The sequence below is a fragment of the Pinus tabuliformis genome, chromosome 2_1 (genome assembly GCF_031772625.1).
Source record: "Pinus tabuliformis cultivar Carrire ecotype Pingquan chromosome 2_1, CPIR1, whole genome shotgun sequence".
Taxonomy (NCBI): Eukaryota; Viridiplantae; Streptophyta; class Pinopsida; order Pinales; family Pinaceae; genus Pinus; species Pinus tabuliformis.
This window is the reverse complement of record NC_142299.1, coordinates 504,976,088-505,120,266: the sequence shown is the minus strand read 5'-3', so window position 1 is coordinate 505,120,266 and position 144,179 is coordinate 504,976,088. Positions and strand designations below refer to the sequence as shown.

The 144,179-nt window shown below is 35.8% G+C and overlaps 1 pseudogene; it reads left to right on the top strand.

The window, feature by feature from the left end:
* Positions 1-126,136: 126,136 nt before the first annotated feature.
* Positions 126,137-126,783, top strand: LOC149201166 (jasmonate-induced oxygenase 2 pseudogene; annotated as a pseudogene).
* The last annotated feature ends 17,396 nt before the right edge of the window (positions 126,784-144,179 follow it).

Sequence of the window (144,179 nt, the reverse complement as noted above, 5' to 3'; positions counted from 1 at the left end):
GGCGGGCAAAATTAGCCCGTGGCTTCTCATGTAACAAACAAAATTGAGTTTTTGCATTTGAAAGTCTCTTACCAAATTGATTGACACAAATGCACAGGTAGCGATGGAAGGAGATTATTGGTAGAACACCTTTGTAACCAATGTATCAAAAGATCTGATTTAGGTGGCAAGGCCATGGGAACCTGAAAATTTAGAAACAACTACCTGTGAATAAGGAAATAAAGTGTAAGATGCACTAATACACTAAGGACAATGTAAATTTAAGGGGGGGAGTATTTAACACCCCTCTTTTGTATGTAACACTCTATTGACCTAAGTGAAGAAAACCTAGATCTGATATGTAATAGTGAAAGTAAATATTTTATTGTTAAATAAAATAATTTAATCACTTGGAAAAGCGAGGCACCAAGGGATGAGATTCTTGCCAAATGCCATTCGTGAATGGGAATGGATAATTCTTTCATGATAAGGCTTCTAGATCCAAATCTAGATTTGCTTAATGGATTTGGAGATAAGTATCCATTAATCTACTTAGCGGGATAAAGATGCTAAGCTGAGAAAAAACATAAAAGCATTGCGTGAGAGAAAGGAAAGCTTTTATGAGGAAAATCCTCGCGGCATATAAAGGCGAGCTTTTATGACAAAATCCTAGGCAAACAGATAAAAATTATCCATAAAAGCATGATGCCGTTAATGGAAAGCATATCATGGAAAAGGGCATTAAATAACCTTTGAGGAGATAAACAAGGGGCAGTTGATCCATGGCAAGAAATCTCAGCTAGGGGGTGAATTAGAGGAACTAGTTCTTGGTTGGGTGGTAGTGCTCTCCTTTCCAAGTGAAATTCGTCAGATAATCTGGTTTGCATGGGATGTTCAGTGTGTTGGCTCCTTACTCTCTACGTTGTCAATTCTTTAAGCATATGAGAGAAATTTATGGGTTTGTCTTTGATTATGAGATGATTTAATAATTTGCATGTGACCACTATGCATTAGTAGAATTGCCTGTGTTAACCTTGTTTATGAGATTATTATATATGGGTGCATGTGACAACTAATGCATATAAATTTAATCCCAGTTAAAATTAGTAAAGGAAGAAAATATGTGGTTTTATGCAATAATTGTTATGAGGGTCACATATTTAAACGTATGTGCTATCTTTCACGTTTTTTAAGATAGTGAGTAATTATGCATGAGGCAACTATGTAGGTTGAATAATCATGTTTTAAGGGTGAAAATGTATAACCTATGGTTTAGGTTGTTCATGCTATGCATTATTCATCATGGGGGTGAAGTGTATCCATTGAGGCTCATTTTAGCTCTTATTCATGATGTATAAGATATATTTTAGAAACACTTTTGAATATGACCATAGAATTATGATCATGCTAGATATAGTGTATTTGTGATAACTTCCATTAATGCTTGTATTGGATTGTCAAAGGAATGAAATTTGAATGCAAGAAGTGTATTACGTTGAATGCCCATGACTGATTCTATTTTCTGAGTTGTAAAGTATGCATAGGGGTTGTTGTGGAATGTAAGTCTAGTATTGAACCTAAAAGTCAACATCGTTGACTTAGTAGAGCATAGGGGGCTATTGGTAGTATTGTGCACAAGGGGTATGTGATACTAGAGCTATAAAAAGAATGGATTTGAGATGCATTATTTGACCAATGCCCCAGTGGTAACATTTGACTAGATAAAGAAGATAAATTTTGGACATAATTAGCCTAAATCAAAGTTGTGTTCTACCCACTTGCACTTGACAGTTCTGTGTTTGCACAATAGAATAGGGATTTCAATTATATAGGTTCACCAAGTCCTCCATTGAGAACTATGTAAAAAGAAAGTTATTTTGGAAGAAAATGATTTCTAAGGATTTTAGAGAGGTTTTCCTCAGTATAAAGCTCATATATTTGTCCACGATCATTAACATACATCCATCCTCTTGAAAGTGTTGGTTGTTCATATTTCTAGAAGTGTTCTTTTGGTTTTGATTTTTGGTAGTTGCACAAATTTGTGAAACCATGCTACCAGCTCTGAAATGGTTATTCTTGGTATCCTATAAAGAGTTTTGACTCTCTGTCGTAGTCGTCATAAATTAAGGGAATAATCTAAGTACTTGTTGAATAATTCTTGCGAAACTTGTTCTCAACATGTTGGGTGTGGAGCTTGATTATCTTCTGTATTCAAAGGTATCGCCGCATTGGACCCCAGTTTGAAATGGGGCAGCAATGCTGCCTATAAAATATTTGCTGCAGGGGGGGTCCAAGGAGGGCGGCTACAGGGGGGTCCGGGGGGTCCACGGGGAAGCTAAGAATAGATGTAAAATTGCCTTGTAAAAGTATAGTAATTTCTAGTCAATCTGGGCCATTCATTAGGCGAAGATCTGACGGTAGAAGTTATGTTTAATTTAGGGTTTTCTACCCTGGAAGGAAACCCCTCACTATATATGAGGGAATTGTATTACATCTATGTAGATCTGTATTTTGAGTGAGGAAGAGAGAGGAGATTGAGAGTGAAGAGGGTGTTACAGCGGGTCTGCTGTAGGTTGTATCTCTTCAGTTTGCTGGATAATATAATAAAAGAAGGACTGGCTGTTTCTCCATGGATGTAGCCCAAACTGGGTGAATCACATATATCTGTGTCTCTCTTGTTTTATGGGTTTTCTGTGTTTATACTTTTGCAATATTTTATGTGTTCCATTGCTCTGTAATATATAATTTTCTAACACAACATAGTTTGTTGCAAGTACATGCATCCTTCCTTTTGAAGGCATTGACTAATTATATATTCTAGAATCCTTTTCTTGATATTCATTATTTATGGTTCCATGAATTTTCGATGCCATACTACCATCATTAGCATGTTTTTTATTTGTATCCTGAAAAAAGCCTTGATTTTCTATAGTAGGCATCATATATTCACACAAGTAACTACTAGTAGTTGTTGAGTACTGCTTGGGAATCTTGCTTTCATTATAATTTGTTGCACATACAACAACACCTCCCATGTTAGATGTGTTAGTAAATGCTTGGATGGAAGACCGGGCCTAACCATTTGACATTTTATGCTTCTTTCTTGCTTTAGAAAAAACCCCACAATGTTTCATACCAAAAACTTTGTTGTTTCTTGGAGCATTTGGCTAAATACTACCACGAGGACAAGTTGATTCAATTCCTTTTGGTATGCATCTGCTCATAGTTTGATAGATGTGCACTCTCTACATACTACTTGTTGAGCACCTTGACATCGCGAATATAATTCTTTAAAGGGTGTTAGTTCAATGGAAGAGCATATGCTTTATAAGAACGAGGTTGGTGGTTTGATTCCACTGTGCCCTAACATGATTTAATCAATGATATTATATTTTATTTTTAACTAAATACATTTTATATTGATTTATTTCAATGGTGAGATATTTTTTCTATTTTCATTAGTTTATATTTTCTCTAAAAAGACAAGTGATATTGTATTATCTTCAAATATAATGCATTTATCTCTAGAGAGACAATAGGCAGGATTAAAGACATATTTTCTCTATAAAGACAATATCTCTAGTCCCAACTATTGCCTCTGGAGAGACAAAAATGAAATCATGTCTTAAGAGACAATAATACTTATGCTATATATTGTCTTTATAGAGACAAATTTTTAAGACAATAATTTGAGACATTCTCTTAAATACAATATTTAAGACAATACACAACATCCTTTTTGTCTCAAGTTAAGACAATTTAACCAAAAATTGACTCAGATATTGTCTTAAAGCCCCCCTCTATGTTGTAGTGTATGAATTAAAAATAATTAACAATCCTCTCACTTCCAACTAGAAAATGCACATACTGAATTATTTGTAGATTGACATAAGTGAAGGATTCCATCAAATAAGAGAGAGTGAATCTAAATTTCATCAAAAAAAAATAGTAAAATAAATGGAATTTGGATCAAACCACAAATTATTGAAATGTTTTAAATTTGGAACCATTCGAATACTAAATTGCATCAAATTTGGAGTCATCTAATAGTTGAATAATGACAGAGGGAGAGAAGAACATGATTGTAGCTAGCAAAGGAATTACTATGTAGAGATAGAATATAGAAAGTGGGAAAGGTGTACGACTCATGGATTAGAGAAAATACTCATCCAACTGATGAAATGGAATGCATTAGGGGAAGGGTGTACCACAATAGTGAGAGATTTCATAGGGAGTAAAAGTATTACAACCCAGAGAAAGCCTAAAAGCAATGAGAATGACAATTTACATGGCCCAAAAGAATGTAAAATTACATACACTTCAAGAGATTTCATCTTGAGGAGTGAATTTCCTTCTTCTATGAAAGAGAAATGCACCCAATAGCAAGAAATAGATGAAATGGTTGACTCTCTAAAATATTATAGCAACTCTAGTAGAACAAGGGATAGCTTTAGAGTTAGTTATATTTCTCATGGAAAATCATGACTACAAGGAAATCTTCAAAACTATAGTTGGTAGACTATCCCTTGTGAATAAGAAACAAAGAAAACCATTAAAATGCAAAGAAAATCCACTTTTAAACTCATATATGGAGAAAATCATAGAAAATAAGGACATTCATCACATAACAACTAAGTCTTCACCCTGGAAACCCAAACCAAAAAATTGAAATTCAATTGGCTTCAACCTACCCCTTTATTATGTAAGAGCTAGTAGATTACAAGCATTGTAGTTCATGCACCTACCCCTCCTTGAATTATGTGTAATATTTTCTTAATACTCATCCCTCTCGCGAACATACCATACATAAGCACTATTTAGCTATGTGATAGTTGGAAAGTAAAACATCTCCAACCCTTCAGCTTCCCTAAGGTCATCTATCCTGCCTTATCATTCATTTCTTAGTTTTTATAAGTTGAGGATGAGATGATATGTTGTTGTTTTAGTCTTTTGATACACAATATTTTTTTTGACAATAATACTCTTTCTTATCAATTTTCATTTCATAGACTTTCCCTTTTATTTAATTAAATATATGACTTAATAAAAATTATAGTGATGACATGAGAGAATTAACACCAACAACTTAGTATATTTACTTTCAATAACCTAGAGCCTTGAAACCACCAATAATAGTAAACTCATTTACGAGAGCCAATTGCTCTGATTTGTATATAGTTAGATCCAATTTAAACCAAAATCTTACCATTTAAGAGTTTGAATTCTTTAATGATTAACCCAAAAAAAAATTCCTATAAATGATAACATATTTTTCGTTTCATATAGAAAAATTAATGGTTATTATAGTAAACTGATTAAAAGCCCCAATAATAGTAAACTGATTGACCAGATCCAATTGCTCTTATGTGTATACAGTTAGATCCAATTTAAACCGAAATCTTACCGTTTGAGAGTTTTGAATTCTTTAATGATTGACCCAAAAAGAGTCCTATAAATGATAACATTTTGCATTTCATATAATAAATTAATGGTTAATTTTTAATTTTCAGAATATTTAGAAATGAAACAAAACAAAATATTAATAATATATAACCGTTCGAATTTTAATCTTATTTAATGTTTTAAAATTATAAAACAAACTTTTTACAGAAATAAATTATATATTTTACATTTTAAAATATATATATATATATGAAAAATATTATAACCCATGCAAAAATTATATTAATTAAAAATTCCGAAAGCATTTGCAAAGTAAGGAACTTTAGTTTGAAGTCAGATAACTTGAATAAATGGATGTAAACCTGAATAAGCTTAAGATGGAATAAAATAAGGACTGACTTACTGTTTGAAATATGAACGATTTAGTGTATGTATGAAAAACAGTTACAAATCATAGAAAGCCTTTTTTTCCTGGCAGAGCCTGATCTATGGTTTCCCTATGGTTTCCCGTCGTTACGACAATGTAGCTACCGTTGCACGTGAAGCTGGAGACATCGGTGGCAATCTGCGTGCAAAGTAACTTTATTAATTTGGAAAAATTTAAGTGGGTCAAATGGAACTGGTTTGATTATATACGCATTTGTTTATGAATAAAGAAAGTTAAAGCAGTCTTAAGTTAGGGTTGATAAAATATTATATTTTTGCTCAATTGCAAGTTAATCAATGCAATTTCACTTGTAAAGAAAGTTGAGGGAATATTTTATTAGGATGGATAAAGACTGTATTTTTAGGATCATCGAGGTGAGGCTTAGTTTTCGTTTAGAATTTGCTTTGATTTAATTAAATATGTAGTACGTCTATAGAATCGTGAAAGAATACAAAGTTTCCAAGTTCTGTGTATTATTTCCTTACATGGCATGTAATACCTCAAATATCATGTCATGATACATGGGAGATTCCCATGTCAACTGACTTTATCATGTCATGATACATGGGAGATTCCCATGTCAACTGACTTTGAGGCAATGAACACTGAACGTTATTAATAAATTATGTCTCCGCAACGACCACGAAGCCATATTACGCACTTACAAATTGTACTAACTCGAGGAAATTCAGTTTTTGGGTGATTGATTATGATGCGTCGTCGACATTCTCCGCTCCTGGTTACAACGTCATGTTTGCCCCATCTTTTTGGACCATTATCTAATTTCCTCTTACCAGTTAGCATCATGCTTGCGATAGAGACGAGTGAATACATTTTCAATATATCTCTATCCTCAACATCATGGACCATCCTCAACATCATGGTCCAGCACAATCTTTTTTTTTTTCTATTACAGTGGAATCGGCAACAGGGGCAGCCTTGCGACTCGCGTTACATGGGGTCGATTCTGACCGCTATCTCTATAACCACTCGGAGCTGCACCCGCCCCCTTATACAACCCTAGGGTTAGTTCGAGGGATTTGAACTCGTGACCTTCAGTATGGAGCCCGCCTTTCTAACGAACTTCACCGCATTGTGGTTACCAACTCGCCTACCCCCGTGGGGCTAAGTCCAGCACAATCTTGCCTTGTAATGTTTACGAAATAGTTTTATGTGGGGGAACCAATAGATACACACCAAATTATTGGAAAAATAATCTCAACTACTCGTTAAATAAATTGATCGCACCCATACTTACATGTATAAATCAATCACGTAGATTTTGTTTGCAGGTTTTGGATTTTTGTTTGCACACTGTAGAACATGGATTAAATGAAGTTTTGACTAGGAGTATAAATTCTCCATTCCGCAACACATCAAGTAATTAAGAACAAATGGGCATTCAAATGGGCATTCCTTAATGGTAATCCCTCCTACTCCTATTCAAGCTCAACAAAGCAGTCAACAAATGATACCGTCAACAAATAATAGGACAATGTCATGCAGTGAAGCAAGTACTACTCTGAGCATGCCACAAAGACCCACAACATCATCTACTTCAAGTGCAACATCAAGTGATATGTCAAGCCCATCCTCTACAAGCATAAGAAGACAAAAATTAGAAACTTTAGTGAAATTTATGAGCAAAATGAAGTTGATAGTAGCGCTGGTTTGAATTTCTTATTTGCATTGTTTTGTCATGTAGATGACCCAATCCATTTTCGGGATGTAGTCAATGAAGAAAAATGGCTTGCGGCAAGGGATGAAAAAATAAGAGGAATAGAAAAGAATGACACATGGGAGTTAGTGGACCTTCCACAAGGAAAAGAAGCCATTGGAGTGAAGTGGGACTATAAAACCAAGAGCAACATTGAAGGAAAAATTGGAAGACATAAAGCAAGGCTAGTTGCCAAAGGATACAAAAAACAACATGGAAGAAATTATGCGGAGACATTTGCGCAAGTCGTGAGAATGGATATAGTGCCTATAGTGTTGTCAATAGTCGTGCAACATAAATGGAAAGTGTATCAAATGGATGTAAAATCAATGTTCTTGAATGGAGTGTTGAAAGAGGAAGTATATTTTGCACAACCACCTAGTTATGAGGTAGAAGGACAAGAAGACAAAATTTATAGGTTGAGGAAAACTCTTTATGGTTTGTAGCAAGCACCATGTGCATGGTATACTAGGATAGATGCTTACTTAATTGACAATGGTTTCAACAAATGTGATGGCGAGCCTACTCTCTACATCAAAGAAAGTGATGGTAAGCTTCTTATTGTTGTTTTATATGTAAATGATTTGATTTTTACAGGAAGTGATGATCTCCTCATTGTTGATTTGAAAGAAGTTCTGAAGAGTGAGTTTGAAATGACTTAGGGTCGTTAAGGTATTTTTTGGGCATACAAGTAAAGAAAACAGAAAATGGTATTTTTATTTCTCAAGCAAAGTATGTAGCAGATATTTTGGAGAGGTTTAATATGTAGAACAACATGCTTGCACCAACTCCAAATGTCATGGGGTTGAATTTGATCAAGGAAGATTGTAGCAACAATGTCAGTTTGACATTATACAAAAGTATGGTGGGAATCTTATTGTATTTGACAACAAGATAGCCAGATATAATGTATGCAGTAAGCCCTGTGTCAAAGTTCATAAAGACACCCAAGGAAACACATTGGAAAGAAGCGAAAAGGATTTTAAGGTATGTCAGTGCGACAAAGGAGTATGGTACTTTGTACACCGCTAAAAATGATTTTAGGTTGGTTGGTTACATTAACAATGACTCAGCAAGAAGTGTTGATCATAGAAAGATTACGTTGGGATATGATTTTCATTTGGGTTAGGGAGCCATTTCATGGGCCTCAAAGAAGGAACCGATAGTGTCATTGTCAATAGTAGAAGCTAAATATGTCACTGCAACAATAATAACGTGTCAAGTAGTTTGGATGAGAAGAATGTTGAGGGATTTATGCCATGAACAAGAGGGAACAACAACTATTTTCTATGACAACAATTCCGCAATTCTACTATCAAAAAATTAGTTTTTCACAAGAGGACCAAGCATATCGATTCTAAATATCATTTTATTAGAGAATTGATTAAGAATGGTGAAATTGTGTTCCAACATTGCACGTCGCAAGAATAATTTGCAGACATCTTTATAAGGCCATTGTCATGTGAATATTTGGTTATGTCAGAGATTGTTTGAGAATTGTCAATGGTGGCAGTTGTGATTAATGGGGAGTGTTGGAAAATTAATCTAAACCACCACGTTAAATAAATAGATTACAACCATACTTGTGGTACACGTGTAAATCAACCAAGTACATTTTGTTTGTAGGTTGCGTATTTTTGTTTGCAGGCTAAAGGACATGGATTAAATGAAGTTTTGAGTAGGAGTACAAATTCTTCATTCCGCAACACATCAAGTAATTAAGAAAAAATGGGTAACTGATATATGTACTCCACAACATATACAAGTTCAAAAAATTATGTTTTAGTACAAACGCCCATACTAGGTTGACTTTTCATGTATTAAAATATTAGAAACTGTATGTTTTGAATATACATTTATGTAGAAGTATTTTGTTAAGTTGCAGATGTAAGTGTGAGAGGTCAAGGTGAAAAAATTGTGGAGCAAGGTTTTAATACATTGACTTTTCATGTATTAAAGTATTAGAAACTATATGTTTTGAATATACATGTATGTAAAAGTATTTTGTTAAGTTGTGGATGTAAGTCCAATAGATCAAAGTGACAAAATTGTGGAGGAATTTTGGTGGGTGCCTATTAAGTTTTATTTTACTTGGTGAAGGAGTCACAATCTCCATATGAATGCATTTCATGTATTAGAATTATAATCCAAAGTTTTATTGTGTTGGTCCCAATTTGACTCTATTGTGCACTAAATTTTTTAGTTTTTAGTTCCATTTATGATTTGATCTTAGCAACTGTTCTGTTGAGGGAGACTTCTCTCCATAAAGCATTCACAAATAACCTTGAGAAATTTAAACCTTTAGTTGTTGATATGCATGCCAAGGAAAAGATTAGAGAACAATACCTTTTATTTATGAAAAACAGGAAAAAGTAAAGGAAACACTCATTTAAATGGAATGCATTGAGATTTGTTTTGAATTCCATCAAAACTCCACAAAGCACCATGTTCTTGTTCCTTCCGTATATGATCATTATGATAAAGAACCCAATGAAACCCACAAAAAAAAATAACCAATATACTAAGAGGCTTCTCATGCCATCTTGTTTTCTTCAAGATCACGATAGTAAAATTAACATTTTTTATAACTCAATGAGCTAGGGCACAACTTTTAAAAACATTGAAGTAACATTTGAGAGAACCAATTGATTAAGAAAAAACATTAAACCGCAATGAAACCATTGAGAAGAGAATAGGGATTCTAATAATTTTTGAGCAATATAAGCCTTTGGGAAGCTATGAGAGGTTATGATATTGTAACAAAGGTTGTCGGAGGCACTAAGGCAAAAACATACACACACCAAATGAACATGCAAATGATCCCTCTCACATCATTTAACAATTATGATACCTGTTCAATTGGGAATGAGCGTTGGGAGAGAGAATGGGCATAGAAATGACAGGGTAACTCCAAGAATGAGTGCGACGAGGGAAACTCAAATGTAGATGCTAGACTATAAATGAAGTAATCAAAGAGAAATAGGAAATACTATAACACTAGATGAACTTGCATGCACAGTTACAAACTAGAGAAGCACCAGGGCTTGACAAACAATTCTTGGTCTGCTCATCGCAAGAGAATGGTAGATTTGGCAACCACAAAAGGTATAAAGGGTAGGAGACATTTTCGATTTGCAGAGAGACATACCAAACATTGACTGGATGGTAGAAAAGCGTTGTTGACTCCCAACCTCACTCTAATACCATGTCAGAGTAACTCTCAAGTGATTATATTTCATTAATGTGATATCTAATTTATACACTAAATTTACCTTTTGATTCATTTTCCAATGGTCATTTCATATTCTCGTATTTTATTTATGCACAAATTTATTTACAGGACAAATTTCTCGAAGAATTATGTCTAATAGGTTGTTGTTGGTACAATGGTCAACAATTAAAAGTTAATTAGAGGGGATGTTTCATAATGGATCGAAGGCCCTTTTAGATCCTCTCTCATCATATTTGTACATTGTTATATTGTTTAATATATATATTTATTCTTTTTTTTTAAATTAACCAAAAATATTCTGCTACTTGTTTGCTCAAAGAAAAATTAGACTAGTAACTTAAGTTCAGAGTCTTGATTATTATAATCCCATCTAACTAGTGCATCTAGTAAATAAAAACTAGCATAAGTCAGCTAGTTACACCAAACCTTCACATGCATTGGCAAGGACAAAAAAGACTACAAGTGTTCCTAACAAAAAAAAACAGTGAGTCATATCATCTATGGGGTAGAGTCTCCTGGCATTCGTGTTGGGTTTTCACCTTGTACGTCAGAGGAGAAAAGACATTTTGGTTTCCCTCTTCAATAAAATAGTAAGGTATCGGTCTATACTATCAACGTTTTACTCCAATGTTGCCAGCCCTATAGAAATAAGCTTGCTATATATACTATCAACGTTTTCCTCCCTGATGGAATTATTTTGTTGAGTGTTGGTACCATTAGTGAGTACTATAGGGTTGGGACTATCCATGTTGAAGCCCTGAGGCAATTGTTGAAGATAATGGAGAATCTTATAATAGTGAGAGTTGGTTCACGAGACCATAGGATAGGAATTAGTTTCTATTTCTTAAGTTATGGTTCTAACTTTTCTATTGCTATGTACGTTATATAATGTTTGAAGTATATTGAGAATGTAGAGCATTCTGCAGAGACAAACTCTCCTGGTTCAGACTCTCGTTCGTAAAGCTGACCAGTAAGTTTTTTTTATTAATTCAAGAATCTCATTTGGACATGGTATCGGAGCTTCATCACTGAGCAAGCATCTACCTGAGTGGAGAGAGGCCGGCGCAACTGAGGCGAAATCAACATGGATTTTGGCAAGAAAATTGCGCCGATTTCACTACTAAACTTACATGTTTTTTTATTTTCAGATTGGCACGAGGGCTTGGAGGAAAATCGCACCAACCTTGTGTGAGGGCAAAAGGCTGTGTTTTTTGCATACTAAGTGTATTATTTTTTTGGGGCTGCTTTCTGAGAAGGCCACATGATTGCAGCGACAGAGTAAATCGCTGTGTGGAGGAGACAACGTGTTGGTAGGTGTGGGGCCGAGGCCAGCACTACGTGGAACAAGAAAACTGCATGGGAGATTTTCTCGTGCTCATGGAGGTTGTGATCCAGCACGAGGGCGATCCACAAATTTCTTGATGGAGGCCGAAATTTCTTGCCGAAATTACTTGCCTGGAGACGTGGTAAGCAGCTGGTCCGCTGGTGGCACATTTCGGGTGAAATCTCAGTGAGCAGAGGTGGCAGATAGTTGCTACATGAGCGTGGATTCACTGCCGAATCATAGGCGACTTCCCGGGAGACCACGTGAAGGATCTTCTTAGGGATCGCATGAAGGAGGGCGGTCAAGGTCACGCTGTTTTTTTGATGTTAATTAATGGTGCATCATGAAAAATACATTTGAACATTTACGTATTCAAGATTGGTATTCATGATTGAACATTTGCGTATGGTGCATCGTTTTTAAAATTAAAGATCTAAGCTTTTTTTAAAAAGGGTAGAGTTTTGTGAAAGAAAAAAAAATGGGGCAATTGTTTTAAAGGGGAAAGAATTCGTGTAATCCTTTTAAAAAGGAAAGGGGTGATTATTTTGAAAGAAGGAATATGTTTCATTATTTAAATAAATAATCTAAATTCTTGAGGGGTTCTTCATTTGAAATAGGGGGGCGATTTAAAAAAAGGGAGATCTGTGTTCTCTCTGTTTTGGATCTGGGGTCGTTTTTTTATATTAGGCATTTTAGATAATTTATTTTTTAAGAAGATAGGGGTTGTTTTTTTTATTTGTGTTGAAGTTTTATTCATTCAAGGTGAATAATCAAGTTGTAGAAGCCTACCTCAATGAAAACAACAAGATGGATGGATCCAATTATTTTGGTTGGAAATTCAGGCTGCAAACCCTGCTTGAGGGACACAATGCATGGACGATTGTGAACAATGATGAGGTGAAGCCAAACCTCATTGCAGGAGGAACAACAACAACAATCCAAGATTGGGACAGGCGGGAGACTAAGGCGAGAATGCTCCTGAAATCATCAGTAAAATATTGCATTATCCCCCATATCCGTGATTGCAAGACTGCACCAGAGATTCGGAAGACGCTCAAGGATCTCTATGAGGTCAAGAACACCAATCGACTGCTGTTTTTGAAGAGAAAGATTCTCTCCATCAAGATGGAGGAGAATGAGACAGTTGTAGCATTCATTTCACGGATCAAGGAGCTCAAGAACAAGTTGGGAGATATCGGCGAAGCTATGTCCGATACAGATCTGGTCATGATTACCATGAATGGTATGAATGGTGAGTATTATATGTTCATCGCTAGCTTGAATGCAAGATAAAAAGCCCCCGTGTTTGGAAAATTGATAGGGATACTCATGCAAGAAGAGGAAAGACCATTGACTTATAAACCCCAGAGTTTAGATCTGGCCTTAATGGCGAAGAAGAAGCCCTTCAGAGGAAAGCCAAATGCAGCACAGAAGAGCAGCATAGTGCCACAGAGAAAGATGCTCTCACCTCAAGGTACATCTTTCAATAGAAATTACTCTACGACCAAATGTTTTTATTGGGGTAGAACTGGCCATATAGACAGATATTATATGAAAAAGAAGTTTGATGAAGGTTAGAAGCGACATAAGCAACATGCAGGTCATTTTGCTAATGAGGAACACAGTCAGAACATCAGACTATTCATATATGACTTTGCACTTTCGGCTAAGGAGGATGAAACAGATAGCTGGTTTGTCGACTCAGGTGCATCCATCCACATGACAGGGAACAAACAGTGGTTTGAATACTTCAAAGAGACCAGTAGTGGAGCAAACATCTATCTTGGCGATGATAGAGAGTACCAAATCAAAGGTTATGGTAATATTCTTGTTGTTTTGCGTGATGGAAACATTAGACATATCCATAATGTTATGTATGTACCCGGGATCAAAAAGGATTTGATCTCTTTTTCTACTATGACTGATCAGAATCTCAAGGTATAGTTTTATAAATCATATTGTGTCATTAAAGACCTGTTGGATTCTATGAAGCCTATTGCATCAGGTATTTGTGTGGGAGGATTGTACAAGTTAAATGTCAAAAGCGCACCACATCACGCATTGGCGTCATCTTCCATGAATATAGTGGACTTATGGCACCAGAGGTTCGGCCATATCAACTTCAATGATTTGCTGCTTTTATAGAAAAGAGGTATGGTCGAGGGTCTCCCTGTTTTAAAAGCTGCTCATATTGATTGTGATGCATGTGCACTGGGAAAGTTGCACAAAGATGAATTTCTTGTGAATCCTGATAGAAAGAAGAGAGATATACTCGAGCTAGTACACATAGATATATGTGGGCCTATGCAGACAAGATCGTGAGGCGGTAAATACTATTTTTTATTGTTTATTGATGACTGTACTAGATTTACTTGGGTGTATTTCCTCAGGAAGAAAAGCAACACTTTCGAATACTTCAAGGAGTTTAGAGGTATGGTTGAAAAACGGATAGGTAAATGCATTAGGATTCTCCGCTCAGATCAAGGGGGAGAGTAAAAAAAAGCTTTTGTACTCAAATACTGTAGATATTTTGGGATACAACAACAGTTTACAGTACCCCACACTCCTTAACAACACGGGGTTGCAGAGAGGAAGAACAGAACCCTTGTGGAGTGTGCTTGCAATATGTTGAAAGGTAAGAATCTTTTAAACGGATTTTCGGTTGAAGTGATTAATATTGTAGTATATCTAAAGAATAGGAGTCCAACAAGAAGCTTAGATTTTAAAACTCCTTTTGAAGCTTTATTTGGTTATAAGCCTATAGTTAAGCATTTGAGAGTCTTTAGCAGCAAAGCCTTTGCTCATATCCCAAAGGAAGATAGAAAGAAACTTGACTCAAAGGCCATCAAATGTATTTTTGTTGGATATTGTACAAAATTTAAGGCTTACAAACTATTTAATCCCTCTAGTCATAAAGTGTTTGTGAGCAGAGATGTAGCATGAGCAGGTTAATGATGGAAGCCATGAGAGTGCTAAGGAAGAATGGCATGTGCTCTTGTTGGTGGAAGAAGGAAGTGATGAAGCAGGTGATAGCAATGAGTAGAAGCATATGCAGAAGCAGTAGGGAGGGAATGAAGATGATGTAGTTGTCAAGCCAAGTCTAGAAAATGATGATCATATAAGGTTTGAAGCTACCCCACCATTCAGGAGATCAAGTAGGAAAGCTCAGTTGCGAGCAAGATATAGGGAAAATGATTTTATAACTAGTATGATGAATGTTGTTGAACCTTCTAGTTATAAGGAAGAAAATGAATGTAGTGAATGGAAAACAACTTGGGAACATGAATATGAATCTATAATAAAAAACAACACTTGGGAGCTAGCTGAACTTCATGAAGGGAAACAAACCATAGGTTTTAAATGATTGTATAAACCCAAGATTAACGCAGATGGAACCATAGATAAATTAAAATCTAGATTTGTAGCAAAGGGGTACACAAAAAGAAGGCATTGACTATGAAGAAACCTTTTCCTTTGTAGCTAAACTAAATACTATCATAATGTTAATTGCTTTAGCTACTACGAAACATTGGATGATTCACCAACTAGATGTAAAATCTGCATTTTTAAAAGGGGAATTGAAAAAGAAGGTTTATCTAGAGCAACCTGAGGGGTTTGTCCGGAGAGAAAAAGAACATTTAGTTTGTAGATTAAAGAAATCTCTATATGGACTAAAACAAGCACCCAGGTCCTGGTATGAAAAGATTGATTTATTTTTTCTGCAACTTGGTTACAACAGAACTTAAAACGACCCTAATCTGTATACCATGAAAGATGAAAGGGGCGCATAGTGTTGATTTCTTTGTATGTAGATGATTTAATTATTACAGGTGGTGTTATTTCTCTAATAAAAAAAATCAAGCAACAAATGTCATAGGTGTTCGAAATGAAAGACCTTGGTGAATTAAGATATTGTTTGGGTCTTGAGATCTGGAAAGATTCAGGGGAAACTTTTCTGTCCCAGGGTAAGTATGTCAGAGGTTTATTGGAAAGATTCAAAATGGATCAGTGTAAGGCTGCAGTAGTACCACTACAACAAAACATTAAACTTCATAGTGAGGATGGCTCTAAAGAGGCGGATACGACACCTTATAGACAACTGGTTGGGAGCTTAATCTACCTGACTACTACTAGATCATATTTGGCTTATGCAGTCAGTGTGCTAAGTCAATACATGTCCAAACCACTTGAGAGTCATTAGAATGTAGCAAAAGGTGTTTTAAGGTATCTACAAGGAACTATAGTCTATGGTATTATTTATACTGATTCTTCTGATGTTAGATTGATAGCATTTAGATATTCTGACTGGGCTGGAAATGTAGACGATCACAGATCCATAATAGGCTATTCATTCAGCGTTGGATCTGGGGTGATTACATGGAGCAGTAAGAAACAGAACACAATTTCCTTGTCTTCAGTGGAAGCAGAGTATCAAGCTATGTGTGCAGCAACATGTGAGGTAGTTTGGTTGCAGAGACTTTTCGAGGATGTCGGGGAAGAACAGAAAGATGCAACAACAATTAGATGCGAAACTAGAGTTCAATCAAACTTGTTAATAATCTGGTGTTTCACAAGAACACTAAACACATTGATACACAATTCCACTTTGTCAGGGAGAAAGTTTAATAAAAAGAAGTCCATCTTGTATATTGTAAAACGTGTGATAATGTTTCACTAAGCCTCTTGGCAAAATTAAGTTTGAAATGTTTAGGGAGATGTTAGGCATATTTGTGTACCCCTTCTCCATTAACTGGGAGTGTTGAAGATAATGGAGAATCCCATAATAGTGTGAGTTGGTTCATGAGACCTTAGGATAGGAATTAGTTTCTATTTCTTAGGGTATGGTTCTAGCTTCCCTATTGCTATGTATGTTATATAATGTTTGAAGTATATTAACAATGTAGAGCGTTCTGTAGAGCCAAACTTTCTTGGTTCAGACTCTCCTTCGTATAGCTGACTAGTGAGTTTTTATTTATTAATTTAAGCATTTCATTTTGACAGCAATACTATTGAAGAGATATTCCATTTTAAAACATTTCCCACAAAGAATGCATCTACCTACTAAACAGGGAAGAAAAAGTCGAAGTGACCAACATTTATTTAGAGTGAACAACAATTGCAGTACCTGAAATGAAATAGTAAGAACCAATGATTGAGCCGGTGATAATGAGTCCATATGATATGAATGAGAACTAAGCCAGATCAGAAATCACCCATCGAACAGCAGGGATGTTATATATTTGTATAACAGAGTATTCTCACGCGTTTAAAGATTTGTCGGATTTTTACAATCTGGTTCGTAGGCCAAGTTTAAATGCTCCATTACTCTAGTAATTGTTCCATTTATGTTATTAATATTTGTATTTGAAGATGTAAAATCGTTCTTATAACGTTTTATAGTTTCGATGGGGAAGAATATTAAACTCAATGTACTGGTTGTTTTAAATAATATATTTTCAAATATGGGAAGATTATAATAAAAGCGAACAGTTCGTTGGTTCGATATTTTTTTGGATTGGTTGGTTTTTATTAAACCCTAAAATAATAAAGAAATAATAAAAGAATTTTTAACAAGTTAAATGGTATTCTCTAATTATTAAGGTTATGGGTATTTGGTATTTCAATATTTTTTTTTGTGAAATCTTGATCATTATTGTTAAAATGGAGTTTTTAATAACAAATATAAGTTTAACAATACACTTGGATTGTGAAAAAGTCAATATCCAAAATTGTGATTTTAATAAGTCCCTATTAATTTATTGGTAAATTAAGGAAAAAAAAGAGCTTGAAAACCATCCACAACATATAACATCTACACTACACCATGGTAATTATACAGTCATCTAATAAATTCTAGTATCATTCACATTTGTAATCTTTCGAAATAATAACATATCTATGTCATCGACAAGTAAAATAAAAATTATGTCTATCTTAAATAAAATATATTTATATTAGATTTTTTTAATAAATAAATATATATATATATATATATATAAAATATGTTCTCTTGATGTTTTATTTTATTTTTGAACAAGGAAACATCAAAATTTTTAATTCAATAGATTTGAACCAACTTTTTTGTGTTTCAGTTTGAGATGAATTTATACTAGCTTATTTCTTCTATCATATTATATATATATATATATGTAGTTATTTGATTTTTATTTAAAGCAATTTTTTTTGGGTTTTCTATCAACAAATAAAAATATTCATTTATTTATATCAGTAAATAATGCAAACACATAAATAAGTATTTATTTATTTTTAATTACAAACTAATAAATATACCTAAAAAAGAAACATTTAAATCACTTTAATGCTAAAATATACTTTAACATTTAACTCACTTTACTGTTGAGAGCATTAATCTCAATTTCCTTAGTTTGCATGATAGGTGTTATATATAGTTTTAGTCTTGAGTTATACTTGAGTTCTAGTTTAGTTATTAATTACTAATGTCTCCTATATCAACTGTCTAATTGTTTGAAAATATTGAAAAAGGCATTTCTCTTTAGGAATTTAATCTTTAACATGTTATTAGAGTGCAGCCTGCATAAGATTCCTGAGAGCAGCAAAGAGAAGCAGTAGGAGCCTACGTAAGACTCGAGAGTAACAAAGAATGCGTGAACAGCCTGGCCACGTCCAAGAAAGCTAAGGAGGAAGCACTATCTCTCTTGAAAAACGAAGGAATCATTCAGTGAAAAAATGTTGATACAAAGTACATGTGGAAACATGGATGCAGATCCAGAACAGTAGTGTTATTGGTGAGCTTGAAAAAGGTAGCTCCACTGTAACGCACCCTCAACAATTTAGCAGTCGCGTAGAGATCCACTCTAATCTTTGTTTCATGGTATTTTACCAAAAAATATGCATGTGTTAGAAAGGGTCTTGTAATTTTTGAATGAGAGGAGAGTTGGTAATATTTTTAAAGGGCTTATGTAATTTTTTTGAAAAGAAAGGCTTGTGTATTAAAAAAAAAAAATTCTATTGATTTTTTACAATAAAATAAATTTCTCTTTTTGAGTAAAAGAGAGTTGAAGAAGCACCTTTTTTCCTGTAGGTGAATCTCTTTTAAAAAAAACAGAACTTGAATAAAACTATTTCAATCACATAAAACACTTGAATAAAACCCTTTGAATCATAGTTTATCCATGTTCTTTTTGTTAAAAAGAGAGATCTTGAAGAAGGCTGAGTTGGTCGTGATAGCTCCTTCGGTATGAAGAGCCCCACTTCATATTTCGAAGACGTCTACCTTTGTCTTCACAAATAAACAAAATTTCTCATCATGCTACGTAACATTCTGTACCTTTTCTTTAAATTACACGATAACACACTTTCCTTGCTTTGGGGTTCCATTACTCAATGAAGGTGTAAGTCACGCGAAGAAGCAAAGCTGTTGGCAGTTGCTGGGTGTGTTATAGCACAATGACTAATCTTTTGGGGTGTTAGTGCATCATTTTTTTTCTTTTTCCTCTTAAATACGGCCTTCTCTTTGAGCTGAGGGAAACAATCTTTTCCATCCGGGTTTCTTGGCATTCACTAGATCTGGCCTCTTCATTCTTCTTGATTTCTACGCTCCAATTTTTCAAATGTTGCTCTCACAATTTCTTTTGAAAAAAAATTGGTAACGGGCATCGAGAGTAATGCAACCTAGAAGATTGGCCATCCGGGTTATAACGCAACACGGAAATTCAGTAGTGGGATTACAATTTAGTAACCAAACACTTCATCGACTAATGCACCCGCGATTCTTTAAAAGGTTCGTTATCATAATGTATAGAAAAAAGGGTGCACATTCGAAGTCTGTGGACTCAAAGTTCAACATCTTTGAAATTTGAAATGGGGCTCTTGATACCGCAGGACAATTCCATTTGGCATGAGCACGGAAAGTCACTTGTACATTATCATTTGGTGAAAGGCATTTTACTCCACATTTTCAATTTTTAACACAATGATTATGAAGAAGAATTAAAATTCTTTCACTCATGACATGAAATATCTACATTTTCAATTTTTAACACAATGATCATGAAGAAGAATTAAAGTTCCTTCGCTCATGACACAAAATATCTACATTTTCTATCTTTAACACAATGATCATGAAGAAGAATTATAGTTCCTTCACTCATGACATGAAATATCTATGTATTGATGAATTTAGAATAGAAATTGCTTCAATGAACATTGAAAGTAATACCAATATTGAAGTTAACGTGGAAGCTATAGAAAATGAACATGTTAATGAAATCTTTATGTAAGGAGTCTTGAGGAGAATTTTTTTTATAGACTTATGTTGTAGTAAAGTATTTATGTAGTAAAGTATTGATGACAAAAAACATCCAAGAGAAGATGACACTGGAAATAGTCCACATACAAGTAGATTTTTTTAAGAAGTAAAAGACATGTATGGTCAGATAGAAGAGCTGACCCACAAATGAATAAACTGCAATTTGAAATCTACAACAAAAATATAAAACTGAAACAATTTAAAGGCTACAATATATATAAGAAAAGAGAATGAAAAATAAATCCATCCTAGCTCATACCAAAACTTTTGAGTATTTTTTGTAAGCCTAGAAACTTAGTTTAAATTTTTGTATCAACAAAAATTAGGATGGGGTGTTTTGAGCATTAATCCCATTTTCATAGTTTGACATTGAGTTGTCATAGGTAGTTTTAGTTTAGTCTAGTGTGGTTGAGTTGTGTACATTTCATGTTGTGTTATTAATTACTATTTTCTGTTATCTGATCTATTTAGTTGTTTGAGAATATTGAGAAGGGAACTTAGCTCCACACTTTTAATCTTCAACATTTAACTTTTAACTCAAAAATGAAAAATCTAAATTTACTTTAAACATGGTTTCTATTTATTCTTTTTGAAGTCAATTTGTATGTTTGAAAATTAACCTTTCCTATTAAATATAAATAATTCCCCTTAGTTAGTTATGGAGTTCCTATAAGGGAAATATAATGCTTACTTTGATATTAATAAGACATTTTTACCTAGATTGTTGTGTCTGTTTTAGATTAGGGATTATAGAACTTTTGGCTTTGAATAAAAAAAGTGATTGTTTCAATGATATCTAATAATTATACAAATAAGTGTGTCCATTTCAACATATCAAGTCTAGATTTTTTTTTTGTAAATTGAATGAATATCTTGTACCATTGAGATTTAATATATAGTGTATATAATTTTTGTTTTTTGAATTAAAATAATTTTTTGTACCATTGAGATTTAATAAGTAGTGTATGGAATTTTTGTTTTTCGAATTAAAATAATTGCTTGTACCATTGAGATTTAATAAGTAATCCATATTCTTGGTTGTCTTGAGAGATAGAGGAATGAAGTTAAACTATAACCATTATTATGGACATTATTATGGACATTAATGTTAAACTATAACCATTATTATGGACATTAATTTAATTTTTTTCATTTGTTATTTTATTTCAATAATAATGCAAATATGATACTTAGGAAACTACCTCCCCTCCATTTTTATTATTAAATTCCAAATTTGATTTCTATTACCCCTTCATTTTCCATTATCACTTGAACATATCAAAGGCCAAGGTTGTAAGCCGCTTGGGAGCCTTCTCTAGAATGGAAATCCTGAGGGTTTATAATGCCTTTGATCCCTATCACAAAGACTTTGGGACTCCCATGCTTCAATTTTCTCCATCTACCATTGGAATGGAGAAACTAGTTTGTGAAATTTTTATTGAGGTAGTTAGGTATCCATGATAAATAGTTCGACGCTTTGTGATTCTTCCTTGAAATTCTCTTCTCTAAGCATATCAAAGTGATGATTGCATTGGGCATGACCGATGGACTTAATAAGACTCATGGAACCCTCATAGAGTGAACGATTTACTAGAGTTTTCTTTCGGTGTATCTCTTGAACAACGGTGATTGAAGTTTACATTTCATTATGAAACATTTCAATATATAAACACAGGCCTATGCAATCCGTGTATGGGTGGGACTCAAACTCCTCTACTCATGTCAAGCAGGTCTACACGTTTGATTAGGTAGTTTTTGATCTAGGGTTTTAGATAATGGATTAAATATATTTCGAAGAGCATTTAAATCCAAATGGCCCTTTTCTAGTAGATGATTCCTATATGAAAATGCCATGCAAATATTAATGCTTACACTAGGATTGAAATTTCTCACTAACTAAGATTTCAAATCACCCCATTCTCTTCATGACACTATCATATTGGGTTCTATGAAAAGAGGAAAGATATTTCCGCTCCTCCTAATGTCTTGTGTTTATTAATCTTGAGTTCAGAATCTGGGTTGCCCAAAAAAGATATTTCCGCTCCTCCTAATGTCTTGTGTTTATTAATCTTAAGTTCAGAATCTGGGCTTGCCCAAAAAACTCGGGACTATCCGTGCTAAAGGTCTTAGGCGGTAATAATAGGAGATAATCTCTTTTAAAACATTTCCCACAAAGATTGCGTCTACCTTGTGAACAGGTATCTTCATGTTTAAGTGTGCGGGAAATTCGAAGTGCCAACATTTATTTAGAGTTAACAACAATTGTAGTAAGTGAAATGAAATAGTAATAGAATTAACCTGATTTCACTTCATAATGTGAGAACTAATGATTGAGCCAGTGATAATGAGTGCATGATATGAATGAGAACTAAGCCATATCAGAAATCACTCATCCAACTTCGGCGATGTTTGTATAACAGAGTATTCTGACACGTTTATAGATTTGTATGATTTTTAGGTTAAGTAAATAGCTACAATCTGATTTGGAGATCAAGTTTAAATGCACCATTTCTCACGTAATTGTTCAATTTATGTTATTGATATTCATGTTTGAATATATAAAACAATTCTTATAAAGTTTTATAGTTTTGATGGGGAAGAATATTAGATTCAATGCGGTGATTGTTTTATATATTATATTTTCAAATATTTGGAAAATTATACTAATACCGAGCCATTCTTTGGTTCGACATTTTGTGGGTTGGAGCCATTCTTTGGTTCGACATTTTGTGGGTTGGTTTGTGAGATAAAATTTTATAATCACCTCTTCTTTAGATTCTTAAATAGTTAAGAAAGAATAAAAATTAAGAAATCTTAATAAGTTAAATGGTTTTTTTTTAATTATTACACATTTTGGGGTGATTGGTAGGAATTTCTATATCTTTTTGTTGTTGTTGTTAAATCTTCATCATTGTTGTTAAAATGGAGTTTCTGAGTGCATATAATAGATTATGTAAGGCATTGGGATTGTGGACCATTCACAACTCTAAATTGTGATTCCAATAAATCTCTACCAAATTTTTGGAAAACTCGACCAGAAAAATCTGAGTGAAAGCCCTCCACAACATATAACATCTAGACTACGAGAGAGAAATATAGAAAAAAGAAGAATGTGTATGTCATCCGCAAGTAGAACAAAAATCTATGTTCATCTAAAATAAAATGTTTTCATATTCGATTTTTTTAGATGAATTTCTTATTGTTATATATATATATATATATATATATATGAACAGGGCACCATGAGGCATCAAAATTCTTAATTTAATAGATTTCAACCAACTCTCTTAGTGCTTCTGGTTTAAGATGAATTTAGGCTAGCTTATTTATTATATCCTTATGAGTATATATGCAAGTGCAAATTTGGGAATTAGAATCTCATGATTGAATGTAAGTGGAAGGTAGTGATATAGCTTTTTTTGTTTTTTTGAACCAATATGTTAAATGCAAGAGATAGGTTGAAAGAACTACTTATTTTTTTAAGACTTCGGATGAGAAGAAAGGACAAAGATCTATGTATATGTACTCTCTTTTTAAATATATAAACAACAACGTATTTTTCTTTGATTTTTTTTTTTTTTTTTTTTTAATATGTAGATATGTAGTTATTTCATTTTTATTTAATAATTTTTATGTTTCCATAAAACGATTTTTGAATAAAGTAATTTTTTTTGTTCTTTTTCACCTAACGAGCCTAGATCCATCTTAACCCGAATCTATCAAGCGTCGAGAGGGATCTAATATATTGAGGTGCAAACCTAGTTTTGGAGTGCAAAACTTGAGAAAAGGTTTTCACCTCAAGAGATTCGATCTCTCTTGGCATTTGATAGATCCAGGTTAAGATGGATCTAGACTAGTTATATAATACTACATAATGTTTATATTTTTATCTATGTGTCTCTCTATTATTCCCTCTCTCTATCTCACCCCCCAAACTTACGTACACTCTCTCCATATCTCTCTCTCTCTCTCTCTCTCTCTCTCTCTCTCCACCGTCCACCTTTGTCACTCTCTATGACTTGCCCCCACACTAGTGGTGACTCCACTTGTGGGCAAGGTGCAGCACATGCCAACCTTTTCGTTTTCTTACTACTACGGTCCATGGCCTACCACCAACACTTAGATTGTTTTTTTGTTTAGTGTTCACTTTCTTCAATAATGTAGCAGAAATACATTCATTTAACTTTCATCGACATTTACTCCATAAACAACATTAATACCAATTACGCACATTCATGAAGGGAGCGGAAAATCCCAAATAGGTCTTTCTGATACACCTATACAATCTTCAAAATTAAAAATACAAATAATTTTTACAACCTTGGACAACCTTCTTAACTGGCTTGCCCAACTTTACCAATTTCATGCCCCAATCATGCAACACATGCTCATCACACTGTTACTTCCTGCATGCCTAAACTAACTATCTACACTGCACCAGTGGAAATCCCATGCTTCGTTTTGTTGAAATACTTCGTTCTATCTGCTCAATTTTACATGACTTACCCGACCCAAGCCTCTGCACGACCTGACCTGAACCCCTGCATGAATCGAATGACACAAAAGACCTCAACAATCCAAAAGATCCACGAGATTCACACGCTTTCTATGCAGGACCTCACTTGAACAACTTGAGCAACTGCACATACGATGCACATAGGTTTTTCACACTAACTTTCCCAAACAACCCAAAAAATTGCATATACGACCCACATGACGCCCACGGGTTCTCTACACGACCCGACCTGAATGACCCAAACAACTACGCACACGACACACACGACTCACAAGGGTTTTGTGCACAACCCGACCCAAACAACTACACACACAACCCACACATCTCACAAGGATTTTGTGCATGAACCGAGTTGGATGACCCAAATGAATGCAGACATGACCCACACAAGTTTTTATGAATAACTCACCCTAGTTCCCTAACTTAGTTTGCCGATCATGCAGGCTCATCCAAGTTTTCCCTTCATCCAACTTCAAATGACTTGTACGAATAAATTTATGTTCAAATGAGTGGCAAGCTCCATTCATTTATACACTTCGCTGCCCATTAATTTTTCCAAAGGTCATGTTCATTGGTTATCTCCATGGGTTGGTCTATCCATATGCATGCCCAGTCGACATGCCCACAACTCTACACGCACCCTGTCATAGTTTAATAGGTCATGGGATGACCTTGGTTCAGTCGGGTGGATGCCCTAGCTCGTCCACACATGCTCACTCGTCACACCACTCGGTCGCCAAACGCCCGTCACACTTCCTGGTTACCCAACACTCATCGCAATCTCCACTGAGTCACCTTTAACCGATCTTTTATATTTATTTCCTTTAACTGAACACAAGTTGCCTTTAATCGAAATTTCCATATGCATGCCTTTAACTGAACACGAGTCACCTTTAACCTATTGAATTTCCACGATCTTGGGTATAGGATAGAATCTTAAAATCTCTGACGCTACCAAACCAAGAATGTTAATGATACTTCTTTTCACAACGGAATATAAACAACAGTAAATCACACATGCATAGAATATAGACAACTTTTTACATTTTTCAACCCAACTTTGTTATATTAAACAACATATAATACAACATTTTAGGGGTCTCGTACGAGGGATAATAGCCCTCATACATCCACTAGTATAAAATACAAAACTAGGCCTTGGTTTCAGTCCATCGACAACCAATCTTTCCTCAACAAGATAATTTAACCATTTGGTTGTAGAGTGCTCTCTCATCTCCTCTTAGTCGTACCATGTACTTGCTCAGTCCTAAGCCTCCCAATTTGCAGCTTATGCCCCTTTCAATGCTCCAAGTCCACCTTGCTAATGAATCTTGGTTATCTAATCTAATCTCTAGTTGTGCCTTCATCCATCAAGGCCACAACACATCGAGACTCCTGTTGATTTATTTAGAGTGCCACTTGTGAATAACTTTGAACTACCCACTACTGCTCCTCAACTACTCAGGGACTTCATCCCACTATGGTCTTCCTCCACTGCTTTGATGAACACCAACATAGGGCATGTCGAGATGCCACCTATCACTACAAAATGTCCTTCTCCCACAATGAACATGACCTAGGAGAACCACCCATCATCTATTGTAGAAGTTCTTCCGCACACACAAGTGTAGGGCTCCATAACCTTGCTCCTTTAGTTTGTCAACCCTTGAGCTCAACAACTGCTTCTTTCAAAACTACCTTTGTCCATCAAGTTTTTTCTCATCAGGCTCCAACTTGGTCACTATCACGTTGTCCTCCAGCAAACCATAAGTGTCCAATCTCATCCACACTTGGTCTTCTCTCACGCTGCCCTTAAACATTCCATGAGATACCAAGTCCATGTTGTATTATCTTCACCTTATTATGGCATTCCCACACTTGGGAGACCCTTACACATGGCTTCCCACAAACTCCACCAATCCGCCCTTTGCTTATTTAATAGAGGAGCTATTGCACGAATTTGGGCACATCAATATGTCCTCACCTAGGATACATCAACCAAGGGAACATTCGAAACTCTCCTTTCTGGTGTCCTCTTTCCTCTCATCTGTTGTGCTTAAGGTCATCTTGGCTGCTTGGTAGGCTTCCTAACATTCTACGTGGGCTCCTCCAAACAACTCCTAAGGTCTCCTGCAACTGCCCATCAAAGTGATACAAGTTGTTGCCCAATCACTATGGAAATTGTCACTATTTTAGGGCATTTAACCATGAGGTTTGCCCCTACTTTTTGACTTCATTACTCTTCCCTATAAATGATCCAATATTGATCATCAAACTAGGATCCAAAATGAATCTAAACAATTTTTTAATACTGCTATATTGTTGTCCCTGGTTAGGGCAAGTGCATGCTGCAACAACCCCTCATAAACCAATCTATCAGCCCCCTTTTGTTGTGACCTAGGCAAGGTGAGGTGACCTCCTTTTGGGTTGTTGTTTTGGTCAATTGATAGCCCTTGAATCCACCATGCTGGTCTATTTTCTAGATACTATGCCTCTAACATATCTTAGTTTTCTTCGGTTCCCTAATAGCCCTCCAAAATAGCCTCCTCTTACCTCTTTTTAACCCTCAAACAATCTGCAAGCATCTACAACAAGCTCAATCTTCCATCCCTTCTCCTTAGCCTCCTACAACATGTCGGTCATCTGAAACATCCCTAGAACAACTTTCTTCTACCTCAGCCCTCTATTGAGGTAACTCCGCTTCCCTTCCAGCAACTCGGCCCTCTAAGATGACCCCTAAAACAAACTTCCTTGCCCACACTTTTTAATCCTCTTCTTGTTGCAGCTAAGACAAAGCTATGTCTCTCCTCCAACAAGCTCCTATTTGCTATGTGTGTTGCACAATGGATGGATCAAATGACTCATCTTGCCTCTCTATTTATACACATATAAAGGGTTCCATAACATTACAATCTAGGGGCTTCCACATCTAGTCAAGTCAACTTAACACCAAGTTGAACTTAACACGTGTGAACACTCCATCATATAACTTCAAAAATTCATAACTCTTCAACAACAACTCAGAATCGAATGATTCTCAATGCGTTATAATCATCTCGTTGAGAGCTATCATCCTCATCCATCACATGTCAAAAACTTGTCATGATTTTGGCCCAATAATCTATGGGTGCAAAACCCCAAGATTCGATTCTACGCCCACAAGCCTACTTGTGGCGCTTTGACTTCCAACCCTTGAACACTAGAGCTTGGAGTACCTCCCAAGCTACACAAAAATCCACACTCCCTCTTAGTGAGGGAGGTACTTCCAAGACTAGCAAGTAACTATCATCATCTCCAACGACACTGGCCCATCCAGCATCCATCACCTTAACATACCCTGTAGAATGAACCCGACAATATCAGTAGTGAGTTTTCCTCATCACACCTGAACCTAAATATCACGAACCTCCATAGGGATGCTCTCTTTGAGGCTAGACTCCCTCTGAGCCTATATGATCTCCACTGGCTCAGTCCTACAAGAACTCATCCTCATGGATCAAATACAACTTGTGTAAATCCCACAAATCTCGAATATGCAACATCATGTTCTGATGAAGAATCTAAGTTGTCAAACTATATTCCATCACATGAATCCATCTTGATCAACCTAATCTCTTCCATGCCAAAGAAACCCTTGAGATGTCCCAACCATGCATGACAAGGTATAGGAAGCCCACGATCTACAAACTTCCACACAACATACTAAAGTGCACCAAGTTCACCACCGATCCACTAGAACTCTTAGTCTATCTCATCATGTAGTCCATTGAGACCACATCTCCATGTCTTCAGTTGACCCCCGTGCTCCTTGAGCCAGACACCCACAAATCCCTCTGAGTTACTTCATTGTGCACACTTTGATTCTCTGTCCCTCAAAGTAGTTGAGATATGCTCTAATACCATGTTGAATTTCCACGATCTTGGGTGTAGGATAGAATCTTAAAATATATGATGATACCAAACTAGGAATCTCAATGATACAACTTTTCATAGCAGAATATAAACAACAGTAAATCACACATGCACATAATATATACAAATCTTTACATTTTTCAACCCAACTTCGCTATATTAAACAACATATAATACAATAGTTTAAGGCTCTTCTACCATGGTTGTCATACATCCACTAGTACAAGATACAAAAATAGGGCTTGGTGTCATTCCATCGACAACCAATATGCCCTGAAAAATATACTCTCACCATATGGCTGTAGCATGCTCTCTCAGCTCCTCTTAGTCATACCCTGGACCTGCTAGGTCCTGCGGGTCCTAATTTCCATCTTCTGCCTCTATCAATGCTCCAAGTCCATCTCGCCACTCAATCTCGACTGTTAAATCTTCTCTCTAGCTATGCCTTCGTCCATCAAGGCCAAAACACATGGAGACTCCTGTGAAGTTGTTCACAACTCCACTTGTGAATAGCTCTCAACTTCCCATTACTGCTCCTGAACTACTAAGGGAGTTCAACCCACTATGGTCTTCTTGCACTGCTCTAATGAGGACCAACATAGGGCATGGTGTGCCACCACTTATTACTGCAATATTTCTATCTCCCACAATGAACACAGTCTATGAGGGCTAGCCATCATTTGATGTAGATGTCCTTATCCACACATAAGTCTCTGGTTCCATAACCTTATTCCTCTGGTTCATCAATCCTTGATCTCAACAACTGCCTCTCTCACAAGTACCTTTATCCCTGAATGTGTTTCTCATCAAGTTCCAACTTGGACACTATCACGATGTCTCGAGGAAACCATAAGTGCCTAATCTCATCCACACTTGGTATTCTCTCACGCTAACCTCCAATAGTCCATGAGAGACAAAGCTAATGTTGTAGCATCTGCACCTAGTTAGGGCATCCCCATACTTAGGAGACCCTTACACATGGTTGCCCAGAGACTCCACCAATCCGCCCTTTTCTTCTCCAATAGATGAGCTATTGAAAAAATCTGGGCACATCAATATGCCGTCACCTAGGTCACTATCAACTCATCAACCAATGGAACAACTATAACTCTCCTTGCTATTGTCCTCTTGCCTCTCATCTAATTTTCCTGCTATCACCTTGGCTACTTGGTAGGCTTCCCAACATTCCACATGGGATCAACCAAAGATATCCTAAGGTCTCGTACAAATTCCCATCAAACTGATCCAAGCTACTACCCAGTCACTGTGGTAACTTTCACTGGTTTATAGCATCTAACCATGAGGTATGCATATCCTCTTTGACCTCCACAAGTCGCCCTATAAATGATCCAAGACTGATCCTCAAAATAGGATCTAACACACATCTAAATGGTGTTGCAATACTATTGTACAAATTTCCCTGGTTAAGGCAATTGCATGCTACAACAACCCTTGATAAACCAATCTAACAACCTACATTTTGTTGTGACCCAGGCAAGGTGAGGTGGCCTCCTCATGGGTTGTTGTTCTGGGGAAGTGACAACCCTTAACTCCACCACACTGGCCTGCTAAGCCTGTGACCTACCTTAGTATGTTGTGACTCCCTCACAGCCCTCCAAAACAACCTCCTCTTACCTCTATTTTACCCTCAAACAAATCCAGGGAGGTACCTCAGCCTCCCTTGCAACAACTCGACCCTCTAAGATGACCCCTGAAGAAAAATTCCTTGCCCACATTGTTCAGTCCTCTTCTTGTTGTGACTAAGACATAGCTTTGTCTCTCCTCTAATGAGCTCCTGTTGACTATGTGTGTTGCACAATGCATGGATCAAATGACTCATCTCACCTCTCTATTTATACACATAGAAAGGGCTCCATAATGTCACAATCTAAACTCCATGATATAACTTTAAAAATTCATAACTCTTCAACAACATAGAATCAGATGATTCTTAGTGCATTAGAATTGTCTCGCCGAGAGCTATCGTCCTCATCTACCATGTTGTACCTTAAGAAACCAATTTCCTAGCTGTATAAAAATTGTGCTTAAGACATTAATGTTTATAATTATTGTCACTTGTTTGTCACTTAATGGTATGTTGTATTCTCAAATGAAGGTCTTGAAAGACTTGTTTTTAAACCCTCAATACTTAGGTGACATGAAAATATCAGAATGCCATTTGATTGCTGAATATAAATGATGAATGAAGAAAGCTTGAAGAAGTCATAGACAATATCTTGTTTTAGACAGAATCTACCATCTGTGACACTTGGAGAAGTTAAAGATAATATGTTGTCTTACACAGAAACTACTATATGTAACTTAGAAGAATTGAAAAGGTGGGAACTTCAAGTATAGGAGCGATCTTTTAAGGGAATTTAACTTCATTTACATAAGAAAATAAAGACCTACAGCTTTATTACCATACTTAAAGGAGGAAAACATTTGATGACACATAATAGAGGAGTCACAAAATTATACCCAATAATGTGTGGAAAACACCTGATTCTTTCATTAATCAATAGTCGTATTAGGAATACAGTGGCCTAGTCTCCAGGTTCTCCAAAGTTCGAACCCCTTTCTCTGTAAATTTTCCTCTTTTTATACATTATGAGACAGTTGGTAATCATCAAAACTATCAAACTACTTAACTATTCTCCTAACTGTCTAAAGTAAAAATTATTACAGAATATTACATAGAGGGTAAAAGACACCTCATTCTCAAGAAAATAAAATAACAGGAAGTAACGGAAATTAGAAGGTGATGGTTATTCGTTGTCCGAATCTATAGCTTGAGCTTGTGGTTCTGCTGATGTATCTTTGTGTTGCTCTATCATCCATTAGTGGAGTAGCAGATGAAGTGGCAGGGTATGGTGAGTGACATGGGGAATTCACAGATGAAAGTGGTGGAAGATATGGAATGAGCGACGTGGGGGGGAAAGCTTTGGGAGCTTACTGCGAGGGTAAATAATGTACAGGAGCTTCAACGAGGTTGAACCCCGCAGTAATTTTAGGCCACACGTTTCGGTCAACCATGCTAATGTCACGGTAAACTGCGGGAGTTCAACTTTAATTAACCTTCATGCTCATTGCTTCCCCGTAGTACACCTCAACGTACTTATCAAGTTATCGCTTGATCACGCCTCTTGAACCCGCATGACCTTTAACATATGGCAAACCTTCGGTTACCATGGAGCTCAAAATAATTAACACTCTAGCTCATAAACCTGTCGCATTCGATCTCCGAAATAAACCCCATTCTAGTTAACTACGTGATTGCCGTTAGATCTGTGGCCTGTTGATCGAACGACCCTGATCTTCTTGCAGGTTTATCACTTTCAAAAGCCATTAATATTTGGTTTTTCTTTCATATTTTTTATTTTTATTTCATTTTGTCATAAAATTGAAAATAAAACTTGAATAACAATGGATGCTACAACATTTGGCTCCACCTAGGGATAGTGCTTTTGCCACAAAAGCACTAAGAACCGCAGATCAGTGCCTTCACCTCGGGCATGGTGTCATATATTGCTTAACAAATTCAAATTATATGGCATTTGTACACTTAATTCACTCTGGTATTTACAATGATAGGATGCTTTTGCTTTGATAGCAAAGTGATGAGAATCATAGATCAGTAGCCTTAGTTGGGCATGGAGTCCAAAATTCTGAAAACCTTGAAATTTGAAAGACTAAAACTTGACATTCTTGAAATCTGAAACCTCTGCACACTGGTTTCCAACTGAGACAGTCACCCTTATTTATCCACTAAAATTAAACTCAAGAACTACAACTAGAAACCAAATGCTCAACACCTGAGCTTATTTATGTATAGGTTCCTACCTATGTACATGAATGATCTCAATCAGGTGAAGTCAATCTTCTAATGGTACTAGGTTAGCATTTGAGTGCCTGATCTAGAACCATTCTGCCAGTGAATTTTGAAAATACAATTCATCCTGAAGGGAAACTAAACTATGTGTAAGGGCAGCTCACAAAAAAAATTAGGAATATATCCACAAAATGGTATGTGTAGGCTACTAATAAATTTCTCAATGTAATCTGCCACAGGATCTTCAAAAGTATAAGAAAAAATATGGTCCTGATCAGCCCCAAAAGAAAAAATCTCTATGAATGAAGGTTCTTGCTCGAATAAACCTTCTATTGGGACACTACAACAAAACCTTGTGATTAACATCCCTTTTTGCTTCTTTTTTTGCATCTAGAGCCCATTTTTGGTGTTATTTGTGTCCATTTATCAAATATGGTGCAAAAATTGGTGCAAAGTTTGCACCAAGTCTTACATCAAGTTTAGCACCAGGTATTGTAATAGGTTTAGCACCAGATTTTACACGAAGTTTTATGCCAGGTTTTATGCCAAGTTTTGTGCGATCCTTTGCACCATATTTTGCATCAAGTTTGGCACCTAATTTTGTTTCACCAACTTTTGCATCCTCTATTGCATCCACTTTTTTTGCCTACACTTGCATCAATTTTTTCATCATCTCTTGCATCCTCTTTTGCATCATTTTTAAAATCATTTTTTGCATCCATTTTTGCATATTTTCTGCATCCCCTTTGTGCCAAGTTTTGCATCAAGGTTTGTGTCTAGTTTTGCATCTAATTTTTCATCTACTTTTGTTGCATTAACTTTTACATCTTGTTTTGCATCCATTTTTACATCCTCTTTTTCATCTGTTATTGTGTCCAATATTCCATCCATTTTTCTTGTGCCATGATTTGCACCTAGTTTGACACCTCCATTTACACCCTTTTTTGTTTCTAAATTTGCATCCATGATTGCATCCTCATATACATCTAGGTTTCGATTGACTTTTACATCTATTTTTTCATCCCTTTTTATATCCACTTTTGCGTCAAGATTTGCATCAAGTTTTGTGTCTCATATTGCATCTACTTCTGCATCAACTTTTGCATCCCATTTTACATCCATTGTTGCACTGATGTTTACACCCACTTTTACATCCCTTTTTGCATCTTATTTTTCATCTTCATTTGCTTCTTTTTTTTCATATATCATTACATCCACTTTTGTTGTGACACAATTTGTGTCATGTTTTGTACTATACCCACATTTGCTTCCAATTTTGCATCCATCTTCACATCCTCTTTTGCATAAAATATTGCATCTATTGTTGCATCCACTTTTGTGTTGGGTTTTGCGTCTCATTTTGTATCTTCTTTTGCATGTACTTCCATTGCATCCATATTTTGCATCCAATTTTGTTTCTCCTGTTGCACCCGTGTTTGCATCCACTTTTACATCTCTTACAGGATCTTGTCTTGTACCTATGTTTGCATCTTTATTTTGTGTCTATTATTACATCCACTTTCTCATCCACTTTTTTTGTGCTATGATTTGTGCCATATCTTATGCCTATCATTGCAACCCACATTTTCTTTCACTATTGCATCCACATTTGCATCCTCTTTTGTGTCCAAGTTTTCATCAAATATTTTTTATGTTTTTTGCATCCCATTTTGAATCTACTTTTACATCCACTTTTGATTCATCCAATTTTGCAACTAATTTTGTGTCCACTATTGCACCCATGTTTGACCCATGTTTACATCCATTTTTGCATCCAATCTTTCCTCCTTTTTGCATTCAATTTTGTGTCTTTTTTTTTTTACATTCATTGTTGTATCCACATTTGTTTCACCACAATTCATGCTAAGTTTTATGCCTACTATTGTTCCCATGTTTTCTTCCACTTTTTCATCCATGTTTGAATCCTATTTTGTGTTCAATTTTGCATCAACTATTGCATCTACTTTTTCATCCACTTTTGTGTCAATTTTTCTGTCTTGTTTTGCATATACTTATGTTGTGTCCACTCTTCATCCAATTTTATGTCTATTTTTACCCCCATTTTTTTTGTTCACTTTTGCATCCATTTTCCAATGCACATCATATTTTTTGCATTGATGATATTTCTTATGACATTGAAAATTATGAACAACTGATGACAATGTCAATAATTATGACGATGATGATAATGAAGATGATGACGATGACATGAATTGCAATTCTTATGATAATGATGATAAAGATGATGTGGGTTATAATGAAAATGATGATGACGATGCTAATGACCTTGGACATTATTCCTAATTTTTAAATGTTGTCATGGTCATAATCATAATAATTATCTTTGGCGTTGTCTTCCAAGTCATCATCATCTAATCATCATTATCGTTATTTTCATCTTGGTCGTCATAAACAACAATAATGACATGAATGATGATTATGATGTTCATGATGAAGGTGACAACAATTATGATAAAGTTATGATGATGGGGATGATGACAATTATAATGACGATGATAATGGTAGTAATGATGATGATCATCGATCATCTCTAAAAAATAAAGTTGTTATTTCTCTTGCATATATCATGTGTCCTAACAACCCTTTTCGAGCACTCGTAACATTTTATTGGGTTGATGATATTTCTTACGATACCTATAATTATGAATAATTGATGACAAAGTCCATAATCATGATGATGATGATGAAGAAGACATGAATGGTGATTATGATGATAATGAAATGATGACAATAATGATGACGATGAAGGTGGTGGTGATGGTGATAATGAAGATGATGACCCTCCCTCTAAACTAGGGAGGTTCTCATAATGAGACAAAAAGTTCTCTTAAGTTGAAATATGCATATAAGAAGGGATCTATATTGATAAGCATCAATGATGATTTGCATCATCATAGCCAACATTGTCAAAATAGCAAGGCCTTGACTAACAAGTTTATCTCTCCATTAGATCAGAGCACAATGTTGGGAGGCATAAATTTGGACACCACTACCTCTCTAGGCACTTACCCCACCAGGATGTTCACCAGGTATGTCCTCACATGATCACTTCCTAATCCACTATCATAATGTTTGACATCAGGAAATGTCAATCGTCATGACTATTCTTATCTTGCATTTATGTACTTGACTTATGGCAGTTAGTCCTAGTCAAAGTACAAATTCTCAAATAATATTGGTCCCAGATGTTTATCCAATCCACCATTCTCCCTACTAGTGTATTTACTAGGCTTACGAGTGTTAGTCTTGGCCATAGTACACGTTAGATGGATAATATGGTGTCTACCCTCACTCCCTCTCAACCAGAGAGGAGACATCCACAAGCATAGGATTTTCTCAAGAATACCCATCATTTTCATAGAGAATAACATCATTAATTTTTTTTCATTGCATGATGCCTTTATGATTAAGCATTCATAGATTCGTGGCAAAATATTTCCCTTCTTGTCATTTTTCATGAAATAAAATCAAAAAGTGAAAGCCAAAATCATTAAAGATACACTATAATGATTTATCTAAGTCTAAAATCTAAGGTTGAAGTGAAAATTCATGTAAATGTTATATCTATGAGTTGTGCCAAACTTATGAAAACCTTATTCCCTAAGTCCTATATATAAGAAAAAGAAAAAGAAAGAAAAATAAGGCTCAATGAATGGTAACTCATGTATTCACTCCCTCTTTGGAAAATATATGAATATATACACTCCTAGTCACACTTGATCACATGTTTGTGATGGTTAAATCATGAAGTCCTCTTTTCCCCTTGCATTTTCACTTCATCATTTAAGAACCTAATTGAGGATCTAGGGAATGTTTGTTGCCTAAGGGTTTCATGTCTACTCTTGGTTTACTTATGTCACACTACTGTCAATTTATGTGACGGAGTGAAATACATAAGTTTGTGGAGTTATTAGAATAGTGTATTAAGTTAGGCACCACACACACATGTATTACATGTCATTGATCCACATGTGTGGATTGGAGACTCATTTCTTGACAACTTTAATGGAGACTACTTTATGGCTTTAATGGTATAGCTTACAAAATATCTTGTTAAACATTGTGATCCATCCTTTCTTTTCCTCGAGACACTTGATAATATTGAAGTCACTCCCAATAATCCATGGAGATGGGGAGTATAAATTACTTGTGCTAGAAATAGAATTGAGAAATAGAGGTTTTCCTTTTGCGATATTAGAGTCATAGACATTGGATACATGGTAGTAGTCCTCGATGTCAATTAACTAAAATTTTATTGTCATAATGTGAAAAGAGGTAAACATATTGGTAACCTTGATGTCTTGATCATTTCAAATAATAACCTTTCCACCCAAGTATCTCTAAGCATCAATAACTACTACTTGTAAATTCCTCCCCCATTTGCTAATTATATGAGGTAGAACCTCACTTAATATTTTTTTTTTTCTTATATCAACATTATTGATGGGTGCTTTGCTTACCATTTTTCTTTTAGGAGTCTTTGTTTTAATTTACTATTAAGGCCTCTCATGTTCCAAGAGACTATTTTCATAGAGAATTTACACAGAAAGGAAGTGTAATGTGACTAAAAAAAAACATCTCTCAAGATTTAAGTGCTTGGAAAATTCCACTTCATGAGTCCTATGTTTCCTTAACCTGGGACCAAATGGTGAACTTGATGGCCTTAAGGGAAATTGACCAATGAAAATCTAAAAAAGAGGTGACTTTTGACTTTATCACATACAATTTAATATACCAAAAAAAATATCCATAACAATTTCATCAATCAATGAGTCATTAAAAAAAATATCCAAAACAATTTCATCAAGCAATGAATCATTGCATTATAAAATACAATCTATAAACTTTTTGGGAATGTTTTGCTAAACCATGCTCAAAAACCAACATATTTAATATTAATATTTAACAATAATATGGAGAATAACACATTTTGATAAATTAAATAACATATTATCAAGCCTAAAAAATATCACTAATAGAAAACCATAAAGCATGCAACTAATGGAAGTGACCACTCAAGGCCACCATAAGATAATTAATCTATTAAGACTAAGATTAATGGGGATAAAGATCTACAAAGGACAAAGACAAACCTATTTTAAATTTATTGTTTCATTAGGTTCAAGATGAAATTTTCAAGATATAATGAAGAACATAATTAGTTTTATTGCACTAAGAAAACCCAAGCACATTCTATAACTTAGCAAGGAAGAGATGTATAATACCCATCTCAGCGACACAACACATGGAATTAAGTTACTTTATTTATATATAATTTAAACTCATATCATAAAATCACAAATTTAGCATGAATGGAATGTTTAAAATCCATTTTTATAAAAACAAAATATAATTTTTCTTATAGAAAAAAAATACCAAAAAATAAATATATCTTTTTAGAAAATAAAAACAATACTACAACTAAATATATATTAAAAAGAACAAAAACATAAGTAAACTAGAATTTGAATTTGACACTCTTGTTCACTTTAGGAAACTCATATGGTGGAATGTGATATGTTTATCCTCATCTTTAGATTTTTCTTAAACTAGCAATTGCCCCAAAAGGTGCAAAGAGAGGCCGATAGAAATGTTAAATTGAAAGAATTGTATTTTGGTTCAAAATAATAAATATTATAATAATTCAATCATTCAAACTAAACCTAGTCAATAAATTGCCCAAAATAAAATAAATCCTTAATCAAAATTATACAAATTATTATTCTTCGTTTCTCTCAATTATTTATATAATAAAATCCAATCAATCATTCAAAATTGAGCACATCAAGGCAGGCCAGTCCGCTTTGCCGCCAGAAATAGCATCTCAATAAACATAAATACATTTGAGGAATACAAATCAGTTCACATAGGTAAAAGATTACCTCAATCTATTGTGTTCAAGATATTTAACTAATTCAATAACTATAACTATTTCTATAAAGGGGGTTATACTCAACTTACACTTCAATTTTCTTTTTCTCAATAAACATGAGGAATCAAAACTTATCCAGAAATTTACACTTCAATTTTCTCTTTCTCAATAAACATGAGGAATCAGAACTTATAACAAAACTGAAGAAAGCAATCAACCTTGCTAAATACTTATTATCTGAACAAAGCAATTAACCCTGATAAATGCTTATTGATTGAAAGCTGAAATCTTCCCAATTTACTTACAGATGCATTAATCACATCTCATTCCCAGATCATGGATATGAGCGAATTGGAAAATCCAGCATCTCCGAAGCTTAGGCTCTTATGATAATAATTTAATGTCTGAGATGAACCAAGAACTATATATGCCAATCTAAAAGGCCGGCCCTCTGCAGCTTCTTGAACTTGAGAGCAACAGAAAGACCAAAGTAATTGCATTGGATCGGTGCGCAGAAACCTCCTCTGCACTCTCTGGCCATCAGGGAAATGGACACATACCCTACAAATATTGAGCCCTTTATCTTCTTGTGGCTCCTCTGGCAGAAATGACAGTAAATGAAGTTTGGCTTCTCTTGAAGATTCAGCAGCTGGTACCTCAGAGGCATCTCTTTGCCATTTATAGGAGCGACCCATGGAGCCGTTGTCCATATTAGGTATCAAGGGATCTGGATCACACATGCTTTTCCTCTTCCCAGATAATGGCGGGCGCGCATAGTCGCAGGATGTGTCATTTTGAATGTTCTGAGCCGTTGAAGAAGAGGGGAGGGATCTTCTGTCCAGAGGACAAGCGAAAGAAGAAAACATTGTCCCACGAGCTCGACCCTGACCATGGTTATGGGAATTAGATAACTAGATTGCTTCCTCTAGCTGCCAGTTGCTTGCCTGCAAAAAATATTGTGCCTTGTCTGTGGATTCTCCAACCATTTGAAAAAAACAAGTAATCATCTCTTGCTTATCTGCTGAGGTATTCATTGAAAGGAGGCACGAAGGAACAGCCAAATAGAGCCCTTGGAAAAGAGACCTGAAATCTAAAAATGGCGAGACACAGGGGCACTATATTTGGGAAAAACGGATGTAGCTATGGATCAAAATATCGGGAAAAATGCCAACATAAATAGTACATGAACTAGGAAATTGTTATGGTAGGGTTTTGGAGGGCTGCCCTGATGATTCTAGAAGAGCAATGGATAAGAAAGGTTAGTCTCAGGCTGTAGTTGGTGGTTCTAAGTTTGCATCTGCTCGCACTGTGCAGAAAAAGAAGACTAAAGCCCCGTTTAAGACTTCGCAGGTTTGCCCTGTATCACCTTCATATGATTCAACCGCAAAGTCTAATAATTTTGATGGTGCTCTTTGTGTCAATGAGGTGGATAAGTTCGGGAATGGTTTTGTGGTAACTTCAACAGATCGTTTGGGACCAGATCCAAGCAGGATTTCAAAGGAAGTATCGGTAGGCATCTTATGCTCGGCTTCGACAAGAAGTAGGTCTTCAGAGGAAATTAATGATGAAGATCTACTAGTAGTTTTGCCAGAATTGGTGACCAGGGTTGATGCAGCATGAAATCTGAAACCAGGCCTGCCTCTAGTCTAGTCCACACAGAGTCTAGGATGAACAGAAATTTCAAAACTGCTTTTAATCGTTCGACTTCCAATTGAATTCGACACTAAGAACTCTGGAGATCTGTACGGAGAGGTGGCAGTCGTCAGGTGTCTTATTTTTCATTGCAAGGAAGCCACAGAAAGGATGAGTTGCAACATCAGAGTCAAAGTTGAATGTATTAAAATGTTGCCTCTAGGAGGGGATTGAATTCCAAATACATAGGCACAGAATTGATTAGTTTTAGCTTTTATGCATTAGGAAGAAGAAAACCTCAAATTGCTGAAAAATTGCCAGATAGAAGTCCAATATCTTAACAACCAAGCAGTCATAGAAGTACCTTACAAGTACAACTCCCAAGTGGAAATACAAGTATATGCTTGATCGAATACATTTGCACAATTCCGAGAACCCCAAAAATTCCTATAAATCAAATACAAAGCAGGACACTGGTGGTGCAACTGCTCTTATAAACATACATAGAGGTGAACATCCAGTACATCTTCAAATCTCTTGGCTACGTTTAGTATAAATAAAACTAATACACCAATTTTCCATACATTTTAGCTGAAAGTAACTTTGATCCGCTCCTAACAATTCACTTCATGGGCAACTAAGACCACGAAAGAAAATGGTACCATAATTCTTCCCATGTAACCGTGAAACATCCCTTTTGAAAACAGTGACCAGTGTAAAACCAGAATAAATACATACACAGAAAAGTATTACTTATTTCTTGGCCTTTCTTGTTCCCGCACTCTGTTTTTCACTATGATCACTTTCATCCTTATAATTAACATCTTCATAATTATCATCATAATCTTCCTCTTCTTCGGAATCAACAAACCCAAGACGAGATGCATCTTTTGCCCACTCTACATGTTCTTCTCCCACATCATTAAACCGACCTGAAGAAGAAGAAATCCCTGAAACCCTACTCCTTTCAGGCTTAATGGAATCCTAAATAGTTCTCCCACATCGTTAAACCAACCCGAAGAAGAAGAAATCCTTGAAACGCTACTCCTTTCAAGATTAATGGAATCATGAACAGAAGCTAGTAGCTTATGCACTTGTTCCTCTTCAGAATCAATTTCATTTTGCTTCACAAAGCCTATTTCTCCAAAATCACCGATTTTTTCTTTCTGGGTTCCTACTGTTGTCTCACGGGAATCGATCCCTTGACTTTCCTGTGGCTCAGCCAAACTCTGGGACTTACTAATTATGACATTTTTGGCACCTAAAGAAGATCTCAATGCCGCCAATCTCAACGCAAGTTCTTGCCTTAAAATTTTCTCCTCTTCTTCATCAATTAGAACCCTAGATTTCCCAAAAATTCCTTCATTTTCTCTAATGTCCCTAACCAAATCTGGATCCTTCTCTAGATCATTGTTTTTCCCTCTGTCATTATCTATGCCATTTTCTAAATCACTACTTTCCTTCTTATCTCTAATTTGGAATTTGTTGGACTTACCAATTTGGGGTTTTGCAGGAGGAGGAGCTTTGAGCTTGGAATATTGACGGGCCAATTCATTGTCAAGTCCAGCGGAGTCGAAGCCTCCAACATCTAAATTCAGCGGTGAATGTAAGGGTTTGGTTGATCTGTTGGAGTCAAGATTAAGTTCCAATGCACTTTCATCTTGGAACTGTGTTAGAAGTTGATTGACATGTTCATCATTCTCTTGTCCTCTCAACAACCTGCTCCAAATTGTGCTGTTGGAAGACCTTCCGTCCATTTTATTTTTGAAGTGTCAAGGTTGTGCGTCTTCTAGTTTCGAAACTGCAACGTCTCTGTGAAGAAAATTAATAGGCGAGGGAAGAGACATTGAGGATATACACGAAATGGGAGGGACGACCAGAGATGCAATGAACCTGGACCTCATTCCGTGCAGATACGTGACGTAAAATCTGTGCACAGATGTCAAGCAGGACTATAGCCAGATGTCGAGTAGGAAACCATGCCAGATGTCAATAGGAGAATGAAAGTGTTGACGAAGAAGTTGATGCATAGGAAGGCCTATCAGCCTAAAAATAAAAGAATACAAAAGTGGGAAAGAGCCATAAAGCATGGGGAAGCTTTTTCCTAAGCAAAAAAACATCCAAAAAGTGGAAAATGCCATTTTTATATGAGGAAACATTATTCACCCAAAATATTTTGCCCAAATTGAACTAATGAGGAATTTGGGAAATCTTCATAGCCTTCACTTTCCTATATATTGGAGGCTTGGCCATTGAGAAAATGATGGGAATCCTTGTATTGTCATGCTGCTGAGATCTATCTTGAGAGGGAGAGTTTTGGAGCTAGGAGTTGGGGGAGGTGCTACTGCAACTACATCTCATTGTTGTAACTTTCCTCCAACTCCTTTATTAATATAGATCAGTTGTTCTTCCTTCCATATGTTTCTATTCATTCTTTACTTATTCTATTTAACTAATGAATGTATAGGATTTTGGTTTATATTTATTTATTCAATAATATTTATATGTTTCTGATAGTTTTGATTATCAAGATATTATGTTGTGAAGGTTTCTTTATTCCCTCTCTTATGTGTAGGACCAAGATTTGGAGCTAGCTAGGAGCGCTTCCTAACAATACTAAAAACTCCAAGAAGACCTACATGGGAGGACTCACAAGAATTCCTTCTAGTTTTCTTAATCTATACTCTACATCTTGATCTACTAAGAATCTTGAGCCTTAGACCGACCTTTCTCTTAACTGATTTGTCCTAGGTTTTCGAGATAAAATGAGAGGGTTTTATGTTCATCTAGCCATGTATTAAATCCTACACTAAAATGATATTTAGAAACTTTAATATATTTCACTATGTAAATGAAATTAGTAAAGTGAACCTGTAGAGGGGGTCATAAATGGAAATAAAAGTAAAACTCTAAACAAGAAGCCAAAAGTGGATGTAACCATGGATGCAAAATTGGGAGTAGAATTGGATGTTAAACTAGCCATCAAAACAAGATGCAAACAATGACACAAAAAGGGTTTTAAAGTAAAATTGAAAAAGGGTGTAACATTAGACACAAAGAATGGAACAAAATAGGGCATATGAAACGATACCGAATTGGGCGCAAAGAAGGATGCAAAAATGGACACCAAAATGAGGATGCAAGGAATGGTGTAAAATTAGGATGCAAAATTGGGTGCAAAAAGGATGTAAGAAAAGACACAAAACAAGATGAAAAATGGGACTAAAAAAGGGTGAAACCAAGGATGTCAAAAATGATGCATAACTAGATGAAAATTCAAACTAAAATCTAGGTGCAAAATGAGATGCAAATGTGGACACAAAATGTGGCAAAAAAAAGATGCAAATTTGGATGCCAAAAAGGATGCAAAATTAGATACCAAAAAGGATGCAAAATTAGACACAAAATAAAAAAATTGGTGGAAACATGGGCATAAAAATGGCTGAAATTTGGATGCAAATTGAGATGCAACATTAGATGTAAAATGAGGTACGACAAATCATTCAAAACTTGGTGCAAAAACAAATGCAAAAGTATACGGAAAAAATGGCTCAAAATTGAACGTAACAATAGACACAAAATGGGATGCAAAGGTGGATGCAACACATGGTTCAACATAGGATGCAAATTTAGATGCTCAAAAGGATGCAAAATTGGATGCAATAAATGGTGTTAAAAATGATGCTAAATTGGATACAACAAACGATGCAAAATTAGATGCAAAATATGGTGCAAAATAGGATGCAAAAAAGGGAGATAAATAAAACGCAAAAGTGGATGAAAACAATGGTGCAAAAATGCATGCAAAATTTGGCACTAAATCAAATTCAAAATATGGTGAAAAATTGGATGGAAAAAATAGTGTTAAGAAAGGCAGAAAAACTGGCGCAAAAATAGATCTAAAAATAAGTACAAATTTTGAAGCAAAAAATGGCATAAGACCAGATGCAAAAATTGGCACAAACTGGATGTAAAAAAAAGCACTAAATCAGATGCCAGATATGATGTAAAACTCGATGCAAATTACGACACAAAACTAGAAGTAAAGAATGCCACAAAAGAGGAATCAGAAAATGATGCAAAAATAGATGCAAAAAATAGCACAAAACTAGAAGCAAAACCTGTTGTAAAACCAAATGAAAATCTTGGTGCAAAATATGATGCAAAAAATGATGGACAATTTGGCGTAAAAAAAGAAGAAAAAATTTGGTGCAAAAAAGGATGCTTTAAAAATTGTACAATAGAGCCAGATTTAGCACCAGACTACTCATTCCAATTGAGAAAACAATGCACTAAAATCTGGTGTTAAATCTAGCACAAATTGCTTGTTTTGTTGTAGTGGGATAATATGCTCAATAGAACAATCAACAACATCTTTAAGAAAATGATCTATGTCACTTTTATGTCTCCACTTTTCATCTTTGAGCTTTGATTGAAAATAATTTGTAATTATGACCTCAGGAAATAAAAGAAAATTTTTCACATCACTATATGACATATGGCCAGCTTCAAATAGATTGTTTACCTTTGATCCATGGGAATCATTGTGTTCTTCAATGCAATGATAAACAATCTCTTTATCAACTTTCTTTTTACATAAGATAGCCTCTTTTGCTATGATAAATGGCTCAACATATTGTTGTCCAACATTTCCCACTTGCTGGTTTCCTTCTCTATGTCCAACACCCAACTAATGAGCTTGGAGACCTTCATCCTGTACCTCATCTGAACCATTTTTGTTGTAAATAGGAGGACCATTGAATTTAACAAAATAAAATCTTTGGGGATTTATTTGCAACTTAATTATTTCTCCCTCTTCTCGACTGTTGGGCAAAAATTCTTGATGCATGTTTGAACTTTTCTCCATTTTAATGCTCTCTTGATTTGCTTGGAACAAGGTCAACAAATTCTCTGCTTGTGAGATTATTGAAGAAGAGTTTTTTTTAACTTTTCCGCATCATTTTGAGAAAATGATAGTTCTTTGATTTCAGAGACTTGCTCATAATTAATTTGGCTATAACCTCTCTGAATGCTTGATATATTATCAACATGATCATTAGTTTCTTCAGTAGGATTATCATGAGCTTTTAAAATTTCTTTAGAATCATAATATTCACAACAACCTTCAAAAAGAAACTTGTGTGCATAAGAAGTTCTACAAAAAGAATTGAACACTGAATGGAAATATTTCAAAGATGAAATTCTTGAACGAGGCAGAGACCTGTACCAAACCCTAGCTTCTTAGTCCAAAGAAAACATAAACAACTTCATCTTCACATCTTCATGAATGATACTCTGCTACTCCATGCATTCATGAAACTCTTGGAGGTGCTGAACCGGATCTTCATATTCATTTCCACTGAATCTTGGAAGATACTCATTCCACTCATGAAATGTAGGCATATGATGCGGATAGCTGGTGATCCTAGTAAAATCTAGTGGGTCAAATTTATTGGCTAAGAATGCAGGGATAGCCATTAAATCCCAAAAAAGAAAACTCCAAAGTGAAGATCGTAGGTGTGAATGTACAGCGAACTGCCGAAACTTGTCACCCTCAAGAATTAGCTTCAAACTTAATAAACCTAGGGAAAAGTGTTCTTGTCTTCTCTCCCCAGCAGTGGCACCAATTAATGTTGTATCTTAAGAAACCAATTTCCTGGTTGTATAGAAATTGTGCTTAAAACATTAATGTTTATAATTATTGTCACTTGTTTATCACATAATTGTAAGTTGTATTCTCAAATGAAGGACCTGAAAGACTTGGTTTTAAACCCTCAATACTTAGGTGACATGAAAATCTCATAATGCCATTTGATTGATAAATATAAATGATGAATGAAGAAAGATTGAAGAAGTCATAGACAATATGTTGTTGTTGGAAATACTGAGAGGGGGGGTGAATCAGTATTTCTTTTTCTCACTATTGTTTTACTAGTTAAAACATATATGTTCAGAACACAAAATGAACAGCAGGAATAAATGCTTTTATTAATATAACTGTGCAGTAAAATAAATACAATAAATAGATTGTCACAATTGGTTGCCAAGCTCCAACTTGGACTTTGATGAGGCTCCAACCTCCTGAGCACCAACTCTATTTTGCCAAGACACCAATCTTGGACTTAGGAGCACCAACTCCCAAGGACTTCAATCCTGTTCTATTCTGAGGCTCCAACCTCTTTGGTATACACTGGTGTGCTGCTGCGCTCTTTTCAGGCTTCCACTGCTTCTGCTGCCCCCTTTTCTTCTGCTACTTCCACTATCTCATGCTCAAGTTATACCGTCCACGAACAACAACATCGGTTCTCTGTTTTTGCTGCTTTTATATACTTCCATGCCCCTGTCCATTCGTTTCCTCTTACATGCTGGCTCTTTGGATTCCTCCTCAGTGGCTATCATTTCCTCTGACTCACTTGATCGCTTGGCACTTCGGCTTCCATTCCTTTGCTTCTTCGGTCTATACAAGTGTTCCAAAATCTGAGTAGAAAAACCCAAACTCCCCTTTCTTAAATAAAACTCGGCCCTTGACCTGTGGTTAATACCTTACAGGCTTTATCGGAAGCATTCTTTAGGCCGAAAGCCTTTTATAACCATGGACTTACTAGGAATCGAAGCCACCTTTTATTGGCGCTTTATAACCACCCATCGGAAGCCACCACCCAAGCGTTTTTATCAACCAACAGAAGCCACCACCCGAGCGCTTTAAAGCCCGCAAGCCTTAACCCCTGCGGCCATATATCATATAATATATCAATACACGAAAACCATATAATCCCCGCTCTACTTCCAATGCTCGGATTCCAAATCTTTATAATTCCGCCTTTATAAATTTCGGCGGGTCCGGATTTCGGCAGTCTCAATAAACCCTTAAGCCTTGACCTCCGACGAGGTGCGGACCCAACGCCATTTTAGACTCCCTTCTATGTTGGTTTCAGGTTCGATGTATATCGGCACTCGCTGTAAACAATAGTCCCAATCCTCCGACGGAACGCGGACCCGACGCCTTCTTATACTCCTGTCTCTATATTGAATTCGGGTCCGGGATATCGGCAGGTTCGCTTCGGCGGATTTGTAACGCGAAGGTTTAGCGGACCCGATCTCCCTTTAGGCTGCTCTCTAATATGACTTCGGCTCCAGATATCGGAGCTCTCCACTTTGCAAGCAATTCTTTATCGGACCCGACACCTTTCACCACTCCTCCCTATATGGATTTCGGATCTAGAATGGTTTCGGCAAGTACTGTCGGCGACCTATTAAGTAATGATCTATCCCGCGGACCCGACAAACCCTTCAGCTTGGCTTTATGATCTTTTCAGCTCCGGCTGTTGGAGCTTACACTTCGCAGTCCCGAAAGGTTCCACTCCTCCGATCTCTCGATCGCCGATTAGATCGGGACTGTCGATCCGGATTAGTGATCGGACGGCTCACAGCTCATCACACTATTCCCATGTCAATTGCTCCTTGGTTAGTTCCGATAACATCCAATGGCTCCGATAGCTCCTCCGATGCTTCTCTTGCTCCGATAGCTCTGATATATGTGGCTCCTCCGATATGGTCTGCTCCTCTTGGCTCCTTTTGCTCCTCTTGGCTCCGATATGCTCTGTCTCCTCCTCTTGAATATTGCCATATTGACATCAATGACAATATGTGTCCAACAATCTCCCCCTTTGTTATTGATGGCAATATTCTTCTGCCTTCTCCCCCTTTGACATCAATGGCAAAGGAATGCATACGAACTCCCCCTGTCAAACTGCTCCCCCTCTCCTGCTGCATCTTTATGAATGAACTTGAGTGATGATAAAGAAATAACCCCCATCTTTTGTCGCAGATGTTCGAATGCTTCCCGAGGAAGAGGTTTTGTGAAAATATCAGCTATCTGCTCCTTAGTACTGATATATTCCAGAGCGATGTTTTATTCAGCTACTTGCTCACGGAGGAAATGATACTTGATTGGTATGTGTTTGGTTCTTGAGTGCATCACTGGATTTTTGCTGAGACTAATAGCACTAGTGTTGTCACAATAAACGGTAATTGGTTGATCTGTACATATGTCGACATCTTTTAGTGCTTCCTTCATCCATAGTATCTGAGTACAACAGTCTGTTGCAGCAATATACTCGGCTTCGGTTGTGGATAATGATATGGATGACTGTTTTTTGCTGAGCCAGGATACCAAACAGTCTCCTAGGAAGAATGCATTTCCACTAGTACTTTTCCAATCATCTATATTTCCAGCCCAATCAGCATCGGTGTATGCAGTTACAGTCAGTGTTGAGCTCCTTGGGTACCAAAGACCGAAATCTGAAGTTCCCTTCAGATATATGAGGATTCTTTTTACGGCTAATAAATGGGATTGTTTGGGAGCCGATTGAAATCTTCCCACCATTCCTACTGCTTGCATTATGTCCGGTCGTGTAGCTATTATGTATAGGAGGGCTCCAATCATTGACCTGTAATGAGTTGCATCTACTAGAGGGGAGTCATCATCTTTGCTCAGTTTGCAGTTTGTGGTCATGGGAGTGCTCATGGGTGCACAGTCCTCCATTCCATATTTTTGAGCATGTCTTTTAGACATTTGGCTTGAGATATACACAATCCTGCTCTGGTTTGAGATACTTGAAGTCCAAGGAAGTGGGACAGTTCTCCTATCATTGACATCTCAAATTCTTTTGCCATGCTTTGAGAAAATTCATGGCTCATTTCATCATTATTACTAGCAAAAATCAGATCATCGACATAAACAAGAGCAACTAGTAACTTACCTTGATCTGTCTTTATGTATAGATTGCTTCCAGCCACTCCCTTTTTGAAGTCTTGTTGTTGGAGATAGTTATCCAGTCTTGCATACCAAGCTCTAGGAGCTTGTTTCAACCCATACAAAGCCTTTTTGAACTTACAGACTAGGTCCTTTCCTGCTGTCAGATCAAAACCTTCTGGCTGCTCCATGTAGACTTCCTCCTTGAGTTCCCCATTTAGAAATGCTGATTTCACGTCCATTTGATAGATTTTGAATCCTTTCGAGCAAGCAAATGCTAAAAACATCCTGATAGCTTCCATACGGGCCACTGGTGCAAACGTCTCTTCAAAGTCAACTCCTTCAATTTGCGAATAGCCTTTGCAAACAAGTCTTGCCTTGTTTCTGATAACCTGTCCTTCCTCATTCATTTTATTTTTGAACACCCATTTGGTTCCTATTATGTTTTTGTCCTTCGGACAAGGTACCAGCTCCCATGTCTTGTTCTTCTCAATTTGGGACATTTCTTCTTCCATTGCTTTTACCCAATGAGGATCCTTACTTGCTTCTGTGAATGTTTCTGGTTCTATCATAGATAGGAGGGCAATGGCTTTTCTCTTAGGTGAGGTTGTTATCCTTCTTCTGGTCTGCACACCTTCATCTTTATCGCCAATGATCTGTTCCTCTGGATGATATCTTTCTACATACTTCATCTTTGAAGGGGTATGAGGTGGTTCTCTTTCCTCTTCTTCTTCTTCTTCATCTATCTCTTCTTCTTTAGGTTCTTCTTCAATGAGAAAGTCATCTTCTTGTTTTTCAATTTCCTTTTCTGGAAGATCTTCATTAACCTTTACATCGATGCTTTCCACTATTTTCTTCAGTCGAAAATTGTAGCACTTGTAAGCCTTGCTCCGTGGAGAATATCCAAGAAATATCCCCTCATCAACCCGAGAATCAAATTTTCCAGGTGAACCATCATTTATTTTTATGAAGCACTTGCTTCCAAATATTTTGAAATACTTCACCGAAGCAGGTCTCCCTTTCCATAGCTCATAAGGAGTTTTGTCACAATTTGGTCTCAATTGAGTCTGATTCAATGTATAGACAGCTGTCCCTACTGGTTCCCTCCAGAATTTAGGTTGTAGGTCTGCTGCTAACAACATGGTTCTTGCCATTTCTTGGATAGTTCGGTTTCATCTTTCAAATACCCCATTTTGCTGAGGTGTTCTGGCAACCGAGTATTCCCTTTTAATTCCATGAATATTGCAGAACTCTCTGAACTCGTTTGATGTGAATTCTCCTCCTCCGTCTATTGTGAGACACTTAATTTTTGAATCTTTTTCATTTTCTACAAGGGCTTTTAAATTCTTAAAACACTCAAAAGTTTCAGATTTATACTTTATGAAATATATCCACATCATTCTAGTATAATCATCAACAAATAATACAAAGTACCTTTCTCCTTGGAGTGCTTGATTTCTAGTTGGCCCACACACATCAGCATATATGATCTCCAAGGGCTTTGATGTATAGTGTTCCTTTGTCTTGTGGCTAGTTCTGGTCTGTTTTCCATGTTGACATGGACCACACACTGCTTGATTTGGTTTGGACAACCTTGGGATGTCTTGTACAGCTTTGATCTTGCTGATATTGACTAGATTTTCGAAGCTGGTATGTCCAAGTCTCTTGTGCCACAACCAACTCTCATCTGCCTGACTCAAGTAGCATTTGTTTTCCTGAATCTTGATCAAAACGTAAATATTGTCTGGTGTTCTTACTCCTTTTGCCACAAGTTTCCCAGAGACAGAGTTCCTTATTTCATAGTCTTTGGTGCTGAACACAACCTTATGTCCTTGATCACAAATTTGGCTGACACTCAGAAGGTTGTGTTTGAGTCCGTTAACCAGCAGAGCATCTTGAGCTTTTCCTTTTCCATTGATCAGAGTAACTGTTCCTATTCCTGCAATTTTTCCAGTTCCGCTTCCAAAGGATACATTCCCTTCCTTTTTGCTCAGTGAGATAAATTTCCTTCTGTCTCCTGTCATGTGTCTGGAGCACCCACTATCCACAAACCACTGGTTTCCATTATTTTGCGCAAATAGAGCCAGGCCGCATTTGTCCATTGCAGAGATCTTGCTGCTCGTCTTTCTTCCTTTGAGTGGGCAGTTTTGTTCATAGTGTCCATTATTGTAGCAAAAAGAGCAAGTCAGATCAAATTTAGTCAAGGGATCGAATGAATTGAAGGTTTTTATTTGTCCATGTGTTTTGGGAGCATATGAGTTGATTACTCGGTCCTTTTGCGTTGTCTTTTCACTTCTGCGAGCCATACAATGTCTAGCTTGGTGACCGAAGTTTTTACAGTGAAAACAGTGTCCAAGAAATATGGTTTTGAAGTAACCACGGTTTAATTCACTTTCCTTTCTGAGAATTACTCCTCCCTCGTCCTTTGGATTTTTGATGGGCCCTTGGTCGGGTACAGATTTGTATTTGCTGTAGTGTCCATGATTCGACTCCACATTCTTCTTTGGAATAACTATTTCTTTATTCTTGGAATCTGGGATGCACTTTTGATAAGATGCTTTTTCATCTTTTGGGTTGCAGGAAAGTGCATCGGCATAGCTTTTCACACTATTCTTAGTGCTTGAGGATTCTCCCTTGAAACCTATTCCAGACTTATCATGTTGAGGTTTTTGATTTTTCAGAATAGTATCAAGTATTTGAGAGCTTTTACAACCCTTTTTAATTTGCTCCAACTCCTTTCTCAGAGATACTACTTCGGCCTCACGTTCTTCACAAGTCTCTTCTTTTTCCTTAAGCTTTTTTTCCAAGAGATCTTCTCTCCTTCTTATTTCCTCGTTTTCCACTTTGAGAGAGATAATTTTGTTCCGCAGTTTCTCGTTCTCTTCAATGGCACTTATTAACAGTTCATCCACATTTCCTTCTGGTCCCGAGTCATCATCATCTGTGAGTGCCATGAATAATGCTTCTTGGCTTTCATCATGATCGCTTTCCTCATCTGATTTCTTTTTGATGACCATAAACTCATCCTCATCAGACTCACCTTGCTTGGAGAGAAGGTTTTTCTTATTGAACCCTTTCTTTTTGTATGTCATTCTTTTAGAATTTCTTTCATCATCACTGTCTTGTTTATGAGGACATTTTGCTGCATAATGACCTATTTTACCACATTTAAAACAGATAAGAGGATACTTGCCTTTAAGCTTAGATCCTCTCTTCAGCTTTCGTACATATTGAGCCAATTCGGATTCCACATCTGACTCATCACCACAGTCATTCCTTTCTTTCCCTTTCTTTGACTTTGAGGCCTTGAATGCTGCATCTTTGGAGCTAGGTCCACCTTTCCTCATTTCATAGGTAGTGAGAATTCCATGGAGTTCATCCATTTTGAGGGTGTCAAGATCCTTTGATTCTTCTATAGCACTTATTTTGGAGTCAAATCTGTCTGGAAGGGACCTTAATACCTTTTGTACAATAGTACTTTCTTCAACCTTTTTGTCCAATCCTTTCAGGGAATTTACCACTTCAGCTACTCGGAGGAGGTATGCTGCAATATCTTCTTCCTCTTCCATCTTCAAACTTTCAAATTGTCTTCTGTGAGTTTGAAGCTTTGCCTTTTTGACTTTTGAGTCTCCATCGTACAAGCTAACTAGCTTCTCCCACATTTCTCTGGCAGAGTTACAGTGCATGATTTTTGTAAACTCGGAATCAGTGATTCCACTAGTGATAGAGTTCATGGCTTTTGCATTTGCAATGTAGGCTTTCCTCTCGTCTTGGTTTGTTGGAAGAGTGGAAGTCGCTCGGTATTCAGTTTGACAAAAATGCCAGACTTCAGGTCCAAGGGACATTAAATAGTAAGTCATTCTTTTCTTCCAAAACCCAAAGTTAGTGCCATCAAACAGAGGAGGTTTTCCTGATGCTTCATGATTTCTCATCATGGTTGCTGATCCTTCTTCAAGCTGTTAGGCTAGAATGAAGACGCCCGCTTTGATACCAATTGTTGGAAATACTGAGAGGGGGGGGTAAATCAGTATTTCTTTTTCTCACTATTGTTTTACTAGTTAAAACATATATGTTCAGAACACAAAATGAACAGCAGGAATAAATGCTTTTATTAATATAACTGTGCAGTAAAATAAATACAATAAATAGATTGTCACAATTGGTTGCCAAGCTCCAACTTGGACTTTGGTGAGGCTCCAACCTCCTGAGCACCAACTCTATTTTGCCAAGACACCAATCTTGGACTTAGGAGCACCAACTCCCAAGGACTTCAATCCTGTTCTATTCTGAGGCTCCAACCTCTTTGGTATACACTGGTGTGCTGCTGCGCTCTTTTCAGGCTTCCACTGCTTCTGCTGCCCCCTTTTCTTCTGCTGCTTCCACTATCTCATGCTCAGGTTATACCGTCCACGAACAACAACATGGGTTCTCTGTTTTTGCTGCTTTTATATACTTCCATGCCCCTGTCCATTCGTTTCCTCTTACATGCTGGCTCTTTGGCTTCCTCCTCAGTGTTTATCATTTCCTCTGACTCACTTGATCGCTTGGCACTTCGGCTTCCATTCCTTTGCTTCTTCTGTCTATACAAGTGTTCCAAAATCTGAGTAGAAAAACCCAAACTCCTCTTTCTTAAATAAAACTTGGCCCTTGACCTGTGGTTAATACCTTACAGGCTTTACTGGAAGCGTTCTTTAGGCCGAAAGCCTTTTATAACCATGGACTTACTAGGAATCGAAGCCACCTTTTATTGGCGCTTTATAACCACCCATCGGAAGCCACCACCCGAGCGTTTTTATCAACCAACAGAAGCCACCACCCGAGCGCTTTAAAGCCCACAAGCCTTAACCCCTGCGGCCATATATCATATAATATATCAATACACGAAAACCATATAATCCCTGCTCTACTTCCAATGCTCGGATTCCAAATCTTTATAATTCCGCCTTTATAAATTTCGGCGGGTCCGGATTTCGGCAGTCTCAATAAACCCTTAAGCCCTGACCTCCGACGAGGTGCGGACCCGACGCCCTTTTAGACTCCCTTCTATGTTGGTTTCGGGTCCGATGTATATCGGCACTCGCTGTAAACAATAGTCCCAATCCTCCGACGGAACGCGGACCCGATGCCTTCTTATACTGCCGTCTCTATATTGAATTCGGGTCCGGGATATCGGTAGGTTCGCTTCGGCGGATTTGTAACGCAAAGGTTTAGCAGACCCGATCTCCCTTTAGGCTGCTCTCTAATATGACTTCGGCTCCGGATATCAGAGCTCTCCACTTCGCAAGCAATTCTTTATCGGACCCGACACCTTTCACCACTCCTCCCTATATGGATTTCGGATCCGGAATGGTTTCGGCAAGTTCTGTCGGCGACCTATTAAGTAATGATCTATCCCGCAGACCCGACGAACCCTTCAGCTTGGCTTTATGATCTTTTTGGCTCCGGCTGTCGGAGCTTACACTTCGCAGTCCCGAAAGGCTCCACTCCTCCGATCTCCCGATCGCCGATTAGATCGGGACCGTCGATCCGGATTAGTGATCGGACGGCTCACAGCTCATCACACTATTCCCATGTCAATTGCTCCTTGGTTAGTTCCAATAACATCAAATAGCTCCGATAGCTCCTCCGATGCTTCTCTTGCTCCGATAGCTCTGATATATGTGGCTCCTCTGATATGGTCTGCTCCTCTTGGCTCCGATATGCTCTGTCTCCTCCTCTTGAATATTGCCATATTGACATCAATGACAATCTGTGTCCAACAGTTGTTTTACATAGAATCTACTATCTGTGACACTTGGAGAAGTTAAAGATAATATGCTGTCTTACACAGAAACTACTATCTAAAACTTAGAAGAATTGCAAAGGTGGGAACCTCAAGTCTAGGAGTGATATTTTAAGGAAATTTAACTTCATTTACATACGAAAATAAAGACCTACAACTTCATTACCATACTTAAAGGAGGAAAACATTTGATGACACATAACAGAGAAGTCACAAAATCATACCCAACAATGTGTGGACAACTCCCGATTCTTACATTAATCAACAGTTGTATCAGGAATACAGTGGCCTAGTCTCCTGGTTCTCCAAAGTTCAAACCCCTTTCTCTGTAAATTTTCCTCTTTTTATACATTATGAGACAGTTAGTAATCACCAAAACTGTCAAACTACTTAACTATTCTCCTAACTGTCTAAAGTAAAAATTATTACAGAATATTACATAGAGGGTAAAAGACATCTCATTCTCAAGAAAATAAAATAACATGAAGTAACGAAAATTAGAAGGTGATGGTTGTTCGATATTTGAATCTGTAGCTTGAGCCTGTGGTTCTACTGATGTATCTTTGTGTTACTCTATCATCCATTAATGGAGTAGTGGATGAAGTGACGGGGTATGGTGAGTGACGTGGGCAATTAACAGATGAAAGTGGTGGAAGATATGGAATGAGCGACGTGAGGAGGAAAACTTTGGGAGCTCACCGTGGGGGTAAAGAATGTACAAGAGCTTCAATGAGGTTGAACCCCCACAGTAATTTTAGGCCACACATTTCGATCAACCATGCTAACGTCACGGTCAATAGGGAAAGTTGAGCTTTAATTAACCTTTGTGCTCATTGCTTCCCCGCAGTACACCTCGACGTACTTATCATACTATCGCTTAATCGCGCCTCTTAAACCTGCATCACCTTTAGCATATGGCAAACCTTCGATTACCATGGAACTCAAAATAATTAACACTCTCGCTCATAAACCTGTCGCATCCGATCTCCGAAATAAACCCCATTCTAGTTAACTATGTGATTGTTGTTGGATCTGTGGCTTGTTGATTGGATGGCCCAGATATTCTCGTGGGTTTATCACTTTCAAAAGCCATTATTATTTGGTTTTTCTTTTGTATTTTTTATTTTTCTTTCATTTTGTGATAAAACTGAAAATAAGACTTAAATAACAATGGATGCTACAACACACCACTTGTCGAAAACTCATCACGATTTTGGCCCAAACATCTATGGATGCAAAACCCCAAGCTGGGTTTCTAAGCCCACAAGCATACTTGTGGTGCTTTGACCTATAACCCTTCAACACTAGGGCTTGGATTACCTCCCAAGCTACACAAAAATCAACATAACCAAACTCATTGACCGCACACACCTTTAACCGATGTCTCTTGTTTTTCAACTCTCTTCATGGGAACTCGACCAACTTGAGGCCCTAACATCCTCCCCCACTATAAAAGCTTTTCGTCCTTGAAACCACATCATCTTGACAAATTCCATCACCAAGACCCCAAGGTCATAAAGTGTCATGAGCTCCAACATCAAATGCTCATGCTGCATGAACTCCCTACTCTCCATCGAATGGGCCTCCACTAAGTCTCACGAATCTATGTATGGGTAAGACTCCTCAATCCATGGTCATCAACCACACTCGCCACAATCCTCTATACCACTCCATCATGTGGAAGGCCACCCACGCCAACTTGATTGCATGATATGACCGCAACTCATATCATGCTAATCCACCATGTATCGTCATCATCATGTGAAATACTACTATGATACTCTAAATTAACTCAAGCACATCTTAGTACATTGTGGACCCCCCATGACTCGAACTTGTTGGGTGATCAATCCAAACTTTGTGCTCAACCCATGAGAATGCACCTCCCCATGCCTTCGACAGTCGTTTGTCCAACATTCTCTCACATCCTCAACTCTATCAAGAAATCTTCGATCAATCCAATGCTCAATGTGCCATACCTAAGTCCAAGGATAAACCATATCCCATCTACGATATGTTGCCCATCAATGCAGCCAAAGTGGCAAGTTTACACCTACCTCATCATCTCGACCATTTGTTTCCCATGGTCATAGACAAATTGCCTCCATGCTCATCAAAACTGGCTAAGTCCAAACAACTCAACTCATGCATAAGTGCTCCCACCAAGGCACCCTCATCATTTCCACTCCATCCAACTCCAAGGTGTGTCATCTCTATCATATCCATCAAGTCACTCATCACAAACACAACCCATACTATGTCTCAAGGTATGCCTCCCATACCACATAAAATTCAAATACAACATCTGACCTCATCTCCTCAACGAACCAAATAATCCAAGACCACCATAACATGAAGTCTTGATTGACTGCAACTCTCTCAAGTCACCATGCACTCCCATGAACCATCTCCATCCAACAATTTGGCAAGCACACTTGTCTCAGTCCCAAGTTCCATCACAAGCTTCCTCTTCCCTCTTTGTCGTATGAATACTCTCATAGGTTGCCCTGTCTCCAAAACACCCATGCCCTTCCTGTCCAAATGTGCTCAACATTGCCATCAATCCATCTATAAGATTTCCTCATGTCACATTACAAAATTCCATCTTGTCCAACATCCTTGCCTTAGCACTTCTCCTTGATGCCCATAAGTGACATCTCCATAAGTGTGCTTGATTAATTCCCCTACACGATGTCTGCCATGCACCATTCTTTCTAATCTGATGCCCATGACCTCAGTTGCCCAATCTGTCCACTCTAGTGGACCCAATATAACTCATGTCATCACATCCTTTCTCTCATTCAATTTAGTGCCCTCGGTGACTCTACGCTCATATCACATCATAGGTACCTTCCATCATCACTGTCTCCTCCTCTAAAGGTCTACCCAAGACTGCCTCTTGGTCTCAGCCATGAAGAAGTCTACCTAAGTATCATGTATATCATATCCACTCTACTCTGGTGTGGTTGCCCTTAGGTTTATTCCTGAGTCATGTCGGTTACTTATCCAATTCTCCATTTGGCTAAGCATGAATCATCCATAAAAAAGCTCATCATGTTCCAGCCTTGTCACAAAAATTTCCACAATTTTCCATCAGGTCATAAACTACCTCGAAAAGTCCTGAAACAACCAATGTTCCTTGCTGCCGCAATGCACAACGTCTCATCATAATCATCCATGGAAAGGTTGTCCATCGCATTGGAAAAATTTCTTTGCCCATCCGTGTATATGGCCCATCTTCCAAAAGTTCCCACGAAAGAAATTAATGACAATACTTACATTTTCATGAGAGATCTCCATGTGAGTGCCTCCTATCATCAATGTTTGCAATGTGCATGAACTTGGTCCAAATTTGGCAATTTTCATTACACCAAGTTCCTCCTCTTTTGTCGACACACCTGCAATGTCTTCTTCTTCACGTGTATCTTCCTCCTCTTTGTCACAATCGGTAGTTTCACCCTTCTCCATTGCCCAACTAAGTCAAAGAAGCTCTTCTTCCAAATTCCTTTTCCAAGGCCTTAAGTTCATTCCAAATACTTGGTATTTCTTCTTTCATGTGTTTCAACCTATACAAGATTTTCACGAGTCTCTCACAACACTCTTCCATCGTTCAACTTCGGCCCTTACTGTTGTCTTACCCCTACCAAACTTCCTAATGTCACACTGTGACCAACTAAACAATGCCCAGCTTCAATACCAACTTCAACCACTACTGTCGTATTCCTACTTCAACTTCCAATCATCTCAACTTGCCCTGAACCAAGTTCTAATACCATTTGTCACGCCCCCACACTAGTGGTGACTCAATTCCCACTTGTAGGTGGGGTGCAACACCGACCAACCTTTTAGTTTTCTTACTGCTACGGTTCACGTATTATGCCTACCACAAACACTTAAGTGTTCACTTTCATCAATAATGTAGCAGAAATACATTCATTTAAGTTTCATCAACATTTACTACCTAAACAACATTAACACTGATTATGTACATTTATGAAGGGAGGGGAAACTCCCAAAGAAGTTTGCCCGATATACATAAAATTTTCAAAATTACAAGTCCAAATAATTTTACAACCTTGCACAACCTTCTTAACTAGCCTTCCCAACATTGCCAATTTCATGCCACATTTGTGCAGCACATTTCCATCACATTATTGCTTCCTGCCTGTTCACTCCAACAGTCCACACTCCACTGGTAGAAACCTCGCATTTCGTCCTATCCCAATACTTCGTTCCACATTCGTTCACTCTATCCGATTCTGCACGACTTACACGACCTGAGTCATTGCACGAGCCGACCCTAACTCCTGCAAAACCCGAGTGACATGCCTAGAATGACCCAAACGACCTGAATGACCCAATTAATCCACACAACTCACCTGGGTTCTATGCACGTGAATGACCCAAACGACTACAGACATGACCCACACGATGCACACAGGTTCTGTGCACGACTTGGCCTGAATAAATTGAGCAACTGAACATAGAACCCACACAATGCACACAGTTTTTGTGCATGAACCACCTCAAAAGACCCGAATGACAACACACACGACCCATATGGGTTCTATGCACCACCCGACTCGAATGACCCGAACGACTACACACACGACGCACACAAGTTCTATGCACAACCCGTCCTGAATAACCTGAACGATTGCACACACGAACCACATGAGTTTTTATGAACAAATCACCCGATTTCCTTCATTTACCTCGCCCGCCCTATGAGCTCATCCAAGTTTGCCCTTTGTCCAACATAAAATAACATAGATGAATTTCTCAATGTCCAAATGAGTGGCACCCTAGCTCGTCCACACGGGCTCACCCGTCGCACCGCCCAATCACCCAATGCTTGTAGCACTTCTCAGTCACCCAATGCCCGTCACACTCTCCATCGAGTCGCCTTTAACTGAACAGGAGTCTCCTTTGACTGAACTTTCCATCTGTATGCCTTTAACCAAATACAAGTCGTTGTTAACCAAGCTTGTCGACCACACGTGCCTTTAATCGATATCTTCGGTTTCTCAAGTCTCTCGTCCACTGGTGGTCCTCACAAGCACCTAACGAACTCGAGGCCCCAACAATCTCCCTCCTCTTCCCCTCACCCTCTCTTCCCTTAAATTTTCTTGATGCCATTGTTGGGATCCTTAGTTAAGATGGATTTCTATTGGTTCTTACTAATACTATTTGTATTATATAAATTTCACTTCTTTAAATATAAAAATATTCTAATTTTTAATCTTATTAAAACGTTAATTTAATTTCTATGGGAATATTTTTAGTGGTTGTGACTATAGAGGGCTTAGATATATTTCAAAACTAATTATAACCTTTTTCCTATTAGCTCCAATTAAAAAATGTTATAAAATTAAATTAAGATCAAATATTTTTATTGTGAAATAAGTTATGGTTTTTGGGCATGCACATTGATAGCCATGTTATTGCCTCATGGTATTATAACAAAAGCTATTTACAAGTTAATAATATCCATGGTAAAGCGGGGTGAATATGGGATGGATGGTTAAGAATCTTGTCATATTGTTATAAAATATTTTGATTGTGAAATAGGTTATGATTTTTTGCATGTGGTATTGATAAGCCATTTTATTGGCCTATGCTACTGTAACAAAGTCTATTCACAAGTTCATAATATCAATGACAAATTGAGGGTGAATATCTATGATTAAGAATCATGTCATACTGTTATAAAGTATTTTGATTGTGAAATAAGTTATGTTTTTTCAGCATGTGGTATTGATAAGGCATGACATATGCCCAAGGTATGGTAACAAAGTCTATTTACAAGTTAATACTATCCATGGTAAAGTGAGGATGGATATCCATGGTTAAGAATATTTTCATATTGTTACAAAATATTTTGATTGTGAAATAAGTTATGGTTTTTGGGCATGTGGTGTTGATAATCCATGGTATCGGTCAAGTTAATAATATGCACTTTAAAGTTGGGGTGAATATCCATGGTTAAGAATCTTGTCATATGGTTATAAAATATTTTAGTTGTGAAATAAGTTATGGTTTTTGGGCATGCCGTATTGATAAGCCATGGTATTGGCTCATGGTATTGTAACAAAGCCTATTCACAAGACAATAACAAATCAGAATATAACAAATTGAATTCTATTATTTTTATTGATATAATTTTGATTGTTAATTGAGCCAACATTTAAATGTTTGCATTTATCCTCGATCACTTTTAACTCTTTTTCTTGAATTGTTATTATGCTTATTGTTGGCACATGGAAGAATTAACAATCTTTTATACTTTAACATTTATTTTACTTTAATGTTGAGAGCATTAATCTTAGTATCCCTAGTTTACCAACTAGGAGCATAGATAGTTTTAATTTAGTCGAGTTCAATTGAGTTGATAGACAATTTTAGTTTAATCGACTTCAATTGAGTTATAATTATAATTGGGTTTTGCTTGAATTATTAATTATTATAATTCAATTAAGTTGATAGAGAGTTTTAGTTTAATTCATTTAAATTGAATTATAGTTTATAATTGAATTATTTATTACTATCCCCTTGTATAAACTATTTAATTGTTTGAGAGTATTGAAAAGGGCACTTAGCTCCACACTTTCAATCATTAACATGGTATTACGGTGCAGCGTGCATTGGACTCCTTGAGAGCAGTGGAGAGAAGTAGTAGGAGTTTGGTTAAAACTCCTCGAGAGAGTAGCAAAGAACGAGTGGGCAAACTGGCCACGCCCAAGAAAGCCAAGGAGAATTCGCTATATTTGTTGAAAGACGAGAGGATCATTTAGTGAAAAATGCTGGAATAGAGTACATGTGGAAGCGTGCATGCAAATCCAAAACCGTAATGGGATTGGTGAGCTCGAAAAAGTCGGCTCTGCTGTAACCCACCCTCAACGGTTACAAATAATATAAAACCTTTTTCCTGGCGGAACCTGATCTATGGTTCCCCGTCGTTACGACAATGTAGCTCCCGTTGCGTGTGAAGCTGGAGACATCGGTTGCAATCTGCAAAGTGACTTATTAATTTCGAAAATTTTAAATTGGTCAAATGGAACTGGTTTGATTATGTACGCATTTTTTTTTTTTATGTATAAAGAAAGTTAAAGCAGTCTTAAGTTAGGGCTGATAAAAGATTATATTTTTGCTTAACCTTAATTGCAAGTTAATCAACGCAATTCCAATTGTAAAGAAAGTGGAGGGATTTCTTTTATTTGGATGGATAAAGACTTTATTTTAGGATCATCGATGTGAGGCTTAGTTTTAATCGTTTTGACATAATTAAATATGTAATACCTCTATAGAATCATGAAAGAAAGCAAAGTTTCCAATTTCCATGTACTATTCCCTTACATGGGGTGTGATACCTCAAATAACATGTGATGTGATGATATCTGGGAGATTCCGAAGCGAACTGACTTTCAGGCACCGACCACTCAACGCTATCTATAAATTATGTCTCCAGAACCCACGAGGCCATGTTACGCACTTACAAATTCTATTAACTCGAGGACACGTAGTTGTTACTCTTCATGAGGTAAGTTTTTGAGTGCTTGATTATGATGCCTAGTCGACATTCTGCCCTCTTGGTTACAACGTCAAGTTTTTCCATCCTTTTTCTTGAGTTTAATAATCCGCCGGTTTGGTTGTGTTATTTTAACAACTTGTGCACAAATTCCTCACTTGCTTCGGAACCATGTACATATAAGTGTATATATACGACCTCTGGATGGGAAGGGAAAGAATGCGGTAGATATCTATTTGTGACATCACTGACTGCTAGTAATCCCTTGGTTATTTATATAGTTCAGCGCTTTGATCATTTGTGTTTTGGACATTGACATCTAATTGAATGGGCTTGTTAGAATTAATGGACAAAGCTAAATTTAGATTACTATTATGATGATGATAGGATTTAGATTACTATTATGATGATGATAGGATTGAGATTCTAATCATAGATCTCAGAACCTGTTATGGAGGGAGTGGTTGAAATCATCATGTCAGTGTGAGACCTTATATATGCTAGGTTCTCTTCATTGAATAATGTAATGTGTATTATGTGTAGTGATTGGGCACTCTACAGATATCTCACATGGAGAGCCATTTAACTAATAGAATATCAGTTTTTATCATGATATCTACGCGACTGAGGAACCTGTACGCTGATTTGAAAGGCGTGACTATAGCGAAATCATCGCAAGTGTTAGGTGCATAAAGAAACCGATCCCACTCTTCTTTTCCGTGGATTTCCATTTGATTGATCTTCGCAGATTTCAAGTGTACAGTGATGAAGATCTTCGCGAGACTGTGGTGTATAATGGTGTATAAGAGTGTCGACTGTGCAAACAGAAAACAAGGCTGCCTGTTCGAGGAAGGCAGTGACTATGCTATGGCCGGTGATTGAAAACCAGATCCGTGTGGCTGCTTGTGAAACTGGTGAGGACTGCCACGACAACGAATCGATTGCATAATCGTAAGGAGTGATGTGTCATTTTCCGTAGTCACGCGATTCTGTGATATCTCCAACGATTGTCCAACCGTACTCGGAGTTGTAGCTATAGCCATTGCGGTCGAATAAGCAAACGGTCTGATTATTTTGGCACTCGGTAGATAGAAGCCGACATTTGCCGAAGGGATATTGTATGGTGGAATTGCCACACTTGATAGGAGCGCAGTTTTCAAAAGACGGAATATTAAATTGGGTGTCAATGGCCAGGATGTTGGAGCGTGAGGAGGGCACAGAAAAAATATATGTAAGAAAAAGCAGCGTGATTAAGAAGAAGGAAGGAGATGAGCGTGGAGAGCCGAGCAGGTTGCTGCGGATCGCAGAGGAGGAATAGTGTGGAGATTTGTTGTGGTTGAGGTGGAATTTCATGAAATAGTCAGAACGTGGAAAGCCGAGGGCATTTTTCGAACCGATTACGTTATTTGGACTGATCTTGTCTGCCGCTGAGCTGTTCTGCAACGACTGCATTCGCCTGAGCAATATTGCTGCAGATTGGGGTCGTTGATCGTGGGTCGAACACAATGCGGTGATTGCAACAAACCATCAGTGGCCTGACGTGGAAAACAAAAATCTGTTGAGCTGATCGCTGGCAAGGAAAGGACCGCCGAGCGCAGTGAGTGTTGTGAAGCTGCAAAGATCCGGTGATTGATAGGAGGATTTGATCCAGCCGTTCTGAGACGAAATTCAATCCTCAAAATTGGACATTTTGTCAATGTGAGTTAAGAATGCGGTAATTGTGGACTTTAATTTATCCAATTTCATATTCTCTTTGAACCATTTGAACCATTGGATTAAGTATTTGGACATCTATGATCAGGTATTATTGCCAGTAGATTTGTCTTGGAAGTTTTATTGTTTCGAGTACCCTAAAAGGGGCAGGCTGTGGAGATCTGAAAACCAATTGGGTAAATTTTCTTTTAATTTATTATATGCCATAGTAAATGCAAATTTTTTTGCTGATTTGAACCCATGTTCAGAAATATGTGCATCAGAATTAGATACTGATAGTGTTTCCAGCTTGTGAGAGGTCGTTTTGTTGCTCATCGCTAGAGCAGAAGGCACTAAGACCTGCGTGGCATAGAAGCCACAGTCTACAAGGTTCTACAGTTGAAGAGCTTCCAAAGGGAGAAGTTTCCCGCTTGCATTGTAACGGGGTTGTTGGAGCTAGAGGACCGTGTGGAGTTGAAAACAAATCTCGAAGCGAGATAAGATGGACTTTAAAACATGTATATATTTTTAGATATTTTTGATACTGATGATGATGATTTTCTCATGTTGGGATTCGGAATTAGCATGGGTAGTATGTTCAAGCCAAAAGAAATTTTAGAAAAATGTGGTTTCGCTGATGACCACCAAAATCAAGAGGCACAATTTGTTGTGCAAAATCCTGAGATTGAAGATACACGAGTTGATCTTCAAAAATTTCAGAAAGGGTGTGAAGAGGAACAAAGTGTTGAAGATCAATTGGACGAGCCACATGGGTGTGAAGAGGAACAAAGTGTTGAAGATCAATTGGACGAGCCACATGAAGCTGATTGCAAAGATGTGGCAGAACAAGACAAAGCTGGAGAAAATTTAAATTTAAATTATGATGATCTCATTAATATTTCTATGTGTGCAATTGTTACATCAATGAATGATGAAGACATCACAGTTGACTTTTAGATGGTTGACACCAAAAATAGTGAAAGGGAAAATTCTCTTATCTAGCCTGTCATGATGTTGATAAGGGAGAGAATAAGAAGTGAAGCTTTCCATCACTGGGGAAGAAATGAGGTGAAGATACATGACTACCTCATGGCGAGGAAAGCAAAGATGAAGCCTCAACTCAAGATGAATAAGTGTGGGCTTTACTGCAAGAAGACAAAAATGAAAACCTCTGTTACCAAGTTGTTTCATGTTTTAATTGTAAACCTAGCAGAGACTGGGACCAGTAGGCATATGTTATTGTTCAATACCCTTTCTCCATTAAGCTGGAGTTTTGGAATTAATGGAGAAAGCTAAACTTAGATTATTGTTATGACGATGATAGGATTGAAACTCTAAACTTAGATCTTAGATCTTGTTATCTAGGAAGTGGTTGAAACCATCCTGTTAGTGTGACAACCTATATGTACTAGGTTCTCCTCATTGAGTATTGTGTGTAGTGGTTGGGCACTCTCCAGGTATCTCACCTGGAGAGCCATTTAACTAATAGAATATGAGTTTTTATCTGAGATAATAACCAGAGTCCAATGTATTTTAGAGAGCGACATTGATGATAACAATCGTTAAATCATACGTAATTACAGAAACACAATCATATTATGCACAACTGGTGCATGTGTAAACACACTCACACACGATTACATTCAGATTACTCTTTTAAGTAGAGTTTCTGAGATCCAACTTATTCCTAGATTAGATAGAGAGATTGAGAGAATTTCTCAACCATCACAAACCAACTTCTTAAATATGGAATGTAAGCATTAACTCCAACATCCCCCCTTAATGATTACATTACATGAAAATAACAAAATAATGAAGCTTATCAGTAGATGATCCATCAAGTTGCCTCATAACCCTCGGAAAGGTGTAGTTGGCAAGTTGGATTCTCGAGTTCCCGCAACTCCCGAATCAAGGACCTCCCAAAGTCAATTACTGGACAGCATCCCAATCTGTCGCATAACCTCATTAGGAAACCATTTCCATGTCTACCACTAATGAGGGATCCTTCCCTAGATCCACAACTTCCATACTATCTCGACAACCATCCATATTGAGCCTTACTGCCACTTGATCTTTAAGTAATGGTATCAGACACATAGTTGAACTGTTGGTTATTTTCAAAAGAGTTTAATAGGTTCACTCTCTTCATCATCAGAATTCCATTGGTATTCATCTGTGGTTATATTTGTTGATTCTTTCCCTTTTAACACATCACTAACACGACTTCTGTGATTCCATGATGTATGCCCAATTTTCCTGCAATAGTAGCATTCAATGTCACCTTTGTTTGTATTTTTCTTTCTCATCCTTGACTTTGTCCACAAGGCATTTTCTACATGAGAGTTCTCTTCTGCATCCTCTGGTTTCAGTCGCTTTTCCTCCCCCAGAAGTGCTGCAATTGTCTCTTGCAATGTTTGTGTAGATATTTGACTCAAAGTGAAAACACCATTACTATAACTTGAAGGAAGACTATTTAATAATACAACTTTAGCATCTTCATCCTCCACCTTAGTCCAAGCTTCACTTAATTGTCTTAAAAGAGACATTAAATTATTTATATGACTAGACATAGATGTCTCCTCATTCATTTTCAGACTAAATAATTGCAGCTTTAGGGAAACTTTTGCATTTGTAAATTTTACACCAAACAATTGAGCCAAATGTTCCCATATTTCCTTTGATGTTTTAGTAAGATTTACATGATGTAATTTCAAATCAGAAAGAGCAAGTCCAATAATAGACTTAGCTTTGTCATCTCTATTTTTCCATTGGTATCTTTAGGTGCTGCTTCTGAACCATTCACTATTCCCCACAAGTTTTTATTCATTAATTGCAGTTGTATTTTTACTTTCCACGAGGGAAAATTCAAACCATTGAATTTTTCTAACACCATAAACTCCATGATAAAAGAGAATATATTTTCTAAAATGGAGAGAAAAATCTTGTTGAGGAAAAAAAATGAATTTACAGGCTTGAAAAAAAAAACTGTGCGTTCCTCACCTCTTTCGATTAGATTCAATTATAATTGGGCATTTGGAATTGACTGTCAATTATTTTCTTGGTCTTTGAGAGCATTAATCTTAGTATCCCTAGTTTACCAACTAGGAGCATAGATAGTTTTAATTTAGTCGAGTTCAATTGAGTTGATAGACAATTTTAGTTTAATCGACTTCAATTGAGTTATAATTATAATTGGGTTTTGCTTGAATTATTAATTATTATAATTCAATTAAGTTGATAGAGAGTTTTAGTTTAATTCATTTAAATTGAATTATAGTTTATAATTGAATTATTTATTACTATCCCCTTGTATAAACTATTTAATTGTTTGAGAGTATTGAAAAGGGCACTTAGCTCCACACTTTCAATCATTAACATGGTATTACGGTGCAGCGTGCATTGGACTCCTTGAGAGCAGTGGAGAGAAGTAGTAGGAGTTTGGTTAAAACTCCTCGAGAGAGTAGCAAAGAACGAGTGGGCAAACTGGCCACGCCCAAGAAAGCCAAGGAGAATTCGCTATATTTGTTGAAAGACGAGAGGATCATTTAGTGAAAAATGCTGGAATAGAGTACATGTGGAAGCGTGCATGCAAATCCAAAACCGTAATGGGATTGGTGAGCTCGAAAAAGTCGGCTCTGCTGTAACCCACCCTCAACGGTTACAAATAATATAAAACCTTTTTCCTGGCGGAACCTGATCTATGGTTCCCCGTCGTTACGACAATGTAGCTCCCGTTGCGTGTGAAGCTGGAGACATCGGTTGCAATCTGCAAAGTGACTTATTAATTTCGAAAATTTTAAATTGGTCAAATGGAACTGGTTTGATTATGTACGCATTTTTTTTTTTTATGTATAAAGAAAGTTAAAGCAGTCTTAAGTTAGGGCTGATAAAAGATTATATTTTTGCTTAACCTTAATTGCAAGTTAATCAACGCAATTCCAATTGTAAAGAAAGTGGAGGGATTTCTTTTATTTGGATGGATAAAGACTTTATTTTAGGATCATCGATGTGAGGCTTAGTTTTAATCGTTTTGACATAATTAAATATGTAATACCTCTATAGAATCATGAAAGAAAGCAAAGTTTCCAATTTCCATGTACTATTCCCTTACATGGGGTGTGATACCTCAAATAACATGTGATGTGATGATATCTGGGAGATTCCGAAGCGAACTGACTTTCAGGCACCGACCACTCAACGCTATCTATAAATTATGTCTCCAGAACCCACGAGGCCATGTTACGCACTTACAAATTCTATTAACTCGAGGACACGTAGTTGTTACTCTTCATGAGGTAAGTTTTTGAGTGCTTGATTATGATGCCTAGTCGACATTCTGCCCTCTTGGTTACAACGTCAAGTTTTTCCATCCTTTTTCTTGAGTTTAATAATCCGCCGGTTTGGTTGTGTTATTTTAACAACTTGTGCACAAATTCCTCACTTGCTTCGGAACCATGTACATATAAGTGTATATATACGACCTCTGGATGGGAAGGGAAAGAATGCGGTAGATATCTATTTGTGACATCACTGACTGCTAGTAATCCCTTGGTTATTTATATAGTTCAGCGCTTTGATCATTTGTGTTTTGGACATTGACATCTAATTGAATGGGCTTGTTAGAATTAATGGACAAAGCTAAATTTAGATTACTATTATGATGATGATAGGATTTAGATTACTATTATGATGATGATAGGATTGAGATTCTAATCATAGATCTCAGAACCTGTTATGGAGGGAGTGGTTGAAATCATCATGTCAGTGTGAGACCTTATATATGCTAGGTTCTCTTCATTGAATAATGTAATGTGTATTATGTGTAGTGATTGGGCACTCTACAGATATCTCACATGGAGAGCCATTTAACTAATAGAATATCAGTTTTTATCATGATATCTACGCGACTGAGGAACCTGTACGCTGATTTGAAAGGCGTGACTATAGCGAAATCATCGCAAGTGTTAGGTGCATAAAGAAACCGATCCCACTCTTCTTTTCCGTGGATTTCCATTTGATTGATCTTCGCAGATTTCAAGTGTACAGTGATGAAGATCTTCGCGAGACTGTGGTGTATAATGGTGTATAAGAGTGTCGACTGTGCAAACAGAAAACAAGGCTGCCTGTTCGAGGAAGGCAGTGACTATGCTATGGCCGGTGATTGAAAACCAGATCCGTGTGGCTGCTTGTGAAACTGGTGAGGACTGCCACGACAACGAATCGATTGCATAATCGTAAGGAGTGATGTGTCATTTTCCGTAGTCACGCGATTCTGTGATATCTCCAACGATTGTCCAACCGTACTCGGAGTTGTAGCTATAGCCATTGCGGTCGAATAAGCAAACGGTCTGATTATTTTGGCACTCGGTAGATAGAAGCCGACATTTGCCGAAGGGATATTGTATGGTGGAATTGCCACACTTGATAGGAGCGCAGTTTTCAAAAGACGGAATATTAAATTGGGTGTCAATGGCCAGGATGTTGGAGCGTGAGGAGGGCACAGAAAAAATATATGTAAGAAAAAGCAGCGTGATTAAGAAGAAGGAAGGAGATGAGCGTGGAGAGCCGAGCAGGTTGCTGCGGATCGCAGAGGAGGAATAGTGTGGAGATTTGTTGTGGTTGAGGTGGAATTTCATGAAATAGTCAGAACGTGGAAAGCCGAGGGCATTTTTCGAACCGATTACGTTATTTGGACTGATCTTGTCTGCCGCTGAGCTGTTCTGCAACGACTGCATTCGCCTGAGCAATATTGCTGCAGATTGGGGTCGTTGATCGTGGGTCGAACACAATGCGGTGATTGCAACAAACCATCAGTGGCCTGACGTGGAAAACAAAAATCTGTTGAGCTGATCGCTGGCAAGGAAAGGACCGCCGAGCGCAGTGAGTGTTGTGAAGCTGCAAAGATCCGGTGATTGATAGGAGGATTTGATCCAGCCGTTCTGAGACGAAATTCAATCCTCAAAATTGGACATTTTGTCAATGTGAGTTAAGAATGCGGTAATTGTGGACTTTAATTTATCCAATTTCATATTCTCTTTGAACCATTTGAACCATTGGATTAAGTATTTGGACATCTATGATCAGGTATTATTGCCAGTAGATTTGTCTTGGAAGTTTTATTGTTTCGAGTACCCTAAAAGGGGCAGGCTGTGGAGATCTGAAAACCAATTGGGTAAATTTTCTTTTAATTTATTATATGCCATAGTAAATGCAAATTTTTTTGCTGATTTGAACCCATGTTCAGAAATATGTGCATCAGAATTAGATACTGATAGTGTTTCCAGCTTGTGAGAGGTCGTTTTGTTGCTCATCGCTAGAGCAGAAGGCACTAAGACCTGCGTGGCATAGAAGCCACAGTCTACAAGGTTCTACAGTTGAAGAGCTTCCAAAGGGAGAAGTTTCCCGCTTGCATTGTAACGGGGTTGTTGGAGCTAGAGGACCGTGTGGAGTTGAAAACAAATCTCGAAGCGAGATAAGATGGACTTTAAAACATGTATATATTTTTAGATATTTTTGATACTGATGATGATGATTTTCTCATGTTGGGATTCGGAATTAGCATGGGTAGTATGTTCAAGCCAAAAGAAATTTTAGAAAAATGTGGTTTCGCTGATGACCACCAAAATCAAGAGGCACAATTTGTTGTGCAAAATCCTGAGATTGAAGATACACGAGTTGATCTTCAGAAATTTCAGAAAGGGTGTGAAGAGGAACAAAGTGTTGAAGATCAATTGGACGAGCCACATGGGTGTGAAGAGGAACAAAGTGTTGAAGATCAATTGGACGAGCCACATGAAGCTGATTGCAAAGATGTGGCAGAACAAGACAAAGCTGGAGAAAATTTAAATTTAAATTATGATGATCTCATTAATATTTCTATGTGTGCAATTGTTACATCAATGAATGATGAAGACATCACAGTTGACTTTTAGATGGTTGACACCAAAAATAGTGAAAGGGAAAATTCTCTTATCTAGCCTGTCATGATGTTGATAAGGGAGAGAATAAGAAGTGAAGCTTTCCATCACTGGGGAAGAAATGAGGTGAAGATACATGACTACCTCATGGCGAGGAAAGCAAAGATGAAGCCTCAACTCAAGATGAATAAGTGTGGGCTTTACTGCAAGAAGACAAAAATGAAAACCTCTGTTACCAAGTTGTTTCATGTTTTAATTGTAAACCTAGCAGAGACTGGGACCAGTAGGCATATGTTATTGTTCAATACCCTTTCTCCATTAAGCTGGAGTTTTGGAATTAATGGAGAAAGCTAAACTTAGATTATTGTTATGACGATGATAGGATTGAAACTCTAAACTTAGATCTTAGATCTTGTTATCTAGGAAGTGGTTGAAACCATCCTGTTAGTGTGACAACCTATATGTACTAGGTTCTCCTCATTGAGTATTGTGTGTAGTGGTTGGGCACTCTCCAGGTATCTCACCTGGAGAGCCATTTAACTAATAGAATATGAGTTTTTATCTGAGATAATAACCAGAGTCCAATGTATTTTAGAGAGCGACATTGATGATAACAATCGTTAAATCATACACAATTACAGAAACACAATCATATTATGCACAACTGGTGCATGTGTAAACACACTCACACACGATTACATTCAGATTACTCTTTTAAGTAGAGTTTCTGAGATCCAACTTATTCCTAAATTAGATAGAGAGGTTGAGAGAATTTCTCAACCATCACAAACCAACTTCTTAAATATGGAATGTAAGCATTAACTCCAACATCCCCCTTAATGATTACATTACATGAAAATAACAAAATAATTAAGCTTATCAGTAGATGCTCCATCAAGTTGCCTCATAACCCTCGGAAAGGTGTAGTTGGCAAGTTGGATTCTCGAGTTCCCTCAACTCCCGAATCAAGGACCTCCCAAAGTCAATTACTGGACAGCATCCCAATCTGTCGCATAACCTCATTAGGAAACCATTTCCATGTCTACCACTAATGAGGGATCCTTCCCTAGATCCACAACTTCCATACTATCTGGACAACCATCCATATTGAGCCTTACTGCTACTTGATCTTTAAGTACTGGCATCAGACACATAGTTGAACTGCTGGTTATTTTTAAAAGAGTTTAATAGGTTCACTCTCTTCATCATCAGAATTCCATTGGTATTCATCTGTGGTTATATTTGTTGATTCTTTCCCTTTTAACACATCACTAGCACGACTTCTGTGATTCCATGATGTATGCCCAATTTTCCTGCAATAGTAGCATTCAATGTCACCTTTGTTTGTATTTTTCTTTCTCATCCTTGACTTTGTCCACAAGGCATTTTCTACATGAGAGTTCTCTTCGGCATCCTCTGGTTTCAGTCGCTTTTCCTCCCCCAGAAGTGCTGCAATTGTCTCTTGCAATGTTTGTGTAGATATTTGACTCAAAGTGAAAACACCATTACTATAACTTGAAGGAAGACTATTTAATAATACAACTTTAGCATCTTCATCCTCCACCTTAGTCCAAGCTTCACTTAATTGTCTTAAAAGAGACATTAAATTATTTATATGACTAGACATAGATGTCTCCTCATTCATTTTCAGACTAAATAATTGCAGCTTTAGGGAAACTTTTGCATTTGTAAATTTTACACCAAACAATTGAGCCAAATGTTCCCATATTTCCTTTGATGTTTTAGTAAGATTTACATGATGTAATTTCAAATCAGAAAGAGCAAGTCCAATAATAGACTTAGCTTTGTCATCTCTATTTTTCCATTCAAATAACTCATTGGTATCTTTAGGTGCTGCTTCTGAACCATTCACTATTCCCCACAAGTTTTTATTCATTAATTGCAGTTGTATTTTTACTTTCCACGAGGGAAAATTCAAACCATTGAATTTTTCTAACACCATAAACTCCATGATAAAAGAGAATACCTTTTCTAAAATGGAGAGAAAAATCCTGTTGAGGAAAAAAAATGAATTTACAGGCTTGAAAAAAAAAACCGTGCGTTCCTCACCTCTTTCGATCGGATTCAATTATAACTGGGCATTTGGAATCGGCTGTCAATTATTTTCTTGGTCTGTGTCTGATCGGGTGCCCCAAAACAGCACAAGATCATTTGTCCGGGAGACGGCCCAACGTTGAGGATCCCAGCATCCTCATATTCATCAGCTGAAGAACACGACTTTCTCCGCTCGTGGACGTGTGGATTTGGAGGCTTGGCGGGCAGAAAGTGTGGTAGACCCGAGTTAATGTGACAATGAAGAAGACATTAAACCTGTGTTTCCACCATTTAATCCCCGACCGCAGCAGAGATTCTTAATAAATGACACCAATCAAGGATACGCTAACGCAATAATTCTTCCTATCGGCCTTCCAATACTTGTGCATGAGACGTATGGCCTCTCGGCTTAAACATCGACCTGAAATAAGGATATGCAGGCATGTAATTAAATAGCTCGAAGAAGGTGTTGTGGGATCCGTCGAATTTGATGATGCACAACCTTGCTTAACACTCCGAAAACCACAATTTTGATAAGAATTCTACGCGGCCGCCTTCTACAAACTGTTTGAGATCAGACGCGTTTTCTATTTCATAAGGAAGACCAGGTTCAGGTCCATACTAGCTCTGATACCATGATAACAATCGTTAAATCATACACAATTACATAAACACAATCATATTATGCACAACTGGTGCATGTGTAAACACACTCACACATGATTACATTCAGATTACTCTTTTAAGTAGAGTTTTTGAGATCCAACTTATTCCTAAATTAGATAGAGAGGTTGAGAGAATTTCTCAACCATCACAAACCAACTTCTTAAATATGGAATGTAAGCATTAACTCCAACAATTGAAATCTTACCATCCAGATACATTAGGCCTGATCATGAGAGGCCCCCAAAGATACCCATCATAGACCGTCTCTACGACGCCAAAATAAGACCATGGAAGACATATCAGATGCATGTAGAGAGTGGGGATTCTTTCAAGTTATTAATCATGGAGTTTCTGCGAAACTTCTCATGGCCGTATGTGAGGTGTCGAGAGAGTTATTTTGTCTATCATTGGAGGAGAAGCAGAAAAATGCCAACAATCCTCGAACTTACATTGGATATGGTAGTCAAACTGGTGTGCTGAAAGGTGCGATTCTCGACTAGGGGGATACTATTATCACAACTACTTGCCTCTCTCCATCCAAGAGGGGGATAGATGTCCATCCAAACCGGATGAATACAAGTGATGCAGGAACTCCCTTTCCATTCAAGGTTGCATTTTATTCTTCATTTGCATTCAAAATTCCACTTGCATGCTTCTATATGGAGACAATGGTGCGTTTACAAGTTTCATTGCATAACCTATATAGTTGTTTATTTTTATCCTAATTGTGAGAGTGGAAGTGATGTTTATCTATTGGGTTGCAAGATAAAACAGGAAGTGCTCTTTTTCTCTTGTTTGTGTAGCTACTCTAGAAATTTCATTATTCGTTGTTTGTGTCGACATCATAGGAGTATAATGAAGGAGCACTGCGAAGGAACGCTGCAACTCTATAAGACCTTGCTGTCTGTGTTTTGTGAAAACCTGGGCCTGCCTCCAGACCATCTAAACGAAGGTTTTGGAGGCGACAAGGGAATTTGGATTTCTATTTGAGTCAACTATTATCTCATATACCCATAACCAGAACTGACTTATGGTCTGTCCCCTCACTCTGATCCTGGAGGAATAACCGTTCTGCTATAGGATGATGTCGTGGGCCTCCAAGTTCGCAAAGGTGACTATTGGGTGCCTGTGCACCCTGTCATGATGCTTTGACGATAAACCTAGGTGACCAGATAGACGTCAGTACTTCGATTTCTATGTTCATTCACCTGTCCAAATCCTTTGATTGGCATGTTTCTTTCTATTTCTTTCCTCGCGCTGATATTGGCAAACAGAATTTACAGAAGTGTGGAACAAAGCTGCCTTGTGAACTCGAAAAAGGAACGAATGTCAATCATGGTTTTCTATAACCCTAATGGAAACAAGGAAGTCGGGCCTCTAAAGGAGCTTATTCATGATTCCAACCCGCCGAGATACATAAAGATGAAGCTCAATGAATATAGGGTGTTCATTCGAACAAGTGGGCCTAAAGGAAAGAGTTACCTGAAATCCAACATATAATTTCGATGAAGCAGTCGAATTATAAGTTCTTGTACTCGTGCATATGAAACACAAACATCCTCTGACATGCATATTTATGCCAATAGGCGTCCCTTTTATTGGAGTTGGGCACTTTACTCATTTTCTTAATTAATCATTTTGATCAGATGACTTAAATTGAAAGATGCCAGTATATTTTTGTGGTTGTCACTATATCAATGGATAGAATTCACATCACTAACTTACTTGCATGTCTAAATCACATGTTTAAAGAATACTTCAATTAATTTTTTACAAAGAATGAATAAATTTATTGTACCTCTTGTTGATAACGAGGGAAAATTTTAAGGGTTAATATTCACCCATGTGTTAATTTTCTATACTTTTTCCCAAAAATAGATTCGTTAATTTCCATTTTTTTGTAAAAATGATTCGCCCAAAATTTATAGAATGAAATTAGTTTACCCTAAAAATTGCTAAAAAGTTATATATATAATCTATATAAAAATATTATAAATTTGAATATTTTTACAAAAATATCTACAAACATTTTATAGATTTCATATTATGGACTAGTGGGATTCGCAAAGGTTTCTAAACTTGTAAATTTCCATCCTTAAATTTTCTCTGTTGATAACTACGTATGTTCATTAGTGAGAGATGTATTTAAAAAAATTATAAAATATATATTCAAACCCAAATTGATTCGAAAACGTATGTCTGTTTACATTCTTAAACCTATGCCTCTTCAACCATTTTCCAAGTGTTTTTTCCAAAGTGAAATATATATTTAAATCAAATTATAAAACATATATTCAAACCCGCATTGATTCTGAAACGTATGTCTATTGACATTCTTAAACATATGCCTCTTCAACCATTTTCCAAGTGTTTTTTTTCCAGTCCATTAGCTAAACTAAGTGGTTTCCTATGCTAAACTGAGTGGTTGCCTATGGGTTACTAATTCCCTCACGCATTTCATGGTTAATTCGTTGCATTACACATTGAAGAAATTTTAACTTGTTTGATCTTTTGAGCTCAAATGCTACCAGATCTAATTTCAGGTCTACTCCATTATATAAACTCAGTGGCTGCCTATGGGTTACTAATTCCCTCACCCATTTCATGGTTAAGCATTTGCATTACAAGCTGACCCAATATGAATTTATTTGATCTTTTGAGCTCAACGACTCATTTAAGGTTTTTTTCATTACTAGTTATTTACATTTCTAGAGCTAGCTAATATTCACTTCCATATTTTTTTTTAGTGATTTTAGATGGTGTTTTGGTAGAGGATTGTTAGGCTATAAAACATTTATCTCATCACTGGTTATTTATATTTTTAGAGCTAGTGAGTATTCAGTTTCATAAAGGTTTTTTAGCCATTTTAGATGGTGTTTTGGTAAAGGATTGTCAAGTTGTTATAGATTTAACAATTGTAAATTTTAATCTCCACAATGGACTTTGTTATGAGTTTGAGAGAAATATTGAAGAAGAATCGTTCTTCATGTCATATGCGAGATACTCATATCAATTCCAGAGTGGACCTTGCTATGGGTTTGAGAGAAATATTGAAGGATAACCATTCTTCGATGGGTACTCATATCAATTCCTTCGAGGTTTTAGCTTGCTCTAGAGACTAGAACTTGAGTTATTTCAAGTTTTGTTTCTTTCTACAAAATTAACCAGTAAAATGAGGTTTTATCGGTTTTATAATGTTTTAGCTTTATTATTTTGTATATAAAAATGAAATAATGTTTTAGGTTTTTACTATAAAGTAGAGTTGACGTATAGTTTTTTTTGCATCTTATCCTCAAAGTAATACACAAGGGTGCTACAAATTCAATTCATTTTTTCAGTACCATTTCTCATCTTTACACTCGCATTTTTCAGTATTCTTTCTCATATTTACAAGGTATGATTTTGTATTAAATATGTGTTTATTTTGTGGATTTGCAACATTGCCGCAAGGTTGCATTGTTATTTGCGGTAAAAATGTGACTTATGGGGAGGACTGGAATTGTGCACGAAAACTTGAATTAAATTTTATCATCTTAAGCCCCACGGGGGTAGGTGAGTTGGTAATCACAATGCAATGATGTTTGTTAGAAAGGCAGGCTCCGTACTGAAGGTCACGAGTTCAAATCCCTCGGACTTACCCTAGAGTTGTATAGAGGGGCAGGCGTAGCTCCCAGTGGTTATAGAGGTAGCGGTCATAATCGACCCCGTGTAACGCGAGTCACGAGGCTGCCCCTGTCGCTGATTCCACTGTAATAAAAAAAAAATTATCATCTTAATGTACCTTTCAATATAATTATGATGAAAGGAGTGTCTGCAATAAGCTCTTAAATATTGATGGAATTTTGCGATTCATTTACAACTTTTTTCAATAAAATAAAGTATTAATCTATGTCTTATTATTAAATTTTTGTTTGTGGCTATAAACATGGCTTTGTTGTTGCAATGGTGCATTGGATTAAGAAACTTCTACTACAACCATTCTTCTATAACAATAAAATTATCATTTTGTTTAGGATTTGAGATAAGTGCTGTGTAGCCAGTGTTGTGTGATGTCTAATCAGTATTGTGTAATTCAGTTTATAATTGAGCATATATTTTATTTGATTGATAATCAATAGAATTATTTTGCTACATGAATAGAACAACCCTATATTTGTTCAATCCTAATGGAATATTGCAAGCCACATTATTAAAGTATAGGTCCTCTGGGTGTTTTAATTGAAATCAACCGGCATCATTGAAATAAAAAAATAAATAAAAACTAATTTCTTCAATCATGTTGTATGATAGTTAATATATATTGATTAAATCTACCTAATGAATTTGAAGGGACAAAGTTACGATTGGATGGCCAAATGTTATACGTGTAATCCTAAAAGGATCTTGTTTATATAATTCTCTAGTCAAGCATCGTGTAATTCATTTTATAATAATTGAAAGTTTATTTTACATTGCAAATTAATTTATAGAAAATTAGGTTTTAAGTTTTACATTTTAATAATTTAATATTATATTTTAATATTAGTTTAATGATTTAATATTCTATTTATGTATAATAATAATATCAAGTTTAAAGCTCACGGGGCTTTGGATTGATAGTGAATAGGTGCACTGTTAAGGCATTGCTTACGATAGGTCACTGTTCAAATTCTCATGAGTGCTTACCTACCAAAAAAAATATCAATTTTAATGCATTAATATAGTTTAATAATAATAATATTTTTATTCCGACTAAAATAAAATTAAAATTAATATGGCTTATATGTGTGAATAATATATATCTAGCTTTTAATTTAATTTAATTTATTTTCATTTTCATTTTCTCTTTTTCCAAAATGGTTGACATAATACAATGCCATCAATGATATGTATTTTCTATTTTAAAAATATAAAATAATTTAAGTTTAGAAAAACCAATATATATATATATATATATGAAGAAAGACTCTTGATCTACAAGCTAAAGTATATAATAATTAATTTTTTAATAGGATGTGTTTTGTTTTTTTCTTAATATGAGCATAACCATATTTACTAATGTGGTATATAACTACATCTACTAATGTGGTTGACATAGATCTATTTCAATCACGTATAAAACCAAATTTTTAATCAATTTTTTTAATAGGATTTTTTTCATTTTTGCTTTATACTAGTACAACCACATTTAAAAAATGTGGTTAATATACTCAAATAATCTTATTTCAACCACATATACAACTAGATTAGAAAATGTGGTTGATATTCATTGATAGCTTTATATCAACCTTATTAATAATTATTAGGTGTATAATGTAAATGTGACTATTAAAAATTAACTATTTGTAATTGTTTATATATATATATATATATTGCACTAGGTAGATCAAGAGTGGTTATTCATATTACTTAGATTTAGATCTTCAAATGTAACTGTAGTTTGGTACAAAAATACTTTATGACACTGTTGAAATACAGATTGTCCAATAGGACAGGTTTAATTTTATAATTTGAAATTTTGTAATTTAATATTTTGCAATTTGAAAGGTGCTTTTTTTTTATTACCATGGCTTCATACTTTTTTAGGTTTAAAAAATAATGTGGAATTTGATATACACTTGTTTGATAATAATAATTTTTTAATTTAATATACATTGATTTTATAAGAAATACAATGTTTTAATGGACATTGATTTTAATACAAAACATAGGTTTAATTTTATTATTTCAAAATTTGTAATCTAATATATTGCAATTTCAAAATTTATAATAAGGTGCTAATTTTTTTTATTAAAGTGGTTTCATAGTTTTTTAGTTATAAAAAAATAATGTGGAATTTGATATACAATGATTTGATAATAATAATTTTTAATTTAATATACATTGATTTTATAAAAAATACAATTTTTAATGGACATTGATTTTAATACAAAACATTACTTTACCCTATAATAATTCCAAATCATATTAATAGAATCCCTTTTTAGTCTTTAACACCCTCATTGATATAATAATGTGTAGTTTAACATACATTACTTTTACATAATAATTTTTAATCAATACAATATTGTGTAGTTCAATGTACATTACCTTTATATGATAATTTTTAATTTAATATAATATAAATTGACTTAATGCAAAACATTGTTTTAATATATAATGATTTTATAAGTTACTTTGTAATTTATGTGATTTAATATATAGTGATTCAGATGTTATAAATAATAATTTAATTAATGTGTTTAGTAATAAAAATTAATGTTAGATCTTAGACTTTTGTGATCCATAATTATAATAAGGGTGTCTTTGGGATTAATCACATTGTAGAGATTTGATCTACGTTTCGAACCAACTAGTATGGTTTATCCTCAGGACAAATCACATTTGTTGGATGTTTCACACCATTTGTTATGAGGATCAACCACATTAGTTGGTTCGAAAACTCGACCAAATCTATACAATGTGATTAATCCGAAAAAAAAAACCTTATTATCAATAAAAATTAAATAACTTATTAATTTTTTGATAATTACTTTAATAATACAATGCATTAATATATTAATATTTCATATTTCATATTTCATATATTGTAGGTTTGAATTTGAGATTTGGTACAATTCACATATTCTATTTTCTATCTTTCAAATCAATCTAGGATTAAAAAATCTTAAGGGAAATATTGTAAAGAAAATCATATAAATATATGAAATGGAATAGAAGTAAATATGGAGATACATTTTTTTCCCCCACTATTCATGCTTATTATGACACTAGAGTTTTGGACATTGATTTTAATACAAAACATAGGTTTAATTTTATTATTTCAAAATTTGTAATCTAATATATTGCAATTTCAAAATTTAATTTAAGGTGCTAATTTTTTTTATTAAAGTGGGTTCATAGTTTTTTAGTTATAAAAAAAAATGTGGAATTTGATATACATTGATTTGATAATAATAATTTTTAATTTAATATACATTGATTGTATAAACAAATACAACGTTTTAATGGACATTGACTTTAACACAAAACATTGCTTTAACTATAATGGTTCTAAATCATTTTAATAGAATCCCTTTTTAGTCTTTAACATGCTCATCAATATAATAATCTGTAGTTTAACATACATTACTTTGACATAATAATTTGTAATCAATACAATATTGTGTAGTTCAATGTACATTACCTTTATATGATAATTTGTAATTTAATATAATATAAAATGATTTAATGCAAAACATTGTTTTAATATATAATGATTTTATATGTTACTTTGTAATTTATGTGATTTAATATATAGTGATTCATCTATTATAAATGTTAGAAATAATAATTTAATTAATGTGTTTAGTAATAAAAATTAATGTTAGTTCTTAGACTTTTGTGATCCATATTGATAATAAGGTTGTCTTTGGGATTAATCACGTTGTAGAGATTTGGTCTATGTTTCGAACCAACTAATGTGGTTCATCCTCTGGACAAATCACATTTCTTGGATGTTTCACACCATTTGTTGTGAAGATCAACAACATTAGTTGGTTCAAAAAGTTGACCAAATATCTACATTGTGATTAATTCGAAAAACAACCTTAATATCAATAAAAATTAAATAACATATTAATTTTTGGATAATTACTTCAATAATACGATGCATTAACATATTAATGTTCAATATTTCATATATTGTAGGTTTGAAGTTGAGATTTGGTACAATTGACATATTCAATTTTCTATCTTTCAAATCAATCTAGGATAAAAAAATCTTAAGGGAAATATTGCAAAGAAAATCATATAAATACATGAAATGGAATAGAAACGAATATGGAGAAGATACATTTATTTTTTCGGTCCACTATTTATACTTATTATAACGCTAGGGTTTATATCCATAGTCAACCATGGACAATCATGGTCAATCATGGTCAGTAATGTTTGATGATGGTCAACCATGTTTTATAGAATCAAACATGGTCAACCATGGTCAATCATGGTCAAACATGTTTGAACGTCGCGTTGTAACAAAAATTGTCTCGATATGAAAAACAATCATGATCAACCATGGTCCAATGTTGCATTCTGACAAATATTGTCTTGATATGAAAATAAAACATGGTCAACCATGGTCCAACATGACATTTTCATAAGGATTGTCCCTTAGGTTTGTAATCCCTTGGGGTTTTAGTATTAATCCCTTGGGGTTTTAGTATTAATCCCTTGGGTTTATAATATCAATCCATTAGGTTTATAATATTAACCACGGTAAACGACGGTCAATCATAGCTAACCATATTCAACCATGGTCAAACCATATGGATATGGAAATCAACCATGGTCTAATGTTGCATTGTAACAAGGATTGTCTCAATATGAAAATCAACTATGCTCAACCATGTTTATTTTAGTATTTTTAATATTTATATTAGGGTTTTTATACGTTGGGTTTATAATATTTGTCCATCGGGTTTAACATTATTCCCTTAGGTTCATAATCCCTTGGGGTTTTAGTATTAATCACTTGGGTTTATTGTTCCTTCTCGCCCATAATATCAATTTCTTGGGTTTATTATTCCCATGTCAACCATGGTCCAACATGGAATTGTGATAAGGATTGTCTCTATATTTAAATCAACCATGGTCAACCATGTTTATTTTAGGGTTTATAATATTCATGCTAGGGTTTATAGACCCTCGGTTTATAATTTTTATACCTTAGGTTTATTATTCCTTTAGGTTTGTAATACTAATCGATTGGGTTTATTGGTGTAAGCGTTTATATTCCGAGGGTTTTAATATTATTCAACAATGGTTAGCCATGTTCAAGAATGGTCAACCATGGTCCATTGTTGCATTGTGAAAGGGATTTTATTATTTTATTATTTTTTAATATTTATCTTAGGGTTTTTATACCTTAGGTTTATAATATTAGACCCTTGGGATTAATATTATTCCCTTAGGTTCATAATCCCTAGGTGTTTTAGTATTAATCCCTAGGGTTTATTGTTCCTTCTCACTTATAATATCAATCGCCTGGCTTTATTATTCCCTGGCCAACCATTGTTGATTATGATGTCAACCATGGTCAACCATGGCCCAACATGGAATTGTGATAAGGATTGTCTCAATATGAAAATAAAAGATGGCCAATCATGTTTATTTTAGTTTTTATAATATTTATCTTAATGTCTATAATATTAGTCCCTTGAATTTAATATTATTCCCTTGGGTTCATAATCACTTGGGGTTTTAGTATTAATCCCTTAGGTTTATAATATTAATTTATTCGGTTTATAATATTAATCATTATCAACCATGGTCTAACGTTGTGTTTGACAATGATTGTCTCGATTTGAAAATCAATCATGGTCAACCATGGTTGACCATGGCCCAATGTTGCATATTTGTGACAAGGATTACCTCTATATGGAAATCAACATAGTAAACCATGTTTATTTTAAGGTTTATAATATTGACGTTAGGGTTATATACCTTGGGTTTAAATTGTTATCCCTTAGGTTTATCATTCCCTTGGGTTTATAATACAAATCCCTTGGGTTTATTGACCTAAGGGTTCATATTCCTAGGGTTTAATCATATTCAACAATGGTTAACCATAATCAACCATGGTCAACCATGGTCCAATGTCACATTGTGACAAGGATTGTCTTAATATGAAAAGTAATCATGCTACACCATGTTTATTTTAATATTTTTAATATCTATCTTAGGGTTTTTATACCTTGGGTTTCTAATATTAGTCCCTTGGGTTTAATATTATTCCCTTAGGTTCACAATCCCTTGGGATTTTATTATTAATCCCTTGGGTTTATTATTCCTTCGGGTTTATAATATCAATTTGTTGGGTTTATTATTGCCTTAGGTTTACAATATCAATCAAGGTCAACCATTATCAACTATGGTCTATCATGGGGTTTTAGTATTAATCCCTTGGGATTATAGTTGGGTTTACCAATGTTGGGTTTATAATATTAGTCCCTTGGGTTTAATATTATTCCCTTGGGTTCATAATCCCTTGGGTTTATGTTTCCATTGGGTTCATAATATCAATTCCTTAGGCTTACAATATCAATCATTGTCAACCATGGTCAACCATAAACAACCATGGTCAAATTTGGTCAATCATCATCCGATCTCACATTAAGAAACAAATTGTATCCACTTAGGGTTTATATACCTTGGGTTTATAGTATTAGTCCCTTGGGTTTAATATAATTATGTTCGGTTCATAATCCCTTGGGGTTTTAGTATTAATCCCTTGGGTTTATTGTTCCTTTTGGATTATAGTATCAATCGATTGGGTTTATTATTCCCCAGTCAACCATGGTTTATTGTGATGGCAACCTTGGTCAACCATGGTCCAACATCGAATTGTGATAAGGATTACCTCAATATGAAAATCAATTATGGTCAATCATGTTTATTATAATGTTTATACTATTTATCTTGGGGTTTATATACGTTTGGTTTATAATATTAGTCCCTTAGGTTTGATATTATTTCCTTGGGTTCATTATCCCTTGGGGTTTTAGTATTTCTCCCTTGGGTTTATTATTCCCTTAGTTTTATCATATCAATCATGGTCAACCATTGTTAATCATACCCAACCATGGTCAACAATCGTTGAATGTCGCATTGTGACCAAGATTGTCTCACCTTGAAAATAAACCATTTTGTTTTAGTGTTTTTAATATCTTATTTCGGTTTACCAATGATGCATTTATAATATTAGTCCCTTGGGTTTAAAATTATTCCCTTGGGTTCATAATCCCTTGGGGTTTTAGTATTAATCCATTGGGTTTATGTTTCCCTTGGGTTCATAATAACAATCCCTTGGGTTTATTATTAACTTGGGTTTATAATATCAATGATGGTCAACCATGGTCATCCATAACCAATGATGGTCAACTGTGGTCAATCATGGTCGAATCTCACATTATGACAAAAATTATCTCCACTTAGGGTTTATATAGCTTGGGTTTATAATATTAGTCCCTTGGGGTTAATATTATTCCCTTAGGTTCATAATCCCATGGGGTTTTAATATTAATCCCTTGGGTTTATTGTTCCTTTCGGTTTATAATATCAATTGCTTGGGTTTATTATTCCTCGGTCAACCATGGTTTATTATGATGTCAACCATGGTCCAACATGGAATTGTGATAAGGATTGTCTCAATATGAAAATCAATGATGGTCAATCATGTTTATTTTACTGTTTATATTATTTTTCTTAATGTTTATATGCGTTACCTTTATAATATTATTCCCTTGGGTTTAATTTTACTCCCTTGGGTTTAATTTTACTCCCTTGGGTTCATAATACCTTGGGGTTTTAGTATGAATCCTTTGGGTTTATTTGGTACAATTGACATATTCAATTTTCTATCTTTCAAATCAATCTAGGATAAAAAAATCTTAAGGGAAATATTGTAAAGAAAATCATATAAATACATGAAATGGAATAGAAATAAATATGGGGGAGATACATCTTTTGTTTCGCTCCACTATTTATACTTATTATAACACTAGGGTTTATATCCATAGTCAACCAGGGACAATCACGGTCAATCATGGTCAACCATGGTCAATCGCCATCAAACATGTTTGAACGTCACGTTGTAACAAAAATTGTCTCGATATGAAAATCAACCATGATCAACCATGGTCCAATGCTGCATTCTAACAAATATTGTCTTGGCATGAAAATAAACCATGGTCAACCATGGTCCAACATGGCATTTTCATAAGGATTGTCCCTTAGGTTCATAATCCCTTGGGGTTTTAGTATTAACCCCATGGGTTTTCTATTCCCTTGGGTTTATAATATCAATCCATTCGGTTTATAATATTAATCATGGTAAATGACGGTCAATCATAGCCAACCATACTCAACCATGGTCAAACCATATGGATATGGAAATCAACCATGGTCAACCATGGTCCAACATTTTTTTCTCACAAAGATTGTCTCGATATGAAAATAAATCATGGTCAACCATGGTTAACCATGGTTCAACGTTGCATTGTGACAAGGATTGTCTATATATGGAAATAAACCATGGTCCACCATTTTTATTTAGGGTTTATAATATTCATGTTAGGGTTTATATATATTGGGTTTATAATTTTTATGCCTTACATTTATTATTCCCTTGGGTTTATAATATCAATCCCTTACGTTTATTGATGTAAGTGTTCATATTCCTAGGGTAGAATATTATTCAACAATGGTCAACCATGTTCAACCATGGTCAACCATGGTCAACAATGGTCTAATGTCACATTGTGAGAATGACTGTCTCAATATGAAAATCAACTATGCTCAACCATGTTTATTTTAGTATTTTTAATATTTATATTAGGGTTTTTATACCTTGAGTTTATAATATTTGTCCCTCGGGTTTAATATTATTGCCTTAGGTTCATAATCCCTTGGGGTTTTATTATTAATCCCTTGGGTTTATTGTTCCTTCTCGCTTATAATATCAATCGCTTGTGTTTATTATTCCCCGGTCAACCGTGGTCCAACATAGAACTGTGATAAGGATTGTCTCTATATTTAAATCAACCATGGTGAACCATGCTTATTTTATGGTTTATAATAGTCCTTTTAGGGTTTATACACCCTGGGTTTATAATTTTTATACCTTAGGTTTATTATTCCCTGGGGTTTATAATACCAATCGATTGGGTTTATCTATGTAAGCGTTTATATTTTGAGGGTTTTAATATTATTCAACAATGGTCAACCATGGTCAACCATGGTCCAATGTTGCATTGTGACAATGAATTTATTATTTTATTATTTTTAATATTTATCTTAGGGTTTTTATACCTTGGGTTTATAATATTAGACCCTTGGGATTAATATTATTCCCTTAGTTTCATAATCCCTTCTTGTTTTAGTATTAATCCCTTGGGTTTATTGTTCGTTCTTGTTTATAATATCAATTGCTTTTCTTTTTTATTCCCTCGTCAACCATTGTTGATTATGATGTCAACCATGGCCCAACATGGAATTGTGATAAGGATTGTCTCAATATGAAAATAAAATATGGCCAATCATGTTTATTTTAGTTTTTATAATATTTATTTTAGGGCTTATATATGTTGGGTTTATAATACTAGTCCCTTATATTTAATATTATTACCTTGTGTTCATAATAATAATCCCTTGGGTTTTTAATATTAATCCATTAGGATTATAATATTAATCATTACCAACCATGGTCAATCATAACCAACCATGTTCAACCATGGTCAAACAAGGTTGGATATGGAAATCAAGCATGGTCAACCATTGTCTAATGTTGCGTTCGACAATGATTGTCTCGATTTGAAAATCAATCATGGTCATCCATGGTTGACCATGGGCCAATGTTGCATATTTGTGACAAGGATTATCTCTATATGGAAATCCACATAGTCAACCATGGTCAACCATGTTTATTTTAGGGTTTATAATATTGATGTTAGGGTTTATATACCTTGGGTTTATAATTTTTATTCCTTAGGTTTATCATTCCCTTGGATTTATTGACCTAAGGGTTCATATTCGTAGGGTTTAATCATATTCAAAAATGGTTAACCATAATCAACCATGGTCAACTTCCCTTGTGTTCATTATCCCTTGGGGTTTTAGTATTACTCCCTTGGGTTTATTATTCCATTAGATTTATAATATCAATCATGGTCAACCATTGTTAATCATAGCCAACCATTGTCAACCATCGTTGAATGTGGCATTGTGACAAGGATTGTCTCACCATGAAAATAAATCATATTTATTTTAGTGTCTATAATATTTTATTTCGGTTTACCAATGTTGGGTTTATAATATTAGTCCCTTGGATTTAAAATTATTCCCTTGGGTTCATAATCCCTTGGGGTTTTACTATTAATCCATGGGTTTATGTTTCCCTTGGGTTCATAATAACAAAACCTTGGGTTTATTATTAACTTGGGTTTATAATATCAATGATGGTCAACCATGGTCATCCATAACCAATGATGGTCAACTATGGTCAATCATGGTTGGATCTTACATTATGGCAAAAATTATCTCCACTTGTGTTTATATAGCTTGGGTTTATAATATTAGTCGCTTGGGGTTAATATTATTCACTTAGGTTCATAATGCCTTCGGATTTTAATATTAATCCCTTGGGTTTATTATTCCTTTGGGTTTATAATATCAATTGCTTGGGTTTATTATTCCCTGGTCAACCATGGTTTATTATGATGTCAACCATGGTTTATTATGGAATTGTGATAAGGATTGTCTCAATATGAAAATCAATGATGGTCGATCATGTTTATTTTAGTTTTTATATTATATTTCTTAGGTTTTATATATGTTTGGTTTATAATATTAGTCCCTTGGGTTTAATTTTACTCCCTTGGGGTTTTAGTATTAATCCTTTGGGTTTATTATTCCTTTAGGTTTATAATATCAATCCCATGGGCTTATTATTCCCTTAGGTTTATAATATCAATCATGGTCAACTATTGTCAATCATAGCCAACTATGGTCAACCATGTTTGAATGTTGCATTGTGACAGGGATTGTCTCAACATGAAAATAAACCATGATCAACCATGGTCCAACGTCACATTGTGACAAAGATTGTATCGATATCTAAATTAACGATGGTCAATCATGGACCAACATGGCATTGTGATAAGGATTGTCTCAATATGAAAATCAACCATGGTCAATCATGGTTGCTTTAGTGTCTATAATATTTATCTTAGGGTTTATATACGTTGGGTTTATAATATTAGTCCATTGGGTTTAATATTATTCCCTTGGGTTCATTATCCCTTGGGTTTTTAGTATTAATCCCTTTGGTTTCTAATATCAATCCATTAGGTCTACAATATTAATCATGGTAAAACATGGTCAATCATACAAAACCATATTCAACCATGGTCAAACCACATGGATATGGAAATCAACCATGGTCAAACCACATCGATATGGAAATCAACCATGGTCCAACATTTTTTTCTCACAAAGATTGTCTCGATATGAAAATCAATCATGGTCAACCATGGTTAAGCATGGTCCAAAATTGCATTGTGATAAGGATTGTCTCTATATTTAAATCAATCATGGTCAACCATGGTCAACATTGTTTATTTTAGGGTTTATAATATTCATGTTCGGGTTTATATACCTTGGATTTATAATTTTTATACCTTAGGTTTATTATTCCCTTGGGTTTATAATATCAATCCATTGGGTTTATTGATGTAAGTGTTTATATTCCTAGGGTTTAATATTATTCAACAATGGTCAACCATGTTCAAGCATGGTCAAACATGGTTCAATGTCGCATTCTAATAAGGATTTTCTCAATATGAAAAGCAGCTATGCTCAACCATGTTTATCTTAATGTTTTTAATATTTATTTTACGGTTTTTATACCTTGGGTTTATAATATTAGACCCTTGGGTTTAATATTAATCCCTTTGGTTCAAAATCCCTTGGGGTTTTAGTATTAATCCCTTGGGTTTATTGTTCCTTCTAGTTTATAATATCAAACGCTCAAGTTTATTATTCCCCAGTTAACCATCGTTGATTATGATGTCAACCGAACATGGAATTGTGATAAGGAATGTCTCAATATGAAAATCAATGATAGTCAATCATGTTTATTTTAGTTTTTATAATATCTATCTTAGGGTTTATATATGTTGAATTTATAATATTAGTCCCTTGGATTTAATGTTATTCCCTTGGGTTCATAATTCCTTGGGATTTTAGTATTAATCCCTTGGGATTATAATATCAATCCATTGGATTTATAATATTAATCATTATCAACCATGGTCAATAATAATCAACCATATTCAACCATGGTCAAACAAGGTTGGATATGGAATCAAGCATGGTCAACCATGGTCTAACCATGTTGATATACTATCAACTTTTTGTGTGTCCATTTTTCACCTTCTACGTCCAAGGAGAAGGAGGAGAAGGAGATTTTGGTTGACCTCTTAACAAAATAATAAGCTCACAAACTATACTATCAACTTTTTCTTCCAATTTTACCAACTTAATAGAAGTAAGCTCACCATCCATACTATCAATTTTTTCCTCCAATTTTACCCACTTACAAAAATACTTTTACTGAATATATATACTATTAGCGAATACGATAGTGTTGGGACTATCCATGATGAAGGCCTAAGGCAATAATATTGAGGAGATAATCTATTTTAAAACAATTCCCAGAAATATTGCATCTACCTACTTAACAGGTAACTACATGTTTGGGTGTGTGGAAAAGTCGAAGTGACCAACATTAATTCAGAGCCAACAACAATTGCAGTAAGTTAAATGAAATAGTAATTGAATTAACCTGATTTCACTTTGGAAAGAGAGAACCAATGATTGAGCCCGTGATAGCCAGATCAGAAATCACTCATCGAACTTCGGAGATGTTTGTATAAAAGAATATTCTCACGCGTTTAGAGATTCGTAGGATTTTTACAATCTGATTTGCAGACCAAGTTTAAATGCTCCATTCCTTACGTAATTGTTCCATTTATGTAAAATCTTTCTTATACAGTTTTATAGTTTTTATGAGGAAGAATATTAAACTCAATGTAGTGATTGTTTTACATAATATATTTTCAAATATTGGTAGGTATTAATAAGAGCGAGCAGTTTGTTGGTACGATATTTTTGTTTGATTGGTTAGTTTTCATTAAATTCTTAAATAGCAAAGAAATAATAAAAATTAAGAAATTTCACTAAGTTAAATGGTATTTTTCTATTTATTAAATGTTTGCGGGGGCTATTTGGTAAGAATCTGATCATTGTTGGTGAAAAACCCTGCACAACATATGACATCTAAACTACATCATAGAAATTATAGATAAAATATTTCCAAACTTTTTCATATCAACAATTATGTAATAAACTCTAGTATCATTGACATTTGTAATCACTAAAAAATAAAAACATATTTATATCATCAACAAGTAAAAAACAACTATATCTTTTTAAATAAAATATATTTATATTAATTTATTTTTTCATTGATGTTTTACTAATTTTTTTGAACAAATGGCCCAGAGGCATCAAAATTCTTAATTCAGTAGATTTGAGTCAACCTTTTTAGTGATTATAGTTTAAGAGGAATTTATTCTATCTTATTTTTTATATCTTATTTTATATATATATATATATATATATATATATATATAGTTATTTCATTTATATTTATTTATTTTTCTATTCGCATAAAATGAATTTTGAATAAAGTATTTTTTTTGAGTTCTTTACCAACCAATAAAAATATTCATTTATCTATATTGGTTAATAATTCAAGCGCATAAATAAGTATTTATTGTTTTTCTCATTACGAATTAATAAAAAAAACTTAAAAAAAAAATTATATTTTAACATTTAATCTCACTTTCCCTAGTTTACCTGATAGGTGTCATATATAGTTTTAGTTTAATACAGTTCAATTGAGTTATGTTTGAGTTTTAATTAGTTATTAATTAGGAATGTCTCCCATGCAAACTGTTTGGTTGTTTGAAAATATTGGGAAGAGCACATCGCTCTAGGCATTCAATCTTTAACATGCTATCAGAGTACAGAGTGCACGCTGCATAAGACTCGAGAGCAGCAAAGAATGGGTGAACAAACTCGTCACGCCCAAGAAAGCTAAGGAGGAATCACTGTCTCTATTGAAAAACGAAAGAATCATTTAGTGAAAAAATCTTGAGACAAAGTACATGTGGAAACATGGATGCAGATCCAAAACATTAATGGTATTGGTGAGCTTGAAAAAGGTAGCTCCACTGTAACGCACCCTGAACAATTTAGCAGTAGAGGTCCACTCTAATCTTTGTTTCATGGTATTTTACCAAAAAATATGCAGGGCTTATGTAATTTTTTCAGAACGAAAGGTTCATGTATTAAAAAAAAATAATGAAGCCTGGTTGATTTTTTAGAATAAAAAAATTTGAGTTGAAGAAGCACCCTTTTTCCTTTAGGTGAAACTCATCAAAAAAATCGAATAAAACATTTCAATCACATAAAACGCTTGAATAAAACCCTTCGAATCATAGTTTCATGACAAGGATCCATGTTCTTTTCTTTAAAAAGATAGATCTTGAAGAAGTTTAAAAAAAAATGCCTTACGACTACTTCCAAGTGAGCTGATCGTGATACCTCCTTCGGTATGAAGAGCCCCACTTCATATTTCGAAGACGTCGACCTTTGACTCCACAAATAAACAAAATTTGTCATCATGCTACGTAAAATTCTGTACCTTTTCTTTAAATTAAACGATAACGCACTTTCCTTGCTTTGGGGCTCCATTACTGGCGTAAGTCACGCAAAGAAACAAAGCTGTTGGCAGTTGCTGGGCGTGTTATAGCACAGTTACTAATCTTTTGGGGGTGTTAGTGCATCATTTTTTTTTTTCCTCTTAAATACGGCCTTCTCTTTGAGCCGAGGGAAACAATCTGTTCCATCCTGGTTTCTCGGCATTCACTAGATTGGCTACAGCTGGCCTCTTCATTCTTCTCTTGAAGCTCTTGATTTCTATGCTCCAATTTTTCAAATGTTGGTCTCACAAATTTTTTTGAAAAAAAAATTCATGGGCAACAAGAGTAACGCACCCTAGAACATTGGGCATCCGCGTTATAACACAACACGGAAATTCAGTAGTTGCATTCCAATTTAGTAACCTAACACTTCATCGACTAATGCATCCGCGATGCTTCAAAAGGTTAGTTATCATAATTTTTAGAAAAAAAAAGGTGCACATACAAAGTATGTGGACTCAAAGTTCAACATCTTTGAAATTTGAAGTGGGGCTCTTCATGCGATGGAGAATTCCATTGGGCATGAGAATGAAAATTCACTGGTACATTATCGTTTGGTGAACGGCACTTGTTTCACATTTTTTATTTTTAACTGCATGATTATGAAGAAGAATTAAAGTTTTTTCACTCTGTACATAAAACATCATGTATTGATGAATTCTGTGTTGACATAAAACATCATGTATTGATGAATTCTGTGTAGAAATTACTGTAATGAATATTAAAGTTGACATGAACGGTCTATAGAAAATGAAAATTTTAATGAAATCTTTATGTAATGGAGCCCTAAGGAGATAGTTTTTTTTATAGACTTATGTTGTAGTAAATATTGATCATGAAAAACACACAATAGAAGATGTCTTGGCAACAATCCACATACAAGTAGATTTTTGAAGTAGACGACATGCATGGTCAGATGGAAGAGCTCCACAGTGAAATGAATCAACTGCAATTAGAAGCCTACAACAAAAATACAAAACTGAAACAATTTAAAGGCTACAAGATATATAAGAAAACAGAAAGAAAAATAAATCCATCCTATCTCATGCCAAAATTTTTGAGTATTTTTTGTAAGCCTGAGTAGCAGGAAACTTAGTAGCAACAAAAAATAGGATGCGGTGTTTGGAGAATTAATCTGATGGTCCCTAGTTTGTCTGTGAGTTGTAATAGGAATTTTATTTTAGTCTAGTGTGGTTGAGTTATAGTAGAGTTCCAATTCAGTTATTAATTACTATTGTCTCCTATCTAATCTATTTAGTTGTTTAAGAATATTGAGAAGAGAACTTCGCTCCACACTTTTAATCTTCAATATTTAACTTTTAACTCAAAATGAAAAATCTAAATTTACTTTAAACATGATTTGTGTTTATTCTTTTTAGGTCAATTTGTATGTTTAGAAATTAACATTTTCTATTAAATATACATGTAGTAAATTAATGACCTTTTCCTAACAACATATATATACATACATACATATATATATATATATATATATGTGGGGTAAAATTAACATATATATATATGTGTGTGGGGGGGGAGGGGGTAGGAGGGGGGTAATATTATCTAATGCTACATTACATAATTCCCCCTAGTTAGTTATGGAGATCGTATAAGGGAAATATAATGCTTACTTTGATATTAATAAGAAATTTTTACTTAAATTGTTGTGTCTGTTTTGGAATAAGTTTTTTAGAATTTTGGTTTTGAATAAAAAAAATTGATTATTAGAATGATATCTAGAAACTATACCAATAAGTGTCCATTTTAATATATATATAACTATACCAATAAGTGTCCATTTTAATATATATATAATTGAGTGAATTGTTTGTACCATTAAGATTTAAAAAGGAGTGCATATTCTTGGTTGTCTTGAGAGATATAGGGATGCGATTAAACTATAACCATGGATATTATTTATTTTTTTGTTTCATTTGTTATTTTATTTTAACAAATAATGCAAATATGATATATAGACAAGTGTCTCCCCTCCATTTTTATTATTGAATTCCAATTTTGATTTTGGTTACGCTATTCATTTTCCATTATCAATTGCACATGTCAAAGGGAAAGGTTCTAAGCCCTGGGAACCTTCCCTAGAATGGAAGTCCCGAGTGTTTATAATGTCTTTTATCCCAATCAAAAAGACTTTGGGACTCCCATGCTTCAATTTTCTCCGTCTACATTTGGAATGGAGAAACTAGTTTATGAAATTTTTATTGAGTTAGTTAGGTATCCATGATAAATAGTTCGACGCTTTGTGATTCTTCCTTGAAATTCTCTTCTCTGGTAGGATAAGTAATCATTGCATTGGGCACGAACGATGGACTTAGTAAGACTCATCAAACCCTCAACGATTTACTAGAGTTTACTTTAAGCATATCTCTTAAACAACGGTTATTGAAGCTTTCTTTTTATTATGAAAGATTTGAATATACACACATGCATATGAAATCCGTGTATGGGTGGAACTCAAACTCCTCTACTCATGTAAAGCAGGTCTGCACGTTTGATTAGGTACTTTTTGATCTAGGGTTTTAGATAATGCATTAAATATATTTCGAAGACCATTTAAATTAAAATGGCCCTTTGCTGGTAAATGGTTCTTATATGAAAATACTATGCAAATATAAATTCTTACACGAGGATTGAAATTTCTCAATACCTAAGATTTCAAATCACCCCATTCTCTTCATGACAATATCATATTGGGTTCTCATATTGGGTTCTATTAAGAGAGGAAAGATATTTTCGCTCCTCTATGTCTTGTTTTTATTTATCTTGAGTTCAGAGTCAGGGCTTGCCCAAAAGTCTGGGGAATATCCATGCTAAAGGTCTGAGGTAGTAATATTGAGGAGACAATATTTTGCAAAACATTTCCCACAAATATTGCATCTACCTTGTGAACATGTATCTTCATGTTTAACTGTGCGGGAAAGTCGAAGTGAACAACATTTATTTAGGGTCAACCATAATTGTAGTAAGTGAAATGAAATAGTAATTTAATTAACCCCATTCCATTTCAGAATGTGCGAACTAATGATTGAGCCAGTGATAATGAGTGCATGATATGAATGAGAACTAAGCCACATCAGAAATTACTCATTGAACTTCGCGATGTTTGTATAACAGAGTATTCTCACACGTTTAGAGATTTGTAGGAATTTTAGGTTAAGTAAATAGTTAGAATCTGATTTGGAGGCTAAGTTTAAATGCACCATTTCTCACGTAATTGTTCAATTTATGTTATTAATATTCATGTTTGAAGACGTAAAAGCATTCTTATAATTTTTTATAGTTTTGATGGGGAAGAATGTTAAACTGAATGTACTGATTGTTTTACCTAATATGTTTTCAAATATTTGGAAGATTATAATAATAGCGAGCAGATTTTCCGTTCGACATTATTTGGATTGGTTTGTGAGATAAAATTTTACAATCACCTTTTCCTTAGGCCCTTAAATAGTTAAGAAATAATAACTAGCATTTGTACCAGATGTTACAAAGGAAACACCGTAAGGCATAAATTGAAGAAAGCAAATAGAGCAAAAAAATACATTGATAAAAAATAAGAATATATTGAACACTGAAATCAATGCCCCATTAACTGGAACCACTTAGTAGACATTCCATACAAAATGGGCATATGATCCAAGAACATTGGTCCATAAGAGAGCCAACTAGTTAGGTAACATAAGTATAAATGGTTTCATAAATTAAAATCCACAAGTCTAACAAATCTTGCTTAGCCATTTAAGATATAGAAGCTATCTTCTTTAGCCATTTAAAATAGAGAAGCTTCGAAACCTTTGTATATGAGCTATTGTCAAAGGACTGCCCTTGTCCTCAGAAGCATTACCACTAGTACCAAGGAGATCAGGACCTTCAAGCTGCCGAACCCCATGTATTTCATTGCATGATCTTAATGATTTCATTTGGTTATGTAAAAGCCCCATGTATTTCATTGCTTGATCATTATGTAAAAGGTTACACCTTCTCTGGAAATTTAGAGTTGAAAATTTAAAGGCTATCATCATATTTTGGTCTTCAACGCTGATTGGCATGCCATGAATCTGTGGGGTTTTTTTGGGAGTTATCCAGGCGACCTTGCCCAATTTTTTGTTTGAAATCCCGTTAGTTTTTGTTGTTGGGGTTTATGTTTTTTTTTTTTTTTTGCTGGTGCGCCCTTTGGGGTTTCTTGGCCGGCCTGCGTGTTCTGCTCACTTGTTGGCCTCTTAGCCATTTTTTTGATTCGTTGTGAGACATTAAATGTTCAGCCTAACTAATGTTTTTAACATAGCACGTTCCCATGAATAAATTTACGAGGTGGTTGTTTTTTTTTCTCAGGAAAAATAAATTAATTTAAAAAAAAAATAATGCATTCATTTGAGATATATATATTTATTTATTTATTTAATTTGATTTAGATATTATTATAATGTTTTGTAATTATAATAATCATAATTTAATTTTAAAATTATGATTAAGTTAGTAATCAAATTACTAACACACACACACACACACATATATATATATATATATATATATATAATTAATGATGTTTTGTAGTTATAATAATTATAATTTAATTTTAAAATTATGGTTATGATATGTATAGACTTTTGGTTTGTGAAATAAATATATTCCTTTCTGTAAGATTTGGTTACAAAAGTTTATAAAAATATAAGAATATAAGTGTTTTTCATTTTAGATTGAAATATATAAGTTCTTAAAAGATACATATTCTTAAACTACTAGTATTTTTTTGATAAATAATTAATTATTAATTTAATTTATAAAATTTAAATTAATTAATCATATAAATTTGATGGGTATTTGATGCCCATCAAAGTATTTGATAATGTTCAAATCTTATCGAGAAAAACTGAGAATGCAAATTAATTGTTAAAAACATCCAAACTGGATTTAGTTTTCACAACCAATATAATCCCTGAGTCCTGGTATATTCGGCTGCCGACCGCCATTACGAGGTGCCAGAGACTTTTCAGATCCCGTGATGGTAAGAGCAAGTCTAAGGAATATGTCATTCTGCTTCATCAGTGGCAGGGCCTGTTGTGTTGTCTTTCCCAATACTTTCCCATATAGTGCGATGGCAAGGCTTTCCATCATGGCACTGGTGCTACCTGAATTTGACAGAATGGAGAGGAGAAGAAGCAAGTGGCTCCTCCTTTAAAAATATTTGAACAATGGATTTTAGTGAAAGCTATTTTTTCAATGTAACGAAATATAGGTAGAATGTGCATATGCCTTTTTGGTTCCTTGTTTGTTATGGGTCCACTTCTCTCTGCTGCTTAAATGAAGATAAACTTTACGATGGAAGATAAGTCAAATTTAGATATAAATTGGCTTTGAACCAAGCTTTTGTATGATGTGGATGGAACATTTATATTCTGGGAAAGGGAAATTTGTCATCATTTGTGTGTGCATCTTTTGAACAGGGACATTCTGTAGTCTCTATATCCTCAGGGGCCTCGGTAAAAACAGGTTGATTATGCTGGGGAGGATAAGAAGAAGATGCATCAATTGTTGAATCTGATGCGCTAGATTTTGAGTGGTCATATCTCTCAGAGGCATATGCAGTTTCCATGTCTCTTGCTGTTTTGTATCTTCGGAGCAAATGCAATGGAGAAGATCCATGGATTGGAGTTGTTTTTCAGCTTTGAAATCCCGAAAACACAGTGGATCTGCGTGTAAAACCAGGGGAAGAATGCTTTGACTTTCTATCTCGTTTTGTTTTTTTTCTTAGCATTTTGTTGCCATCTGTTCAAAGCATTGGCTGTCTGTTCTTCAAATATTGCCTTCTTCATGTGAGATCCCATCTGCATAAAAATATCCCATCATATTTTAAGAGCATATTCCTTTATACATGATATTTAACCAGAACAGAGTGTTTTTTGAATGATCCAAAAGCACACTAAAACGTTTGTACATATTGGAAAAACAAAATTTGCCCCAAAAATGGATGTTCTGTATCTATCAACAAACAAGGTTATATCAAGAAATAAAATTAAAATGATTTAAAGAAAAATCATCATTTCTATTTCTCTGCTTTTCTAGTACTTACTTCTTGGAATCATATAGACACATAATAGTAGATTGTGTAGAATGGAATAATTCTCTATAAACTTGAAGTTGTTGAAAGATGCAGTGTGTAGGTGGCTAAAATAGAAAAGGGAAGAGTTTATTGGACCCTTAGATTGTATTAAAAGGCACATTTCAAATATGGTCTTTAGAGGAGAGTGACTTTTGATTAGCCCGGAAAAAGAATTTGTCATAGAGCAAGAGATTCATGGGAAGCTAAAGGGTAGAGCTACATGGGTTGCATAAGGAGATAGTAAATCAAAATATTTCCATAAGTATGCGAGCCATAAATGGACAATAAATGTGAAGTTTGTATGGAATAATGTGATTCCATCCTTTAATTTATATAGTTGGTGGATTGGTTCTTCTATGGAAGAGTGTTCGTGAGATTCAATTCATCTTTAAGGTTTCTTCCAGCATTTGATTTTCCAGCAATTTGATTAGGGCTGAATGGAGCTCTCTTTCAAAATTCAGTTGTCTTTTCTAGTTTAATTACTCATCACGTAAGGTTTTCTTACCTTGAACAAGTGAACCCTGTGAGAGAAAAAAAGAGAAGGTATGTGAGGGAGCTGGCAATTTCTAATGGAGCTGTGTGAGGTTTGTGGGTTTTTTTAGGGAGTGAGTGAAAGGGAGGGTGCAGAGCAGGAGCTGTTTTATTCTTGTCTTAGGATGTGATAATCTAGTGCAAACTTGGAATAGGTCAAAGAAGCAACTTCTTTGCAGAATTAATAGTAATGTGAATTAGAAACACTTGACGACATTCAAGTTTCTAGGTGATAGTAGATTGATTAAATGGAAAAATTGAACTCAAAATTCTCCATTTAGAATCATGGCAGAGGAACATTTGTTGTAGCTATAGGGAAAACAATGTTTTACCAAATATGCTCTCAAAACAAGCTTTGTTGCCAAATTATGGAGTCTGCTCATATGCAGAATTTCATAATCATTTTTTAGTTTCTGATTTTTCTCTTAACATGTTTTATTCTATGAATCCATTAAGAAGATAAAAAGTTTTATGAAGATAGAAAGTTTTATGTAAGGGTTAACAAATGTGCTGCTTAATATCCCTGACATTATATATTTTTTTTATTTCTGTTCGAATAGCACAAGTATATTTTTTCTCCCAAAAAAAAGTCTACAGCTAGCAGAACTTCTGTTTACGTCAATTACTCGGTTCTCACCCCATTTTCTCTACCGGGGTATAGATAAAGTGATATCTCTTTCCGCACATTCACACAAAACTAATTCTTTGACTTTGCAAGTAAGAAGACTAAACACCCAAATCAAGGCACAGATACAAGGACAGAACAGGCGTAGAAATGTGAAAGGAGCTATATATAAATGGGAATGGAGCCATCTTTCTATATCCTAAAGAAGGAGGTCCTATCCCAGCTCGGTCAGGGGGTGACGGCATCAGTTCAATGGTCAGGGTGGAAATCTGGGCAGAGTTATAGGCTCTTGGAATTGCCTGGAGGTGCAGAGGAAGAAAGAGACACAAAGAGAATCCTATAATTTGGGTGCAGAGAAAAGTGAGAACCACACAATTGGGCTGCAGAGAAAGAAGTGAAAGAAATGGCAGTCATTGTGTGCATTTGTGTGTTGTTTTTATAAAATGAATGTCCTCTATCTATCAACAAACAGGGTAAAATAAATGTTCTCTATCTATCAACAAACAGGGTTATATCAAGAAATAAAATTAAAATGATTTAAAGAGAAATCATCATTTCTATTTCTCTGCTTTTTTAGAAGGCTCCAGACTACAACAAAATTTAATTTAACAAACAAAAGGAAGCATATTTTAGAGTGGTCATACTTTTCATTCGAAAATCCTCTGAGGCTTTACCTGAAGCTCTGAATAGAGAGATAACTGTTGTACAAAAGAAAAATTAAACTCCACTGTTTTCTATCTCCTGATAAATTTGTCTACTGAGTTTAACTATTTTTTAATGAGGCGATTTTTTAACCGTTTCACCGAAATCTGATGATACGATTTTTGGTGAGATCACAATGTTTCATTGTATTTTTGAGTACAAAAATGGATTCAATGTCCTGAAAAATCCCTTAAACATTTGGATTGTGCAAATTCAACTACTTAAAGCTAAAATTTCCCCTCTTTCTAATCAGAAACTATGGTTTTAACAATTTCTACTCATATTTTGGGCAAAATCAACCCAAAAAAAATCAAAAGTGGTGTCATTAAACAACTGTGTTAATGCATTATCAGGTGACACCTTATCTCTAATTTTATCAGTACAAGTAAGATATTTAATATCACAATGTAGGGTTTGATTAATCTATTTCTGTACAAAATAAACCAGATGAATATACTAAGTGAATATTTGGACGATGTAACTCTCCTTTTTTGTAATTATATAAGCCAGCATTTTCTCAAGTTCAATCGCTCCTGTCAAACACCTAAACTGATTGTATTTTCAATGAACATGGAGTAGACTGACCTGTGTCACAAGGGCATAAAGTGGAAGTGTGATGTAACTACATAGAAACTGCACAGCAACCCTAGACACAAACACAAGCAACCCAAGGTAATCCTTATCAGATGATAATGGTATTGTCACCTAATTTACCTGAAATTTATATACGGAAGAGTGACACATTTAAATATTCAAATTACAGAATTTGTCACCCTCAAGGTGGACAATGAAGGCTGGGTTTAATAAGTAAATAAAAGACTCAGTACAAACTGAGAGATAAGGTTCCATTTTTGCTGATGTCGTTCGACATTGAAAGTTTTGGGCCGAAAAGAATTCTGAGTAGACTTAGAAAGCTTCAAAACTGTGTGAGTCTTCCAAAAAGACTTTTCCATAAATTCAGGGCTGCAAAACCTTTTTCATGCTAGTTCTTACATTCATTCTGATCTTGCATACCGTTTTTAAACATATCAATATTTATTGTATGCATACATTGCTTTTAGTCCATGAAAAAATAATTGCAGTCCTACTCTGCTTTCATTTGCAAAGCCATCATTCCAGGACTTGATGTAATGGCCATTTGATGATGTGGTAGAAAGTTAGAAGAGCAGTGTTGACACTGTAGGTAGTGGTTATATGCGCTGGTTATAATGGACAAATCTCACAATAATGGTCTTGTATTTCTATAACTCTGTTCTTGACATATTTAAGAACCTGCAGTTTCATGGCAATCTCCAAATTATTCTCTAGAATAGAGGTGAACTGAAGTCCATCTTTCTATATTCTAAAGAAGGAGGTCCTATCCCAGCTCAGTCAGGGGGTGACGGCATCAGTTCAATTGTCAGGGTGGAAATCTGGGCAGAGTTATAGGCTCTTGGAATTGCCGGGAGGTGGCCCTGTTGATTCAGCCTGGTCTTCACATGGACCAGGTATGACTTGAGAGTCCAAATTATACCCAGCAAAGTACTGCTATTAAAAAGTGTTCAAATTATACAAAATAGAATAAGGATTCGAAAATCTCCTTAATTGCTAGCAATAATAATCAAACTAATATGATGACTGTCAGACCTGACTTTCATGACAATATGTAGTAGTGGTCAAACAGTAAAACTTATGTTACATGTAAGATCTCAATAGCAGGCCATATACAAGTACTTGAAGACTAAAATTACCGAACTGGTCAGGAGCACCAACATCTAAAGCAAAGTAGGTGACAAGAGATTGTCCAAAATGATTGGCAGAATGGTCAATAACCACCAAAGAACGAACACTTCAAGCATGGGTAGATAACCAGGGCATTGGTCCATTGATGAGATCAAGTGAGTGTTAAGCAGAATCCACCGGGGCTACATTTTTGCCTGGATCTGCCCCACCAAACTGTATCAGTTTCAAAGGAGTAAAACCCAATGCAAGGCCCAGGCCATTTTGGTAGAATAGCAACCTCTTGGACTGGGCAGCCCCTTTTGGGGTATGTTTCTCAAATCACTTGTAGAAAACACATTCCAAGATGATGGTGAAAAATCAAGATCACTCAAAAACTCGGGGAATGGTACCTGATGGGATCAATATTTATTGTATGCATACATTGCTTTTAGTTCATGAAAAAATAATTGCAGTCCTACTCTGCTTTCATTTGTAAAGCCATCATTCCAGGACTTGATGTAATGGCCATTTGATGATGTGGTAGAAAGTTAGAAGAGCAGTGTTGACACTGTAGGTAGTGGTTATATGCGCTGGTTATAATGGACAAATCTCACAATAATGGTCTTGTATTTCTATAACTCTGTTCTTGACATATTTAAGAACCTGCAGTTTCATGGCAATCTCCAAATTATTCTCTAGAATAGAGGTGAACTGAAGTCCATCTTTCTATATTCTAAATAAGGAGGTCCTATCCCAGCTCAGTCAGGGGGTGACGGCATCAGTTCAATGGTCAGGGTGGAAATCTGGGCAGAGTTATAGGCTCTTGGAATTGCCTGGAGGTGGCCCTGTTGATTCAGCCTGGTCTTCACATGGACCAGGTATGACTTGAGAGTCCAAATTATACCCAGCAAAGTACTGCTATTAAAAAGTGTTCAAATTATACAAAATAGAATAAGGATTCAAAAATCTCCTTAATTTCTAGCAATAATAATCAAACTAATATGATGACTGTCAGACCTGACTTTCATGACAATATGTAGCAGTGGTCAAACAATAAAACTTATGTTACATGTAAGATCTCAATAGCAGGCCATATACAAGTACTTGAAGACTAAAATTACCGAACTGGTCAGGAGCACCAACATCTAGAGCAAAGTAGGTGACAAGAGATTGTCCAAAATGATTGGCAGAATGGTCAATAACCACCAAAGAACGAACACTTCAAGCATGGGTAGATAACCAGGGCATTGGTCTATTGATGAGATCAAGTGAGTGTTAAGCAGAATCCACCGGGGCTGCATTTTTGCCTGGATCTGCCCCACCAAACTGTATCAGTTTCAAAGGAGTAAAACCCAATGCAAGGCCCAGGCCATTTTGGTAGAATAGCAACCTCTTGGACTGGGCAACCCCTTTTGGGGTATGTTTCTCAAATCACTTGTAGAAAACACATTCCAAGATGATGGTGAAAAATCAAGATCACTCAAAAACTCAGGGAATGGTACCTGATGGGATCAATATTTATTGTATGCATACATTGCTTTTAGTCCATGAAAAAATAATTGCAGTCCTAGAACACTAGAAAATATACTGAAGAAATTCCAACTCCTTTACCATTTAAAACAATAGAAAATACACTGAAGAAATTCCAACTCCTTTACCATTAACATTTGGAAAAGTTTGTACATAAGCCGGAAGACAAAGGATAAATTTTAAAAGGGGCTATACCTAAAGACAAAGGATAAAGCTTAAAATGCCATGTGCCCGTGGATAGTATTGAATTCCTTGAAAAGGAATACAAATTAGAAGTTGTATACGAAGGATAGTTAAAGTTTAGAACAATAGAAATTACACTGAAGAAATTCTGACTTCTTTAATGTTACAAATTGCAGGGTCAATATATATGAAATTGTGAGGCTTTTGCATGTGCTATTTGGTAATGTATTGGCCCCAAACAGAATCTGACAAGAGCTCTTATTAAATTGCTAAGACTATATACAAGGACAATCAGAGAATGAATCCCTAATATCATACACAACAAGTGCCTCTCTGGCCCAAAAACGTTCGGATTATCTACCTACCTACTTGAATTCTATGATCTAGATACTTGCACTCACTTAAATAAGGTGACTGTACTTCAATAAAACCCTGCTTTGAAAAAAGGGATGCAGCGATGCAGCATCATTTGAGTTCTGGAAAGAGTTGAAGTCTGCTTCAGTAGTGTGCACAGGAATGCCCTTATTGCCAGTGAACAGGTTTATGGGGCAAAAACTGTCTAACAAACTGAACTAAAAATTATCCATGGTCATTCAAACAACTTCAATTCTATGATCTGGATACTTGTACTATCTTAAACAAAGTGGCCATACTCCAATGAAACCCTGCTAAAACAAATTGATGTAATCTAAGCAAAAAAAGTCCTTTAGATAAACTTATAAACCTTTTATCCGAGGAATACAATGTTTCAATTACTGTTGTTCACCTCAGATTTTGCAGTTCTATACACTCAGGGAAAATGCACTTTGCCCAGATGGGTTATGGCCATAGGGAACTTGACATCCCTCAACTCTGTTTCTCAAAATGGAATAATTCTCCATAAACTTGAAGTTGTTGAAAGATGCAGTGTGTAGGTGGCTAAAACAGAAAAGGGAAGAGTTTATTGGACCCTTAGATTGTATTAAAAGGCATATTTCAAATATGGTCTTCAGAGGAGAGTGACTTTTGATTAGCCCGGAAAAAAAATTTGTCATAGAGCAAGAGATTCATGGGAAGCTAAAGGGTAGAGCTACATGGGTTGCATAAGGAGATAGTAAATCAAAATTTTTCCATAAGTATGCGAGCCATAAATGGACAATAAATGTGAAGTTTGTATGGAATAATGTGATTCCATCCTTTAATTTATATAGTTGGTGGATTGGTTCTTCTATGGAAGAGTGTTCGTGAGATTCAATTCATCTTTAAGGTTTCTTCCAGCATTTGCTTTTCCAGCAATTTGATTAGGCCTGAATGGAGCTCTCTTTCAAAATTGAGTTGTCTTTTCTAGTTTAATTACTCATCACATAAGGTTTTCTTACCTTGAACCAGTGAACCCTGTGAGAGAAAAAAAGAGAAGGTATGTGAGGGAGCTGGGAATTTCTAATGGAGCTGTGTGAGGTTTGTGGGTTTTTTTTAGGGAGTGAGTGAAAGGGAGGGTGCAGAGCAGGAGCTGTTTTATTCTTGTCTTAGGATGTGATAAATTATAATCTAGTTTCTCCATAAACTTGAAGTTATTGAAAGATGCAGTGTGTAGGTGGCTAAAACAGAAAAGGGAAGAGTTTATTGGACCCTTAGATTGTATTAAAAGGCATATTTCAAATATGGTCTTCAGAGGAGAGTGACTTTTGATTAGCCCGGAAAAAAAAATTTGTCATAGAGCAAGAGATTCATGGGAAGCTAAAGGGTAGAGCTACATGGGTTGCATAAGGAGATAGTAAATCAAAAATTTTCCATAAGTATGCGAGCCATAAATGGACAATAAAAGTGAAGTTTGTATGGAATAATGTGATTCCATCCTTTAATTTATATAGTTGGTGGATTGGTTCTTCTATGGAAGAGTGTTCGTGAGATTCAATTCATCTTTAAGGTTTCTTCCAGCATTTGCTTTTCCAGCAATTTGATTAGGCCTGAATGGAGCTATCTTTCAAAATTCAGTTGTCTTTTCTAGTTTAATTACTCATCACATAAGGTTTTCTTACCTTGAACAAGTGAACCCTGTGAGAGAAAAAAAGAGAAGGTATGTGAGGGAGCTGGGAATTTCTAATGGAGCTGTGTGAGGTTTGTGGGTTTTTTTTAGGGAGTGAGTGAAAAGGAGGGTGCGGAGCAGGAGCTGTTTTATTCTTGTCTTAGGATGTGATAAAGAGCAGTGTTGACACTGTAGGTAGTGGTTATATGCGCTGGTTATAATGGACAAATCTCACAATAATGGTCTTGTATTTCTATAACTCTGTTCTTGACATATTTAAGAACCTGCAGTTTCATGGCAATCTCCAAATTATTCTCTAGAATAGAGGTGAACTGAAGTCCATCTTTCTATATTCTAAAGAAGGAGGTCCTATCCCAGCTCGGTCAGGGGGTGACGGCATCAGTTCAATGGTCAGGGTGGAAATCTGGGCAGAGTTATAGGCTCTTGGAATTTCCTGGAGGTGGCCCTGTTGATTCAGCCTGGTCTTCACATGGACCAGGTACGACTTGAGAGTCCAAATTATACCCAGCAAAGTGTTGCTATTAAAAAGTATTCAAATTATACAAAATAGAATAAGGATTCGAAAATCTCCTTAATTGCTAGCAATAATAATCAAACTAATATGATGACTGTCAGACCTGACTTTCATGACAATATGTAGCAGTGGTCAAACAGTAAAACTTATGTTACATGTAAGATCTCAATAGCAGGCCATATACAAGTACTTGAAGACTAAAATTACCGAACTGGTCAGGAGCACCAACATCTAGAGCAAAGTAGGTGACAAGAGATTGTCCAAAATGATTGGCAGAATGGGCAATAACCACCAAAGAACGAACACTTCAAGCATGGGTAGATAACCAGGGCATTGGTCCATTGATGAGATCAAGTGAGTGTTAAGCAGAATCCACCGGGGCTGCATTTTTGCCTGGATCTGCCCCACCAAACTGTATCAGTTTCAAAGGAGTAAAACCCAATGCAAGGCCCAGGCCATTTTGGTAGAATAGCAACCTCTTGGACTGGGCAGCCCCTTTTGGGGTATGTTTCTCAAATCACTTGTAGAAAACACATTCCAAGATGATGGTGAAAAATCAAGATCACTCAAAAACTCGGGGAATGGTACCTGATGGGATTAATATTTATTGTATGCATACATTGCTTTTAGTCCATGAAAAAATAATTGCAGTCCTAGAACACTAGAAAATATACTGAAGAAATTCCAACTCCTTTACCATTTAAAACAATAGAAAATACACTGAAGAAATTCCAACTCCTTTACCATTAACATTTGGAAAAGTTTGTACATAAGCCGGAAGACAAAGGATAAATTTTAAAAGGGGCTATACCTAAAGACAAAGGATAAAGCTTAAAATGCCATGTGCCCGTGGATAGTATTGAATTCCTTGAAAAGGAATACAAATTAGAAGTTGTATACGAAGGATAGTTAAAGTTTAGAACAATAGAAATTACACTGAAGAAATTCTGACTTCTTTAATGTTACAAATTGCAGGGTCAATTTATATGAAATTGTGAGGCTTTTGCATGTGCTATTTGGTAATGTATTGGCCCCAAACAGAATCTGACAAGAGCTCTTATTAAATTGCTAAGACTATATACAAGGACAATCAGAGAATGAATCCCTAATATCATACACAACAAGTGCCTCTTTGGCCCAAAAACGTTCGGATTATCTACCTACCTACTTGAATTCTATGATCTAGATACTTGCACTCACTTAAATAAGGTGACTGTACTTCAATAAAATATTTCTTTGAAAAAAGGGATGCAGCAATGCTGCATCATTTGAGTTCTGGAAAGAGTTGAAGTCTGCTTCAGTAGTGTGTACAGGAATGCCCTTATTGCCAGTGAACAGGTTTATGGGGCAAAAACTGTCTAACAAACTGAACTAAAAATTATCCATGGTCATTCAAACAACTTCAATTCTATGATCTGGATACTTGTACTATCTTAAACAAAGTGGCCATACTCCAATGAAACCCTTCTAAAACAAATTGATGTAATCTAAGCAAAAAAAGTCCTTTAGATAAACTTATAAACCTTTTATCCGAGGAATACAATGTTTCAATTACTGTTGTTCACCTCAGATTTTGCAGTTCTGTACACTCAGGGAAAATGCACTTTGCCCGGATGGGTTATGGCCATAGGGAACTTGACATCCCTCAACTCTGTTTCTCAGAATGGAATAATTCTCCATAAACTTGAAGTTGTTGAAAGATGCAGTGTGTAGGTGGCTAAAACAGAAAAGGGAAGAGTTTATTGGACCCTTAGATTGTATTAAAAGGCATATTTCAAATATGGTCTTCAGAGGAGAGTGACTTTTGATTAGCCCGGAAAAAAAATTTGTCATAGAGCAAGAGATTCATGGGAAGCTAAATGGTAGAGCTACATGGGTTGCATAAGGAGATAGTAAATCAAAATTTTTCCATAAGTATGCGAGCCATAAATGGACAATAAATGTGAAGTTTGTATGGAATAATGTGATTCCATCCTTTAATTTATATAGTTGGTGGATTGGTTCTTCTATGGAAGAGTGTTCGTGAGATTCAATTCATCTTTAAGGTTTCTTCCGTTCGACATTATTTGGATTGGTTTGTGAGATAAAATTTTACAATCACCTTTTCCTTAGGCCCTTAAATAGTTAAGAAATAATAAAAATAAAGAAATTTTAATAAGTTAAATGGTGTTTTTTTATTATTACACATTTTGGGGTGTTTGGTAGGAATTTTTTGATTTATTGTTTTTTTTTTGTTAAATCTTGATACATATAATAGATTTTGCAAGGTATTGGTATTGTGGAGAATTTACAACTTAAAATTGAGATTTCAATGGATCTCTATTAAATTCTTGGTAAACTCGACAAGAATATATGCTTGAAAGGCTTCAACAACATATAACATTTAAACCACAACATAAAGATTATAGAAAAAATATTTCAAAACTACTTTTATATCAACACTTGTTTAATAAATTCTAGTATCATTGACATTTGTAATTCACTTGCATGGAGTTTACAATAACACTTCAAAAATTATTATAGAAATAAGAATATATGTATGTCATCTGCTAGTAAAAAAATCTATATTCATCCTAAATAAAATGTTTTTATATTGGATTTTTTAGATGAATTTATTCTTATTATATATATATATATATATATATATATATATATATATATATATATAATCTTTTTGAACCAGGTACCACGAGGCATCAAAGTTCTTAATTTAATAAATTTCAACCAACCCTCTTAGTGCTTCTCGTTTAAGATAAATTTATGTTGGCTTATTTATTATATACTGTTATGTGTATATATGTAAGTGGGAATTTGGGAATTAGAATCTCGTGAGTGAATGTAAGTTCCACGTAGTGATATATGTTTCCTTTTTTGTTTTTTGAACCAATATGCTAAATGCAAGAGATAGGTTGAAAGAACTATTTCTTTTTGCAAGACTTAGGATGAGTAGAAAGTACAAATATCTATGTATGTACTTTTTTTTTAAATATATTAAAGACAACATATTTTTCTTCTTAAAAAATTGCAGATATGTAGTTATTTCAGTTTTATTTAATCAATTTTATGTTTACAGAAAATGAATTTTGAATAAAGTAATGTTTTTTGTGTTCTTTGTCAACTAACGTGTTTAGATTCATCTTCACCCACATTTATATAACATCAAGAGGGATCTAATCTTTTGAGGTGAAAACCTATTTTTTGAGTGCAAAACTTGAGGAAAGGTTTTCACCTCAACAGATTTTATCCCTCTTGACCCTTGGTAGATCCAAGTTAAGATGAATCTAGACTGGTTATATAATATCTATATTTTTATTTATGTGTCACTTTCTTATTCCCCCTATCTATCTCACCCCAAAACATACACACTCTCCCTCCCTCTTCCCCTATTTCTCTCTCTCTCTCTCTCCCTCCCTCTTCCTCTTTGTCTCTCTCTCTCTTCCCTCCTCTCCCCTCCCCATCAGTCCCTTATCACTACCTTTCTATATATGTTTCTCCCTATATATCTTTCATCTTCCTTCCCTCTCTGTACACTTCCAAATCCATATCTCTCTCCTTCTATCTCTTGAGCACTCTCTCTCCCTTTCTCTCCTACCTCCCTCTATCTCCACCCCATCATTTCTCTCTCTCTTCCCTCCAACTCTATCACTATCTCCCTCCCTCTCCCATTCTCTTTCTCCCCTCCATCTTTTTGCCTCCCTATCTCTCTCTCTTGCTCTTTTCTCCCTATCTCTCTCCCCTCTTCTTCTCTCTCTTCCCTCATATGCTCTCTCCCTCACTCTCTCTCCACCTCTATCTCTCAATGTATTTCTTCTTTCCTCCCTCTCTCTCCTTGCCTCCTCCCCCAATAACTCTCTCTCTCTCTCCACCCTCCACCTTTGTCACTATCCCTGTCGTGACCTGACACTAGTGGTGACTCAATTTCCACTTGTGGGCAGGCTGAGACACCAACAAACCATTTCATTTTCTTTCTATTACAGTTCACAAACTACGTCTGGCACCAACACTTCGATTATTTTTTGTAAAGTGTTCACTTTCTTCAATAATACAACAAAAATAGATTAATTTAATTTTCATCAACATTTACTGCATAAACAACATTACTCCAATTACTCACATTTATGAAGGGTGGGAAATCTTGAACAAGTCTTCCCAACACATCTATAAAATCTTCAAAATTACAAGTACAAATAATTTTACAACCTTGGACAACCTTCTTAACTGGACTTACCTGACTCATGTCTCTGCACGACTTGACCTCCACTCTTCCAAGACCCAAATGACACAACCCGAACAACCCAAACGACCCGAAAAATCCAAATGATCCATAAAACTCACATGGGTTCTATGCATGAACCGAACAGTTGCACACATGATGCACACGAGTTCTGGGCATGACCCGACCCGAATGACCTAAACAACTGCACACACGACACACATGGGTTGTTTGCATGACCCAGCCCGAATGACGCAAACGACTACACACACGACCCACAGGCCGTACATGGGTTCTCATCACGGCCCTACCCAAATGACTACACACACAAACCACATGATGCACATGGCTTCTATGCATGACCCAACCCGAATGACCTGAACGACTACACAGACGACCCACGTCAGTGTTTCTAAACGACTCACCCTTGTTCCTTCACATAGCTCACCCACCATGCGGGTTCATCCAAGTTCTTCCTTTGTCCAAATTCAAGTGACTTGGATGAATTGCTTGATTTCCAAATGACTGGAAACCTTCATTTGTTTATAAACTTCACTGCTCGTTCATTTTTCAAAGGTCATGTCTATTGGTTATTTCCATTGGGTGGTTTACCCATATGCATGCCCAACCAATATGCCCACAACTCTACACATGCCACTTCATATTTTACTAAGTCATGGGACGACCTTCGTTCGGTTAGGTGGAAGCCCTAGCTTGTCCACACGGTCTTGCCCGTCGCACCACCCGGTCACCCAATGCCCATCGCACCGCTCGATCGCCTAATGCCTGTCGCACTATCTGGTCGCCCAATGCCCGTCGCACTGCCTGGTCACCCAACTCCCGTCAGAACCTCTACTGAGTCTCCTTTAACCAAAATTTCCCATCAGTCACCTTTAATCGAACATGAGTCGCCTTTAACCAAACTTTCCAGCTCCTCGCCTTTAACTAAACATGATTCCCCTTTAACCAAACTCATTGATCACACGCGCATTTAACTGATGTCTTCAGTTTTTTGACTCTCTCGTCTGCCTGTGATCGTCACAGGCACCTGACCAACTCAAGGCCCTAACATCCTCCCCCACTATAAAAAGGTTGTTGTCCTCAACAACACATCATTTCAACAAATTTTATCGCCAAGACGAAAATGCCGCAAAGTGTCATTAGCTCCAACATCAAATACTCATGATACATGAACGCCTTGCTCTCCTTCACATGAGCCTCCAGCAACCGTCATGACTCTATGTATGTGTAAGACTCCTCAATCCATGGTCATCAACCATACTCATCGCAATCCTCCATACTACCCCATCATGTGCATGGTTGCCCCCTCTAACTCGGCAGCATGCTACGACTGCAACTCATATCACGCTAATCCACCAGGTATTGTCATCATCATGGAACTATTTCTATGATATTCCAACTCAACTCAAGCACATCTCAGTACACTATCGACCCCCCATGACTCGAACTAGTTGGGTGATTAGTCCAACTGTCACACTCAACCCATGAGAACGAACCTCCTCATTCCTTCAGCGATTATTTCTCCAATAGTTTTTCACATCCTCAACTCAATCAAGAACTATTAAATCAATCCAATTCTTACTGTGTCATACCCAAGTCCATGAAGAAACTTGATCCTGTCTGCGATATGCTACTCATCATTGTTGTCAAAGTGGCAAGTTTACACCTGCCTCATCATCTTGTCCATGTGCTACCCATGGTCATATACCAATTCCTCTATGCCCATCAAAACTGGCTAAGTCAAAACAAATCGACCCATGCCTAAGTTCTCCCATGAAGGCACCTTCATCGTTGAAACTCCATCTAACTCCAAGATGTCTTATATCTATCGTATCCATCAAGTCACTCCTCATTAACGCAACCCATACAATGTCCTAAGGTATGCATCCCATACCGCATCAAAGTCAAGTACAACATCTAACCTCAACTCCTAAATGAACAAATACTCCAAGAACACCATAATATGAAGTCTGCATTGGCTACAACTTTCTCAAGTCACCATGAGCTCCCATGAACCATATCCATCCAACTCTTCGACAAGAAAACTTGTCTCCATCCCAAGTGCCATCGCAAGATGCTAATTTCCTCTTTGTTGTATCAATACTCTCATAGGTTGCCCATGTCTCCAAAAAACACATGGCCTTACTATCCAAATGTGCACAACATCCCCATCGGTGCATCTGCAAAAATTCCTCATGTCACAATTGGCAAGTCCATTCTGTCCAACATCCTTAACTTGGCACTTCTCCTTGATTCCCATAAGTGACATCTCCATAATTGCGCTCGCTTAATGCCCCTGCATGATGTCTGCCATGTGCCCATATTTCTAACTTGATGCCCATGACTTCAGCTACCGAATATGTCCACTATAGTGGACCCAATACAACTCTTGTCATCGCATTCTTTCTCTCATTCAATTTAGTGCCCTCGGCCACTCTACCCTCATATTGCATCATAGGTACCTTCTATCATCATTGCCTACCCCACTAAAGGTCTACCCAAGGCTGCCTCTTGGTCTTAGCCATCAACAAGTCTACCCAAGTATCATGTATACTATATCCACTCTACTCTTGTGTGCCTTCCCTTTGGTTTGTCCATAATAGGAACTTAGTTAATTATCCATTTGGCTAAAGAATTACTCATCCATCGTAAATCTCATCATGTTCTACCCTTGTCATGGGAATTTGCACATTTTTCCAAGAGGTCATAAACTACCCCAACAAGTCCTACAACAACCAATGTTCCTTGTTGCCCCAATGCACAACATGTCATCGTAATCATCCATGGAAAGGTTTTCCGTCACACTAGCAAAACTTTCTTTTCCTATCCCTACGTATGGCCCATCCTCCAAAAGTTCCAACAAAAGATAAGTAACGACAATACTTACATTTTCATGAGGTCACTCCATGTGAGTTCCTCCTATCATCAATGTCTGCAATGTGCACGAACATGGTCCAACTTGGGCAAGTGTCATTGCACCAAGTTCCTCCTCTTTCATCGACACACCTAAAACATCTTCTTCTTCACATGTAGCTTCCTCCTCTTTGTCACAATCGATAGCTTCACCTTGCTCCATTGCCCAACCAAGTTGAAGAAGCTCTTCTTCCACATTCCTTTCCAAGACCTCAAGTTCATCCCAAATTCTAGGTCTTTCTTCTTTCATGCATTTTAACTTGTACACGGTTTGCACATGTCTTTCACAGTACTATTTCATTGTTCAGCTTTGGCGCTGACCATTGTCTTACCCTTGCCAAACCTCCTAATATTGGATTGCAACCAACTAAACAGTGCCCATGTTCAATGCCAACTACAACCATTGCTGCCATATTCCTTCTTCAACTTCAAATTAGCTCAACTTTACTTGAACCAAGTTCTAATACCATTTTTAACACCCCCACACTAGTGGTGACTCAATTTCCACTTGTGGTCGGGGTGCGACACCAACCATCCTTTTTGTTTTCTTCCTACTATGGTTCATGGACTACGCCTACCACCAACACTTAGATTATTTTTTTGTTAAGTGTTCACTTTCATCAATATTGCAACGGAAATACATTCATTGAAGTTTCATCAAAATTTACTCCATAAACAACATTAACACCAATTATGCACGTTTATGAAGGGAGGGGAAAGTCCCCAGCAAGTCTTCCCGATACACATAAAACTTTCAAAATTACAAGTACAAATAATTTTAAAACCTTGGACAATCTTCTTAACTAGGGTGCCCAACATTGCCAATTTCTTATGCATCATGTTTCCATCACATGACTACTTCCTGCTTATCTTCCCCAACTATCCGCACTCCACGAGTGGAAACCCCACGGTTCATCTTGTCGCAATAATCCGTTCCATAATCATTCACTTTACCTAGTTCTACATGACTTACCCAAACCAAGTCTCTGCACAAGCAGACTCGAACTCCTACATGACCCGAGTTACACGACTCGAATGACCCAAAACAACATGAACAACGCAAATGATTCACACGACTCACCCGGGTTCTATGCACGAACCATCCTTAACAACCCGAACGACTGCACATGTGACCCACACGGAGCACATGGGTTTTGTGGACAACCCCATCTGAACAATCCAAACGACTACACACACAACCCACACAATGACTCGACCTGAATGACTCAAATGCTATACACACGACCCACACAATGCACATGGATTTTGTGCACCACCCAACTCGAGTGATCCGAATGACTGCACACATGACCCACATGACACACACAAGTTTTGTGCATGACCCATCCTGAACAACTCGAATGACTACACACAATACCCACATGCGTTTTTTCTGGAGTGCTCACCCGAGTTCCTTCACTTACCTTGCCCACCTTGTGGTCTTATATAAGTGTGCCTTTGTCCAACATTGGATGACTTGGAAGAATTACTTGATTTCCAAATGAGTGGTAGCCTCTGTTCATTTATACACTTCGCTACCCATTCATTTTTCCAAAGGTCACGTCCGTTGGTTATCTCCATGGGGTAGTCTACCCATATGCACGCTCAATTGACCTACCCACAACTCTACACGTGCCTATTCATATTTTACAAATTCATGGGACAACCTTCATTCGGTGAGGTGGGCGCCCTAGCTCGTCTGTAGGCGCCCTCCCGATCGCCTAATGCATGTCGCATTACCTTGTCGCCTAATGCCTCTCCCACTCTCCATAGAGTTCCCTTTAAGCAAACTTTCCCATCACGAGCCTTTAACTAAACACGAGTTGCCTTTAATTGGACTCATCGACCACACATGCCTTTAATCAATGTCTTCAGTTTTTCGAGTCTCTCATCCACCGGTGGTCATCAAGGACACTCGACCAACTCGAGGCCCTGACAATCTCCCTCCCTCTCTTCCTCTCCCCCTCTTCCATAACTTTTCTTGATGTCATTGCTTGCATCGTTATTTAAGATGGATTTATGTTTGTTCTTACTAATACTATTTGTATTATATAAATTTCACATCTTTAAATATAAAAGTATTCTCATTCTTAATTTTTATTAAAACCTTAATTTAATTTCTATTGGAATATTTTTAGTAGTTGTGACTACAGAGGGTTTATATATATTTCAAAACTAATTATAACCTTTTTCCTATTAGCTTCAATTAAAATTGATATAAAATTAAATAATGATAAAATATATTTATTGTGAAATGAGTTATGGTTTTTGGGCATGTGGTATTGATAGCCATGGTATTGTAACAAAGTCTATTTACAAGTCAATAATATCCATGGTAAAGAGGGTTGAATATCAATGGTTAAGAATATTTTCATATTGTTATAAAATATTTTCATTATGAAATAGGTTATGATTTTTTGGCATGTCTTATTGATCAATGATTGTATTGGCCCATTCTAGTGTAACAAAGCATATTCACAAGTTCATAGTATTAGTGGCAAACTGCAGGTGAATATCTATGACTAAGAATCTTGTGATATTGTTATAGAATATTTTGATTGTGAAATAAGTTATGTTTCTTGGGCATTTGGTATTGATAAGACATGGTATTGGCCCAAGGTATTGTAACAAAGCCTAATGTTTACAAGTTAATAATATGCACTTTAAAATGGGGGTGAATATCCATGGTTAAGAATCTTGTCATATTCTTATAAAATATCTTGGTTGTGAAATAAGTTATGGATTTTGGGCATTCCATATTGATAAGTCATGGTTTTTACCATGGTATTCATTTATGGTATTGTAACAAAACCTATTCACAAGATAATGACCAAATCAAAATATAACAAATTTAATTTTATTATTTTTATTACTTTAACTTTTTATTATTAATTGAGCCAATATTTAAATGTTTGCACTCATCCCCAATCACTTTTAACTCTGTTTTATTTTTTTTTTAAACTAAGTCGGTATTTAGAATTGTTTACATACATAAATTACACCTACATATCTACTATATATTGGGTTGTGGAGCACCTCTTAGCGCAATAAAAATATCATTTGTTTACATATTTATATTACACCTACAAATCTAGTCTATACGGGGTTATAGAGCATGGCTTAGTAAAACTATCCTAGATCCATCTTAACCTTTGTAATATCCCTATTATAATTACCCCCTGCGTAAAAGTAATTTCAACTTAAGAATCAGTTATTAACTGATCCTTGGTAGTTGTGAACTAAATGAGGGGGAAACATTCCTGCTGGCCGGCGAAGTGATCATGGAACTTTGTACTGTATTGCGCTTGGATTCACGGGATTATCGAGATTGTTGAATAGGGCTTTTCTGTCAATGCATTTCTGTAATGAGCAAGCATACATATCAAAATCCAGAGGATCAACTCGCTCCACCATGTGTACACTGCTAAAACTGCAAACCGTAACTTGAATCAAAGCTTCTGAAAACGAGCTTTCGTAAATGGTCTTCCACTAGAAACCGATCCTTTGGAAGGAAAGGGATGCATGCAGCGGTTGGAGGTCTTAGATAAAATCAAGAAGGAAACTACGGTGAAAGGTTTATGATTTTCTTGACATTCGTTGGGAAAACTGGAGTGTTAGACCTGGGGAGCGAGCGCAGATTACAGAGACTGCAAATACTGTCATTGCCATGCGATGGATAGGAATTCGTGCCGATAGGAATTGGTACCCTTGACCATTTTCAGTCGAATCATATGAAAATTACAAGCTCGCCAAAGGTTCTGGTTCTCTTTGGGTTTGGTGAATCGACTGTTGATCCAGGCAACAACAACTATATTGCAACTGCATTCAGGGGCAACTATGCTCCCTACGGCAGAGATGTCATCGATCACCAACCCACCAGAAGGTTTTCCAATGGGAGACTGCAACAGAGTTGTCGAAGGAAAGAGATAAGTTGATCTCTCGAAATATTCTTTGTTTATGTGCAGTAAAAGAAGATTAAATTATATATTTTCTTGGTAGGAAAATATGTTGATGCATGCAGTAAAAGAAGATTAAATTATATGTTTTCTTGGTAGGAAAATATGTTGATGCATGCAGTAAAAGAATGTTTAAATTATATGTTTTCTTGGTAGAAAACATGTTAATGCATGTAGTGAAAGATTGAATATTTTATATGTTTTCTTGGTGAAGAAAACATGTTAATGCATGCAGTTAAAGATGATTGTTTTATATGTTTTCTTGGTAAATAGAATATGTTAATGCATGCGGTAAAAGATTGATTATTTTATATGTTTTCTTGGTAAAGAAAACATTTTAATGAATGCATATAAAAGAAATAGCAATTAAGTTGGATGTTATTGAGAAGGGATATATGCTTTATTGCATTAGGATACTAGCTAATCTCTAAGTTGCTTGTGAAATGATTATGCATTACATGCATGATAAAAATAGCTAATGATGTGTTTCTAGGCACATAGATATTCATTTCTATAGTTTCTTTTCGGAAAAAGAGTGCATACTTCATGTATGAAGATGAAGACTTTTATGAGAGTTTTCTTGAAAATAAAAATAGAGGTTCTTTCCTTAAACAACACATATGAATAGTGTTCATGCAAGAACAAGATTCCGTACTGGTTTCATGAAAGAACTATGTGCATTGAAGTAAAAGTAATTGTGTTAGGAAAAACACATGTTGCATAATGGTAGCTATTGTGACTTTGGAATTATGACTCTGTGTGTACATAGAGAAAGTGATCATGTTAACTTTCTTGAAGACAATAATCTCTTGAAGAGATTGTCTTGCTAGATGAGTTGTGTTGATTTCTTGATTTTGGATGCATAAGTAAACCTTGTTTTTGTATCTTGATTTTTATGCATAAAGAGAAATATCTTTAATAATTTCTTGAAAGGGAAGCTAGAGAAACCCTCACATAGGAAGATAGAGAAATGAGGTTATAATGACTTCCTTTAAGAAAGAGGTATGTGGTTTGTTGTATGAAATGATGGTAGTATTCTAGTGAAGGGAATATGTGTTGCATACATTAAAGAAGGGCTTATATGATAAGCAATGGTATGCACAAAGATTAGTCATTGTGATATGGAGTTATGTTCTTTGTATGTTAGAGAGATTATGTTGAGTTCTCTAGAAATAACTATGTGAAAAGAACATATGTGCTTAAGCATAGAAATAGCAGTTTATTACATATATGAAGTTATAACGAATGTGTTAGTAGAACTAATGAGTTAGAACTCTTAAAGAGAGTTATGCATTAGTGTAAATAAACATTGTGGAGGTCAAACAATATTATTTGGGTATATGTACTAGTTAAATAGTAAGTCATGCTTGCTTATGCATATGAGTAGATGCTAAAGGATCTCTTTTAGAGGTTGATTATTGATTCTTTAATATGGTATCTAATCTTGTTGCCCAAGCTTGTTGTCGACAGCATTGACAGGAAACGATGGCGGTTGGTGCCAAAGAAAAGTGATGTTTAAGGTTGTGGCAGGAAGAGGATCAATGGTCCATGCAGATGAGTTCGAGTTGCAGGAACATACATTGCTAGAACAATCATGCCACAAGGAATGTTGTATGTAGCGGTATGTAAGTAAAAGATTACATGAGAACTGTATTAGCTTTTAGCTAGTTATGTGACAACTTAATGATAATTCATTGTAATGATTTTATAACAATGGTTAAGGGATGGAATCCCTTATAATCCATTGAGTGAGGGGTGAAATCCCTCACGAGAATTTAATAATAAGATTAAACGTTTGTTGGTTTTCACCCTACGGGGTTTCCAAGGTATATTGGTGTTTAATGGTGTGATTGCATTTTGTGTCAGTTTGATGATGATGAATCCTTGATGTTGATGGTTCTTTATTTGATGGCATGATCATAATGTCCAAATTAATATGGTTATGGAAATCGTGAAATGGATGCAAGGATTCATGAGATAGTTTATGTTATTACACTACCACGGTGGTGGTTAATGGTTATGCAACTTACTGACTGTTATTGCAATTTACTTGATGTACTAATGAACACTATATCTAATGGTTAATGATGAATTGTGGAGTTATGAATTTGATAATTACTTGTGGGTAATTTGTATAAAAAAATTCTAACTCCCTACTTTTACATGCGAGGTTACCGGGTATGTGACAACCTTAGATCTAACAAGCTTCGAGAGGGATCAAATCTCTCGAGATGAAATCCTTTCCTCAATAAAACCATCCTAGATTCATCTTAACCTGAGATCTACCAAGCCTCGAGAGGGATCAAATCTCTGGAGGTGAAATACTTTTCTCAAGTTTGACGCTAAAAAAGAGCTTTTCACTGCGAGATATTGGATCCTGTATCCCTCTTAGCCCTTGAGAGATCCAAGATTAAGATGGAAATTTTCTTATGAATTGAGCCAATTTTTAAATCTTACACTTTTAACTTTTTATTTATTCCTTTGGACTTTTTGCTTATTAATTTTAACTTTTTATTTATTCTTTTTAACATTTTTTTTATTACTTTTAACCTTTTATTATCAATTAAGCCAACGTTTAAATGTTTACACTCATCCCTGATTTTTTCTTTAATTGAACCAACATTTATAATTGTTCACATATTTACATTACATCTACACTATACCTACACTATACTGGGTTGTAGATCACCTCTCCACTCAATTATTTTGTTATTTTTAATTCGTTTTGGTAGGGTTACAATGTTTAAATTACATTAATATTTTTATTTTTACTTAATTTGACTTAGTAAAAATGTTAAACATTACATTCCAACATCTCTACCATACTAGGAAATGGTGAGAATTAATTCGTGGTAAATATATTTATTTACATCTTATTCCTATCCAAATTTTATGAGAGGACTTTCTTAAATTATGGTGGGAAGTAATTTATTTACTTTCTTGAAAAATCAAGAATAAAAAATCACTATAAAAATATCTAAAAATAATGCATAATTATTGCAACCATATCCATAAATTATGTAATAAATATGTGAGAGAGTTATCCATATGACATTATGTTATGTAAAAGCCGCAACAAACCTTCAAATCATGGTCTAATCAATCCTTTTTCTTTAAATAATATTGAAAAATAAATCTTTATTTTTCAAAGTTAAAAATTATAAGTTGCATTAGTTAATATTAAACCAATAGTGATAAGCAAACAAATCTATTGCTAGAGTCGTGCCACAATCTAATAACAACCACCCACTATTAATATTGGATATTTTTTAGGATGTTGAATCTATTTATGTTTTCAAAATAAAATTTTAAACAATAATAAATCATCATCCCACCCTAAATTGTTTCAGTAGATTAAAAAAAATAACCATTTTATATATTACGCACTCAGAAAAAGAAATTACATTATTTTTCTCTATAAAAACTAGATATAAAATTATGTTATTTAATATTGACAATGAAATATTTTACTTATGGCTCACAATAAAATATTTTTTGTTACTAATATATTCTTGTTTTAAGTATCACATGTACACTTAATTTAGAATCAACCTTGATCCATTTTAACCTAGATGGACCCAATCTCTTGAGGTGCAAACCTCTTTTCTGAGTGCAAAACTTAAGGAAAGGTTTGCACCTCTAGAGATTTGATCCATCCTAGCCTTTGATAGATCCGAGTTAATATGGATCTAGGTTTCTTATATAATACTATATAATATCTATATTTTTATGAATGTGTCTCTTTCTTAGTCCCTCTCTCTATCTCACCCTCCAAACATACAAACTCTCTCTCTCCATATCTATCTCTCTCCCTCCCTCCTTGTTCCTCTCTGCCTCTCTCTCTTACCTCCCACTCTCCTCTCTCCTTCACTCTCTCTCCATCACTCCACTATCACTCCCTCTCTCTCCTTACCTTTCTCCCTCCCTGTCATTCTTCTTCCTTCCCTTTCTCTCCCCTCCAACTCGATCTCTCTCTCCTTCTCTCTCTTGAATCCTCTCTCTCCCTTTCTCTCCCACCTCCCTCTATCTCTCCCCACCCATCATTTTCTCCCTCTCTTTCTCTCTCTCTCCCCTCCATCTTTGTGCCTCCCACTCTCTCTCTTACCCTTCTCTCCCCACCTCTTCTCTATCTTCCTTCCTCTCCCCTCCTCTCCTCTATCCCTCTCTATTTCTCCATCTCTCCCTTGTCACTTCCTCTTTCTCTCGACCTTTATCTCCCTATGTTTTTGTTCTTTCCTCCCTCTCTCTCTCCCTCCTCTACCTCCCTCTCTCGTATCCCCCATCACTCTCTCTCTCTCTCTCTCTCTCTCTCTCTCCGCGGAACAATATCTCCCTCCCTCCCTCTCTCTCCCCCTCTCTTCCCTTCACTTTGCTTGTTGTTATGCTTGGATTGAGTTAAGATGCATCTACGTTGGTTCTTACTAATAGTGTTTGTATTATATAAATTTCACATCTTTAAATATAAAATAATTCTCATTTTTACTTTTATTCAAACTTTAATTTAATTTCTATGGGAATATTTTTAATAGTCATGAAGATAAAGGGTTTAGATATATCTCAAAATTAATTATAATCATTTTTCTATTATCTTCAGTTAAAAAAATGTCTCTGAGATATATTTTCAATGATAATGACATCAAAATTCATTTGTCGAGGCTTTTGAACCAACCAATGTGGTTCATCATTATGACAAGATGAAGAAACACATTAGTGAAATAGAGAGATAAATCACTCTAATATAAAAGGAAATGACTACTTTTGACTGGACCAAAAATTAGGGGAAGAATATTTACTTTTATTTAAATAAATAGCCTTAAAATAAATATGTTTCAAAAACTTGATATGGATCATAGAAATCTAATTTCTATTAAAAAAATGTTATAACATTAAATTAAAATAAAAGATTTTTTATTGTAAAATAATTTTTAGGTTTTCGGCATGTGATATTGATATACCATGGTATTATTACAAATTATATTTACAAGTTAATAATATCCATGGTAAAGTGGGGGAGAGTATTGATCATTAAGAATCTTGTCATATTGTTATAAAATATTTTGATTGTGAGATAGGTAATGACTTTTTGGGAGGTGGTATTGATAATCCATGGTATTAGCCCATGTTATTGTAACACAACCTATTCACAAGTTCATAATATCAATGACAAAGTGGGGGTGAATATCCATGATTATGAAACTTGTCATATTGTTATAAAATATTTTGATTGTGAAATAAGTTATACTTCTGGATTAAAGACATTTGTGGTTCATTTTTTCTTGAGTTAATCTTGAATATCCATGGTAATAACCAATATTTGTCAATGTTTCAAATCCCAAGGGGATCCATGAGGACCATTCTGTTAAGTCATGGTATTGGCCCATGGTATTATAACAGAGTCTATTTACAAGTTAATAATATCCATGGTAAAGTGGGGATGAAAATCCATGGTTAAGAATATTTTCATATTGCTATAAAATATTTTGATTGTGAAATAAGTTATGATTTTTGGCATGTGGTAGTGATAAGCCATGGTATTGTAACAAAACCAATTTTATAAAAGTTAATAATATCCACTGTAAAGTTGGCGTGAATATCCATGGTTAAGAATCTTGTCATATTGTTCTTAAGCATTTTGGTTGTGAAATAAGTTATGGTTTTTGGGGTTACATATTGGTAAGACATGGTATTGGCTCATGTAACAAATGCTCGTGTTATTATTATTATTATTATTAATTAAGCCAATATTTAGAATTATTTACATACTTACATTACACCTACACATCTACTCTATGCAAATATCATTTATCTATATTAATTAATAACTAAACCACCCAAATAAATATTCATTGGTTTTCTTATTACAAACTAATAAAACAAACTTATAAAAACAATTCTTAATTAATTTTTAGGGTTATTATTGACAAACAAAAAAATTAACAATATTTAGCCCATGGAACTTTGGATTGATGGTGAATGGATGCATTATTAAGGTACTCCTTGTGATAAGTCACTAGTTCAAATCGCCAAGAGTGCTTACTCTTACCAGAAAAATAGAAAGAGAGTAGCAAAGAACGAGTGAGGAAATTGGCCACGCCCAAAAAAGCTAAGGAGAAGTCGCTATCTTTGTTGAAAGACGAGGGGATCATTTAGTGAAAAATGTTGGCATAGAGTACATGCGGAAGCGTGGATGCAGATCGAAAACCGTAATGGGATTGGTGCAGAGCTCCACAAAGTCGGCTCTGTTGTAACGCACCCTCAACAGTTAGAAATAATAGAAAGGCTTTTTTCCCGGCGGAGCCTTATCTATGGTTTCCCCGTCGTTACGACAATGTAGCTCCCGTTGCGCGTGAAGCTGGATACATCGGTTGCAATCTGCGTGCAAAGTAACTTATTAATTTCGAAAATTTTAAGTTGGTCAAATGGAACTGGTTTGATGTTGGAATATTAATTCCAACTGCAGGCGGACGTGGAGAGCAACTCAGTCAGCACGCTGCATCCAAAACCGCTAGAACGAAACCATAAACCGCTTGAGGGATATCGGACCGCCTTCGAGCAGAAAGTGGTTTCCGTATGTTTGAACCCGATGCAATCAACCGTGGACGCGTGTTCCTCCCTCTACGTCATCATACGTAACATCTCGGGAGGTAAAGTTCAACATTAAAGTGGCTCCCGATATCTCCGTCCACCGTCCGATCTGTTTCTTCATCCTCCTCCGCCGTCCATCAACAAAACCTGCATACAGCCAACATTAAAGTTTTTGCGTGGAGTAAAAACTAAGTTTGGTTGATCGCCACTCCAGTGTGCAAAAGGATTTAAATGCATAGTTATGTGGTTCGTAAGTGTTTGGTAAAAACATTAAATTTCAACCACACGGCGGTATGGGCACATATATTATACGTGTTATGTTTTATAAAAGCATTGACCATATATATTATAAAAACCACGATTGTAAATAATGTTTTGTGGTAAAATTTTTTTATAACGAGCCAAGTGAAATATGCTTGTTGTTGTTGTAATAATATATATATTCGCACATGGGATAAAAAAAAAAAGGTGAGGCAGCAAAGAACAGGGTAGCAGCGAAAAACAAACGAAGGTTGCACAGCAGTGTGTGAGCTCGCGGCAGCAAAAGAATAGGGGAGCAGCAGATGGTTTTTTATGTGTTGATTTGTTTTTGCAAGGATGAATGCACAGCAGTGCGAATAGAGAAAACGAGGAGCGGATGAAGAAATGTATTACGCAGCAGTGTAAATGGTGTGGGTAAAGAAATGGTTTTTAACCTCACAGCGAATGTAATGTAAAAGTTCTTTTTACAGGAATATATGTAAATTTATTTTTACAGCAGTAAGTGTAAAATAGATTTTCACAGCAGTGAATGTAAAAAGAGTTTTACATCAGTAAACCTAGCTCAGTAAATTCTCAGGAGGAGACAGAGTAGTTTTTATTGGTTGAAATATTTTGGTGAATCCCTCTCAGCAAAGAGGATGAAGTCTATATCAGGCTTTATATTTTAATCAATAGAAATGTTTTTATGGTTTAATCAATAGAAATGTTTTTATGGTGGTGTAATACTCTGTTCTTCAGTCAATTTTTTTAAGCTTCCCTGTGCAGAAAAGATCCTGGAGTAAAGGAAACAGAGCATTGCCTCTGTGTGCTTGAATTGTTTGTTTTTGGGATTTTATCAGAAAAATCCCCAAGAGAATTGATTATATACGCACTCTTTTTTATGTATACAGAAAGTTAAAGCAGTCTTAAGTTAGGGCTGATAAAAGATTATATTTTTGCTTAATTGCAAGTTAATCAACGCAATTTCACATGTAAAGAAAGTGGAGGGAATTTTTTTAGTTGGATGGATAAAGACTGTATTTTTAGGATCATCGATGTGAGGCTTAGTTTTCATCGCTTTGACTTAATTAAATATGTAATACCTCTATAGAATCATGAAAGAATGCAAAGTTTCCAATTTCCATGTATTATTTCCTTACATGGCGTGTGATACCTCAAATAACATGTGATGATATATGGGAGATTCCTGTGCAAACTGACTTTCAGGCACTGACCTCTCAACGCTATCAATAAATTCTTTCTCCAGAACGACCACGAGGTCATGTTACAAACTTACAAATTCGATTATCTCGAGGGCACGTATTTGTTACTCTTCATGAGGTAAGTCAGTTTTTGAGTGCTTGATTATGATGCCTAGTCGACATTCTCCCCTCTTGGTACAACATCCCGTTTTCCCATCCTTTTTCTTGAGTTTAATAATCCGCCGGTTTGATTGTGTTATTTTAACAACTTGTGCACAAATTCCTCACTTGCTTCGGAACCATGTACATATACCTGTATATATAGGACCTCTGGGATGGCAAGGGAGAGAATGCGGTAGATATCTATTTGTGACATTACAGACTGCTAGTAATCCCTTGGCTATTTATATAGTTCAGCACTTTGATCATTTGTGTTTTGGACATTGCCATCCAATGGAGTGGCCTGAGACAAAAACCAGAGTCCAATGTATTTCAGAGAGCGGCATTTAAAGCTTGCCATCCAGATACATCAGGCCTGATCACGAGAGGCCCCCAAAGTTGCGGTTGTTAGCAGAGGAGATACCCATCATAGACCTCGCTGGTCTCTACGACAAACGCCGGAATAATACCATGGAAGACATATCAGATGCATGGAGAGAGTGGGGATTCTTTCAAGTTATTAACCATGGAGTTTCTGCGAAACTTCTCATGTCCGTACGTGAGGTGTCGAGTGAGTTCTTTTGTCTGCCGTTGGAGGAGAAGCAGAAACACGCCAACGATCCTGGGACTTACGTTGGATACGGTAGTCGAACTGGTGTGCAGAAAGGTGCGATTCTCGACTGGGGGGATTCTCTCCATCCGAGAGAAGGACAGATGGCCATCCAAACCGAATGAATACAGGTGATGCAGGAACTCCCTTTCCATTCAACGTTGCATTTTTATTCTTCGTTTGCACTCAAAATTCCACTTGCATGCATCTATATGGAGTCAATGGAGCATCATTTACGAGTTTCATTACGGAATCTATATAGTTCTTTATTTTTATCCTAATTCTGAGAGTGGAAGTGATGTTTATCGGTTGGGTTGCAAGATAAAACAGGAAGTGCTCGTTTTCTCTTGTTTGTGTAGCTACTCTGGAAATTTCATTATTGCTTCTTTGTGTCGACATCACAGGAGTATAATGAAGGAGTGCTGCGAAGGAACGCTGCAACTCTGTAAGACCTTGCTGTCTGTGTTTTGTGAAAACCTGGGCCTGCCGCCGGACCATCTAAATGAAGCTTTTGGAGGCGAGGAGGGAATGGGGATTTCTGTTCGAGTCAACTATTATCCCGTATGCCCACAACCGGAATTGACTTATGGGCTGTCATCTCACTCCGATCCTGGAGGAATAACCGTTCTGCTTCAGGATGATGTCGTGGGCCTCCAGGTTCGCAAAGGCGACTATTGGGTGCCTGTGCGCCCTGTCGTTGATGCTTTGACGATAAACCTAGGCGACCAGATGGAGGTCAGTATTTCGATTATTTTTTTCATTCACCCGTGAAAATCCGCCGATTGTCTTAGTTCTTTCTATTTCTTTCTTCGCGCAGATATTGGCAAACGGAATTTACAGAAGTGTGGAACACAGCTGCCTTGTGAACTCGAAAAAAGGAACGAATGTCGATCGCGGTTTTCTGTAACCCTAATGGAGACAAGGAAATCGGGCCTCTCAAGGAGCTGATTGATGATTCCAACCCGCCGAGGTACGGAAAGATGAAGTTCAATGAATACAGGATGTTCATTCGAACAAGTGGGCCTAAAGCAAAGAGTTACCTGAAATCCAACATATAATTTCGATGAAGCAGCCGAATTATAAGTTCTTGTACTGGTGCATATGCAAGACGAACATCCTGTGACATACATATTTGTAATCCAAACATAGAATAATCACGCACGAAGAGGTTGAATGTGTTACATAAATTCAATCGGTTTGCGCATAGTCTTAGGAGACAAGTATTGCTCAAATACATAATTCCCCGGATTGCCCGCATAAAATAAGCGTTGCCCACTTTGTATTTGGAAATTCTATATACATCTTATGAATTGTTTAATCTAGTCTGTTGTCCAAAGATGCAGCTACATATACCGAATTGTTTAATCTAGTCTGTTGTCCAAAGATGCAGCTACATATACCGATGCAAGTTTTATTGTGATTTGGATGTATGCATATTTCAGCGTAAAATAATATTTGTAACGGGTCTCATGGGAGACACACGTAAGTAACCGCTTTGGCATTTATATCCGAATCCTTATTCACATATCAATGACGTTGACTTAATTTAGGAATACACGAAGCATAAGTATCCAAATAATGGAGACAACAAAAACATAGGCTTGCCCAGCAGGCTTGGGACTATCAACGCTGAAGGGCTGAGGCAATAATATTGATATCACAATCGCTTTTAAAACCGCAAAGTTTGCCTCTACTTACACTGATTTAAACCATAGTTACCCAACTCAATTCGGATTCGGATTCGAATTCGATAAGGTACAGAAAAAATTCTCTATAAAATTTAATAAGAAAAAATTTCACACCATATATTTATAATTACTTAAATATATTAATTTTTTTAATTTTTTTTATAAATTTAAATAAACAATCATTCTATTCAAAATTTTAATGAAAATATAAAAATTCTATAAAATAGAAGTTACTGTTTTTCATGCCTTATATAAGAGTTATTGATTTGCAACCAATTTACTATTTTATAAGTAAGAATTATCTTTTTTTTAATTGCAATTTGTCATTTTATAAAATTTTCCAATATAGAATTTTTTTTTTTTTTTTTTTTTTTTTCCTATAAAAATTATAGTATGTTTTTTTTTTTTTTCCAATAAGAATTACTAATTTGCTAAGATAGAAATTAACCCTTTTTTTATTTTTTTCTATAAAAATAGTGCTTTTTTTTAAGAAATACAAACTCGCTAATTCTCCACCAAGATTAGGCAGGTCCAAACTTGTATTCTTCCAATGCATCAACTAAGTAAAGTTGGGTTCAAAAATTTACCTTGCTAGGGTGATTCCTATTCAACAATTGAAGATTAAGTTCATTGACTTATTTCCACCAAAACTGAGCGGTTCCAAACTTGTGTTGTTCCAATGCATCAACCAATCAAAATTATAATTAAAAATCTATCTTTCTAATAAATAATAGATGCAAGTGTGATTCCTATTTAACAGTTGAAAAGTAAATTCCTAAGTTATTAAAATAAGATTAAATTTTATTTATTTAATAAAATAAGTAAAAAAAACAAATCAATACTTTTCAATTTACATATCTACCGCACCATCTTCAAAATTTATAAAATGTATTTAAACAATATTTGACCATCTTCTGAATTTATAAAATGTATTTAAACGATATTTGAAAATCAAGTAATGTGAATTTTTTTTATGTGTGTATATTTGTATATATCAAATTTCTATTGACCGTATATCTTGGCTTGCTTAGGGTAGAGTAACAAAGCACATTATGTATTCATGTTGGGGCGCGAATGAGATTCAAGTTAAGGGACGAAGCAGAGTGAATGCTGGAGACAACGAACTGAAAAAGGTGCTGTTGACAAAAATATAGCACAGAACCCAATTAGAATTTTCAGAATTAATCACCGTAGGCAACCGAATTGGCGAATTAATGTAACTTTTTCGTCACGAACTTGGTAACTATGATTTGAACTATTGTTTTACATAATAGGTTTTCAAATATGGGAAGATGATAAGAACAGGGAGCAGTTTGGTGGTTAAAAATAAAAAAACTATGATCACTTTTTTTTTTTTAAATATATAAGAAATATTAATTATATACAAGCAAAATCACCCTCTAAGTATGATATATTTTAGAATTTTGATAAAAATAAGGTGAATTTTTTTGGGTAAAATATTTATTTTAATGTTTTAAATGAGTTTTTGAATTCATATATGTATTTAGATTGTGGAGAATTTAAAACTTAATGTGGTAAGTCTAACAAGTCTCTCTGACTGTTATATATTTTGGAGTTTTTTTTAAAGCAAAGTAAATTTTTTTGAGTCCAATATTCATTTTACATGTTTTAAATTAGATTGTGGAGAATATAAAATTCAATCTAATAAGTCACCAAATCTCAGTCAGAAAATATAACAATCCCTACGAAATAACATGAGAAAATATACGTGAAAACCTTCCAATGCCTAACTTGAACATAGAAGTTATAAATAAAACATTTCTAAATTATTTCTAAATTAACATTTACCTAATAAATATTTTTTCCTTTAAACAAATCACACATAGTAATCAAAATTATTAATCTAATAGATTTAAACCAACCTTGTCTTAGTTCTTCTAGTTTAAGATCAATTTATGCTAGCAAATTTCTTATATCTAGCTATGTCCGTATGAAATTATTTTTTTAATCATTTTTGGTTGTTATGAAATGAATTTTGAATAAAGTAATTTTTTGGATTTATTATCAAATAATAAAAAAATTATTTATCTATATTAATTAATAACTTAATCATATGTATTGGGTTTTGGATAGACAGGGTGCTCTTTTAAGGCAGTCCCTTGATGTGAAGTCATTGCTTTAATTGCTCTCCCCATTGGGGTGATGTATTCTTGCCAAGCTTAAGAAAATAAAAACTCAATCACATGAAAAATTAAACATTGTTTTTTTTTTTTAAATTGCAAATGAATTAAATACACTTGAAAAAAAAAATTATTTCTTAAAAACAATTATTTATAATTGTTGTTAAAAAATCGAAATATCAATAATCTTTTATACTTCAACTTTTAACTCAAAATGATAAATTTAAATTTAATTTACACAGGGATTTCTTTTTCTATAAAGATGGAATTGTATTTTTCCAAAAAGTATTATTTTCTATTATTAGCATTAGAATTTACCTATAGGAAAATTAACAATATTTTCTTAAAAAAAAATTATAATATATATATATATATATATATTATTTAGGGTAACATTATCTAATTCTATATGTGTTAAAAATGGAAGACAATGATATTATTCAATGGGCTTCACCTAGAGGCTTCCTCTGGCAGAATGTTCTACATGCTCATCATTACAAATCATGAATATATAGTTTACACACATATAGAGAAGTTAGAAAAGCTACCTAAGAAGTATGAACTAAATCCTAATGTGAGGCATACACATAACGAGGGAGCCGACTCTCTCCTAAAATACATTTCTCCATTATCTTCAACACTCCCCCTTAATGGAGAAAGGGTTCACAAGAACCCCTAACATCTCCCTAAATAAATCAAACTTAATTCTTCCAAGAGGCTCAGTAAAAATATTTGTAGCATTGTCACAAGTATTATAATATTCAATATCAATTTCCTTTGAGTGAACCTTCTCCTTAACAAAGTGAAAAGGTGTATCAATATGCTTTGTGCTTTTATGAAACACTTGAGTATTTGCAAGTTTCATTGAGCTCTGGTTATCACGCCCGATAATAATTGCATATTTTTGTTCTTCTCCGACATCCTGAAGAACTCTCCTCAACCGATCTACCTCACATGTTGCTGCGTACATTTCTTGATACTTTGCTTTTGTTGAAGACAAGGATACAATGTTTTGTTTCTTTTTGCTCCATGCAATGACCCTGGACTGAATGTTGAATGCATAGCCTGTTATGGATCATCGGTCATCTAGATTTTTGGCCTAGTCTAAGTCTGAAACACCTTTCAATCTAACATCAAACGAATCAGTATATTTAATACCAAAGTCTATGGTTACTCAAAGATACCTTAAGACGCCTTTTCATGCAAGCTAATGATTCTCAAGAGGCGTTGACATGAATTCACTCAACACACTAACTGCAAAAGCCAAATTCGGCCTAGATGTAGTCAAGTAAATTAAACTCCCAAGCAACTATCTATACAGTGTTGCATCAACCTCCTTTGAACCATCATTATTCTAAGGTTTTCTATTCTTCTATAAAGCCACTGATGTTTCTTTGCACTGATCCATTCTAAACTTTTTCAACAGACTCCTCACATACTTTCCCTGAGACATAAAAGTCTCGCCATAATCCCTCCAGACTTCAAGACCCAAACCATAGTGTAACTCTCTAATGTCTTTCATCTCAAAAAGTTGTGGCATCGACTCTTTGATTTCTTTAATGAGTCCATTAGCATTTCTTGTAATGATAAGATCCTCTACATATAAAGAAATCAAAACAATTTTCACTTTTCATGAAACACAGTATATAGATTAGGGTCATTCCTGCTTCTTTTATAACTATGTTATAGGAAAAATTACTAGATTTTATCATGCCACGACCTCAGAGCCTATTTTAGTCCATACAATGCTTTCTTCAATCTATAGACCAAATGTTCCTCCCCCTGTTTAACAATACCTTCAGGTTGCATTAAATACTCTTCATCTTTTAATTCCACATTTAATAATGCAGAATTCACATTTGGTAGCTAAAGCAATTAATATTTTGATTGTGTTTAATAAGGCTACGGGGGTGAAGGTTTCCTCATAGTGTATGCCTTCTTTTTGCAAGTACGCCTTTGCAACCAGCCTAACTTTATATTTGTCTATACTCTCATCTGCTTTAAATTTAGGCTTGTATAACCATTTGCAAACTATGGGTTGTTTTCCTTCAGGTCATTCAACTAGATCCCAAGTTTTGTTTTTAAGAATTGACTCATATTCCTCTTCCATGGCTTACCTCTATTCACTATATCGAATTGCTTATTTATAATTAGAGGGTTCAACAACATTTAACATACTAGTTATAAGAGCATGATCCCTATATCTTGTTGGCAACTGAATTTTCCTACCTGATCCCCTAAGTAGTGGACCGGTTTCAAATATGTTATGATCATCCCTTGGTGGACTTGGCTTGCTACCTACATATGTGCCATCCACATCTTCCTTTTTATGTTGTTGTTGATGATGTTGCTCCTTCTCATGGTTGTCTCTATCATCACTTCCATCTTCCACCAGAAAAGGTATGTGCCAATCTTCATTGCTTCTTTCATGGTTTCCATCATCAACATACTCACGGAATACCACATCTCTACTTGCAAACACTTTATGACTAGAGGGATTAAACAATTTATAAGCTTTAAAATCTGTGCAGTACCGAACAAAAATGCATTTAATGGCCTCTGAATTTAATTTCTTCCTATCCTCTTTTGGAACATGAGAAAAAGCTTTGGAGCCAAAAACTCATAAATAATTAGCTGCATCCTTAAAGCCTAATAAAGCTTCGAATTGAGTTTTAAAATCAAGGTTTTTTGTTTGACTCCTATTATTCAAATATATTGTAGTATTTATTGCTTCTGCCCAAAATCCATAAGATAGATTCTTACCTTTTAACATGCTTCAAGTACACTCCACAAGGGTTATGTTCTTCATCAATACAACCCCGTTCTGTTGAGGAGTGTGGGGAATTGTGAACTAATGAACTATCCCATGGTACTTTCAATATTTAATGAAACTACCCTTCTCGTATTCTCCCCCTTGATCCAAGCGAAGAATTGTGATGAATTTTCCTGTCTGTTTTTCAATCATGCTTTTAAACTCTTTAAAATATTCAAAAGTATGATTATTCTTTCTGAGCAAACATACCCAAGTAAATCTTGTGCAATCATCAACAAACAATCAGAAATAATAGGCACATTTTAATGACCTTGTTTGCATCGGCCCACACAAATCAGTGTGCACAATTTCTAGTATATCTCTCTTCTTTCTATCTAAATTTTTAGGAAACTCATCTCCATGCATCTTCCCAAGAGAACATGCTTCACAATCAACATGAACATTCTTTAAAACAAGAAGACCATTGACCATACCTCCTTTCCAAATTAGCGGCAGGTCATTTAAATTGAAATGACCGAATCTTTGATGCCATAAGTCTTCTGCACTCATAACTAATGAGGTGAAAGATTAGTGTGGTGTGCTTCTTACATTCAACTTATACAATCCTCCCACTCGAATACCTAATGCAATTGGCTTCGTGCGATCCAACAGATCTTCAATAACACAATAAGACTTAAAAAAATCTACCTTAAGGTTCCTACCTGTTATCATAGAAACATAGAACACGTTCTTTTTTATTCAAAGTACATACATTACATTTTCAATATGTCTAATATTTCCATTAGGAATAATGACACGAACATTACCATACCCTTTGATCTGGTACCCTCGATCATCACCAAGGTAGATATTTGCACCATTGTAGGTCTCTTTAAAATTATCAAACCAATCTCTCTTACTTGTCATGTGAGTGGAAGCTCTTGATTCCGCATACAAGGTTTTTGCTTCATCATCCTCAATAGAGAATTCATAATCAGATACAAACAATCTGAGATTCTAATTTTGATCTTCATTACCAAAGTGTCCTGCATGCATCTTATGTCTATGGCAACCTTAATCAAACTTCTTCTTTTAATAGTTTTCAGCTATGTTACCAACTCTACCACAATAAAAACATTTGGGTCCAGAATCACTTCTGTTTGAGGACTTACCTTGAGGTGGTTTTCTCTGTGGTGTACTTCCGCCTTTCTATCCTACATTTTCCTTCCCTCTGAAGGGCTTCTTCACCATTAGAGCAAGATCTAAACTCTGGGGTTTCGGGGTCATCCGCCTCTCTTCCTCTTGCATCGTGATTCCTGTCAATTATTCGAAATTGGGGCTTTTCTCTCTTGCATTTGAAATTGTGATAAACATCTGATAGTCATTAGTCATACCATTCATGGTAACTGTGACTAGATCAATGTTTGACACTCTCTCCTATGTCATCTATTGATATCTAGGCTCATTGATTCAATAAATGAACACAACCACTCATTCATTCTCCTCCATTTTAATGGTGAGAATCTTGCTTTTCAAAATCAATAAGTGATTTGTGTTTTTGATCTCGTACAAGTCCTTGAGGGTTTTCTAGATGTCGTTTGTTGATTTGCATTCTCAAATGTGAGGGATAATACAGTTCTTCACTAACAATTTTTGCTTTTTTCTCCCCCTTTTCCCAGTCCTGGATTGTTGCTAGTGTTATGCTTGTAGCTACGGTCAGCTTCAACTCATCACCGGTTGCAATTGCCCACGCGTTTTTCCCCTCCAACAGGGTCTGCAACTTAAATTTCCAATTCGAGTAATTTGATTTATCGAGCTTACTACTCTCATTCATATATGCCTCTACCATCTACTTATTCATGTTAACAGGTATCCCTCAAGAAATATAAAATTTGACCTCCAACACTTTGAAAGACAAATCTATCTCCAGATGCAAGGAGCAATCTAAAAAAAATAGGTGCTCTATTAATTAAATAACAATTCCTTTAATTTGATGCTAAAAACCAAGATCCCTCTTTGTTTTTTTTTAAGAAACCCTCATTTCCTTAAAAAATGACTCCCTTTTTTTTCATGTATAAAAACTTTATCACATGCGACAAAAAATTTTAAAAAATGATTATTATAACCCCAAAAATAAAAATAAAAACACGGCATTTGGAATTCACTCGAACTGCAAGGCAAATTTAGTATAGTCTACCTTTCCCTTTCGACCTTCCTTGGTTCAAAAATAGATCACCAAAAACAACGATCACATACCAACAATACCTTGCTCTCAGTCTCACGCACAAAGGAACCACTAACAAAGATCGCACGATCTTCCTAAATGATCTTCTTTATCCATCGCTCAACTGAGCTCAGCAAATGTATGATTGGGTTTTCGGCTCTTTGCCCCACTATATCAGAAGTTGGAAGTTCATAATTTATCAGGAATATGAAGAAACCATAGCCTTGAGAAATAAGAGCAAGTTCTAGCTGAACTGCATTCAACAGAGCTTTTGCTTCAGTTTTAATAATTTTGAGATTACACATATCGTTGCGATAATCCCTCTCTACTTGATGACCAAACATAAATTCATGTTCTTTCCTCTGTGACAAAACCGTCGAATACTTCTCTTCACCTTCTGCTTGTTGTGAGAAAATCTGAGCTTGTTAGTTCTCCCACTACGACAAACTCCTTTAACTGCTGCACCTCCACGTAGATCAACCACGATCCACAAGGAGAACATGATTGATTCGCTTACAGCCTCAAGGTCTTTGCCTTCGGTTCTCCACCACTCGGCCTCCTAATAGCCTCCATAACACGTAGATGGATCAAGCAAACAGATTCACCACACTACCTTTGACTCAAGCTGCCACAGCTACACACACGACTTTAACTTAGTCGTTGTAGGTCCAACAACACGTAGATGGATCCGACCCTTACGCAACTAGAATTCGACCCCCATGCAGCCAAATATTTGATCAAGCTACAGAAATTCGATCAAATGAAGAAACAATTTTTTTCGATGCAAATCGGTGTTGATGACATGTGCTATAAGAAGTCGTGTTAAGTGGAGTTTATACAATGCTTTTTTCACTCAAGGAATGATGTTTGTCAACATAGAAGAGCGCACTTCTTGAGCCAAAGTGCGCGTTGATCAAGCAACAAAATTTTTCTCCGTCACCACCACTAAGGCCACACTACAACCACGATGCACTCTCAGTCACCGAAGAAATCTCCCTTTCCCTCACTAAACCCTAAAGCTGTGATACCATGTTAGAAATGGAAGACAAAGATATTATCCAATAAACTGAGCAACTCTCAAGTGAGGGCTTCACCTGGAGAATGCATCTCGCAGAACGTTATACATGCTCATCATTACAAATCATGAATATATAGCCTACATACATATGGGTAAGATAGAATAGCTAGCTAAGAAGTAGGAACTAAATCCTAATCTGAGGCATACACATAACTAATGAACTGAGTTTCTCCTAAAATACATTTCTCTATTATCTTCAGCAGCATGGTAGCATTCCTATAATGAGTTGTGGAGTTCCTATAAGAAAAATATAATGCATACATGATTTGGATTTAAACAGGAACGCAAAAAATTACAAAGATAACCATAAATACAGAGATGCAGTGGAAATAATACTTCATTTAATTACAAACAGAAATGGAAATAAACAAGCTAGGGAAATGGTAGCTTATCTCTGAGAAGAGATTGTGTGGCCACATGCCTATGAATTGTGTTGCAATGAGGCTCGAGGGCCTATTTATTGTTAAGAAACAACGGAAAACCCTAAACATCCAAAAACTTAACCCTAGAAGATGAAACACCAAATTGTAGGCCCTGTTTGGGTAAATTGGTACATCAACTTCCCGAGGTCATAACTTTGGCATAAGATCTCCGTTTGACATGCACAATATCTCATTAGAAAGATCTGTCCAAAAACTACAAATTTGGGAAGAGCAACGTCAGGCCATGGACAAATGTTGCTCCCAGATTTCCCAAAAACCATCATTTAGGGCCTCAAAACATCTCTGAAAGTTCAGGACCCGAAAAAATGCTAAAAATAGTAAATTGTGATAAAATTACAGAAACTGAAAAACTAAAAGAGATAGTTGTGGGGGTCCCAGTGGGATAGGTGTGTGGCCACCAACATCCGCTTGGATCATTCCTCCCCCCTTATGAAGCAATGGTCCCCATTGCGTTGAATTCCTCCATCTGCTAAACTTGGTCCCTCGTGAGTTGTTATGCAATCTCAGACGTGTCCAGTAATGGTGGGAAGCATGGTCGAGGGCAGTATACGTTGAACATTTAGTGCAGGTGAAGGAATGAGGGAATGTTGTGCTCCAAACCATTGTTTCCCACAACCTTGGTAATGGTGTAAAGACCATGTCGGAGTGGTCTGAGCTTTTGATGGGTTTTGGTAAGGTGTTCTTTCTACTGACGCAACCAGACTTTGTTGCCCACCTGAACCTTGCATGGTACCCCTGTTTAGTCAATTTAGTGTTCCTAAATTGATGTCATTAATTGTCAACCCGGGGCTCGTAAGCTGATGAAGTGAAGGTGTACTATATGTACTTAAGCAACCTCTTAGAGATTTTTGTCGTTTGGGGTGTTGTTTGTGGTTAATTTATCTTCCTAAGATGGAGTGGTGATTTATAAACAGATGAGTGATAGTGTGTGTAAGGTGAGTTCTAGATGAGTGAGAGTGCGTGATTAGTGGTTTCTAACTACTTGCTGAAAAGGAAAAGATTGAAAGAAATAAATAACTTGAAATGACTTGAAAGCAAAGAACCACTTTCTAATGGCACTAGACACCATTCATGCTGCTGCAAATAAAAGGTAAGAAAATCACTTTAAAAACCAATGATAATGTTTATCTCTTCCTAACTCCCTACTTCTAACACATAGTACTGTGTAAAACACGATTAGGAAGTAGCTAAAGATGAGTTAGAAAAGTGATCAAAAATGAGAAAAATCTACTTTAAAGACTAGTTATAATGTTAAGCTCTTTCTAACTCTCTACTTCTAACACATAGTACTGTGTAAAGCACGATTAGAAAGTAGTTTAAAGATTAGTCTAAAAAGTACTCAAAGCCAGCTGTAATTTATCAGTATTCTGATCTCTAAAAGATAAACAATTTGTGATAAAGAGACCATTCATATGTTAGCAGACAACTTCGAGAAATTAAACTAAAAATCAGCTATGAAAATAAAGTAAAGGCAGCAACTTTGAATCTGTCAACTGAAAATACCATCAGTTATAAAGCAAATACATAAACACAAAAACAATCCCGGGTTAAAAACCTGCAAAAGAACAATACTGATCAGCTTAAAATAAAGGCTGGAAATGAAATAACATGAAAGTGAATCAAGCTGTACATGTTTCAAAGAAAAAGAAATGCTGAATGGAAAATAAGGAAATGCTGAACATAAAATACTATACAAGGGCTAACATGAACAGGGGCCCTCCATTCATACAACCCAAAGAAGACTCAAGGATTTGAAAACTTCAGAACAACGCTGTCTTCTATTACTCCATATGCAGAAAATTACAGTCAAGAGTGCTAGAACAGCACTATCAAAACAGAGTCTTGGAATGTACTAAAATTATAACAAGTTCATAAAACACAGCAACTAAAAAGTAACCTTAAGCGTATGCAAACGCTAGTTTTTATAGGCATCTAAACGATTGCCTAATGCGGAAAGCTAGAAACTGAAAATTAACTAATCTGTCATGCGTAATAAAGGTTCAGCAACACGTCATAAGCCTCGTGGATGAGCTGGAGGTTCTGGTCGTTATGGGAATTGAATCCAGAGTTGGATTATGTCTTCCACAACCTGCGTAACACGGACAAATCACCAGTTGCATTGACGTGACCCAACAGCTTACGCAACATCGTTAAGCTGCCTTTGTTGACCGTGGCTTGACCCTCGTTGACCGGAGGTGTAGATGATGTGGCTGACCGAACTAACAGCACAGGAACCTCGAGCACCTTTATTCCTAAGTGCCCATGTGGCTCGTTTTTCAAAATGACACGTGGAACCTTGAGATTAACAAAAAGGCTGCGAAATCATCAGATGGTTGCGGAATCGCTGAATGGCTGCGGAATTGCCAGACAGCTGCGGAAACTCTGTAAATATGTCAAAATCTAAACAAAACAGTCACACATTAGCAAAGTTCACTTAATCATGCTTAAAGACATTAAATGTAATGATCTGGGTTGGTTTGCAAGGAAAATGAGGCAAAATAGAGAGATGAGTGAGGGAAAACTGTAGGTAATGATGAATAATCAAGTGCAAAGTAGAGGCTCTACATACCCCCACTACGAGGGCATTGCATGTCCTCATGCAATCAAAACATTGTTCAGTCCACCCACTGAGATGCCTCTGCTAAGACATCCAGCCTTCTCTTCTTTCTCTGTGTGGCTATATTGACTCTTGGTCTTTTCATCAAACATCTGAATTTTAGATTGATCAAAGCTCTATTTAACTTCCTGCATCTCTTCTTGAGCTTTTTTTTTTCCTTTTGCCACAGGCCCATATGAAGCATGGTGTTATCTTGGACCATCTTGTCCACATTGCTCTGTATCTTCAGTTTTTCATTTTCTTGTTTGATGTGGCGATTTAGTACCTCCAGCTCAAATATTTCTTGCTTCAGTGATTGCACTTGCTGTTCCAAAGGTTGAACAGTGCTCGTACCAGCAGCTGCTTGTTCTAACGTCTCCAGGTAATTATAAACTTTCTGCTGATCTGGGTCAACCTCAGGTGACTTCTTTGGACTAGGCTCATACTGAAATTCGGATCCATGTTCATATTCAGGTTCATGCTCAAAAGGACTTTCCTCACGTGGAGGACTGGTCTCAACATACTCAGCGTGTGGAGAGCTTTTCTCAAAGTCAGGTCTTGTAGCAACCTTTTCAGGTGTGCTCAAGTCAATGATGAGTGACTTTTTATTCTCGGTGGCCCCCACTTTTCTTTGTAACCTGCTGCTTCTTCTCACGGTGGTGATGTTCTGTTTTTCTTTTTGTGCCTTTTGCTTTTGTTTTTCCACCTTCTTGGAAAGGGCAGTTTCATGGAGTTGGGCCAACCTTTGTGCTAAGGGCTGAGTGTCTTCTTCACTAGAATTCTCTGGAGTAAGGTAGGTTTCTTGAGCTATGGATTTTCCTTTATCTTTTTTTTGTTTCTTCCTACCCTCTTTTTTCTTTTGAGCAACTCCTTGGGCAAGTTCTGAAATGGTTTCTGTGATGATTCCTTGAGCTGTTTGATCAATGTCCACAGCAGGCTCAGGATCAATTTCATGTTCAGAATGATGTACATCAGTTTCTTCTTCAATCTGTTCTTGGACAGTTTCCTCTTGGACAACAGTTTCAGGGGTAGCCTCTTTTCTTTTTCTTCTACTCTTTCTAGGCACAGAGGTTTCTCCTGCTTCTTCAAAATGGTTTCTCACAAGAAATCTCTCCCAGGTATCTCTTTTTGCTTTCAATTGTTCCTCAACTAGCATCTTAACAAGACCATGATGGTACAGATGTGATTCAATGTTTCTTGGGTTCCTTTGGACAATTGAACACATTTTTCTAAGACTTGAGAGTAGAAAATATGGAAGGTTAATATCTTCTCCTAAGAAATGCATCATGACTTTGGCATGGTAAACATATAAAACTCCAAACCTTCCCTCACAAGTAAAGAATTTTTGCACTAATAAAAGTAAAGTTGTCCATTCTTCCTTGACATAAGTAACAGGAATCCCTTTTGTAAAAATGCTGGTATCCATACCTGGATTCTTTAAGATTTGCTTCCACTGTTGGTCTTGTACTGATCTGTTTTTAAACCATCTTTCTCCAGTTTGTGGAAGTGAAGTGGCCTGTGCTATACTGCTCTCAGTGACTGTAAACTTTAGGTCCCCTATCTCCACTTGATTGTCTTTGTCTCTAAAGGAACGTGCAAAGGCCTTCGTAACCTCTTTGTGGTAACCTCTGAATTTCTGGATGCATTGGAGCCAGTTTGCTTTCTGCAAAGCCTCTTTAACTTGAGGATATCCCTCCAGAAATTTTGAACCCTCGGGTTCTACTCTTAAGAGTTTACCCATTGACTCTACGGCTCTGTTCTAAGACTTTTGGAAAAAAAGGTTACACGGCTTCAACAGTGGCCTTAACACAGTAAATTTACGGCTCTAATGTAACAGCCGTAACATACGTTCACTGATAATCAGAATTAGCAGAGAGGAAGAAGTAAAACAGAGTATGGCTAAGGTAGCAGTGTAGTGAGCACAGCAGAATAAAGGAACTGTGGAAATGAAACAGCGTGAATGGAATGATACGAGCGTAGGAGGGTTATGAAATGATGGGTAGAAACGGTTAGGTCCTTAGGTTTCGGTCATAGGTTTACACTTGGCTGCGGGATTATGACTTAGAGAGACGTAGTACAGTAGTCTACGTCACTTAGGTACGAAAATCTTAATGGAAGAGCAGCCGCAATTGAATTTCAAAATCGTGATGAACAAGACCGATAAGTGTGGGGGATACGTGGATTTTTGGTCGCATGATGGGAAAGACTGGTAATCATTACATTAAATGGCAGAAAACATAACCCCGAAAACTTTGCAAAATGAGATAACCGTAAGTTTAGGATTTAGATCATACCTCAGATCCGTGCTTGGATTGCCTTTGATCATTTTCCACTAACCCTTCATTGTTTTATTGCTGTTGCATGACTCTTTTCCACTTATTTTTGATGACTTCTGAACTGTAAATTTCTTTTCAAACAGACTATGTTTTTTTTTTATGTAGGTGCAGAGAGCTGCGGAATGGCTGAATGGCTGTAGAATTGCCAGACAGCTGCGGAAACTGCAGTGGTACCCTCCGGCTGCACAAAACAACTTCAGTTATCTAAAAAAAATAACTTTATTGATGGAATGAAATGTAATGAATGGATGGATGGATGGAAAGAAATGAGGTCGAGTGAGAGTGATTTAAATGAATGAGATGGTGAATGAAGTGGATGGAAAGGCGAAATGAGGTGTCAGGTGACCCTGATTTTCACCTCAGGTTTTCTGCATAAGACTGCCAATCAGAGATTGGTTTTCAGGCTTATACATTTATTTTTTTTTCTTCTTTTTTTTTTCTCTTTTTTTTTTTCAAAAACCAAAGATTAGGCTGATGGAGGAGAAGAATCCTTCTCCACCAACCTGATTGCAGAATCTTCTTTAAACAACTTGACAAACTCTTCTTTTGAGAATGGCTTTTGGTAGATTTTCAAGCGATGGCCATTCACAATAAGAGGAGTATGAAATTCATCAATAGTTTTTACTCAAACTGCTCCATTGCTAAACACTTCATCAATCTCATATGGCCCAAGCCAATGAGTTTGAAACTTTCCTTTGAAGTCTTTGAACTTTGAATCAAACAATAGAGCCCAATCTCCTTTCTGAAACTTTCTTTCTTTGATATGACGATCATGCCATTTAGATCTTTGGTGCTGAACTAGATTGGTCCTTAGAATTGCATCTTGTCTTATTTCATCTAGCTCATTTAGCTGGTCCATTCTGTGTCTTTGGGCTTCTGAGAGGCTCATTCCCAATTGGACTGCCATCTTGAAGGTCTTGATTTGGAACTCAATGGGGAGCAGGACTTCCTTCCCATAAACAAGTTCATAGGGAGAATGTCCTGTTGTGTTCTTCCATGTAGTTCTATAGGCCCATAAGGCTTCAGGGAGCCTTTCCGCCCAATCTCTTCTATGAAGATGAACAGTCTTGGTGATAATGCCTTCAAGAACTTTATTGGTAGATTCCACTTGGCGATTTGATTGCGGATGGTATGGAGTAGATGTTCTGTGCTTGATCTTATATTCCTCCATCAGCTTCTCCATCAATTTAGATGTAAAATGGCTGCCCTGATCTGTCACAATTTCCCTTGGGACACCAAAACGAGTGAAAATATCCTCAAAAAGAAATTGAACAACTGAATTTTCAGTGGTAGAAGGCAATGCTTTTGCTTCTACCCACTTAGTAACATAATCAGTACAAACCAGTATATACTTCTTTTGCTTTGATGGTGGATTAATTGGTCCAACGAAATCTAGAGCCCATTTCTCAAAGGGTTCGATGCATACCTGAGGCTGTAGTGGCATTTCATTTGAAGGAGTTGGTTTCCCAACTCTTTGGCAGCTGTCACACCTTCTAACATACTGCTTTGCATCTTTAAAGAGAGAAGGCCAATAATATCCTAGAGAAAGGATTTTATAGGCTGTCCTCTTGTCAGCAAAGTGCCCGTCGCATGGTTCATCATGACATGCCTTAAGGATGTCAGGCATTTCATCTTCCCGAACACACCTTCTGATTATACATTCTGGCCCTGTTTTGAACAATTCATTAGAAATCCAAGAATAATGTGCACTCTCCTGAATGATTTTCCTTTTCTCATTAGGAAATAAGTGTAGAGGAAGCTTCCCTGTAACAAGATAATTAGCCATATTTGCATACCAAGGAGTCTTGGTAGTCACTGCAAACAAGTATTCATCTGGAAACTTATCTTCTACTGGAGAATCTTCATTAGTGTTTTGGATTCTAGATAAGAAATCAGCTACTGTGTTTTGTTTTCCAGGTCTATCTAACACAGTAATGTTGAATTCTTGTAAGAGTAAAATCCATCTTGTAACTCTACCATTAGTGACAGGTTTGTTCATTAAATATCTTATGGTAGAGTGATCAGTATGGACAAAGGTTTCATAACCGGTTATGTAGTGTCTAAACTTATTAATCGCATGTACCACAGCTAAGAACTCTTTTTCTGTAACAGTATAATTTAACTCAGTGGGAGTCAAATTCTTACTTGTGTAATAAATGGCATAAGGGATCAAATCCTTTTGTCCCAAAACAGCTCCTAGAGTTGTATCTGAAGCATCAGTGGAAATATGGAAAGGGAGTTTCCAATTTGGCCCCCTTAAGATGGGTGCTTCAGATATTCTAGTCTTTAAAGCTTCAAAGGCAGATTGACACTCGGGATCCCATTTAAACTCACAGTCCTTGGTAAGCAATTTAAAAAGAGGGGATGCTATCTTAGTGAAGTTTTCAATAAATCTTCTATAATACCCAGTAAACCCAAGAAAACTTCTAACATCCTTCTGGCAATTTGGAACAGGTAACTTAGAGATGACTTCAACTTTGGATCTATCAACCTTAATCCCATCTCCTGAAATATGATGTCCTAAAACAATCCCTTCAGTAAACATCATAAAACACTTTTCATGACTTAAAGAAAGATTTGTTTCCTTACATCTTACCAGTATTTTTTCCAAATTTTCCAAAGCTTCTTCAAATGTATTACCATAAACTGTGAAATCGTCCATGTATACCTCTACACAATCATGAATCAGATCTGAAAAGATTCCTAGTACAACCCTTTGAAATGTAGCGGGTGCATTGCACAATCCAAAAGGAAGTACTCGGTAGGCAAAAGTTCCCCAAGGACAAGTAAATGTGGTTTTGTCTTGATCTTCAGGTGCTACCTGAATTTGATTATACCCACTAAAACCATCCAAGAATGAGAAATACTTTTTACCTGCTAGAATGTCTAGTACCTGATCAATAAAAGGTAGAGGGAAACGATCCTTTAAAGTTGCCTTGTTCAATTCTCGATAATCAATGCAAACTCTCCATTTACCATTCTTTTTGGGCACTATAACCAAGGGAGAAACCCATTGGCTATTTGAAATGGGGTAAATGAAGTTTACCTTGAGCAATTTCTGGAGTTCTTCTTTCACGATTTCCCTAAGGTTTGGATTCATCCTTCTTTGTGGTTGCCTAATAGGTCTGCTGTTTTCTTCAATATAGATGTGATGAATACAAGTCTTAGGATCGATTCCTTTCATGTCAGTGTATTC